At 35.5% G+C, this 144,179-nt stretch overlaps 4 protein-coding genes across 4 annotated transcripts; 2 read left to right on the forward strand and 2 right to left on the reverse strand.

The window, feature by feature from the left end:
* The first annotated feature begins 3,738 nt into the window (after nucleotides 1-3,738).
* LOC114362932 (uncharacterized) lies at nucleotides 3,739-4,661 on the forward strand. The gene is made up of 2 exons (XM_028318518.1): nucleotides 3,739-3,756; nucleotides 4,050-4,661. Exons 1-2 carry the CDS (start codon nucleotides 3,739-3,741, stop codon nucleotides 4,659-4,661), a joined length of 630 nt encoding a protein of 209 aa, XP_028174319.1.
* Nucleotides 4,662-10,940: 6,279 nt separating this feature from the next.
* CCHa2 (neuropeptide CCHamide-2) lies at nucleotides 10,941-44,704 on the forward strand. Its single transcript, XM_028318564.1, has 6 exons — nucleotides 10,941-11,016; nucleotides 22,834-22,915; nucleotides 35,019-35,089; nucleotides 42,694-42,826; nucleotides 43,986-44,059; nucleotides 44,581-44,704. The coding sequence occupies exons 2-6, from the start codon at nucleotides 22,846-22,848 to the stop codon at nucleotides 44,638-44,640; spliced, it is 408 nt and encodes a 135-aa protein (XP_028174365.1). The 5' UTR covers nucleotides 10,941-11,016; nucleotides 22,834-22,845; the 3' UTR covers nucleotides 44,641-44,704.
* Nucleotides 44,705-47,559: 2,855 nt separating this feature from the next.
* LOC114362934 (uncharacterized) lies at nucleotides 47,560-64,805 on the reverse strand. The gene is made up of 3 exons (XM_028318519.1): nucleotides 64,759-64,805; nucleotides 49,982-51,099; nucleotides 47,560-47,732 (listed from the first exon to the last, which is right to left on the reverse strand). Exons 1-3 carry the CDS (start codon nucleotides 64,803-64,805, stop codon nucleotides 47,560-47,562), a joined length of 1,338 nt encoding a protein of 445 aa, XP_028174320.1.
* A 3,209-nt stretch (nucleotides 64,806-68,014) lies between these two features.
* CCHa1 (neuropeptide CCHamide 1) lies at nucleotides 68,015-102,492 on the reverse strand. The gene is made up of 8 exons (XM_028318575.1): nucleotides 102,460-102,492; nucleotides 93,983-94,088; nucleotides 83,222-83,299; nucleotides 75,711-75,746; nucleotides 72,394-72,485; nucleotides 70,631-70,722; nucleotides 70,149-70,254; nucleotides 68,015-68,361 (listed from the first exon to the last, which is right to left on the reverse strand). The coding sequence occupies exons 2-8, from the start codon at nucleotides 94,071-94,073 to the stop codon at nucleotides 68,338-68,340; spliced, it is 519 nt and encodes a 172-aa protein (XP_028174376.1). The 5' UTR covers nucleotides 94,074-94,088; nucleotides 102,460-102,492; the 3' UTR covers nucleotides 68,015-68,337.
* Between the last annotated feature and the right edge of the window lie 41,687 nt (nucleotides 102,493-144,179).

Consider the following 144,179-nt stretch of genomic DNA (forward strand, 5'->3'; position numbering starts at 1 on the left):
TTTCTCAGTGCCGCAAAACCTGTCTAGTAGTATACATAGAGGTCTTTGGTTAAAATTATGAGCATTATCGTTGCATTTTGTTTGACGTTTCATTTCAAAGCTTTGGTTTTAAATAAACTTTATGTTAAATAAAGGCCAGGGAATACATTTCACACTGCAACGCTTTCAGCGATAAAAACGCAATTTATTGCGTTATTTATAACACAATATTTAAGAGAAGTAATCACTTAAGAAACCTGGTGAGTGAGTTACAATTTAACTCTCTTATTAATAAAAAGTTACACTAGGATTAGATATAGATAACCTTGGATTAGAATGACATTTCCATACTAAATGACAAAAAGCCAGAGTTCAACTAAGGTGCAATTTTATTAATAAGGGGGTAAAAGTTATTGTTACACATGTTTGCAGGTATTTGCAACAATAATGTTTTACCGAAAATGTATTCTCCGAACCATCAAATTACTCAGGTAAAGCACGATGTCTGATATTAGTGTTGTCGAAGGGTCGACATTTCTGTAGATATCGGAAACCCAAAATCTGCAAAGTTATTTTAAGCCTAGGTGCAAACCATCGATATTTCGTCGGCCGATAGTTTAATCGGGTAATTGATCAGTATGGGCAATTGGGCATGTATGGAAGTGTGCATATTACACCGATTTGATTTGGCCGATTCTTCATACAAATTAAAATCGGGCCCAACTATCGGCCAACTAAAAATCGGTGGTCTGCGCCTAGGCTTAAAGACTGGCTGAAATCAAAGTACAAGTACTCTTAGGAATGAAAATCTTAACACAAATAATGGTGCCTATTAGTTTAATTACGTTCATTGTACGCTTTTATTTACAACTAGCTGACCCGGCGAACTTCGTACCGCCTTAGCGTAGAGATTTTCTTAATATTTTTTTCCGTAAGAACCATCCTTGGACTTCCACAAACATTTAAAAAAAAGAATTATCGAAATCGGTTCAGCCGTTCACACGTGATGCCGTGACAACGCGAAACGGGTTTCATTTTTATATATATAGATAAACAGATTATTTTTTTTTTAACTAAGGCAAACTTAACTCTACACAAAATAAAAATATAAACTTATTTTACTCAAAAATAAAAGTGTGTCCGTGAGGCAAAGAGGCGAGGATGCTGGCTGCATTTCCTCGCTGAATGGCAATACTAAGCCTTTGTGCAAGGAAAGAGCCAGCATTTAGATTTTCCGAAATTTTAATTAATTTAGGGGAAATGGTCCGAAACAATAATTTAGCATTCGGTCCCCAAGGTCCGTTCATTTAGGTAATTCAATAGGTGCGATTGCGGTCAAATACCTGCCTTGTCTTGCATAAAAAATAAATATCGATAAAAACGTTTTGTGCCGCACAAAGTGCGAGTGTGAAGCACCCAGCGAATGGTTTCTGAAAATGAAAAACGCGTCAAATACTGACGTGGTGATGTGCCGATGTTAATTTTATCAAATGCTTGATGTATTGCGTCTAATTGTAAATTGGAGCATGTTGTGGCAAAACGAATTCAGTAGCTACTTTAGTATACAATGTAAATTATTCGTTTAGGGTGAATTTATTTCTTTTCTTTTAACCATTTTGGATTAGTGTTACAATGCTCTCGTTAATAATACCAAAAACGCAACGGTGCAATCCATTGATTATTACGTATGATCGACGAAAACAAAAGCGTAGACTCCAGTACCTCTAGTAGGAAAAACTTTCGAGTTCGTTTCGTTGCGTATTCAAAGTGTCATCGAAAAATTTTGTATGAAAAATTAAACAGCGCCCCCTAGGGCGGCTATAATATAGGGGGCGCTGTTTAATTTTTCATACAAAATTTTTCGATGACACTTTGAATACGCAACGAAACGAACTCGAAAGTTTTTCCTACTAGAGGTACTGATATACTCGTACATAGGTACATTTTGATCGAGTCAACTTTTTTTATAGACTTAATCGTGATTTATCATTTTACTGTATTAATGTGATGCCAGTTCTAAAGATAGGTAAATAAATTACATAGGTATAATATAACAGATAATAAGTCAGAGAGGAATTATTACTTCGTTTTATCTAAATGTAGAGTCAAACGAGTACCTAACTCTGGATTAGCCCACTAGTTAAATTAATTATTCTACATAGACAAGTTCTACACTAAGATTATAAATAAATCCTTTTTACTAATAAAGTTAATAAATCTAAAGAAAGCCATTCAGTATTCAACAATGGCTTTAATGCTCAAATAAGCTTTTCCCGTGGGTGTTACATATTTACAATTTCTATTCCTAAGTATTAAATATGGATCGCATTTAGATTATTACTGTGTAGGCGGTTGAATGTTCGAATTGGAAGGGTTCACTCATTCAATGCTTAGAATTAGAAACAAATTGAAATAATGCATGATTGTAACAACAATGTTTTGGTTTCAATTGATTTCAGTCGGGTTGAAAAGAACGCAAATAGGGTAATGAAAAATTTTTTATGGCTTGTACAAATTAAAACATGAATAAAACTGGAACATTTTATGTACCTACTATCAAGGCAACTGTCTGGAATTAAGCAAATAAAGAAATTTCGACTTGAAATTAGTTTTGAAAGTAGGCAATTATTAAAAAGTAAATGAAATTATTTTTTTACAGAGTCCTACTCTAACCGTTTGATAATGAAGATGTTCAGATTTTTACAGTGATAAAGTACGAGTACCTAGCTTTTATATAAAATTACAACTTCGTATTTTTAGGCACTGGTACTAGGTCACGAGGCCTTTGTCCAGCACGACGACAACGACTAGCTCACGCACAAAGCTACTCTAGTTAGGGTTCGTCCGGTACGCTAGTTCGAATCTCACTGGGGCCAAGTGTAATAAGTACATACCCGTACAAGTAGGGGATTTTCACCCAATTTATTTACTTCCCTCTATGTATCTAGTGTATTAACATGTTGTAACTATAAATAAACAAGTGAAATGTACTTCATAGAACAGGCTAATAAAGGCTTACGTTTAAATAAGCTAGTTATCAGTAAATGATTAAATCCCAAGTGTTTACACTGATACGAGCTTTATGAAGTGTTGTTACTATCTAGTTTATTACATACACCTCCTCTATTTTGGAGCGCTGCAAAGCAGTGTATTATTGTTTTTTATTTACTCAGGTAAATTCAGGATTTCAATTTCAAATTCATTAAGTAAGTGTTAATAAGAGTGACTCTTACTATGGGATGGACGTGAAAATCGCGGAAAATCACTTGTCTCATGTATTCATAATGTTAAATTTTGGTTTGACGTGTGATTTCGGCAAAGTGGAATGGTCACTCCTACTGCTCACATGAATGATGATGACTAAAGGACGAATTCACGAACAGCAGGCTTTCCATGCCCGTCTGGTTAGCAACGGGATTGTAGGCCAAATTTCTCTCTTAAATTAGAGAAGGTCATGTTCTTGCAGTAAATGACCCGATGATGGAGTTTGGTTATGAAGTTTTACTCACCATTACGCTTATGGCTTGATTAAAGGAAATATGTTTATCTAAAACACAAAAGTCTTTATTAGTTATTTTTCCAAAGTGTAATTTTTTTTAACTGGTAGTGTACCATTTGCTCGCTTCTACTATGGCCCTACCCCACACCGTGATAGGTGCTATTGTTTGGGACCTATTTTTAAACATGTTTGGCGACTACTTCCTAGCGCGAGCGCGATAACGCACGCGTTTTTACGAGCGGCGCATGGGCCGGGAAATAATGAGACTCTTGCTTCTGGTGAGTGACATGTTCAAATGTTTGTTTTTAATATCCCGGGAGAGATCTAGACGGTAAGGTAGAGCCAGATTGGACACAGGATTGGTAAGTATTTTGTTAGCTTGGTCCTTAATATCGAAATCATAAAACTTTCTTTTGTTCACAATGAAGAAGCCCTTAGCCTGCATCTCACCTGATGGAAAGTGATGATCAGGCTGGAGGTGGAAGCGAGCTTCACTCAAAATCCTCAACCACAGAGGAGCTGGGTACCTTACCTCTTCGAGCAATATTTGAATCATTAACTTTGTTTCCAGGTAGCAGTCAACCTACACACCGTGCTAGTTTCCTCGAGAAAACACGATTCAGACTCAGATGAGAGCATCGAAAACCTTCTGTACTATAAAGACTGCAACCACAAACCAAAGGAATCCTCTCCAGCGCCAAACCTGAGATCAGAAATACAGCCGACACCAGTCAGGAAGCCAGACCCATGTCCGTTCCCGAAGATGTGCTGCAGCATGAGCTGTGGAGACGACTGCGGCAGCCAGCAGTCGTATCTCAGTCGCCAGATGGAGCCACTACAGCAGAATTTGCAGCCGATACAACCCATCTCCAGACAGTCCTCACTCCCAGCCCAACCACAAATAATGAGGGGTAGAAAGAAGAAGATCAAACCCACGATGGAAGAAATGGGCTTGCAACTGCCCTTCGGAGCAAGAAAGAGTCTAGGGTTCACGAAAGAGAAGATCAAAAGCCTGATATCACAGGACGCAGATATTAGGAAGATCTTGAAAGACCTGGTTAGAGTGACTATGCAGAAGGTCGATCTGTTGGAGATGGTCAAAGCCCGGAGGAGCAATGCTGGGAGGAACTCGGAGACTTCATTGAATAGTGATGATTATGATAGTTATAGGCAGGTACAATAAGACCGAGAACTTTGACCATTTTTGGCGTCAAAATATTTTGATCGTTGCTGTCCTAGATTTAGGTTATGAATAAGTCAAAAATACCCAGTAGTTTTTATCTACCAGATGAAATATTAAATCTTAAAACACGAAAAGTGTAAAGGCTTTCTTTTCTTGCTCCTTCCTTGAATTTCCATTAGTTTCCTTTTAAAGGACAAATTCCATTTCTAAAGGGTACATTGACGTAAATATTTATGCAATAATCAAGTGCGAGTAAAAGTTAATGGATTTCTGTCCCTTTCTTGATTTCCAAATGTTTATGACTTTTTTATTTAGTTCTTTTTTATCTTGTATCCACCCACTTAGTCGGCAAAGAGCTAAATGATTTGTGTTACCATTGCATGTCTGCCCACATTGATAATTATAAACTTTGCTTAAGCGTAAAACTAGCGCAAAGTCACCTGGGACTGTAATGGAACAGAAAATGGAAAATGGAAATCATGTAGCGGACAAATTCAGCACAAACTTCAACATCCACAAAGCATTTGGTGTCGGTGCTAATATTTACAGGGCTCCCCCGCGTAATGCATGATAATTGTTCGACGAAAGTTCCCGAGACACTTTTAGATACAGAAATGAATTCGGAAATTCAGCCGTTAGAGTGAATGTTCAACGCAATGGCCGATAACATTCCAAATTATGTCTTAAAGGGCGCTAATTCAGCAAAATGTGAAGCATTTTGTATCTTTGTATCTTATTTTGTAACATTTTAAACTGTGATTCGGCATTGCGCCAAAATACAGATGTACGAGTAGGTATGTTATTACATATCCTAAAACTGTAAGGAAATACTGCATTAACTTGACTAAAGTGGTAACATTATCAGGAAATAACCAGTATGACATAATAAGTTCTCAAATGGTTCAAAACAAAACTCTGTGATTTATTTCTAGAGTCTGATGACGTCATGAATATAGCAGGTAAGTAGCTGGCTGTATGAAAATAGCAGTAGAAACTGAAATAACAGCTTTTTGGGGCATCTTGGACAGGCATGTCCAGCAGTGGACTACAATTAGCCGAAATGAAGATGTCTAAAGCAAGAAGGTATTAACCTAGCTTTGGCTAGCACAATATTCATTTAAAATTATCTACTTAAACGATAATGGTAAAATAAGTTATTCCATTTCTCTAGTCTCGCAACTATGTAATTGGCGTAGTTGCCCTTTTGGGAAGACACTACTGTACAAGTCAGAGAATTGCTCCATGAAAATGAAATTATTAAGTCCATTACGATTAGTATGATACTAATTAGTTTGTAATGGACACCTAATAGAAATAGTTAAGTTGGTCCAGTCCAGCCAAAATTTTCGTTTTCATTGCTTTTCTTGTAATTTGTGCAAATGGTAACTAATAAAAGTTTCACAGCTGGCAAATAACCTATTATTGATTAACTCATAAAAGATACATACTTACACATTTTTGTACTGTGTATTGTTCATGCTGACTTATTTTAGTTTAATTGCAATGTTAGGTATAATTATTCGGTTGTAATTTGATTTGAAATCAATGGTAATTTCATCGGTTGACTTAGAACAATACAACCTACAAAAGACGTCCTGTAAACTCTACAGTGCTTTGACAACTTCAAAAGTTTCTCAAGACTAGTGGTGCCACATCCCTTAGATATTGGAATGTATGTCACACTCACGTCGCGTTATAGTCACGCTAGTTCTGAGCTGGTCTTAATAAAATTACTCCTGTTTACTACGTTTCATTGAATTGTGTTGGAAGTGTGCGGGTGGCACTGACCGGGCTGAGATAATAATCTGGATTTAAAGAGAATTAAATTAGTATACTTAATAACTATAATTAAGGGTTATCACGAAGATTTACTAATGAATGTTGAATCTGACTACAGATTGTAGTGGTGGGGCAGGATGGGGCAGAGTGGGGCAAGCGCCCCACCCTGGCTCTGATCTTTAAGGTACCTAACCAAACCTAAAAAAATATTTTTTCTATAGGTACTTAGCTTCAATACTTACATAAATACGTAAGAAAGTTCACTCTCGACAGACGACACAAAAACAATCGGTCATGTCAGATACTAGTGTACTAGGGAGTAAACTTTTTTTTTTGAAAAAAATTACCCGGTTAAGACCGCGGGTATAGTTTCCTAATTACACACCCCCTTACCAATAAAACTTACACACTCGTTGAACAGTGTTTTGACTTTTGAAGTGACGTTTAGTATGGAAATATTATTTTAAAACGGTGTTCAACAAGTTTGTAACTTTTATTACTAAGAGGGTTATTATACCCTGAGCCCATGGCTACGTCCATACAGCTAACTCAGATTGATAAATGAGCCGTCCTCTACTCAATTTTGGAACAGTTGTTAGTTAATTTGTAAGGATAATTTGACGAAATCCTTATTTATGACCAGATGAGAATCACTTTACCTTATTGCCGAGAGATGGCGCTGTCTGTTCCTAGACCGCGGTAGCGCCTAGTGGTAGAGTGGGTGCACTTAGCATTCGACAGTATAAGTAGCTCTGTGACGTAATTTAAGTCACATTATTTATAATACAATAACATTTTTTACGTACGTTTTACCCCCTCAGGGGTGGAGTTTCGTAAAATCCTTTCATAGCGGATGCCTACGTCATAACATCTACCTGCATGCCAAATCAGCCCGATCCGTCCAGTGGTTTGGGCTGTGCGTTGATAGATCACTATGTCAGTCAGTCAGTCAGTAAGTCAGTCACCTTTGAGATATTTATATTTAGATTTCCTGTTACATGTCATATAATTAGAAATCTTCTGAGAAAAGTTTGTTTTAATATTGGAACCTGAACAATATTATTTTTGACTTGAGGGTAAACAGGCTGTAATAGCAAAGTGATGTGTATTATTATAAAGACACGTGTGTATTATTATCATATTATTGTGTACACACCATTAACATGGTAAATTATTACGATGGATTAGGGGAGAGTGGGGTAAGACGGGGTGGGGGGCAAGACGGGGCGACCGATCCTGAGTGCGAACGAATTAGCCAATCAAGATCGTTTTAGCACCTGACGCCGCACCGCCATTACAGCTATCAGTTATCGAAGTGAGCGGACAACGACACCACGCATTTGATTTGTTTTCTGGAAAAAACTGTTTTTTGCTAAATAGCTAGTGATTTTTCTATATTATACTGGGCGTGTATTTTCCGTAAATAATAACACCTCGCAATTGATTTAAATGTTATCAAATGTGAAAATAACAACACTAACAGGTAAGAACTCGTTTTCCTCATTGCTGCGTACTGGTTTTATTCAGTTATTTTTCAAATTTTATTTGGCATACGGGGGCATGTTGGGGTAGGTGTTAAGGGGCAAGATGGGGTATGAAGGCAAGCGACATAGAAATGTCTAATTTTACTATTTATTTTATTCTAGAATGGTGAGAAATTATAAAAAAAAAGATTAAGAATAAAAAGAAGCGGAAGAGGATAAACAGCGAAAAAAAAAGTTGAGGGAACTTAAAAAATCTCAAAAAAAACCTGCAACTAAGGAGAAAAGAGTAACAAAGAAGAAAAAAGGGGCTAAGAATAGATCATTACACGAGAATAGTGACAGCAATACTGAAAATACACCTTGTTTGTATTGTAAAGGCCTATATTTGGACTCAAATGAAGGCTGGGTTGCTTGTTCAGCATGCGGCAAATGGGCTTACTGCAGCTGTGCAGGTTTAGATGACGAAGATGCAGATACCACTTGTGAACATTGTGAACAGTAAATAGTCGTTTGCTGCCATACCCCATCTTGCTCTCTTATTGGTACCCCATCTTACCCACGGGGGTACCCCATCTTACCCTAGGGGTGGGGCATGATGGGGATAAGGGTGTATTTCTACTTTTTGTTTTTTTAAATTTTATTATGTTGATTAGACTGCCAAATTACACATTAACAATGAAGACTGATTATCGAAGAAGATTATTAGAATAAAACAAATTAATAAAACTCTTTACGGTCAATTTTATTTACCATCAAACGTTAAGGACCCCGTCTTACCCCACTCTCCCCTAATACCCTAAAATAACAAAACTTCCTCAAAGGTTCTTAAATACCTTAGACAGTTTGACTAATCTTCGTAAAGTACAATACAATAACTGAAAAGAACGAAAGGTGTGAAAAATGTGTGGGATGTGCTATACTGAATTTGAACTAGGTAGGTACCTTATTATTTAGGTTTCATATTGAAATTCTCCTTTTTTTGTAAATTAGTACATAAGTACCTTCTTTCATTGGATTTATGTTAAGGACGTACTAAACTTAGGTAAGTACTGCATTTAGGTACCTATTCATGTTTATTGTGACTATTATTAACATATTGTCTTGTACAGATACAGGTAGAGCCGCGTGATAAGCCGATGCGTGTGCGTATGAGCAGTAATTAAAAGGCTTTGAGGGCTTCCTCGCAATAAACTACTGAAAACACACAATCAACTGATTGCACCTTCAATTATTTGATTGAGAGCCACTGATGTAGGGCTGACAACACCGGGCTTACGCCCGTATTCACAAACATTACTATGAGGTCTCACAGTGCGCGTTGACGCACAAGTTGACACCGAACCAATCACAGAACTCTATTTATTCAACCCTGTGAGTTTGATTTTCTGCTTCACTTAGCAATCATCGTTTGTGAATACGGGCATTAATTTACCTAAAATTAAATGGCATTTATCGATTGTAGAATACATTGTGTCGACTTTGTTTCAGCCAAATGATGTCCACTGATGGCCAAAGCCCTCAACAAAGGATTCCCATAACGCCGCGGCTCTGTGCTGCCCATTGTCGGAATTTTTTTAATAATTTTTGAGCAAGGCTGTTTAAAAATTATAAAAATGACAGTCGAAAATATACAGCCTATAACTTGACATTCAATTTTTAACTGTATTTACCTTGATGATCAGTACGTATTACTTAATTGAAATGTAATACTAATATGGCAGTATACCACAAAAATGGGTTTAATTGGGTAAGTATACATTTTTCATTCGAATCAAAAATATTTCTAAAAATTTTAATTTTATTTTATGATGAAAAAACATTACAGGAGCTTACACATTGCATTAGTAAGTTCTGTGCTATAAGAAGGAAAAAAATAATACCTACTTTATTGTCATAAAGAATTGAAAAGGAAAAGCTCTGAGTTTTTAAGCGACTTAGGGAGAGATTTAATGCTAAATAAGAACAAGGAAAGTACACTGAAGATCATGGGCAGTGCATTCAAATACAATAAAATATTATGGCGTATTGTGAAGTACATACAACTTTACGATTATCTTTTTTTGTCACCTTTAATTAAAAATATTATATGTATTTTAATATCAGACATGACAATGTGTTAGGAACATTATGGGACTGTTTTCATAAACATTTCAAACTTTTAACATCTGCGTGACAGCCCTAACCAAGTTTGGGTGTGAGAGAGACAGATATAGAGAACTCGCAGCCGTCTCTGTCACCCGAGTCGCAATCTCTGCCGCGAGTGGTCCGCCAAAGTTGGGCGGGATGGTAGAGTTAGGATTGTATAGAAATGCCATGAAACCTTTTTGTTAAGAATCTTTTTACTGTGATTTTAGCGCGTTATTATTTTTCTACGTGTGGGATGTAATGTAGTCATATGAGGGCGCAACCTTGGCATTAGGAGATTACGTTACGACTGCATAATGAAAAACATGTGAAGTCAACCTTACCATTAATATCTTCTTTTTTGTCAATTTTTGGGAAACAAACAATTTTCATACACGGATTCACACAAAAAATAGGACAGAAATCAGCAAAGTTTCCACATTTATAATGAGTACAGAATGCAGACTAAAAATTATTTTGATATTAAAATTTATCTATCTGAAAAGTGTCTTATAGCTTGACGTCATTTTTGCAATCGGCAGTACATTTTTACATCTTAAATTAATTAATGCTAAATACTATGTGTTGGTCTTTAAAATTCATAAAGTTTTAAAATTAGTTAATTCTTTTTATAAAAATAAGTGATGTAACCTAGTTGCTTAATATTTCTATAAAAATCCTAATGGTGACGTCATGTTTTTGCTAAACTCAATTCAAAAGCTCCAAAACTCACTGAGCTTTTGTTTCTCCACATACCCAAGCTTCAAGTCCCAAACTTATCTACTCCACACAAATCAGTTAGGGTACTCCTTATGGCGTCACGAAGCCCACGCACCGCTCTGGCCGTTGTAAGCTCTACGCGCATATAAGCTCGCGGCCCGCCCGCCCTGGCGCATTTAACACCGAGCCAGAAAGCTCAGAGTATGTGCCGCGGCTGCTAAAAGTATCAAGTATCACGAAGACCCAACGTAAGTAGCTTTGAACTCATTTCACTTATAAAAGTTATAACAGTTTTTCGAGTTTGAGAAGATGTTGTCGAGTTTCGGAAAGTTTTGGAAGTGTTTTTTTTTATAGATGTTACATTTAGTTAAATTTTAAAAAGGCTGAAGAAGTTAAAGCCCAAGTTTATATAATTTTACGGAAAAAGTTATAAATGCATATTATAAAGTTTTGAAATGACTACCGGACTAAAAAATGAATGTTTTTTTGTTGTTTTTCGGGGAAATTAAAAATAAATAAAATAATAAGCCACAATTCTTTCAACTACGAGTATACCTATTTTGATGTAAATAAAATAGTATTTAAAAGTTTTCATGATTTTCCATTAAATATCATATAATTACTAAAATTTATGGCTATGACAATGCGTTAAAGTTATTTTTTATAGCCCAACAGACTATGACTTTCCCGGAAATCTCGCCCGTAAATTAGCAATTTATTTAAACAAGTAAAAACTTACTCTTTTGATATCATTGTCGTGTAAATCTGTGTACGAAATTAAATTTTATTATTACACATATTATTATGCTACATAGCACACGGAAGTCCACGCGGTTGTGATTTCCGGCAGGGCAAATAATTTATGATACCTACACGATTAAAAAACTGCAAGTTCGATTTTTGGATATTTTTTATAAGATTTTGCAAGTGTCCTGAGTGAACAGGAATATTATCCTTGTGAACTTTTTTAAACCAATCACCACTCACTTTAAACTTTTTCCAAATCAGTTAAATACCATTGTGCTGTACTGACTTATTTGTTTTTTTTAATTTCTGAGGAAAATAAAGTTTTTCCGCTAATGTTGCACACTCTGCCGCCAATATCTTCCTTGAAGTTTTAACAAAACGAAAAACAAGAGCTTCACAATAATTCTGATTGTAAAATCAATTAAATTTAATCAAATATCGTTGCTATTCCTTTTAGATTTGAATAAACAACATGATCAGTATTTAATTTATAATTTCACTGTTAGATCAATTAAAGGCAGATTTTAAACGGCCTGAAACATAGTTAAAAGAACATTTTGTAGAAACAAGAATATAAGAAAATTAGTACTATTTAAATAAATAAAATATTCATAAATTGTGTTGTACAATAAAATATTCATAAAACAAATATTTCAAGCTTTATTTGTATTAAATGAAAGTCACCCACCTCCACAGGAGGCTAATCTCTACAAGTACCATTTGAAGGAATGCGGAAATCCAATTATTTCATGCTTTAAACTTAATTCACGAAAGAGCTTTGAGTTTTAAAATAACATTACTTAAATATTCCTTTTCAAAATTTTACCGGGTCACTCGCTAGATTAATATAAATTGAAATCAAGCTGCATATCAAAATAAACAAAACCTTTTGATCTTTGGGATATCTTTTCTCTGACAAATATACTTTTCATTTTCATATAGATTCTTCAATATTTAGACACAAGAATAGTTTGCATTGAGGCAAGGCAAAGCAATGCAAATAGGGTTGCCGCTTTGTAGATTTTAGCTCTAGTGTTGAAAGATTAAGTTGAAATGGGAAATAGTCCGTTTTAAGATAAAATAAGAAAAACTTTATTTGACACAAAAAGACAAAAAAAAAAGAACAAAGAGACTTAAAACTATACACGCATATTTTTGTGCCAAAAAGACGCCACAAGCATTATTCGAGCATTAATGTTTAGTAGCAATTTTGAAATTGTAAAAGGAATAAAAAAATAATCATTAAACTACTTGATTTTGAGTACCTATTTGGTACTTGATATAAATTAAATTGTTGCTTGATATAAAATAAAACATTCTTAGCATTTGATATAAAATTAAATTGATTTTCTGTTCAGTATGAGGATGTTTTTTTTTACTACGAGGAAGCTTTTGGCCTGTATCTCACCTGATGGTAAGTGACGATCAGGCCGAAGGTGGAAGCGAGCTTCACCCGGAATCCTCAACCACGGAGGATGTAGCCTTAAAAGAATCTAATGATAATTTACAAAAATATAGGAAACCGAATTATGAAGCTCCTTCTTTTTTAAATCCATTAATCCAAAGTAACTTAATTTTTTTTCAAATGCGTCACAACCTTATGAAAGATACTGTATACAATCGCAGAGTGCAGTCATTCAAAAATATACAGCGAGTACGATCAGCCGCTGCACCGCATAAAACGGCTCCAGAAACTATAATGTCTTATCTCCACAGCTCACTTCCTCCAGAATTACTGTAAGATCATTCAGACCAGTTCCATTTTACTGGTCATAGTACTGTAATCTTTACGTTGACAGTTTTTTTATTGGAAAAGTGGTTGGCTAGATTTGACGCAAAAAAATATGATTATTTTTTTGCGTCTATTAAAAATTCTTATTTTTAGTTTGCTAATAAAACTTCCAATTTGTATAGAGCATAAATAATTTTGCAAATGGTTTTTTGGAATTACTAATCTAATTCTTGTTTATTAAAGTTTTATGTTAACTTAGCAACTATAACTTTAACTTTAAAAAAAAAGGAAATACTTGCCTGGCTATTATTATTTATCAATTTAGATTGTATAGATATGAATCTGAAACTTTCAACAATGTTAAAGACGGTCACTCAAAAATGACACCTACAAATTATGTTATTTTTAGGTAAAATAATAACTCATAAAGAAAGGTGTTTGAAAAAAAAGAATTATTCTCATCAACATTACAAGGAAATTTATTGGAGCACTTGAGCAATTGGTTTAAGTGCAAAATATTCATGAAAATAAATGAATAATTCAGGTACTCAACATAATACGTTTATTTATACACCTCTGTAGCCTTTTATCTTGTTTCTTGTATATGATAATCGGACATAACAAATTAGAATATAACTATACGTTCAGATATTACCTATCCATCCATCTACACATCACCTCATCTTATTCTAAAAACATTTTATTATAAGTCATCGCCTACTTCGCGTAAAGGTGTTTGTAGAGTTAGTTTGAATTGGAATTATAAAAAAATATTTAACGCACCTGCCGCCCCCTTGTGGAAGATAATATCGTCAGTATCAAATTAAAATATTTTTTTGTATCTATAAAATATAGTTTTAAATAAGTAGGTATGTTATTTATGACGCACTTATTAACATCGGTTAGTTACATCCTTCTACTTTCTAACTTTTATTAATTTTACAAAAGCTTTCCAAAAACCTGTTACTACTATTTTTCAAATCATGCGGTTAAACCGAGAGGTTCTACATTAAATGTATTTCTTTACTTCAGTTGTTCCAGCTATTTCCCATTTAGTATTGAAGATTTTATTCATCTTTTCGTGCACTGGGGAATTGACTGGGAAATATCGTATTAGACTATGGAATAGACCTACACTTTGTTTCAAAGATATCACAAAAATAAACAAGACACATTTGTACCTACACTCGTTTTATTACTTAGATACAAACGCAAGTCTTAAAAAGCTAACTTTGATTTAGGGACGGCGTTGTATTTGTGAATGAACTAAAAAAATGAATGAACTATTAAAACATTTACCTATAGATCTTATTTATAAGTTTGAAGAAAAAGTGCTATCCATTGGAGTCAATTATCTTTATTAATGCAACGATAACTACCTATCAATTTTGTGATGGCAATAATTAAAACCTTTAGAGAATTAAATATGAAAAAAACTGAGTACCTGTGGGGAATCTCCGTCAGTATAATTGGAACAATTATTGACACCATAGCTCCTCACCTTGCATTCATTTTTAATACATGTATTGATCAAGGTTGCTTTCCTAGCTTAATGAAGTTAAGTAAAATAATTCCATTGTTCAAGGCTGGTGACAAATGTGACCCCTCTAATTTTCGACCGATTTCTATTCTACCAGTACTTAGCAAAATTTTCGAGAAAATTATTTTCCACCAACTTCTATCTCACTTCATTTTTAACAAATTATTACACAATAAGCAATTTGGTTTTACGAAAGGTAGAAGTACTACTGACGCTGGGGTAGCACTATTGAAACACGTCTTTGATGCTTGGGAGAGTAAAAAGGACGCTGTTGGTATTTTCTGTGATCTTTCAAAAGCGTTTGATTGTGTAGACCACCAAACCTTACTAAACAAATTGCGACATTATGGTGTTTCGAATAAGTCACTTGATCTGCTGAACTCGTATCTCACAGGCAGAAAACAAAAAGTTTGTATTAACGGAACTGAGTCTTCTGGAGCACCTCTTACTATGGGTGTGCCGCAGGGATCAATATTGGGACCTTTGCTATTTCTTATTTACATTAATGACCTTCCTTACTTTGTAAAAGATCTGTGTGATATTGTGTTATTTGCTGATGACACATCTCTCATTTTCAAAGTTGATAGAGGTAAAGTAAATTTTGACGATATTAATAACACACTCTCACAGGTTCTACATTGGTTCACTGTTAACAACTTATTGTTAAATGCAAACAAAACTAAGTGCATTAAATTTACCTTACCTAATGTGAGGCAGGTTTCCACGCAATTAATGGTGAAGAATGAACCATTAAATAGCATAAATTCCACAACATTCCTGGGAATCACTTTAGATGCTAAACTTCAATGGGGTCCTCATATTGAAACTTTGTCAAAAAGGCTCAGTTCGGCTGCTTTTGCAGTGAGAAAGATAAGGCAATTAACTGACATTGAAACGGCAAGGCTAGTATATTTTAGCTATTTTCATAGTATAATGTCATACGGCATATTGTTGTGGGGCTCAGCCGCGGACATTGAAACTGTGTTTGTTCTGCAGAAGAGAGCAGTGCGGGCCATTTATAACCTTGGACCCCGATTTTCCTTGAAAGATTTTTTTAAGGAAATAAACATACTGACAGTAGCTTCACAGTTCATTTATGAAAACCTTTTATATGTCCGCAAAAATATAGAGCAATTCACGAAAAAGAGCGATTTGCATAACTTTAATACAAGAAACAAAAATAAACTTGCCGTTCCAAATTTCAGATTGCATAAGATTGGTAATTCATTTATGGGAAAATGTATTAAATTCTTTAATAAATTACCACAAACTGTTGTAGAACTACCCATTCATAAATTCAAAGCACATATTAAAAGTACCTTAATGAAAAAGGGCTACTATAAAGTCGATGATTATTTAAAAGATAAAAATGTTTGGGATACGTTACTGCCTAGCTCGCATAAATATTTATAACTTTGTACATTTTAAAGCATGTAAACCTTTGAAAAAGAGGCTGACAATAGTGACTGAGTTTCTTGCGCTGCTTCTTCTCAGCACTGGCCCATTTATTGTCCTGAAGCAGTGGTAGGGTTAATACTGGGACGTGTAAAAGTGCTTTTTTTAAGCCTATTTACAGAAATAAATGATTTTTAATGAGAGTTTTGAGTTTTAATGAGTTTTAATGAGTTTTTGATACGTCTCCTGAGAACGGTACATCCTAAGTAACAAACAGCATGTGTGTGACCTTATCAAATAAAAATCTATAACGATTGATACCTACCTACATTGTCTACAGCCAAAAATCTTAAGTTTCTCGGTGCCTCGTTAGTAGTTGTTAAGTGTTATCATGGCTGTTTTCTTTTACTTCGATCACGTAAATCGTTGCTTGTCGAATATTTCACTCTTTCAATCGTCATAAGGGTAGTAAAACGGTAGTAAAACTTTACTTCGGTAAGATGGTACCTTTTGTGCATTACAGAGCATTATGGTAAATGAATGAAACACATAACGTTCTGTAATGATCAGTAAAAAAATTATGTCTCCTACGGATCCATTACCATACGAGTTTTAATAAGTTACTCAAACAATACGGCGTTTTTAGGATTCCGTAGTTAAAGTAGGAAGAGGTTTTGTTATGTTTATGTCAGTGTTTTATTTCACTTAGTCTATTATGATAATGGAGCTAAAACAAGGAAGATTTTAAAAGTTCTGTGTTCTTCTTTTTCTTAGGTACGAGTATGTCACAGAATGTTTTCTTTCTTTTTTTTAAGACTCACAGTCAGGCTTACACGCGTTTTCTTAAGAACGAAAAATAATGTTACAGTTTTTTGTAAAATACAAGAAAAACAAAATTCATAAAAACAAAAAATGAAATGTTAAAAAAAATCAAAGTTGTCAGTATCAATCGCGAGAAGTTTATTCGATTATCTTACGCCATTGAGGTGTTCGAACCAATTTGAAACTTTCTATGAGGATGTTTGAACAATTTGGAAACCTCGATGAAGGGTACGAAGTTATGGTGGTCTACCATGATGGGGGTTAAGGGTGTGAGTCGATTAGAGCACGTCTAAAGACATCGGAAACTTGCGGGATCTTAATAAAGTATCAGTGTGTGACTTTAGGTTATAGTACTTTAAGGCTTATACTTTAGCTTATACTTTACCTTTCAAGTTAAAGTATAAGCTAAAGTATAAGCCTTAAGTATCATTTTACGAAAAATTACTTTCGATGTGTTTATTTTAGGTAAAACTCGATGTACAATTATTTGATAAGTACAGTCTGTTTTGTAAGGAAGAATAAGTAGTGTAATAAAATAATAAAGGAAAAATAGTAGTCAGCTCTTTTGTGGCCTGTTTGCTAAAAAGCAGTCCCTTTCCAGAAAACAAAGCGCGACGACAATTTGTTCGAAATAAAGAAAAAATCATTATAATAATGCAAGAAAACGTTTAATCAACTATCTAACTCTTACTTTGATTTAGTTCTTATGTATGTAAATGCCGTATCCCGTTTTTTATTTACATTCCCTGAGGATACAGACATGTTATTGTGACACGTTAAAGTTATGGAATCTAGACTCGTCATTTTAGTGCATTTGTATCTTTTATTCATCGCCTCAGTGTATGGAGCATCATTTAGTTTACTGCCAGCGGGATTGCTCTGTCAAATATACAGTGCAAAGTCTACAATATGACTTTTGGTGGACACTGCTAAAGAATCGTAAATTCATGAACATGGCTCAAACACGTAGCTGAAGAATTGTAAAAATATTTTTTTTTGCTATTATTTCAAAGGTAGGGGAGACCGAGGAGAGTTGCGACTTTTTTTATTTACTAGTAATTTGTAGCAATTACTATTAGCTCCTCGTGCTAAGCTAAATATGCTTGTATCACAAGTGAGCTCACCACAATAGTTGAGTCGATTTTTTGGAACTTATTTACTAGGTATTAGCGAGTTCCTAACAGAGCGCGTTTTTTAGTTCAAGTCTCGAGCTATCAAATGCGCGCTGTTGCGAGATCGCTGATAGTTAATAGGTTTCCAAAAATCGACAATGTCACAACTCTCCTCGGTCTCCCCTAATAAAAGTCTAATGTAGGTTTCTCAGCTAATGAAGTCATTATAAAATAGAGTACCTATGCGGGGATATTATTTTACCTGACAGGTACTAAGATTCGGCTTGCCGCTTTATAATTTAACTGGCAACGAGCAACTGCAGTATAATTTAATAACGACAAGCGTTAATGGCAATCTATTATTAAAGAGGAACTGGATAAAGTTCTGAAACATAACTCCCTAAACTTGAACATGATGCAGTAACGTCATCAAGTATCAAGATAATTTAATTTGACAATAGGTAATTTTAAACTTTTGAAATGTAAGTATTTTTTTAAAGTTTAAAATTTTCCCACAAGACATTGCGGTACAGACAATGTAGTTTTTGTTTTCTGTAACATGGCTAGGTTAATTACTCTATGTAATTTTGTATAAGTAATTACTGTTTCTAGAATGTCACTAGTATAAATAATAAATATAAGCGTGGACTCCGTATTACGTCCCAAAAAATTCCTAGAGGACATTGTTTGTTTCTTTGGTACTCGTATAATTATTTCTTATATTTTTAGCTACGTGTATGTCTGATATTAATTTGTTTTAGTGCGGGAATTTTCCTATTTTCTTGATATTGGGTATTTTGTAGGACAACGATCAAACTGTCTATTTGTAAATCTTTAGCACAAATCTTGTTGTTTCTGTAAATATTTTAAGCGCGTGTGTTTCAGTCTGTCAAAGAAATAGAAATCCAGATCCCTTAGGATCTGTAGTGGTGGGGAATATAAGATTCAGTTCCGTTGGGAATACACAGTACAAGTATTTTAGGTTTGAAAGAAGCATTATTATTATTAAGTTATAAATGCGAAATGTATTGTGTCCATGGCTTGAAAAAATTGCACTTCTGAACAATGAACAATATGAACATAGTTTTCACTCCTAGACAATTATTTGTAAGCGGACCCAGAAGGAGGTCGGTGTATGTTGTAACCTCTGTGCCAAAACTTTAAAAAGAAACCAAAATGCGAAAACATTGCAGTAAATTCAAATTTCGAATTTGTGGTCCAAGAAAAACAACAAACAAACAATTAAACTTTTTTGTTACCTATCGCTTTTCAACTTGAAATTAAGAAGGCATCATTTTTTATCAATTCAGCCAGCATTTTTAAAGACCAAACGTCACATTTGTTTTCTCTCGTGATTAAAAAACTAAGTTTGAATTCCGAGTTTGTGCCAGTATTTGACTGACGATGTCGTCTTGCCGCTGGTAATCAAATCTTCGTGGAGCCCGCAGCGCTTGGGGCGTCAGATACCGATCCGCTTGTCGTCAATGGACTGGACTGGCCAGTGTAGGTTGGCCTCTGCAATGCCCAATTATTTTAGAGTCATAGTTAAAATATTTTTGTATACTGAACATTGAAGTGGAGAGCTATTGGGGAGATGGCTCGCTACTGGAAAAATAACCTAAACAAATCTTCCACTAAAACTGTTCCATCGCAACATATTCAGCTTAATCAAAGTCAAATGAAATGTGAAATTTGTAGCATTTTGTTGCAAATATTTAATGTAACAATTAGTTCAGTTCTTGTTACTGTGGTTACATTGTTGTTAAAGCTTTAAGACTCGGGATGAAAAAATAATTGCTTTAGCGAGCCAAAAAGATATAAGATTCTTTACTTCAGCAACAATTAGGTTTTTCATCTTACTTATTTAAACTTTCGCGTTCTATTACAATTTAAATAGAGTTTGACAGCTTTACATGTAGGTTGTGTTGCTTATGAGAGCGGTTGTAGAAACACAGCCGAAACAGCAAGCTGTAACTAGTCACGTACTGTTCATGTCAGAGCATGAAAAACGATGTACTTATCTTTATTTCCATTACTATGTTTGAGATTGAATCGACTTTTTCTTCGTCCTGTAATATGGATCATAAATAACTTACAATTTTTTTTTCTATTTTAATTACTATGTTTGAGACTTAATCGACTCTGAATCTTAAGTTTACTTCTGTAATACAGTCCTAAGATTACCCACTGGAGGTCTCCACGTGCTGGCCATCGTCCGAATGTGTTACTTCGTTGTTTTGCGTCCTAATTACATCTGAGGACTGCTCGTGAAATTTCATTCAGGACCAAGTGTTGCCATGTTTCATAATTCGATTTGACTTCAGAAGCTGGACTTTGATATGCATTTAAAGCGTAATTTTCACGTTGTTTACAGGGTTTATAGTAACATTATTTTCAACAAATAAAATGGCCGTTAATTTATTATTACAGCGAAATTAGTTTGGAGTGATTGCTGATTGATTTTGTATTAAACAGTTTTATTAATTTTGGGGAAACGCTTGTTCAAGCATGCCAATTTTACAATAAATTAGAGAAGGTTTGAATTGAAGATTTTCTCCTGTTTACGATTTAGATTAAAATGAAACAGTTTTACTCGTACATACCAAAGATTCAAACTTTTGTTTTTTTAACTGAAGAATAAACTAGTCATTTTGACATAATAATATTTCCCATACTGAAACTGTCAATGTGCCAAACTTATTCCTTCAGTTAGGCTGAATTGCACCACCTAACTTTAACGGTAACAATGACGATAACCTGTGCTTTTTGTATGGAGTTTGACAGCTTTTTGACGTTTGTCAAAGTTAAAGTAAGATGGTGCAACCCACCCTTAAAATTTATTTGACGATTGAAAAATCAACAAGGTTGTTAAAATAGATGAATACCGATTTGTTTGTTTACATAGGTACTTTGGTGCTATATAAAATTGCATTCAGTTAAATATGCCACATGCAGCGACCATACATGATAGAGGCGTGAATAGCGGCGCATTGACACAGATCCAACTTTTACGATAAAAAGTTCGAGTGACTCACATCACGTCAGCCTTCAATACCAAAGCCCACATCAGTGCGGAATTCAATAGCTATTATACTGACATATGAAATGACTGTTTATTAGAGTTTCTTTAATGTTATTAGTTTTGAAATAGCATTGTGAAAATGGTTTTTAAAGCAAACGAAAATAGCTATTAGCAAGAAAGACTTTAAAAACCGTGACTTAAAAAAAGAGAATTAAGGACCTTTATAGGTACTTATTTGCACACAAAATTAAATAATTATCAGAATAAAAATTAAATATCAACTAGATGAGACGGTGAACGTCGTACGGTATGTTCATTAGAAAAAATAATAATTCTAACAGTGAAATATTTTTTCAAATCCGTCCAGTAGCTTCAGAGCATAGGCTCGAAAAAGATTTGTTTTTTTTTTGTATTGAATAGTCATTACAAAAAAAAAACAAATCTTTTTAGGTTAACAATAGTGTATATTGTTTATTCATTTAATAATGTACTACTAGTTGGTCTATCTATCACCTGAGATGAACTGTAGTTCTGAAGTTCGCCTCAACTTTGGTCTTAAGTCTGCACGTCCATCTTAATACCACGTCTTAATTACTCGACTAGAGTAACACTACGTATTAATAAACTAAGCACTCTCTCATACCAGTGTAGAGAGTGATTTCTGGAGTGCAATACAAAATTATTGAACCGTCAAATTAAATAACTGTGAAGTTGTAATTCGATATTATCTGTTTATAACTTTAAGAAATTATGTTCTGTCGTCATCAATGTTGTACCTTATTCATAGTTATCTTAATACTTGAAGTTAAATGACTTACTTACTTGACTTTAGGTCCTATGTCCCCTAGATGGGGCAGAGGGCGTCCACAACAGTCTTCCATCGCGTTCGGTCTTGAGCTTCGCGTTTGATCTCGCTCCAAGTCTTGCCGATTTTCTTCGCCTCGTCTGCTAAGTACAGTGCGCCGCCAAGTTTGATTAAAGTTAAATAGTGGTATAAAATCACTAAGCTTGTTAAAACCATAGTAAAGTTTAAGAGCCAAAGTATTTTTGTGGTTTGCCAACCTCTCCATAAATAGTAATTTATGAAGTTCGTTAACAATTTTGAAAATGGCAACATTTGCGTCGCAACTCCTTTTGAAGTGTTGCCAGAATAATTATAATAAAAGTACAAATGAATGACGCGAAGACCCGAGTGTTTCGGCCTCTAACATCAAAGTTGACATTCAACAAATGGTTGGTCCTATGATTTCTTTAAGTGTTATTGTTTACTTTTTATTGTTCATTTTGTTGTAACAAAAAGGTCGGATAAGGCACGTGTTACGTTGTGTACTTAGTAACTTATTTATACAATTTTAATCGATTAGTGAGCTCTTGTTACTCTGCGTACCAGATAACTCAGATTTTAAGGCTATTTTATTCTTATTTTTATTTAAAAACAAATAGTTAAACGTAGCTGAATACCACAAATTACATAACAATAAAAAGTAAAATTAATAAAAATATTGATACAGGACAGCTAAACTATGTGAAGGTTTTCTTGACTTTAGATAAGACAGTTAATTTCAGTTAACGGCTAACACTTTTCGATGTAGGAATTTTCACTTTTGTTTAGACTTTAAAGGCTCTAAAAAACGTTACATGTTTAATGTTATTTTCATAGAGTTTCTTTTCTTATGCTTTTTTCAATTGTTTCAGTACTTACATAAAATGGCTCAAACCTGTTTTGCGGTTACCATCCTGGCGGTCCTGCTACTGGCACAAGGCATCGCAGCCAAACGTAAGTCCTATTTTAAGTACATACAACGGCACGTCAACTAACACTGTGATTTTACACTAAAAATGTAAGTCTGATATGTTGTTGTGTGCATAATATGCTACGAGCTACGGAACTACGAGTGTACTTCATTTATCCTTACTGTGCTACGAGCCACGAAACTACGGGTACACTATCCTTGCTGTGAAACTACGGGTACCGTACACCACGTCATTATTATTATCCTTGCTGTGCTACGAGCTACGAAACTACAAGTACACTACATAATATCCTTGCTGTGCTACGAGCTATGAAACTACGAGTACACTACATTTATCCTTACTGTGCTACGAGCTATGAAACTACGAGTACACTACATTTATCCTTACTGTGCTACGAGCTATGAAACTACGAGTACACTACATTTATCCTTACTGTGCTACGAGCTACAAAACTATGAATACACTAGCATAATATCCTTACTATACTACGGGATACGAAATTACGAGTTCACTATATTCCTTACTGTGCTACGAGCTACGATACTACGAGTACACTAATCCTTACTGACTACGGATGCGCGCGCAAGCGTGACTTGCGTTCACAAGACTCGCACGAGTCGAATTTTCAATTCGCGCGTGCCTTATAGATGCACTGTCTTGGCTGCTAGCAGAGTAAATACAAATGAGTAGGGCGTCTTCATAGAAACGCACCGAGCGCGGTTTGTATGTGAGCGCGCCAATACGTATGCGGCGCGCACGCACACTGACAAAATTCGGCGCTAGTATCTCTATGATTCTACGCGCGAAGACATTCGCGGCGAATTCGCCCTCCTGGACAAGGTTTAAAAGCGCTAGTTCCCAACGAGTCACACCTAAACGAGTAACACTGTTATTAGTTGAGGAAAAAAAAATCCCATGCAGTCTCACCCTTACTCGTGAACCTGTATTATCTTACCATATACTTTAGATTACTTAATAATACAGAAATTGGTTCGTGCATATTGTTAATTTTATAATTGAGTTAACTTCACTCGTGTAATACGAGTTGATTGTTTTTATAATGTTTTATTAATATTAAACAAAACTTTGTTTGTTCACATTAAGTAAAGTCACCATAGTAGATTTCTTGCGACTCTATTATTGCTGTGACTTGAAAATAATATGTCATATTTATTGTACTAATTACCAGTCACCCTGTATTACCGGCCGCCCGCGACTTCGTACGCGTGGATCCCGTTTTACCCCCTTAGTTTCGTAAAATCCATTCTTAGTGAGTACCTACGTTCTAAAAGGAACCCCCATGCAAAATTTGAGACTCCTAGCACTTGTAGTTTCTGTATTTTGTGATGAGTGAGTCTGTCAATCAGTGACCTTTCGTTTTTATAGATATCGATGTAAAATACAAAATCTTTAGGCGATGCACAAAATATGCCAATGCTCTTAATGAATTTGGACATGTCTGAAATGAAATATTAAAATATACGCACGCATTCCCCACAATATGTACTTAAGCCAGAGCATCAAGCCAGGCGTCGGGTGCGGTCAAACATTGCGGTCTGATCGGACCTTCCCCGACCGGATTACTTATTTGACCGGTTAAAACGCGTGTTAACCCTTTGTCAGGATAAGCGGGGAAAACATATTGCGTTTGGTTGTCTTCATTAAAAAAGAAAACGTTAGATTGAAAAGCCACTGGCTGGAAACAAATGTTGAGTGAAAAAATAAGCGGGGTTCTTTTTTGTCCGACCTTTTTGGGTAACGCAAGCCTAACGATTGTTTTTTTTATTTTGGGAATACAGCCTCCTTGAATACTTAATTTTTTTTATATCTTATGGCTTCGTGCGATTTGCCAGTGTCAAGTAATATTACTATATTATTTAATAATTCAAAAAAGTTTTGCTGCGAACATTCTTGATTCGAATTTTTGAACAAAATGCAATCAAACTCATCGAATTACAATAATATCAGTGTGCTATTTACATTTTTTAAATTCCTATCATAATAATAAAAAAAACTAATAAGATTCACTGCATGAAATACACAAGATTTTTCGAAATTTTCATAATATTATTCAAGAAATAAATGAAAATACGTAGCTTAGAATTTCCATATTCAATTACGATTTGTGTTGATGTGTCAGCTATAGAGGATCATCTATGGGACACGTCCATTGAGGATTCAATCTAGTTTCTAGTGGAAAGTTTTAATTAACGTTGTTCCAAAATTCACATGGCCAGCCGGGCCTATTTTCCGTGCATAACATACACTGCTGGTTCTAGATAATTAAGTTCTAGTCTAATAATAAACATCCTTCATTTTCTATCGAAAATTACTGAGAAAGGAGTAATTTTCTTCCCATTGCAAGTATTTGTTCGTGGTTATTTGACTCTGAGAATAGATTGCCTTTTTATAATCTACATAAATGTAAGAAAATATAATATTCTTGTAATAAGTGTTTAATCAGTGTATTAATAATTCAATCTCCCAAAACTTTTCAATGGATCACTTCGATGTCTTTCCTCCTTCCTTATAATAAGTACAAATTTTCTCCAAAATGTTTGGATACTAAATATAGTTTAATAAAAAAGATACACTTATCTTGGGAACGTAAAAAAGTTATAATTTATTTGGCAATAAATCAAAACTAATTGAGTAGGTTTCCGAAATAATAGCACAAGTACGAATAATGAAAACTCTATACCTTGTCATGATATAGCAGAAAAATGTGTCTATCTACGGGAAAGTTTGTTTTTGAATCTAAGTTTACAAAGTGGTATGAAATTAATGAGTTTTTACCTCATTTCTCGAACTCATTCATTACTTTTACCTCACTTCTCCCGTTTACTGGCGCGCAAAGGAATAATGTGTAGTCGGCTTTCGGCACCCTTAAAAAGATATCAACTAATACGAGTGGAGGCATAAACAAGATTTAGCGATAGGCCACGTCGACCTGGCTGAACGACATGTTATTCTAGCAGAAGGGCACTTGTTTTCAGTTGTTTTCCGATTTTCGTAGCGACACAAGTTGTGTTCTTGTTGGAGAGAAGTTGAGCTAAAAATACATTGATGGGTGAATAGGCATTATTGGATCATTGATGGTGGAGTAATAGTCTCTCATAATAAAAAATCCCTTACAAAAAAGGAATACTAAACTTTCTGGGCTTGAACTTGAAATTTTAGGCAAACATAATTGTGTTTTTTTAAATTGTTCTACTTAATTAAGTTTTAATTATAACATTGAGTTAATTGTTAACATGGTAAGATGATAAAAGTCTAAAAATATTAAATTAGGCAACTAATTTAGTATGTCTCAGATGCTGCTCACCTTGCGAGCTCTGAAGGATAATTTCGTATAGACTGAGCCTAAATTACTAAAAAGGTGTACTGCGTAGTCCAATAAAATCCGCACAAACAAACGCCACGCAATAATCACTATTACCAAACAACTGAGCATGACGTCAGGCGATTGAAACACTTTTGTACGTCACTATGACGGTGGTGATGACGAAACTTTGTTTTGAAGAGTTGCCGAAAGCTGAAGACGGACAAAAGTATCTAAAGTTACTATTGAACAACAAGGATTATGAACATTTAAAAATGTTTCATGTCCTTTTCCTGAATCCCGCTTTAGTTATAGAATAGAGACATCAAGTTATGTATGATAGTTGAACCTGTTTAAATTTTCCCTTTTGTTTATTTTTGTAAAGTTTCAAGGTATAGTCTAGGCTTCTTTAAGCAAATCTATATCTGTAGTCCTTCTATTTGTCTTCAAATGTACTCAGCGACTTAGTTTTGACTTATGTTTACGGGCCCAGGTCAAAGCGTTTGTTTACACGCCGCTTAAACTTTAAGCCCCGCTTCTGCCCCGCTGTTTCCCCACCTGCAATAACTACAACTCACAATCATTTGCCTTAAGTTCGGAATGGTAATGAGGGCTAAGTTACCTTGTCAAAATAGACAACTTTAGTAGGATAATTGTAGGCAATTAATACGTTGTGGTTCTTGGAATATCGCCTTATTAGGACGTTGGATTTTCCAATCGAAGGTTCCCGCATGGGACATGCGAAGTGGGGGTGAGCCATAGTACTAAATAACAAGGAAAAAGTAGAGGTAAATATAAGATTTTTCAAGAAGCACGTACAATTTTCACATCAACATTTATCTTCAAATTAAGTAAAAGAGCTTAATTAAAAAGCTCTCACATTTCGAGGGCTCAAGGGGTTTCTTGCTAAAAGTATGTAAATTCCTAAAATCAGGAGTCAGAGATGTTTTATCTACAGGATGATATGTTTCTAAAATGTGTACATGCTTAAAGAAGGTTTTAAAAGGTGTAACATTAAAACCAAAAGGAGAGATTTTCGAAAATAAAAGTAGATTGAAATTAAACATTTCTCATAAAGATTAAGAAGTTGTGTTTGAATTGTAAAGTCAGCCCTTTAGGGAAAATTGTCAATAAAAGTCATTCTACAGGCTTATAACTTCTTTTACTTACACAACCCACAGAATGGTTGTTAACTTTTCTGTTACAATATTAACTCTTCATTTAACAATGATTTTAACATCATCAGAAGAACAAAAGCGCTTGATTCTGAATAAAAACAAATTCTATTGAAAGTTCGATTCAAAGGCGAAACCACAGTTGACTTTTGAGACAGTAGGAACGGTTATAAGTACAGTTGACAGCATATTAGACTATTCATTTTCGTTGAAAAGTAGCTCTTAATACAACTACGCAAGATGCCACAATGTTAAGCTTGATTTGCTCGTCTGTACAAATATTGAAATAATGGTCTCAATACTTTTGTATTCGCATTTTCACATTGTTATTGATTAGTTACACTTTACAAATTAATATTTTAAAACAATTATAAGTAGATGCTTTTGAGTTAGCATAGAATATGCATGAATGGATCTTTTGTTACTTGGTTCTTCTTAACACAAAAACTACTGGACGTATTTTGATAAATTCTTACAGTATTAGGTATAATTTATTATCAGAATAGCACACAGGCTATTTTGTACACGAGGGCGAAGTCGTGGTCAGAAGCTAGTACTTGATTGCCCCTATAAATAAATTGTAAACTATTTTAGATTTTAGAGCACCTGTTATTAATAGACCAATTTAAGTGCTTAAACTACCACCCACAGTCGAGCTTTGCAACATTTCTAAGGGAAAATTTGTAGAATTCATTGACGCAAATATCTACAATGTGACAAAGAAATCGAAGAAATCCGGTAAAATTGCGAAAATTGATGTCATATGTATTTCCCACTTGGCCCTCCCAATAATTGTCCCAAATATTGCTTACCCTGCCACACTTCAGGAGTCCTAAATACTGAATGGACTCGTTTGATCGGCTCAAGTGAGAAGAAATCGTCAACCTTTTTCAGACTTGTTTTGAAATAATGACTATATTGTTAAGGTAAGTATTGTTATCGATATATTTCATCTCAAAAGATCAAAAGGTCTTAAAAAAAGTTCATAAAATCAATGCCTATGCTTCTTCTCAACACAGGCCTATTTATTGTCCCGAAGCAGTGGTAGGGATAAAATTATAAGCGCGTGAATATAAGCGCTTTTTAAAAGCCTATTATCAAGAATAAATGACTATTATGACTTTTATTATAAATACCTAAAACGCAGCGTGGAACGTTCATTCACAAGGTGAATCCATAACCTCATAATAATTTATTTATTTATTTATTTACACTTTTGCACATACAACTGTACAGTGGCGGACTTAATGCCAGGTGGCATTATCTGCCAGTCAACCACAGGTCGAGCAGAGAGACTAAGGCGGTGTAATAAATATGACGTTTAATGAATATACTTACATAGCATTAGATAAAATAAATAACATACGAATACATATTAATATAATAGACATACACCTAGATACATAAACATAATAATAATATTGGCGTACACATAACACCTGTCAGAGATAAGAGAAAAAAAAAAAAAGTTTTAGTCTTTGAAATAGTTGCGCAGAGCCTTTTTGAATGTAAATTTGGAGGTTGCTTTTCGCAAACTCGCCGGAAGGCCGTTCCAGAGAAGTACTGCTGAGACTGAGAAGGAGTTAGACATGAAGCCGGTAATAATAATATAGATAACAGGAGGGCGCTACCAACCGGGCGATGTGGAAACCATTGGGGTAGTGCTATGTCAAGCTGTGGACGTCTTTGTAGCTGAAATTATGATGATGATTTTTTTTTCTCTTAATTTGGGACAACAAACAGTTACATTGAGGACTTATGTACTAAATCTTAATAATTTGAAATTTTTTTAACAATGCAACCAGCACCATTGTCCACAGATAGGATCTAAAGTAGTAAATTGCAGTGCTTCAACAAAATTAAACTATTACTTTCTTAATGTGTAAATGATGTTAGGGTTGCGGCAAAGTTTTACAGTACAGTAAAATTCGGCAAGCTACAAAATGCAAAAGAATAAACGTATGATTAACGATGATGAATAGAAATAAGAGTACTTAATGTCTGCTGTCCTGCTCGTCTATTGTGGCAACATGAAACAACTAGTCAAAAGCCGCTTATTAGCTGGCACAAACAAATTGGACAAAGACTCAAATTAACATTTGCCAGCGACTTTTGGATTCTAGTTTGTCTGTGGAATTTCAAACTTTCAAAGCTCATGTAGGAGGCTTTTCTAAAGCGAAAAGTTTATTTTTACAATATTTAAAATCTAATAATAGACACGTAATCTATACTATCTATAACTAATCTATACTAATATTATAAATGCGAAAGTAACGCTGTCTGTCTGTCTTTCTTTCACGCCCAAACCACTGAGCCGATCTTGATGAAATTTGGCATAGAGATAGTTCGAGTCCCGGGAAAGGACATAGGATAGTTTTTATCCCGGTTTTTGAAACAGGGACGCGCGTGATTAAATTTTTCAGTGACAGACAAAATTCCACGCGGGCGAAGCCGCGGGCGGAATGCTAGTTGTATATATGTATTTCCGTTTACTATACATATTATATTTATAAAGTAACTATTACTTAAGGTGACTGACACTAGTAATTACTTTAAGATTCATGAAATAACACTTCATAGCATTAATTAGAGGAGTTAATTGAAGTACTCATTAATTTGTTCAAACCTGAGACGTAGGTTTGAACAAAATAATGATTATTATCTTTATTGGTGACACCCATGTAAGGTTATTTCTATAATTATAATGGTGAAAGTCCCCCTCTATAATTAAAATGGGTTGAAAATTACTTAATTTATCAATAAAATTAATTAACTGACATATTTCAGTAACTCATTTAGGCATGTTTGGCTATAATATCAATAATTGGAATGTAGGTATAAAGAGTTTACAAGATTATCCTTTAAAACTGTCATTTTGGTAAAAAGTTTTGAACTTCATATCGTGTAATTCTCAAAGGAGACCGTGTATGTCCATTAACGTTAATTTTAACGTTTATTGCAATAAGTCCGGCACTTTTACTTTTAAATTACAACATTTTGACACTTCTCAGCAAGTGATTAAGGTTCATTTTGCAGTTAAAAGGTAAAGGGACACTTGGGGATGATTTTAAATAAGTTTTTGGCGGTTTCACCTTCATTTGTTTTGATTTGTGAAAATGAACATGGAGTGAGACGTTAACTTAATAATTATGTAAAGGGTTAGGAAAATTTCGTTTTTAAAATAAGAAAAGAAAAGCTAGTTATACGTTAGGTAAGCTATGTTTAGTTTAAAATAGTCCACATGCACGTGATAATTGGAAATTATAACAACAATAGTTAAACTAGACAAATAATTTAGTTGGGGTTGTTTTTATTAAGTGCGAGAATTGTCAAAATCAAACAGTGGATTGAAATTATGTTACTTGCCTAGATACGAATAAATTTTACTGTAAACTGCTTTTCAGTATCTTACCAATTTAAAATATAATTGAATCATAAAGTTCTCCGATATATTTATTTCTTAAAATATCAGTAACTACATAAACTATTTAAGTACTGACCTACTTGATAGATTTTAAGTAGTAAACATTTATAGCTCTAAAACAGTGCAGCTTATTGTTCCATTTGTCTAAACCCAAGGCTGAAAAAACGAGAAAAACATAGCATGCAACAAACATTTAAAAAAGTAGAGTTCTAAATTCAAAACGAATGAAGTTTGTGTTTTGTTCTCTTGCCGGTTCCCGTAGTAACGCTGTAAGTGACGTTTCTCAATTAAGCGGGAAAAACGAAGCTTATGACCCCCTTTGTGGCTGCGAATTCGCGTCGGCGACATTTTGTTGCGGTTTCTTTGCACTGAATATGGTAACATTATTACTGCAACCAAAAAGGAGTTAATTGTTTCATGAGGGGAGAGAAAATGCAGGTGGTTTTGTTTTAAATGGGTTAGTTAGTATAAACGATATTAAAGGAACTACTATATTAGAGATTGAGAGATGTAGTTACTTGGTTTTTACTGGTGATAGATTTTTTGGAGTCGGATAAACTTGATTAAATTCATAGAATACTAAGTTATGCAAATAGCCGTGGTTGGGCTTAAGAGCTATTTTTCCCTACGGGCTATTGGAAACCAAAGTGCGCCTCTCAATACGGGGTATTTTTACGCTGTGTCTGTTTGCTCCACTTTACATCAAGATATTTTAAAAAGTATTAGACTTACGGTAGTTTCATTCATTTGAAAGTTTCATAATTACATTCGTATTTTACATTTCAAATCGTGATTGAGTATTGGCTTTGCCAAAACAACAATAGATGTCATCCGTATTGAGAAGTGACTTTTGACTAGGCATCAATAGGTGCCTCCCGAAGAGAAAAGGTTATTTAAAAGTTGTGATGTAAGTGAAGTGATGCACGTAATTTTATTTATAAACTAGCTGACCCGGCGAACTTTGTTCCGCCTTAATGGCAATAAATAAGCAGACTTTTTTTTATTTCGAACGGGATAAAAAGTATCCTATGTCCTTCTCCTGGCTCTAAACTATCTCCCTGACAATTTTCAGCTAAATCGGTTCAGCCGTTCTTGAGTTATAAGTGGAGTAACTAACACGACTTTCTTTTATATATATAGACTAAGTGCCTCTTCCATCACTATAAAGGCAGAAACTGTTATATGCACATAAATACTTCTTAATATGTCAAGTAGGAAGTAAACTATAACTGGTACAAAATAAGCCAGTCGGAGCAGCACAATCCAGGTGGTCTTAGTTAACCGCCTCTCGATGTACCTAGACTTGATTCAAGCAGCAACGCACACAATAACCTAACCCAACAGTGGTTTCGCCATTGTATTTGTTAGTGCGAGTAAACACAGGCCAGGTCGTGTAACGAGTTATGCAAGCAGCCTCAACGACCAAGTTAGCGCCAACCCTAATGCGTGGTTGGAGCAAACAAGGAGGTCTAAAACACTACGAAATTACGACCAAAAGTCAATTCAAACTCAAGTTACCGTAGTAGGCCGTATAGAACCGTATCCTAGAGCCAAAGAAGAAAAAAACTGTGTCCTAATCCCTAAGCTTTACTACTTGTTTTAGGCCAGACTGAACTGACGCTCATGGTCATACAACTATTGAAATAAGTCAAGAAAAGTTTCGACCTGTAATTGCTCTAACAACTATTGGTATTCAACCAATTAGTTGAAGATGTAATAACAAGCTTAAAAATTTTGATTGTCGTTACTAAAAATGTTGATTGAAAACTTCGCACGAAATAATCGTTTGAAGTACGCCAGACTAACTAGCCAGGGGGGACAACAGTGGGTCTAGACAAAGTGCACATTATAATCGTAAACCAGTCGAAAAGTGGTCGAAAAGCTTTTTTTTTGTATGGAGTTTTGACGGATTCGATCAAAAAGTGCATTATGTCTAGACCCACAGGACTGCACTAAATAGTCAAATAATCATGGTCATGACATTATTGACATACTAATGAATCACGAGAGGACATAATCATCCTTAAAAACGATCATTATCCATGACGGATGATCAGCTTACTATAGCTTCAGCAAGCTTATGCCTTAGACCATTACATCACGGCAGGTTCGTTAGAACTAATCCTATCGCCAGATGCAACATGCGTGTCACTGCAAACGCCGGGGGCGTTACGTGGTGTGTTGTGTAACCTTTGGCCTTTATCCGAATGAATGAAGCCCACCTGAAAGATTGGTGAACGGGAACGATATTCTGACAGCTGTCAACATTTTTTTGGCGCGGGAATAAGTGACATTTTACTTTTTTTGGATCATACACGTCATCGATGCAACAAAGCCTATTTTTCTGCTTTGATCTTAATCCGTTGCGTATCGAAGTACAAGAGGTATGAAAGAGATGATTCTTTAGTAGCAAAAGGTTATAGTGAGCATCATGATACTTTTCTTTAAAAAACTTTATTCTAAACAAAATCAACCTTAAATAAAAACAAAACTAAACTTGGTAGGTAATTTACTCATCTCCCTAACACGCTTGTTTAAAAACATCGTACAGAATGTACGCAATTATCGTCCCCAGTTAGTAATCTTGTTAGTCTGTGTCTGAAACCTCTTTTGTGATAACTGAGAGCATTGCAAGTTGCAACCTTTTTGCTCGGGACGGCACGCGCGCCGAATTTGCATCTCTAACTGATACCAAAGAGGTTGTCGATTCTCCACAGATTAATCAGCGTTCGAATGTTCGAATCTTTAAAAATAGAACTGTTATGACGATAATCTGTGGCAAATTCGGATTCGAACACAAATTTGAATTTGGACGTGGATAGAGAATATAATGAACGGCAGAGGTCGCAAAAATGTGTTCTAAAATATCGGCGTTGAAGGCCAGGATTAAAAAAGTAGATTGCAATTTGAAAAATTACCATTTTTGTAATTACAATGTTTGTAGATGCAATGTGTAATAAAGAGTAACATATTTTATTATTTATACTGAGCAATTTAAGTAATTTTAAATATGACAAACGCAAGTAACGAATTTTAAAAGAAAAATTAGGATGTAATCATTTAACATAATAACCCAAAGTATAATTGAATGGCTGTTAATTAATCAGCATTCATTGTTGTACTCGGAAATGTCAAGGCGCATGACACAAAAAGGTATCTGTTACACACGTATGACGAATCAAAGAAATCAATTTTTGATTTGAATGACAAATAAACTGAATATTACAATGGTTGCTTTGAAAGGGAACAATCGAGTTGTGTCGTATGTCAATGGAGGCGCCTTAGGCCCACATTTCGATTCTATGTTTATTTGACGGAGGAAAAATGTTTTTGTAGCAATGTTAATTCAAGAATCGGTCGTCTGTCTGTCGAATATGGTACACGTAATTCATATTGGAATATGGATGAATGACGGAAGAAATAAAGGGACATTAATTAATTCTTTAAAAAATAACAAACAGTATCGAACGACCGATACGGCTTAGCGTGCCCGCTGAAAAACGGTATCGTATTTCTTACCGGGAAATGAGGTTGATTCAAGTTTAAAATATCCCACGTAAACTCATATTCATAAAAACACCCTATTACACTTGAATTAACGGATTAAAATATAACCGGAATAACACCTAACGAAAACGACCCAATTAGCTTTATTTTTAAAAGCAAAGTCCAAACATTCCCGAGACGCAAATTGGTCTAAAAATCTAAAATACTGCAGCATTTCTACCTAGGCAATCGGAATGAACTAGTTGTTTACCCAGACTTTAGCGTGGACCCGCTTGTTTGCTTGATTTCAATTCAGTTGGCTCCGGCTATAGTTATTTAGAATTAAGAATTTGAATCGAGAAAATTCCGGAAAATGTACGAAAGATTTCCCGCGATAATGCTAATTAGTGAAAATTGTGGCCAGACCCAATTTTCTGATGAAATTGCCTGGCAATGTTGAAAAAGTTTGACGTAAAAAGATCGGTTATTATCCTTATTGTTTTAAAATCTTTTTTTCTGTAGATACAAGTACTGGCCACCGAGATAATAAAACAATAAAAAAATTACGTTCGTTTTTTGTCATTTTTACATTGAATGAGCGTTTAGGTAATAATTTATTGTCATAAATGTAAAAACTTAAGAGCTTACGTAGTCTAAACAAAATTCTTTTACAGGAATGAACTGTATGAAGTTTTGACACAAATGTTTTTGTCAACAGGAGGATGTTCAGCATTCGGTCACTCCTGCTTCGGAGGGCACGGCAAGAGGTCTGACATTGCCGCCATTGACGTAAGTTTAAGTTAAATTAACTTTGAAGTTATTGCAAATTGGACCGATGATCTGGTGAAGGTCGCGGGAGGTGCCTGGATGTGAGCGGCGTAGGACTGGTCTTCGTGGAAATCCTTGGGGAAGGCCTTTGTCCAGTAGTGGACGTCTTTCGGCTGAAACGATACGATACGAACTTTGAAGTTATTTAGGTTTGGAAAGTTTTAGGTTTCAGTTAGCAAGCAGAAGCTCTAAATTGAGATAGTAAACTTCTGGGTTGGTTTAAGTAGCAGTCTTGAAAAAGACACCATCTTTTTGGCTAGCGTCAAAGCCATAGACTTTGTTGTATCTACTAAAAATTAAGTGGCTCATCAGAATTAAATTTGTATTAAGTTCAAAAAATATGTAATCAAAATGTAAAGAATGACAACTTTCGGTCATACACAGCAGCACTGTAAAGCCTGACAAGAAGTTACCTATTTAGAAGTCTTTGTATCGATTGACGACCTGTGTGCAAATATCTAAAGACACATAGGTACACACTAGGGTTGCCAACATTTCATCAGCGAAATATAGTATTTTCCAAAATAAGGTGGAAAAAAATATAGTACATTAAAAAAATATAGTATTTTATGGGAAAAACAAAAAAATAGACAAATATACATTTTTTAATTATTTATTTTTATAAAAACTATATTTTTTTGCAGTTCTTGCGCTGTGTAACAGTTTTTTGTTTAAAATAAAAGTATCATATGCTTTGTCACATTAAATTTTTAAATTAATACTAGCGGCCGCCCGCGACTTCGTACGCGTGAATCCCGTTTTTCCCGCTAATTCCCGTTCCCGTGGGAATTTCGGGAATTCCTTTCTTAGTGCACCTCTACGGTACCTAAGCTGCGTCCCTTCCAAATTTCTAGTGCCTACGTTTAGCCGTTTAGGCTGTGCGTTGATCTGTCAGTCAGTCAGTCAGTTTCTCCTTTTATACAGTGTGAGTCACGTTAAAGTGTACATATGAAAATAAATGAAACTAGACCTATTTTTATCGATAAAAAAGAGGTCAAAAAATTTTTGAGATTTTTTTTTAATTTTTTATAGAATTTTTTTTCTTCCAATTACTTATTGTAAAGAAAACTTAATAACTTTTAAACTAAGCGGTATATCCTGATAAAATAAAAACAGTAATAATGCTAAATAACAGGCAATACTAAAAAAATACATAAAATACACAAAAAAGGCCAAAAAATAATAAAAAATGATACTTTTTGAAAAAAAATCTGCTTTAAAATTTGTGTTTTTTTGGTTATTTGATAAATTTCTCCAAAAAATGCCCCTATAACAGGTAGTTTTTATTACTTTGTATTATTATCTATCGTATTACCTTCGTAAAACCAAAAATCGCATGTCTCTATCCCTATCACAACGTTTGCAATGATCGTTTGAACTAAGCCTCTCCGGGCGCGCNACCCATGGATTATTGGCCAGGGAGACCAGTAATTGAAAATATTTTCCCAATTTTTTTTGTAACTTCAAAAGTATGATAATAAAAATTCAAATAACCATTTTGAAATGATCGGTACATTTTTAAGCCTTAGTTTTTCAAGTGAAACCTTAAATTCAAGAAAGGATTATTTTTTAATTTATGAAAATGCTCTCCATTCTTAGTGGGAATGTTTCAGTGTTGACAACACTTCTGAAATGTCAAAATTCCGTCGAATGCGAATACTTCGAATACTTCGGTGTCCCGATCCCGATAAATCATCGGAATGAGCTGCCGCTGGTGTCCAGCATGGATTATTCGTCCAAGAGTTACACTCACCCCAACCGCGACTCCGCATTCCATCGAATCGTATGAGCGTATGGATGAATTGAAAATGTGATTTTTGGACATAGCGATCTATTTTTCACAATTTCTATTTTTTTAAATCACTGGTCGATAGGTTACATTATTTCGATGAATAAATGTTATTAAAAGTTTTTTTCTAAAACTGACAGTTCTACAATTCTACATTGCACATGGAAATGCAAATTAGTAAACAAAAACTTTTGAATTTAATAATTTTACTTTATTTATGAACACACATAATATTATACACCAAAAGCGTCTTTTCGCAAAGTTTTCAACAACACTAAATAACCATTTGCACATTGAGAAAACTCAGCAGATCACTTGTGTGAACTTAACCCATTTAGCCCTACCGTACCCTATGTGGTACGGTATCTTTTTGAAAATATTTCGAAGTACCAAACTGTTATTAATTTGTAAAAATGATTGTGATAGTAAGCTTAAAGTGATTATTTTACATAAAAATATTAAAAAATATGTTTTAACAAGTGGTTTCGGAAATATTTATGAAATTCCTCGACAGAATACAAAAAAAAATATTTACAATGTATTTAAGAAGGTATAATTTCTTATTATTCAGTGTAAATTATGTTATTTATCAATTTTATTTTAAAAATAGAGTACAATAGATATCATGACTACAAAAAAAATATTATTGAGATTATTTTTATACGGTTTATTCCAGTCTAAAATAGGTGTACCGTATAAGGTACAGTAGGTCTATGCATGAGCAAATCGTGCGAAAAAATATAATTTAATTTTTATTATTTTTATTTGTTTTAGGCAATGAGGAAGATGAGTGTAATTATTTTATAATGTAAAAAGATCAAACATAAAATATTAAAAATATTTTTAAAAGAATTTTTTCGATATCTCAAAAACTGAATTTTCTATGGGCATTCAAAGTTGGATGTTTTAAAAATCAACTCGCACTTGACCGTTTAGCGCGTGACGTCACACCGCCCGTTACCTCCGCCGGGATGGCATTGCTCCTTCGCGCGCTCATAGACTCGTGCAATCATTTCGAGTTTTATAGAATTATGGCGAAAAAAATACCATGCAGATATTGTATAATAACCCTTTTATACTAATACAATGGTTAGTGCCCCAGAAAAACACTTTTAAAGCTAAGAAAAGTTGAGAAATACATAAATGGTGTAAGTTAACGAAAAGGGAGAAAACGTTATCTACAAAAAACAGTCGATATTATTGCAAAGATCATTTTAATGCGAGTACCTACCTAAAGACAAATCACCTACCATTGTATATTTTTCATTACAAATTTTTTATAAAGTATTTTAGTGACATTTTATTTGAAACAGTGGACAAAAAATAGAGAAACAAAACACGGTTCATAGCTAATGTTGTGATAGGGATAGAGACATGCGATTTTTGGTTTTACAAAGATAATACGATAGAGAATAATAAAAAGTAATAAAAACCACCTGTTATAGGGGCATTTTTTGGAGAAATTTATCAAATAACCAAAAAAACACGAATTTTAAAGCAGATTTTTTTCGAAAAGTATCATTTTTTATTATTTGTTGTCATTTTTTGTGTATTTTATGTATTTTTTTAGTATCGCCTGTTATTTAGCATTATTATTGTTTTTATTTTATCAGGATATACCGCTTAGTTTAAAAGTTATTACGTTTTCTTCACAATAAGTAATTGGAAGAAAAAAAATTCTATAAAAAATTTAAAAAAAATCTCAAAAATTTTTTGACCTCTTTTTTGTCGATAAAAATAGGTCTAGTTTCATCTGTTTTCATATGTACACTTTAACGTGACTCACACTGTATATTTAGATAAATCAAAAGCTCATTTTTTTATTAATGATACACTACTTCTGTTTCTTTCTTCTCGCCACTTCGAATTCATAACCGAAAATATCCTTTCTGTAAATGCCGAAGTGGCGGGAATAGAGAGCAGGAATGAAATAACTTCAAATAAATTTGGTAAGTCATTTTCAGTATTTTTTAAAACATGCTGTCATTTTTGGCCTGTAGTTTTGTCAGTAAAGTCACTACAGTCTTTTAATTTAGCAAAGATTTCATTCAATATCGTTATTTCAGAGTATAGGTCGTCCATTTTGATACTCAATTTTTCTTGTAAATTTAGAACTTCTAATATTGTCTCACAGTCATTAAATGAAACCTCCTTTTTTATATTTAATTTATTAAGATTAATCTATTATTAAGATAGTCTAAACATTTATCAAGAAATAGCAAAAAAATCTTTTGAATTCCATAACTTTCTGTGGGGGAGATTTTGCTTCTAATGATTGCAACATTTTTTTTGTTTTGTAACCAAAAAAAATATCTTTTTTACGTTGTTCTAGCGCCGATTTTAAAATTGACATAATATGTTGTGATAAGGATAGAGACATGCAATTTTTAGTTTTACAAAAGTAACTAATACGATAGAGAATAATACAAAGCAATAAAAACCACCTGTTATAGGGGCTTTTTTGGAGAAATTGATCAAATAACCAAAAAAACACGAATTTAGAAGCAGATATTTTTCATAATGTATATTTTTTTATTATTTGTTGGCATTTTCTGGGTATTTTATTAGTATCGCCTATTATTTAGCATTATTATTGTTTTTATTTTATCAGGATATACCTCTTAGTTTAAAAGTTATTACGTTTTCTTTACGAGAAGTAATTGGAAGAAATTGTTTTTATTAATTTTTTTTTTTAAATCTCAAAAATTTTTTTACCTTTTTTTCTCGAAAAAAATAGGTCTAGTTTCACATATTTTCATAGGTGCACTTTATCGTGACTCACACTGTATATTTTGGGGATCTTCAGTAATCCAGTCATACTCTCTTTCCCACTCCGGTTTATTTTATTTGGAGTCTTTTTGGTATTTTTCGTTTTTTAGTCGGCGTTAGCGGCGCAATAGAATTTGACGCACTTTCGTTATCACTACCACTTTCCATACCTAATTTATACAGGATATTAGGTAAATGGGTATATGAGCCGACACTAGCCCATGTTAACATGGGCATATAAATGGTATGGTGAAGTCAGAAATTTCATATCACCATTTAAATTTTTTTAATTTTCATACAAAATAAATTTATAAATTCCGATTTGTATGAAAATAAAAACAATTAAAATGAAGATGTCAATTTTCTGACTTCACCATACCATTTATATGCCCATGTTAACATGGGCTAGTGTCGGCTCATATACCCATTTACCTAACACCCTGTATAAGATTTCAACTTTTCAAAAGAAATAACAACATCTAGTTGAAAACGATTCTGCCGATAAAAAAGCAGACCAAAATATCGTTTGACGACGATAAAATTTACTTTGTCAATTTGACATTGACCAGTTCGTTACGTGCGATGGGGCGGAAAGGTTCTGGAATGGAGGCCGCGTACCGGAAAACGCAGCGTGGGACGTCCACCTACAAGGTGGACCGACGACATCGTAAAGGTAGCAGGGAAGCGCTGGACGCAGGCCGCTACCAATCGATCAACATGGAAAGCATTGGGGGAGGCCTATGTTCAGCAGTGGACGTCCTATGGCTGAAATGATGAAGTTCGTTACGCAAGCGTTCGGATACACGCTATCGCCTATCGGGTATGTTCACGGACCTCATCAAAGGAAATGGTACGTGCGCAATAGGTTATATGACTTAGCCATCTTAACAGTTAAAAGTTACTTTAAAGGCGCGTTCTTATTTTTTTTAATTGAAGGATTTGTTTGTTAGATTTGTCGGTGTTGAAAATATAGTATTTTTGCGTACTATATATTTTTTCAACAGTATATAGTACGCAGACCCGAAATATAGTACAATACTATATATTATAGTACGGTTGGCAACCCTAGTTCATACACAATTAATAATATTGAAATCTACTGCTGTCTTACCAAAACTCTCGTTAGCAAGGACCTCAACAAATAGCAACGCTCTCACACCAGTCTCTAAATACTTAACAAAGGTCTTACCTGCCCTAATTAAATCTAGCGACTGTTGATTCGACATTTGCATGAGGCACACGTCTAGTCTACAAGATTAGCTAAACGACGACAACGCATCTGCATATTGGGTGGCTTACTTTAAACCTTCTTGGTTACAAAAAAAGGGAAACGTTGAGTTTACAGTTCATATTATGTAACTTTTACGGTTAGGTAAATCCTATGTTAACACGTATCCCGTATCTATTGCATTTGGATAACGTATGTCAAGGGTTTATCTCCCACATTCTAAATCGTCATCGTGGTTAATACGTAGCACACCAAAATCTTCGCTCACATCATGAAAAGCTTGCAAGATTTTAGGATCATTAAACTTCAAATATACTCAAAATTTAAACACAAATATTTTTTATAGAATACAAATTATTTATCTTCAGCAGGCGAAATATAAAAAAGAATATAAGTCTACGGGGATAGGTGTTTATTTGTATTGAAAATCAAGGAGTTATTGAGGCCAGAAAATATGAAAAATCCAGCTGAAATATAGATGAACTTTCATTCTTACATTGTATAGGGTAATTCCAGGATACATGCCCCACTGGGATAGGTGCCGCGATTTTAAGTACACTATGTTACAAGCAACTTAGCCTAAAGTTATAGTACGTATAATAGAAAGGGACCTCCCCGTACCACTTTTCGCCTCGCAAACCATCAAAGAGTGCATTCGTTTAGCCAGTGAGAGCAAAAATCTTCCGCGGCCAAACCTTAGCGAGCGTCGAAATAAAATTGGTACGTATCTTTTAATGGATAATTTTTTTGTCAGCTGTAAAATGAAGCAGATTTTTATATAATTTGATAGACTATCTTATAAATTAGACGGGATAGCTATGTTGAATTAGATTTTTAGTGTTATTATATTTTTTATTAAAAAAGGCACCTATCCTATGCTAAAAGGATAGTTGCCTATTTTTTTTTGGGTATAGATGCCCTTAGGGCCATGTCCCATGCACCTAGGGGCATCTATCCTAACCTGCTCTTTTTGTCACAAGTAGCAAGTAAGAAGAAAAAAAGAATGTAGTACGGCTAACCTAAGAAAAGTAATAAATAGGGTGCCCTTCTGATCGAATTACCTTTTTACCCGACTTCGGGTGGATGTACTATGTACTATTTTTAATAAAAAATATTAAATTTCATTTTTAATTCATTTAATAACAAACAATGTTAAATAATAATACTTGGCTTGTTTGATTTCAAAATGCATTTGATCCTTAGAATTCAAAAACTGTATTAACGAGTCATCTATCCCTGCATCAGGCATCTATCCTTTGAAGCAATCATACAGTCAGTCTTCTATCCCCCACATTAGGCGTCTATCCCACTTTTTAGAGGTCAATTAAAATAGTATTTACTCAGAATCGGTATAACTTAAACTAAAATAATTATAGTAATATCATAGACGAAAGACCAAAGTTTACAGATACTAAGGTCAAATTGTTGATAAAAACTTACTGACTGAGTTACAGAGCTGTTTCAAAAAGTGGGGCATCTATCCTGGACTTACCCTAAATCACCTCGCGCAATAAGTAAAGAGAAAACAAGAGTTCATACTCGTAAATAAAATGTATGTAGATAACATTAGTCCAATCAAAACTTCAAGATCGATGATATCAAAGTATCTGATTTTGTACATATTATATTAGGAAAAGAATCAAATCATTTTAAGTCATGGTTCAGGATGTTCTGATAGTTCGGATGGTAAAAAAAGCGTGTGTTGATCACGTTGTCATAATTTGCTCCAGGAATCAAATCTGCAGCCACATTTTAACATTAACAACCTTTTATTCGCAGCAGACGAACCAAGACCTGATAGCCCGTCACCAGCTGGGCCAGGAAGAGACGCCCCCCCACCCAGGCTACCCTCACTCCGGGTACAGCGGCCTGCTGCCCCTGGGAGACGACATTATACCCGTCAGAGATGGTGGTGAGTGGTCCCTCAGTTATAAGGAACCAAGACCTGATAGCCGGCCACCAGCTGGGCCAGGAAGAGACGCCTCCACATCCAGGCTACCCTTACTATGGATACAGCGGCCTGCAGCCCCTGGGAGATGACATTATACCCGTCAGGGATGGTGGTGAGTGGTTCTCTACAGCAGACGATCCAAGACCTGATAGCCCGCTTCCAGCTCGGCCAGGAAGAGACGCCCCCCCACCCAGGCTACCCTCATTCCGGGTACAGCGGCCTGTTGCCCCTGGGAGACGACATCATACCCGTCAGGGATGGTGGTGAGTGGTCCCTCTGTTACAAGGAATCAAGAACTGATAGGCGTCACCAACTGGGCCAGGATGAGACGCCCCTACATCCAGGCTTCCCTCACTCCGGGTACAGTGGCCTGCTTCCCCTGGGAGACGACATCATACCCGTCAGGGATGGTGGTGAGTGGTCCTTCTGTTACAAGGAACCAAGACCTGATAGCCCGCTTCCAGCTCGGCCAGGAAGAGACCTCCTCCCATCCAGGCTACCCCCACTCCGGGTAGGTACAGCGGCCGACATCATACTTGTCAGGGATGGTGATTGGTGGTGAGTGGTCCTTTACAGCAGACGAACCAAGAACTCATAGGTGTCACCAGATGGGCCAGGAGGAGACGCCACCTGGGCACTCTCGGTTATTTTGTAAAATACCTATGTATTACCACCCGGTCGTGTTAACTGCGTACCTGGTAGCCATGACGTCACATCGACTCTCTGGTACGGACGGGGCGAACGCGGAGAGGTGTGCGGGTTGGTGCGAGGGAGAGTTGCATTCCAGTTTTCCAGTTACATAATACTCAATTAGCCTATTACTGACGTCATTTTTAAGGCTGACTAATCTGTCGTTGGCGGTCAACCTGATGTACGCATGGATCCGTCATTGGCGTTGAAAATGTTAATAAGGTTGCAGGCCGGATCTTATAGCGTGTCAAGATGAAATCCATGTGGACTAATTTGGGAGCAAAACTTGGCAAAACCTAGTTAAAAGTACCTACTTTATTCTGCTCAATATCTTGTAATACTACAGAGACATAGACTGGCTTCATTTGTTTGAAAGAAAGCCTATCGAGACTTTAAAGAGTTTAGACTAACCTAACTAAAATTTCAACAGGTGTGTACGACCGAGAGGATGGCGCCTCCCGGGACGCCATCAAGTTCAAACTTCGGAACATCGTCAAGCATTGGGTGAGAATTATTTATATGCTTGTCTGGAGTAGGTCGTTTGCCCGGACATGTCTAGTAAACATAGCTCTACTTTGTTTAGTAGTTAGTTAAAGGCCTTCCGAAACGTAACTGCAGATTTAAATTCAATAAATAAATAAATAAATCTACTAACATTTAAATCAGTTCACAAAAATGTTCATTTCTTATTCTACATGAGAAATATTGGGTTTAACCACAGAATAATAATAAGTACTGTTTAACTTCCAAAAAGCGACTTTGTATAGGGCTGACACAAGCATCTGATTATGTGGTTGACCAAAAATGTTTATAATTTTAATTTTGTTTTCAATTTTAGTATATCAACTGATGATTTTCCAATATCAAGTGTGTAGAGATTCCACGGAGACAGTTTATTTTTTTCCTTAAGTAACTATTTTAATTTTAAATGTGATTTTAACATGCCCGTCCATTTCGTTTCTTACCATAAAACCGCTGGATAAACCATAAAAATAGATTTTCTAGACCCTCAACTTTTCTTGCAGATGGACAATATGAGGCGGCAGCAGAATAACGACGACGCATACATCATCGACAACTTGTAAACCCACACTGTTTCGCTTACGGTTGCCACCTGCCGACTAGAAAAACAATTGACAACTTTCTAAAACTTTTGTGATCTTCGAAAATCTAAACTTGAATTTTTAAAAATCGCATTCGTCTATAAAGTGACCTTCTTGGATTGTTTATCTGTGGTTATTTAGTTTGAACTAAGAAACTTCTAACAATTATCACTTTTTTAAACATGTAAATCTTTATCGTGATAAAATCTAGAGTTAGAGGTTAGAAAACAAGTAACTTTAATACTACTTGTACTAACGTTAAGAAATAAAAAGGTATAAATGTTATTTAAATTACAATAGTTATGAATCGTGAGAAGTGGCAACCCTAAGCTCATGCTAAATATAAATCTGGAGGTTCCCATATTAATAGAGCGAGCTTGCTTTTCGTAAAAAGGGTCATTCTAGGATGATATCATTTCGAATTTAAATATCTTCGTGTAATTATTAACATATTTAGAAATAATATTAGACGTACGTATGTTGTATTAATCTGTTTTCAAACTAGAAACAATATTTCCTCAATATTTAATAATAATATTATGAAAATCAAGCTCGCCTCTTTACAGTTACTGTTATCCTTTGTCTTTACTATAAATATAAACGTTTCTTGTCAATTATAAAGTTTAACATATAACCATAAATTATAGTATGTAGATAAAAAAAAGATTTCCTTAAAAAGGCTGGCTGCTGTATACTTAAAAATAAAAAGGCCCGTATTAATGAATGTGTCTCAAGACGATACTTGAGAAATTGTTTAGTATTTTAACTTGACTGATTTCAAAAATATTTTGCTTATTTTTTAATAAGATTTTTTTAAATCTACTACTTATATCTTACTTTTTAACTAATTTACTTTCACTGAAAGCTATTATTCTATTCACACTTTCTTTTTTACTATCAGCTAAGTACATATTTCATAAAAAAAATTGTTGTCTAATAATAATATCGTATTATTAATACGGGCCTAAATCTGTCACTATACATAGTTTCTACAATAGTAACAATTTGCTTTTGTAAAATAGCTTTGTTGTTGTGAGATTTGGTATATTTTCGTTAATATTGTACTTTCACCTCAGTACCTGAAAACGTATTGTTTGGTTTCTAAATAAAGGTAGTTTTCTTTGTAATACATAAGTTTACCATCAAGATAAAGGATAAGTAGCTAAAATGACTGTCTCTGTTATATAGAAAGTTTGCGTACTTAATAAATGGTTAGTAACAACATAATGGCAGCTGTGTTTTTTATTTACACCTAAATTAATTAAACACGTAAATAATTTATTTACAGAACAGGTATTTTAAGAACATCGATCGAAAAACTTAACTAATAAATCTCATTTATTTTTGCAAATAGGCTTTTAAAAAGCACTTTTACATGTCCTAGTATTAACCCTACCACTGCTTTGGGACAATAAATTGGCCAATACTTAAAATTAAAAGTATAATAATAGTAAAAAAACTAAATGTTTATTCAAAAATAAAAGCGTGTCCGCGAGGCAAAGAGGCGAGGATAATATTTTATACGGCATTTCATTTAAATAATTAATGAAAATCCCCATCAATTATCTGATACCATTTTTATTTTTTCTACTCAAAACTAAGACACACTTATAAAGTTATGTGTCAATTAGGTAGGTTCTACTAACTTTTACTTAGTACCTATATCGAAAAAAGTTGCCTAAAAAGTGGGCTAAATTTAATTTTAGACCAATTAGACAGGATTTCACTTACGATATTCGTAAGTGCTTACTGAAAATAAACTTGTTATTTACTAAATAAAACATTAAATAAGGCTCAATTTTGCGTAGGCCTGTTATATTATAATCACTTCACTATGATTGATACGGAAGCCTGAGCTTAAAAGTTAAGAAAATGTCTGGACAGGCAATTAGTTGTTTTAATTTCGGGGTTGGCATTATGTAACTTCAAACATAAGGCAACATTCCTTTACAACTAGACTGCCTGGCTTAACTGATATTGATCCCTTGGTTTTTGATGTTATTACTATTAAATTAACAACTAATTTAGTCGATTCCGCGCGAACGAAGGCTTTATTCGAACAATCAACATAATATCGTTTAGTGAGACCATCACTAAGCCCTTGTCGATGTCGTTAGTAAATCACAGCATCGTTTTGTATTCTTAACATATTATACTAGTTTATCCTTAGAAGTCTACACTATAAACTCATATGAATAAGCCCTTCCCACGTCCTGTACACTGAGAATGATAAACGCACAGATGACAGTGTACTCTCGTAATCCGTGTACAAAACATACTTATGTATTTATGATCTGGCATCCCTTAGGTCCCTTAAACCCGTATTAATCACTGAATAACATCTGCACACTATGTCATATTCATCATAATCAAGAAACCTGAAGGATGGTGTGTTTAGGACAATAATTAAGAACCTACACTAGATGAAGAGTACAGTGCTTTCCTCACACCTTTAAATGGATCTCTACCTGAATAATAACATGACAAAGATGAAATAAATTGTATATTTATTCACATAGAATATTAATTTCTTACTACCTAAGATATAATTACGCACTCTTAGGCTGGGTTGCGACATCTTACTTTAACTTTGACAAACGTCAAAATTCAGTCAAACTCCATACAAAAAACACCGGTTATCGTTATATTTACGGTCTAAGTTAGGTGGTACAACTCAGCCTTAATTTTATACGAACAGACTGCTATTTAAAAAAACATATGCAAACATTTCTCAATACGGTCAATCAATATAATATATTTTTAGCTCACACTTCGTACTCTGTTTTACATTATTATAATAAAAAAACAACGCACCATTTATCACAAAGTAGTTTCTTCACTACGCAAATAAGTATCAACTACGTATTATTAGAGACGAAAAAGGCAGGTTTTGCCATTAACTCAAATCTTGTTCTTCTTCCTATATTCCAAGAACTCATCCAAAGTTTTTCTGTAGTAAGGGTGCACTGTGCTACTTTTTGGTTTAGGCGAAGGTCTGAAGCTCACCAGCCATTGGCAGAAGAAGAACCACCATGGCAAAGGCATCCATGGCTGCAGAGGCTTCCCCATGTTCTCTACGCAAATTTTTCTAGTAGGTAACTCTAAACACACGTTTCCATAGCCTTCTTGGCATTCTCGGACTGTTTTTACGTATTGAGGAAAAAAATGGCCGATGATTGGACCAGATTCTCTTTGGTATCCAGCAGATGTTATGAGGAAGATCGAAATGAAGAATATGTGGATCATATTATTTTATCTGTATGGTATTGGTAGAAATCTCATTTTTATACAGCAATAACAAATTCTACCACATTATTCTATTGCACACATTGTTCTGAAAATAAAACGTAAGTTGTAAATGTCCTCAAAAATATTTCACACGATAAGAATTATTGTTCTATGGCTATAAAACTATACCTAATCATGATTATGACGCTTGGTAGGTAAAGGAGTTCAAAATATCAAAATGTTGGTGCCAGCGCGTAGTGTACGGTCTACTCGTCCAAGTTATTTAAATTTTACCTTTATTAAAACTGCATAAGATGCTATAGCTTGATGTGCTATCGTCCATATTTGTAGTGAATGAAATTATGCGGCGAAAAACAAAACATGTAAATTATGAGCTGGACAAAATGCTTCACAGTCTAATTTCATAAAGAAGATAAGATATTATTGCCATTAATGTTACATTGTATTGTTTTTAGTCTTACATATCTTATGGCATGTAAGTATCTTATTCTCATAGCACTGACACGGAGCATTATTCCGCAGGGGATGGAGGGATGAAACCGTAAGCATTTAGGCCTAATGGAAAGCATTCAAGGTAATACCGACCATAAGGGTCCATTCTTTTACGATCTTGCAAAAACGCTGCGAGATTTTGGAGGTAATAGGTCTTACTAATCGTCTCTCATTTGCTACTGGTCAAATATACCTTTGATAAGATAACGTGTGCCAGTAACATTTCTGTAAACGATTTCTTAGATTCTCTTGCAATGAATAGCAAAAAAGATGGAAACGTTTCATGTAGAGATGATGGTAAAATCTTTCTAATGAATTTATCTCGCTTTCTCCGTTTCATCTCTTGTAGGTAGTCTTTAAGAAGTTTTTCAGGAATTTATCTATTACAGTAAAGTGTATCCTACCTAAAGGATAGAGATGATTGACAGCATATAAAGTCACCAGCAATTCATTACCACCATTTTGTTAAATAGCACTAATTTGGTCAGGAAAAGTAAGGCCGAGTTGCACCACCCAACTTTGACCGTAACTATAACGATAATATAATCGGTGTTTTTTGTATGGAGTTTGACAGATTTTTGAGGTTTATTAAAGTTAAAGTAAGATGGTGCCACCCAGCCTAATATCCTATTTTTCAAGTTGATATTTTCTTTCAAATAACGATGAGCAAATCTGAACAACAAACACAGGAATTAGCGCTAACTTCTAATCAAATTATGCAGGAGTATTACATGTTCATGATAGAATAGCGACGAGCCTCGTAAATAGATTTGAAAGTTTCAATTTTGTTATAGTTGTGCTCACGCGGTATCGTATTTTCCGATGTATTTAGGTATAAATACACACCGATTTTCACTACTGAAGATTATTTTATTGGTTGTTGAACTCTACATCGTACGACGACTTCGTAAAGGTAGCAGGGAAGCGCTAGACGCAGGCCGCTACCAATCGATCAACATGGAAAGCATTGGGGGAGGCCTATGTTCAGCAGTGGACGTCCTATGGCTGAAATGATGATGATGATGATGAACTCTACATTTAGGCTGAGTTGCACCATTAAATTTTAATAGAAACTTTTTTTTTTTTTTTTTTATTTGTGTTGAGCGGCTATTCTAGTTCAATAAAGTCCTAGTATCACTGCGACCGTTATCGATCTATTGTGATCGCCGCTGTTTTCCTTACAGTTCGCCTCCGAGTCCTGCATCCATTAGGAAGTGCAGTATCTTTTGGGGGGCGATATGTTTTACATCTTGTGGGCTTAGGATGTGTTTGCCCAGGTGTAAGCTCCGCTTGCGCATCAGAGGTCCGCAGTCCGTGAGAATGTGTAGTGGCGTTTCATCTGCCTCTTGGCACATCCTGCACGTTCTTGTTTCGGACAGTCCCATAGTGGACAAGTGCTTGTTTAAGCTGCAGTGTCCAGTGAGGGCTCGAACTAAGATGCGCATTTTGGTCCTACTCAGTCCTATGATCTGCTTAGAGCTTTTTCGATCATAGGCTTTTATGAGAGCTTTGGAATGAGTTAATCCTGGCGTGTCTGACCATGCCATAAAGGATTTGTTTAAATAGATGTTCTCCAGGGTCATTCGAGCGAGACTTTTGGGAACACCACAAAAGGGTTCTGGACCATATTGTGTTCCCTCCGCTCCCGCTCTGGCTAGTTCGTCGGCATTTTCATTGCCCTCGATTCCCGCATGACCTGGAACCCATCTCAGCGTTACTCTGTTTCGTTCTCCTAGAGTATTTAGTCGACTCATGCAGTTTTCTACCAACTTTGAGGTGATTAAGTTGGAGTTTAAGGCCAGCAGCGCGGCCTGACTGTCTGAGTTAATGTAAATTATGTGGTTGGCATAATTTTTTCGCAGGTTAGCTTCCGCACATTCAATAATGGCGTAGACTTCTGCCTGAAAGATAGAGGCAAATTTGCCCAGGCTTTGAGATAGCCTAAGCTTCGGCTGCTCTCCATACACGCCAAAGCCTACGTTAGGGCCCATTTTTGACCCATCAGTAAACCATATAAGGCTGCCCTTCTCACAGGTGACTTGCTTGTTCAGCCAGTCCTCCCTGTGTGGTATTTCCACTTTGTAGTTCTTTTGGAAGCTACAACTTGGAACCATGATGTCAGAAGTCATGCAAAGAGTAGGTGTGCTCTTTATAGCCTCCAGTAATGTTCTCATTCTCTGGGATATGCAATGGAAGCCCCCCTGAGCGTCTATCCTGTAGGCACTTGCCTCCGCCTCCTTAGCAATGTGCATACTTAGGGGCGTTAGGCACAGTAGTGCGTTCAGGGCCGCCCCAGGTGCGGTTGACATTGCCCCAGTTGCCATGAGACAGGCAAGCCTTTGCAGACTACCTAGTTTATCTGTTACTGTCTTTTGGCTGGTTTTGTGATACCACACTACAGAGGCGTACGATATAGTCGGCCTCACGATAGTGGTATACAGCCATAAGACAGATCGGGGATTCAAGCCCCAATTGTTGCCCATCATGCGGCTACAGGAGCCTAAGGCAATTTTTGCCTTTTGTATGATGTTATTAAGGTGAGTATTCCATGTTAGTTTCTGGTCGATAGTGACGCCCAGATATTTGACTTCTGTGGAAAACTCGATCTCTTTTCCATTTAGAGAGGGTTTGACTAGTTTGTTCAACTGTCTACGCCTGGTAAATGGAATAATGACAGTTTTATCAGCGTTAACTGATAAACTTTAACGATAACCGGTGTGTTTTGTATGGAGTATGACGTCAGATAAAGCTTTATGGAACTAGAAAGGTTAGGGAAAACCAAAATGTTTAACACTTCTTCATCCTTGACAAATCAACAAAACAAAACAGAATCAAATAGCTTTTGTTTATAAAACTATTGGCTCATAAATAATAGATTTGATAAACGGAATATCTAAGCGGTTAATCATCTCATTGTGTGAACACAGAACCCTCTAGAATCACAGGGATATCGCTTCATAACTGACTGAATACAGCAATATAAAGCTAATCCATACTAACAATTATTCATAAGCTTCGTAATCAATCGGGCTGATTTAACTCATTGTTATCTAAACAAAGCTTTTCTCCAACCTTTAATCAAAACTTGAGACATGACTCTGAACTCGTTTGAACCGGTTTAAACTGGTTATTGTTGGGTAAAGACGCTATTGTAGCAGTGAAAGGGATGATCAGAGTTTTTCAAACTCGGGGTGACTTTTTATGCGTTCTCTAATTTTATTTACACAAGGCGATTTTCAGGAGTTGATTCCTACAGTATTTGCCTGCATTTTTTACCTATAGCGGATAATGTTAATTTTTGTGTGTGTGCTGGAATTTAATTCTTGGCACTCTCCTTCCAAGTCAATATGTAACTCTGTCATTACCTTCAATTTTTACCTTCGCACACTAACCTTAATTTAAGTAAGTGAATTCAAATGTATCTAGGCTAAGTTTTATTAAGTAATAAATTTATTCTTATTCTTATTACTAGACCATACAAATCCAATAGCTTATAAACGTACAATTTTATTACAATGTAGCGTGTAAAGTTTATTTTTGTATTCATAACTTTCCTTCATATTTAACGCGAAATTACATAAAACAGTAAAGTAATTAAAGGCATAAACGAAAGTATTTTGTTAAGTAAACAAAATTATAATTATAAATGTTGCAGAATAAAGACTTGATTTTACACGTGTAAAACAATTAAATGTGTTTTATTCTTATAGAGTTGCCGAGAGTCTGAAATAACGTTATTATATTACAAAATGACATTTATGAATACCTACATAATGGACAAGTTTCGTGATGTTGAAAACATTAGATTTCACTAAATGCGATGAAAATATAGACCAAAACTAAAAAGCCGGTGAAGTTATTTTTGAAATCCATCAAGAAATGACTGAGAGATTAATTATTTAAATTACCTCCATATTTTCGCGTCATGTGATGTCAGGCCACCTGTTCAAGTTTCAATCACAATGCTTACCACCCCTAACGAATTGTCGAGAATGACACTATAATATCAAAGTCTTCTTTTTCTTTTTAAATATGGTCAGGTCTTGGATATGTCAAAAAAGGTTACACAATTTTACTAAGAAAGAATCTTGAGTGACCCTGGCTGAAAAATTCAAAACTACTAGATTAAAAAAAAATGGATCTGTCAACAGCACAGTGGGTCTAGACAAAGTGCAAATTATAATCGCAAACCAGTCGCAAAGTGGTCGAAAAGCCCCTTTTTTGTATGGAGTTTTGACGGATTCGATTTTCGATTCGATCAAAAAGTGCGTTTTGTCTAGGGGGGCTGGGGTGATTTACTGTTTGTACTTCAAATTACTGTCGTGACTACTTCGAATCAAAATAGCGCGAATTTCGTTATGCGCAACTTTAGGGCCCTGTAACTTTTGTATTTGTAGAGATATTTTCATGATTCTTTCACAATACTTATTATTAGATTTACTGGTATTTTCAAGTTTTATTAAAAGAAAAAAATTGGAAACTTGTCCATTATGTAGTTTCATTGACTCCAAAACGCGACTCCACAAAATATTTTTCATATTGATTACACCCAGATAGATTTTTTTTGGGGATTTAAAAGTTCCTATTATGCAAAGTTCCATATGAGTCCTATAGTTTAAAAGCTTATAAAAATATTTTAAACTATGATATGAATAGTCAATTGAATTTTTTCACAATTTTTCATCCATAACGAGGAAGCTCTCGCTTTGCATCTTACGGCAACTTCAACTATCTATTTTCGGGGAAAAAGTTATTTTTAGGAAGTTGTGTCAAGGAATTATTGCATAATGGTGTCAAGTACCCAATTTTATGGGGTTAACTGCCCAATTATTGTTAATAGCTACATTAACAAAGCCATTAATTACTGCTTAAAACGAGTCCCCGATTTCAAAAACCCAAGCGTTCATAAATAAGAAAAAATCCGAACCGAATGGCGGGTAGTTGGGAAAAAGGAATGAAAAGTTTTAATTATTGCACAATACGTGACTTTCCCAGCACTAGCTCTGGGGGCCGCTAGATTGTGATTGAGTGGGAAACTGAAAATATGAAGGTCGTAAATTATCAAGTATACTTTAAAGTAATTATTTTGTACATTTTGGAAGGTGTGAAATAAAGCTAGGAACAAAATAGTTTTTAATTTTCGCGTGAGAAATTTTAGTACAAGCATTTACTCGTACAATACTTTATAGTGACGTAAGAAGGTCGATAGATATTTGCAAAATGTAGTTACACACTTGACAAAATGATAAATTCAAATTCAAATTGTTTATTGGTACCATGTAGACCCCTTTCAGAGCACTTATATCCCAATATAGCTTACCCTACCACCACTTCGGGAAAACATATCGGCTGATACTGAGAAAAAGTGGCGGGAGAAACTCAGTCACGAAATAAATAAATCCATATATACTTATCTCTATTTGTACAAGAGTAAAAGAAAGAGTTAAAAACAATTCGCAATACTTTACAGTGTAGAATGTGAATTCAAAAGTTATTATTCGTATTTTCAAGGCCTTCGTACTATCGTTTGATTCAAGTCTTTAAAAACTTGTTGAAAGGGTTCTCCTTATCTTTTGAAGGTAATCCTTCGAAGGGCTACAGTTTTAGCTATAAATCGAAAGATTTAACTTCATTGACGAGCTAGACGTTCACATAACCTGTAGGTTAGATAAAGAGCAAGTTTTCCTACAAAAATTAGAAAAGAACTACAAAAATAAGGGAGTTTCATAACTATTTTTTATACAGGGTGTTAGGTAAATGGGTATATGAGCCGACACTAGCCCATGTTAACATGGTCATATTAATGGTATGGTGAAGTCAGAAATTTGATATCATCATTTAAATTTTTTTAATTTTCATACTTGCACTCTACAACATAAATTTTATAAAATCCGATTTGTATGAAACTTAAAATAATTAAAATGAAGATATCAACTTTCTGACTTCACCATACCATTTATATGACCATGTTAACATGGGCTAGTGTCGGCTGATATACCCATTTACCAACACCCTGTATAGATCAAACTATTTAATGTAGGTAGGTATATTTTACGAGATAAGACCACCTGGGGTCACATTCTATATGACTGTCTTAACGAACTTCTTAATCTCACCCAGTGATAATATCAACTCATCGCTTGAACATCGTATCTATTTTAGTATGAGACTTACACCCGTATTCACAAACGATGCTTGCTAAAGTGAAGCAGTAAATCGAACGCAAAGAGTTGAATAGAGCTTTGTGATTGGTTCGTGTGTCACCCTGTACGTTCACACGCACTGTGAGACCTCATAGTAATGTTTGTGAATACGGGCGTTACACAAATAATAATTGTAACTGGGAACCAAATTTTTTTACGATGGTACAAAAAAAATATGATCATAGTATTGCAGACTTAACTTCTAATTGAGTTGTGAACCAACGCACTCATTAATAATCTCAATTTCCCTCCACACTGGGAATAAGCTCAATTTGCTCAATTAACAAAATGAGTACACAAAGTCTTGCGGGATAATTTAGTTGGGCAAACATGTAGTGATGTGACCACAGATGCTATGTTCTACGAGTACTTTCGAATTTATTTTACGAGTATGAGAAAAATAGAGTACATAAGTGTATGCATGGTGGATCAAAAGAATACCTTACTGTTAATATAATAATTAGTTGTGTCAGTAAATTAATAAAAACCAGTTTTTGAATATCTTGTATAGTTTTTAATATTATGTGGTTTTAATAAATGTATGGAAGCTGGAAACATTGAATTTTCGGATAGATCCAGTTTATTATGTAACTTATGATTGGTACCGTTTGAAAGAGCTTATGAAGCACTTTCAGAATCAGTAATGAGTGTTTCGATATCTTGTATAGTTTAGAAATGATCGAGTGAGATCACTTAACGTTTCCACCCTGTATGTATATGGTATAACTCAAAGGTGACTGACTGACATAGTGATCTATCAACGCACAGCCCAAACCACTGGACGGATCGGGCTGAAATTTGGCATGTAGGTAGATGTTATGACGTAGGCATGCGCTAAGAAAGGATTTTACGAAACTCCACCCCTAAGGGGGTAAAATGGGATCCACGCGTACGAAGTCGCGGGCGGCCAATATTTCCTCTATAAGGATGATACATTTTTAAGTTAAGAGGTACTTCGGTGTCCTCCAAAACATGCATGTCACATGCAAACTTTATATTTTCACAAGTCATAAATACAGATTGTGTGTAGGCTCTACAACGTAATAATATGAGGTCTCCTCCCTTCGTGGTGGCGTTGATTTCGGCTTGATTAAATTTAAATAGAACATTACATTAGTAATTGACTTACGCAATTATCTTCGCCAGGTTACTGTTTAATCAATAAGATTTCAATTGAATATTTATCTCAGTTTAATAAAAAGGAGTAATGTGACACCAACTTAACTGCTTATCAACCCGAATAAACTTTTAAGATGGTTGAATGGATTCGTGTTTATTAAACTACTAGCGGCCGCCCGCGACTTCGTAAGCGACGATCTCGTTTTACCCCCTTAGGGGTTGAATTTTGCAAAATCCCGTCCTAGTGAGCACCTACGTTCTAAAAGGAACCCCCGTGCAAAATTAAGGACTTCTGGCACTTGTAGTTTCTGAGATTTCGTGATGAGTGACCTTTCGCTTTCATTCATAGATATAAAGATGAAGTGACTGATTGCGCTATGTCAGATGCATGGATATTGGGTTGCAACTTCTTGACAGGTTGAAGAAAATCTTGCTCTCTCCTGAAGTTTGCCCAGAAATAACTCATTATTAAGTGACCTACAGAAACTAAATAATGCGGAATCAGAGCTTGGACATGTTATTAGGAGGCAATAACAGACTGAAGCTTAAGTAATTTCATAATTCACGTATTACAATTTTAGAGAAATAATCTGAGAATGACAGGAAAGGGATGTGATTGCGATTGTGCGTTTGACATTATTGTAATAGCCAAACGTAGCGATTATTAAACACCCAAAAAAGCTTTTATTGTTTAAGCTCAAAGGTTTCAATGATTAATGTGAAATAAATGCGGGAGCTTTATCGCGTAAGCTTTTGTAAACTGATACGGTGTTGCCATATTGATGTGTGGCCGATGTTGATATTTTCAATTAATAAATGAGCAAACATTGTCCGGAATTCAAAATCATGATTGTTCAAAATCCTACCTGATGTTGGGTTGGAATTAAATTTTGTGACAGGTCTACGTACTTATTGCCCAGGTAAAATGTCAGAGGATCATAATTTAAAGGTTTAAAGGTACCACTTTTCGGTTTTTCGCTTAATCCTCGGAAACTATGCGTCCTAGTGACATGACTACTATGAACCAAAAAAAGCTTATTCAATTTGCTACAGGCGAGACTGTCAAGTTTTTCTATATCTTGTATAGTTTTTGCGGCATCTGCTCTAGAAGGTCTGTAAAATTGGAAATTTGATTTTTGTCTTACATGTTCCTATCAGGAGAAAATCTACTAAATCAACATTGAGCAAATACTAGAGACATGCGGGAGCGTGTTAAGCCTAGTTCCAGAGAGGGGACTGCACCGTGGGTATATTTAGACGAACCAATTGGAGCCACTTTTGACTCCTCATCATTCAAAAACTACTGTGCATTAACTCTTCAAATTTGGCTCATGTATTAAGACTTACAAGATAAACATCAGCTTTAAATTTCATAAATATACCTCAAACGGTTATTTAGGTATTGACGTTCAAAAATCGACATTTACAACACTAAAATCTATCTATCACCAGTGAAATGTTAAAATTTACTGGTTTTTTATTTGTTCCTTTGTATTTACATAACTACCTTTCTGGATGCCAAATTTGAACCTTCGAGATCATCTGGAAGTGGTTAGAATTTGGTCTATACCTATATTTTATAAATTTTTGAACGTCAATACCTAAAGAACCGTTTGAGGCATATTTATGAAATTTGAAGCTGATGTATATCTTACAAGTCTCAACATATGAGCTAAATTTGAAGTGTTAATGCACAGTAGTTTTTGAGTGATGAGGAGTCAATAGTGGCTCAAAGTGGTTCGTCTAAATATATGCACGGTGCAGTCCCCTCCCTGGAACTAGGCTTAACATGCTCCCGCATGTCTAGAATGATTGCTCAATGTTGATTTAGTCGATTTTCTCCTGATGGGAACATGTAAGACAAAAATAAAATTTCCAATATTACAGACCTTCTAGAGCAGATGCCGCGAAAACTATACAATTTATCAAAAAAGTTGACTATCTCACCTGTAGCAAATTGAATATGCTTGTTTTGGTTCATAGTAGTCATGTCACTAGGACGCATAGTTTCCGAGGATTAAGCGAAAAACCGAAAAGTGGCACCTTTAAACCCCCCTCTCCCCGCCGGCTCAAGGGCTAAGGACGGGGACTTTTGCTATGTTCACCTCCTAACTAGTCTAAATAAAGTCCTGAAGTCAGAAATTGTGTTCTACAGTTTTCCATCTATAATGCTTTATTGACTGGACTAAATACAATTTTAGTTAGTCAAACTCTAGATTCTGGCTGCACAGGAGTTGCAGTGGTGAGAACGAGAGGTGGGAATATTATACTTTCTATTTAACTCAATGGAAAGGTATGATCACCACTCCATATGTCCAAGTACAGAAAACGGCAAGTGTCGGAATTTAGTAGTTAAATGCGCTTAAGATAATCTGAGGTGCAGTTGACTATACTTATAAACTTCTACAAACAAACAAAAATACTCTATCAGTGTACATAACCTACCTGTATCTTACCAATGCGACTCATTTTGCGTCCAGTTTACCCTTGCCACTTAAACCGTTCCTCTCATACGCGGCGTAGGATGCATCGTGGCGACTTATAGCCAAAATAGAACCACCACAACACAGGTGAAGTAACTTAGCAGCGTGATTAGACAGAAAAATGGGACTAATCCGCTATCGTGTGAATTTTGAACTCTGAATGAGATTAAATATTGAACACATGGTTAGATATGTTTTTTTGAAAGGCTACAGTTGTTTTTAGTCGAAATTGTGTAAAAAGAATTATTAGTTAGGTAATCTAAATTACATTCTGATTACTTAAATCATCTGAGCCTTTTTATGTAGTTCTTTACTTTTGTATTTCAACTACACCGAGGAATTTAGCATACAAGTACTGTGTTAAGTTGTTACTATTTTTCTAAATAGGGCAAAGAATGCACAGGAGTCCTCCAGACCAAACAAATGTTCGTTTATCATAATTTTACGATGGCTGTTCTCCCCAGGCTGTGTCCCGATAAGTCTCGGATCATTTTCCGCTATTTACGGGACCGTTTCACGGGTCAATAAGGAAATGAGTCGCTAACGATCGCATCGGATCGCTTCGCTTCGCTACTCGAATGCGTTTTTTTGCGGACACATTTGGAATGGACATATTGGACATTGGACATGCTGTTAGAGACAAGCCTTAAATAGATTAAGATTATAGCAGATTTAGATAGATTCTATCTTTCTATCTAATTAAAATGCTCATTTGTAAACACTAGGACATACTAAAGAAAAAGTTTGCAATACTGAGTAACTGAAGAAAAATGAAAAGGAGTGTTTTAAAAACCAAATTATTAAGGTATGTATTGTATTGTGTATGCCGCAGCGATGCATAATCTAATAACTCAAAGCACTGCTCTAAAAAAGGTATAGCACAGATTTTTAGTTTTTGTTAGAAATACGGTTTAATCAAAATTCGTTAGGTAGGAATGACGTGTACGACATAGTATTACGTGTGTAACTCTTTGGAGTCTCTACATGTCTCATTATTTTTTCCCTGGAACCTATAGAACCGAAGATCATTTGGTAAGTTCTGAGAAGAAACTCTACCACAAACTCAGTAAACTATTCCTTTAATTAACGGTTAAAGATAACTAGACCGTAACTGGTATTTCAGCTGGTTAAATCTGCGATGTTCTATCTGACCAGCTCATGAAAAATACAAACTCAATACGCTTCACTTTAGTATTCATAAGCATTGCAAGACGGAAGTTATCTAAGTGTACAGTCTGCCAGAAAGAGCAATCTTTAAATTATTTATTAAGAACAATTTCACAGAATTGACTGTGACGAGTGTTAGGTGTGTTAGACTCGGCGCAAATGGGCCACCGACCACAGCCACCGGTGGTCCGGTGGCGGCCACTTGCTACAGTAGTGTCTGCGACTCGCCGCTATGCAAAATATATTAAAAAGTGTGTTAAGTCGCCGTCGCTGGCAACCGGTGGCTGTGATCGGTGGCCCATTTGCGCCTAGCCTTAAGGATCACCTGAATTCGTCTGGCCAGTGCCTGGGGAGTGTAGACCAAATCCTCTATTCCATTCGTTGCTGGTAAACTAGAGAGGTTCGGTCTCCTGCAATACCTAGAGACTAAAAATCTAAAGATAGTGTGAACATGATATGTCTTCGCTCCTTTTTTTTTTTTTTTTTTTTTTTTCCAATGTAACTACGCCGCAACGTAGCAACGCCGCGACGTAGGGTGAGTACCTACTCCTAGCAGTCCTTCAGGAGGGCCCCGGTCGCAAAAACAACCAGGGATACGCTCCTTCAGGGATGGAAAGTAGGGAGGGGTAGGGGGGGTCACGCCCGGCAGTGAAAAGACTGTGAAACCGAGTGTCTCAAGGGCGAGGAGGAACGCCTCACCCTCTCAAACGTGCCTTCCAGGAGGCCAAGGTTCACAGCCTAATATACCGGCGGCGGCAGGAAATTTCAGCGCCTTGAAAAAGGCACTGTCGGTCGCTCCCAATCGAACCGAACCGCCTTTAGAAAGGCGTTTAACTACGCTTGTTCGTTATCACCGTTAGGTATCCCAAGCGCAGCCGCGGGCAAGCCACGTAATTGTGACAAACACCACAGAAACAAGACTCGCAGAGCGAGGGCGATAAGCTCGAGGAACTCGGAGCGCAGCGCATGCGAGCGGGCGGGCGAGGCGGAGCGCACGTCCGTACCGTGCGAGCGATGCGAAGCGAATCGACTGATGTCTTCGCTCCATACTTTACAATAGATTTTATTTAATTTATGCACAGATTCATGTAAGGCATGAAGACGGCTGTAAGATTAAGACAGTGGAGTAGTGTTTATACAGTTGCTAAAACTTATTTAACTTAGTTTGAATAGCAATATTATTCCTGTATCAAAATCAAAAATCAAAAATATTTATTCAGTTTAGACCACAAGTGGCACTTATGAACGTCAAAATAGTATTGTTCTGAAACATTATGTACCTACACAAAATATCTAAATGTTATACGGCTGACTGTATCTTTGATTAGCACTGTAGCAAACCCTTTGGGATGCAGCGTTTCATAATTTTCTTGATTATCATTTTGCTGGAGTTATTTTAAGAAAACTAATATCTGCTAAAACTAGCTTATCAGTGTTGTCTCTAGGGCATTATGTTGTGTTAGCTAATTAAGGTAATTAGTAACTGTCCTATTTTCTGTAGTTTTCTTACCTTATTTTTCATATAATAGTGTGTGGGCTGTTAATACGTTAACAAATAAATAATAAAATAAAAGTAATGAACCATCAACAGCGCCAGATAATTTCTCGATTGGCCTGCCTGACCTAGTAAACGTGCAAAAAACTATGCGAGAGACCTTAGTTAAATAAATAACTGGACTTTACGTCCAAGAAATGTTAATAATGAAAACAAAGAATTTCACAAACATTACGAAAACGATTAAAGTCGAGAAAAATTCAGAGTTGGTGAGATTTTAGAGGTTGATTGTACACCAAACATAGCTAGCTATAGCGAGAAGAATGGAAGATTGAGTGTATGTTATAATATACTAGTTGAAGTATATTCGTGGTCTACAATCCACTGTAAGTGTGGGGGCTAAATAGTATGCCGCGAATCCACACAAAATAGCGGGTTGAGTAAAAGGTTGTTAAATTTAACCGCCTCTGTGGTCTAGTGGNGTGGGCGTCATAGGGACTAAGATGTCAAAAATGAGTTCCTCAGAGAGTTCACTTAACATGTTGCCATTGGCAGTGGATGTTACGCAACCCCAATGAGTGTGTTTGCTATTAAAGTCGCCGCCAAGAATGACTGCACTATTAGTAGTGTGTTATTGGGCGTTCTAANGACCAAGAGCTTCCTCGTTGGGGATAAAAAAAAAAAAAAAATTTATTAAAAATTGCGAGAAAATGGGCTAGTGAGGAATACATCGGCCACTTCGCGTCCTGAACACTACCGAATCAAAAATTACAGACGATAGGGACACTTACTTGCAGCACATCAAGTCTTCTCACCGTGATCCACCACGTGAAGATGAAAAGTCTGCTTACTGGCGGGCCCGCCTTCTTTTCACTATCCAATAACCTGCTGGATCTTAGGGAATCAGATCACAGCCAGAAATCACCACAATTTTGCGTATTGTACACTATAAATCAGTTTTTTATGCGGCACGAAACACGCACAGTTTGAGATCTCAACGGAATAAAAAAAAAGTCTATGGTAGGACCGCGCGTCATTGACCGCGCGCGGCGCGTAATTCAAATTTCGAACTAGGTACGGCGTTTTAAGCGTTCCCAAATCGATTGATTCAAATAGTGGGAAAGACTTGAAGTGGCGCAAACAGTAAGCTAGCTTAGTCTTTGACTAACTACCTAGAAGCTAGCTAGTTTAATGTGTGCTTTGTTAAATTGACTGATTATTATTAATTATTATTATATGACATTCTTATAAGCGCTTTGGAACCTGTATTCTGTTAGCTTTTTAGATGTTTGAATTATAAATAAATAGGGACTGTGTACACATCGCCTCGCATCGCTTTTACCGCCTGTGGATAAAAACCCTTAAGAGATGATTATGCATGACTCAAGAAGTTAGGGAAAACGGCACAATAACGAACTAGGGTATTTTCGTGCGCTTACATTTCAAACAACGTTATTAAACGCTGCAAAGATGTTTGTGTTTTCACTTTTATTTTTATTTTCGTACTTCTAAACTTCCATTGTATTGGTTAACCATTGTTCTTCATATAACTTTTATGCAACCGATACTAAAATAAGGTATTACTTAATCAGTCTTAAATATAGCTTACTTCAAGAAGGAAGATGATACAAATCATATTTTTGAGATTTATTAACAAGTACCTATCATACAAATATTGTTAAAATAATATGTGTCGTCCCCATTAAGCCTTGTCAGATGCCTATGGTGGTTTAATATGTGGTTACTACGAGTACAACCCACACCATAAAAGAAGAAGAAAATAAAGGACAATGTTCGTTCTCCATACATTGTTCGCCTAAGAACCAACAATTTTGACATATTACTACCCGAAAGCGAAATAATACGATTCTGTGTGTAAGAACAATGATTCCTGATGGACACTTGCCATAAAATTAATGATTAAGAATATTAAATCACAGCGATTTTATAATATGTCGTTTATGACAACATGGCGTCTAATGTATTGTGTGAATGTATGAACACCGATTCGCGAAAAATGTTTTGTATTGTCGTCACGCCGAGTCGCAGCCAAATAGTATAAAATAATAGAACAAGTTTTAGAAATACAACTCGGCATTCCACTTTTANGCTTAATGTATTAAAAAAAATAGTAAATAATTATGATGGGTTAATGTTTTTGGGCGGTTTTTTAGGCGGTTTCTGACAATGTCCTTTATCCATATAGGTTGTATCCATAAAAGCGAAAGGTCACTGATTGACTGACTCACTCACTCATCACGAAATCTCGGAAACAACAAGTGCTAGGAGTCTCAAATTTTGCATGGGGGTTCCGTTTAGAACGTAGGTGCTCACTAAGAACGGATTTCACAACGAAACTCCACTCTTAAGGGGGTAAAACGGGGTCCACGTGTACGAAGTCGCGGGCGGCTGCTGGTTACTAAATTAAAAATAGAAATACTGTGTGTTTTTACAAGAAATTTATTTTTTTGATAAAACTATAGATTACGCAAAACGTCATTTAAAGGTTGGTCCACATTAGTCTACGTGAAATGGAGTCATAGAGCAAGCAATAACTCACACAGTAACTCAGCGGAGGCGCACAGATACAGGTAATCTGTGCACGTTGAAAAATTCAATTTGTACGAGTGGTCAGAGAGCTAGAGACGATACTGGAAGAGACATGAGAAACAAATGACGATCTGCTTAATTTGACGATGGATTTGGATATACTCGCGTGTCTGTTGGGATAAATTATTCAAAACAATTGCGCAATGTCAGTCACTAAGTTAAAATACCTAAACATAGATCCGGCGTATACGGCGTGACGTGACCGAAGTTACTTTTTGTTGAGTTTTGGGGTTTAACAGTAAGAGTGCTTCGTAAATAATTAGAAGGGAAGAGTGGCAACAACTTTCATAATACAATTTCAGCTTTCAATTACGATATTAAATTATTAATAACTTGAAAAAAAATCTAGAATCGGTTTGAATTTTTAATGATCTCTGGGGTGCAGGCAGCGTGGGACGTCTACCCACAAGGTGGACCGACGACCTGATAAAGGTAGTAGGAAGGCGCTGGATGTAGGCCGCTATCAACCGTGCGATGTGGAAGTCATTGGGGGAGGCCTATGTTCAGCAGTGGACGTCCTGTGGCTGAAATGATGATGATGATGATGATTTTACCTCTATGCTAAAACTCGTAAATCAAACATATCAAGCGTCTCTTCTATGCATCTTAGATCTGTGCCCCATCGGAATCGGCTTAGCGATCGACACATTCTGCAATTTAAACGTCCCTAGTTAGAGTATCATTGAGTGCGCCGTGACAGGCGGATTTGGGCCTTAACGGTTACACACCGCATACATATTCACGATTTTATCGCATGATCTTTTACCTCGGATTCGCTTGCGGGGATCCATCAAAATATCTACGGTCAAATTGGCATTTAAATATTCTTTATCCATTTCTAACCAAAACATGAATCAACGAAATATTTCTAACTTGTTACGTGTTGGTTCCCTTCATAATATTTATTTTATTTGCGATAAAATACTGTAAATTAATAATAAGCTGCCCAGCTTATTATTAATTTACAGTATTTTCATAATTATGTGAAAATCCGTGTTTTATTAAGTATGGACTAATTTCGTTTATTCTTTTAAAAATAGTGTACATAATAAGTACCTACTGCATCATTTTAACTAAAGCGCGATTGGTCTAATTTCATTTTGAAATCATCTTTTTAAAGAACTTTTGACACGCTTTATACCTAAGTCCTAACTAAAACTATGTTATTTTTTACACAAGAGGGTTTCAGTTATTTTTATCACTTCTGTCGCTATAAGATGTTTCAGTCCTATTGTTGTTAGTTTTCTGGCAAGTTTCTTAAAACTATTAATTAATAACTAACAATCTCCAATAGAAAGCATCAGAGAATTCCCCGCTGCAGGTCGCCATTGTGTTTTGACATGTCATACATTTCCCCATACGAAAACTCGTGGGCGGACATTTTGGATGGACATTTATTTATATCTGTTTTATTTTATTTACAGAAATACGGTAATGGAGGACAATGGTAACATTTTGGTAGACCAATGATAAGTGATATGGCAGTGTTGATAATGGAACAAATCTATCTGCGAAGGCCTGTTGAAAGGAATGTGGCGTGAGATCGTTTTGGAGGTTCTGGATTCGATTTCAGTATGCAACGATTACTATGATATGCAACAGGCAAGAAAAAAAGTTGTTCAGTAAAACGTGGTGTTTTGCGTACAAAAATTATAACGCCATATTATATGTGATTGAAGGTTTGACTTCAGCTCGAGGCGATAAGTATAGATAGATTAGATATTCACAAAAAGACAATTTCTTGCTAAGTGATATCGCGTCTAAGCCTACGTCTACAGATGAATTATCGTTCAATATTGAAGTATGAATAAATGTCCACTTTTGAGCGCTATAAAACCTTTTACTTTTTAAGTCGATTGTGCCACTTGAACCTTAACCTCTACGACCTCTGCGTGTAGGATCCAAACCAGTCAACCGCAATTTAAGGAAAATAAGCCCCCAAAAATATTTTTTCAAACGTCGTTATTTTTAGATTTTAGTTATTTATAGTAAGACTTTTTGTAAAATAGCACTTATTTGAACTGAATAAGACGTAAACGTGTTTAACTTAAGTGAGTTCTACCAATTATATTTAGCTCTAGAATCAATTTATTTAGAATCTAGACGCATGTTAACGTAAATAATAATTAAGAGTATTAATTATTATTTCAATCTTGTATACCTACGAGTAGCTACTAATTTTATCTGTCTCAAAGAGAGCAGAGCTTAGGTATACTTAACATGGGGTGGCAAATGATATCTAAAATATTTAATTGATTGATTACCCACTCCCACACTCATCAAGTTTCTGGTGAAGGTTGCGGGAAGCACCTGGATGCAGGCAGTGGAGGACCTGTCGTTGTGGAAGAGAGTCCTTCGTCCAGCCGTGGACGTCATTTGGCTGAAACGAACCGACGTTTCGCACAAAATCATCATCATCATTACCATTTCAGTTACAGGACGTCCACTGCTGAAGTTCGACGGCTGAGGCCTCTCCGAAAGATTTCCAGCTTGATCGGTTAGTAGCGGCCTGAATTCAGCGTTTTCTCGCTACCTTTATGAGGTCGTCTGTCCACCTTGTGGGCCCAAATATACATTTTAAGAGGAGAAATCTCGAAATAATTTCCACAAAGGAATTTGTAGTGGTCTAGCTCTGGCTTCTCCGCCTTTGTTAATTAAGAACAACAGAATATGATACACGATATCACTCCAAATGAACCGAGCTGCAGTATATTCGTACGTTCGTTGGACAGTGGGCATCTCGCTTCTAATTGCGAGCGGCGTTTTGCCGCTCGTTTGCAGTTTGGTCTAAGTAAAAAATATCAAATGTGATCCTCTACTATTGTATTTTATTAATCCTAAGTATTTAACTAAACTGTTGTGTAAAAATGTGTGTGCGCTAATTTGTGTAAAATAAGGGATCACACAGCTTATGACCGCAGTCTGTGGAGGAACACTATCTGTGGTCGCGATCCTCATCAGTGAGGGACGAAAGAAGAAGAAGAAGGGATCTTTAAAATAGAACGTACCTACTATGTTGTTCGCGTATTTTTGTTAGCCACCAGTTTGCTTATGACCACGGCTGTAGTAATACAGCCGAAACGTCAAGCTGTGTAAGTAATACAGTTCTCTAATTCATACTTTAATTAAAATGGAACGTGAAAGTTTAAAATCTTATCTATGGTGAGATTTTTCTTGATTACAGTGACATTCGGTAGTTTGCTTATCTTGTACTAAGAACTCAAATTGAAATAAACTTCGCTTGAGTTGACAATTTGGGCCAAATCTTCCCATATTCGTAAGTTGGTGTAATTGCACTACCTATCCTCAAAGGTGGAGGTAGGCAACAATGCTTTTAGGGGAGGCTGGCCTAATATGCCTTTATATCTGTGATTATGAAGGAACATTTGCAATGATAACGTTTATGTACTTAATAACCAACCAAAATAAATATAGGTTGTTTTTTTCCCCTAAATACTGTTTGTAGGCTGTTGCACAAAGAAGCCGTTTTGGTATTATTGACGTACTTACTACCTGCTTACCTACCTACATTTTGTATTGGAATTTTAATGTGAGTTCGCATTTTTCATAATTTTACTCTACACTTTATTTACAGTAAACAGTTTTTTTTTTAAATTAAGCAAACTTAACTCTAAACAAAATAAAAATATAAACTTATTTTACTCAAAAATAAAAGTGTGTCCGTGAGGCAAAGAGGCGAGGATGCTAGCTGCACCTAGAATGTAAATTGAAAAACTACATTTCTTTTAAGCTGTTACATACGAGTATAACTCTCTCAACAAACATTTAGTCATATTTTTCTTGTTATTTAAGATTAGTCATATCAAATTATCATTAATAATAGGTTTTCTTCACAACACCAATAGCAAGTATTTGGACGTTCCTAAGTATTGTATTTTACATTTAAATGTGTTGTTTTTACATTAAATACACTTTATAAAATAAAAATACGAACTGAATTGAGAACCTCCTCCTTTTTTAAGTTAGTTAAAAAAGCGTAAAGAGCTGCAATCTGTTTACTTTCATTTGGGATAAGTGTCATCTGCCACCCTCCCCTTCAAATGCTCAAGGAAATCTATATCAAATCTATAAAAGCGAAAGGTCACTGATTGACTGACTCATTCATCACAAAATATCAGAAACTACAAGTGCTAGGAGTCTTAAATTTTGCATGGGGGTTCCTTTTAGAAGGTAGGCGCTCACTAAGACGGGATTTTGCAAAATTCAACTACTAAGGGTAAAACGGGATCCACGCGTACGAAGTCGCGGGCGGTCGCAAGTATTGAAATAAAGACACACAAATGAATCTGCCCTATATTTCACAGATCCACATTTTATAAATAACACATTCAACAATCATGACTAGTGCAGTCCTATGCGAATTTATATAATTTATATAACAGAATCGAAGAACATCTAAAGCTAAGCGTTTAGATTTCGTATACAGTTTTAGATGAATGTAATTTATAAAGAAACACTTTTAGTTATGTAATTTATACAAAATAAATATTTAGATTTAAAGTAGGTACTACAAAATTTATGACAAAATAAATATTGTAGGTATTTGTAAAAAAACTGAAGTTATAAGTTACAGAATTTACTTAGAATAACGGTAATAGGCTAAGAGGAATAGAAGAAAATGATATTATACATAGAAGTGGCACATTTTACCCTATTTTTATATACTTTACATCTAATTGCCAATTGCAACCCAGCCTTACAATTGACATAGTTAATTACAGGTATATGGTATAAATTAGAGTATTATAAATAATAATTAAAGGAAACATTTCAAATATAAATTAGGAAGAAATGAGGTGAACTTAACGTCAGTCGATTTTATTTAGATAACTACGAGGGATTACTTATCTTCTGATGCCTCTCTCTGAAAAGAAAAACATTACAATTAGTCATTGGTTCAAATAATCGTAGTTACATTTATGTAAGTCTTTCACTAGCTCCACTAGGTCTAGGTGGACTGACGATCTGGTGAAAGTCGTGAGAAGCACCCAGATGCTTGTTGTTAAGAAAATCCTTGAGGGAGGCCTTTATCTAGCTGTGGACGTCATTTGGCTGAAACGAACGAACGGAGCCTTTCACTAAGCCACGGTATTAATCCATTTAATTTTTTGTAAAATTAAATATCGTAGCTTAGTAGCGTGGGCAGGCTTCCTACTAGGTGGACCGATGATCTAGTAGGGGAGACCTAGGAGAGTTGTGACAGAGGTGAGTTGTGACAAGGACGATTTCTCCTTACTTAATATAGTTAGGAAGCTGGAAAAAACGCTTGTTTGTCGCTTTTAAGACGCTCTTCTTAACTAAGTACCTGCGGGCGGTGCTAGAGGCACGGTTACGTAAATATGACGTCTGTGTACAAAAAAATGCGAATAGTAAGTTTTTCGTCAAAATTTTATTTCAAATTGTATCATGTTTTAGTATATGTGCACTGTTGTGTTATTTTTTCTCAAGTTGCATGGTTATTCAGGTCTCAAAATGTAGCACTGATATTTTGGGTGCGCATCGTGTTTAGAAAATAAAAATTATTATTCGAACCAAGTCGTCATTTTAAACACCTAGGAGAGTTGTGACAGGCTGTCACAACTCTCCTAGCTTACCTAATTTTTCTGATGGGCCATTTCCACGATGTTTTTAGATGTTTTTTGTGTGTTAGTAGGTTCATAATTTGTATAAGAATTGCCTGCTGTTACTTTTTTGATTCTGAATGCCTAATAAGTATACAAAAATGCCGTATAGAGGAACTGCTTGCTGAAGTCGAAATATAGGACCTGATTAGGTTAAAAAGGGTTAAAGTTTAAGATATGCTGCGACCTCTTACAATCTAAACTTGTCAAGATATATTAAGAAGAAAGAGGCTTATCAAGTAAACCCAGAAGGCGAAGCTCCGTCTATGGATTATACCACCGCGACTATTTTATTTCTAAAGAAGAGGAAGGGAAGGGAAGAGGAAGAAAATATAATTATTAAGTGACTATAAATTAGCAAAAAAATATAATATAAAAATTAAGTGTCGTGGAAGAAAAATGAAAGCTGGAGAAATGTGGCTCAATCTGTGTAACGACATCCTATAACTATTTGTTTTAATTGTTACTAAAGGGTGATTAAAGTACTTTTTTTCTATATAATTATATTTGATTGAGTATTATTGTATTTTTATATCTAATAGATGAAATATAATGCTGTCACAACTCACCTCGGTACCTGTCACAACTTACCTCGGTGCTAGGAGAGTTGTGACAGAGGGAGTGGTCTAAAATTTTGGTGATTTTCTTAGAAACCCTAATACTTTAGTTAACTTTGGTGATTGTTTTGAAAACAGAAGGAACGGCGCTGCATTAGTTTGTATGATTCATAGCTGTTGAATGTTTTTTGAGCGAGATATGGCCCCTAAAGTAAAAATTGTCACAACTCTCCTAGGTCTCCCTTAAAGGTCGAACCTGGATGCCGGCAGCGCAGGACCGTTCATTATGGAAAGCCTTGGGGGAGGTCTTTGTCCAGTAGTGGACGTTATTTAGCAGAAACGAACGAACGAACGAAGCTAAATCAGCATGCTTATAGCAAACGCAATCTCCTAAAATTGGGTTGGGTCATTCCAGACTTGTCAGTACCTAGGTATGATTATTAACTAAAGATATAGTCAATTTTATTTCTTACCATGATTTGCCACAGTTTGATCTTGGAAAGTAGGTCGTCGTCCAGCATCGGTTTAGCTTCTAGGGTCTTGGGGCCTGTCTCCATTGGCATTTCTTCGTTATCAGATCTAAAATTGAAAATAAAACGTTTCTATGTGATTACTTAAAACAAAAACAAAACTAAACTTCATAGTTAGACAAAATTCTAAGTTTATAACCTTGAAAAGATAAATTAGTATAAATTAATTTTCCTCAAAAAATATCGTACAATAAACCATAAACTCAATATTTAGGTGTTCTTGGCAACTACTAACGCCATCTGTGGACATTTTCTTAAAACAAAAGCAACAACGCCACTTGCAGTAATTTTCACAGTGTAAATAACTCGCCCCAATTTCCACACTCCTATACAACCACTCAAGAGATGGCGCTATGGTTGCTAAGCGAGCGCTAGCAAACAACTAATGCCATCTATTGAGAGTTTCCCGAATTAGGGAAACTTACGTGACTTTTTCGTTTGACGTGTCGTTTGGCACCTCCACCTGGAAGATGGCGTTAAGGTCTTCGTTGTTGTTTGAGGCCTGACGAACGCGGTTCTGAAAGTTGCAAAATTAATAATTTATATTTGTTGTTGGAAAATATGTACGAGTACAAAATAATCAGTACTTAAGCAATACAAATACAATGCTGAATTTTAGTAAGTTCTTTAAAAAAAACTGTATTGAATATTTTTTACGCTGGCATAAAATATTCACGGATTCGAATTTTTAACTGCTGGAATACGTTAATCAACCAAACTGACCCTGACAGTACGGCTAGCATGAAAAACTTTCGAGTTCAAATCGTTTGCGTGCTCGAATCGCCATCAAAAGATTTAGTACGAACACTACAACAGCGCCCTTGTGAACGTGTCGTAAAGTGAACTTAGTATCAGAAATGGTTGAACGAAACTTATTTTGAGAATCAAAATTGTCACGTTATCGGTTAATTCGAAGGTTGAAATGCAAACGATTCGAAGACAAAATTTGTTCATGCTAGAGGTACTGGATGGTGTACAAAGTTTTGTATAAAAACCTAAGATAAAAACTATATGCCTTAGTCCATCTCCTATTGGCAAGCCAATAGATGAAAATCTACTTACTATTCATTCTAAATACGTATTCGTACCAGCTAGTTTTCTTTTTACATATCATGTAACACGGAAATGGCTTAGATTCCATAAGTAACCCCATAAGTAACATCTTACTCGTACTAACATTATCTGCATACGTAACAAAATATCCGTTACCTAATCTATGGATTTTGCAAATTTATCCAATTTTCGTGTTACTGTTTTCTTTTACACGACCTCCATTTTGTATATCTTTAGATGTATGTTTCCTTGAGATATAGATTCCTTTCAAAATATCAAATATGTATGGAAGCAAGGCAAAAAAAGTTCATATTATGGCACAAGAAAAAGATTATCGTTCATATTTATTTTAATTATTTATATTTAAAAGAGCATTCGACGCATTCTCAAAGTGTACTCTAGATACAGAATAATTTATTTTTCAATAAATGCTATGAAAAACAATTAAAATAAGGGTAGTATATGCCCTGTAAGGCAAGACAATAAGGGCCATTATAATGTGTGCCCTGAATACTGAATAAGGGGTTTTGAATAATCAAAGGGCAAAAATAATAACCATGAATTTTAACATTCCTCGTAGCTACAGTACAACAAATCAATTGATCATTTATTTAATACCGAGGAGGGATGTTTGGCAATTTGGTATAGGATAGTTGTTTTAAAGTTTTATTTTGTATGCCCATTTCTTTAATAAGGGCATGTGGGCTGTTAAGGGCTGTAATGCATGATTTAAGACCTTAACCTACGCTCTTATTGCTTGTGGAATTAAAATAAACCGGTTAAAGGTAAAAGGAACTCGCAGACGAGGTTATATTTTTCAGATACTTCCTAATTGGAGAGTGAGGTACTCTCCGAATTATTTACACATTAATTTTATACTTATAGATTAATTTCCCACTAGGTGGACCGACGATCTGGTGAAGGTTGCTAGAAGCACTCTAAATGTGGGCAGCGCAGGACCAGTCATTGTGGAAATCTTTAGGGAAGGCCTTTGTCCAGCAGTGTACGTCATTTGGCTGAAATAAATTTTCAAGTGTAGGTCAGAGGTCAAAAGCTACATCCTATAGAAGTTTGGATTCGCCCATTTTGGGACATTCTGTATAAAGGTACATACATGGAGCTGAATGTTGCTTACCATTTCAGCGTTTGAGGCCATGCGTCGGAGCATGGTGGTGAGATACCAGTCGGGCGCGGTGACCGGCGGCCGCCCGGACCTCTTGCCGTGGGCTGAAACCGAGTAAGTATAATTTTTATACATTTTGAATCTTAGCTCCAGATGAACACTACAAGAGATAGAAACATCGTGGATTGGATCAGGGATCAGCGTGCTCTCTACAAAGAGTGCTAAGTTCTGAAGTTCTATAAGTAAATAGACGGTGAAAATTCGAATGTAAAGATGAAAAGCACGTTTTTGCGTTGCTTTCAGTCGTTTTAACTGGAAGGGGAGTTCTCAGACGCATCAAACAAGCCTAATGCCCATAGAGTTTTGAGATAAGATAATTTTAGTGTAATGTGCTATTTATATGTTCGACTGTATATTATTATGTATGTTTTTTTGGGATACTTACCTGTATATGAATTTAGAAAATTTAAAATTTCGACTGACTTTTAAGAAATCGATTCAAAAACCTTTGATAACCAAAATATAATGAATGGTAATTTGAGGGAAACCTTGCTAAATTACGTTGACTGACTACAGCTTAGAAGCTTACGGCGACAACGGTGGGGTTGCGCTAATTGGCAAGTTAAATGAATATTATTAATATAACGCAGCGTAATATTTATAAGATCCGCCAGTTCAATAATAAATCGCTTTTATTCTGGGTAAATGTGAAATAACATAGTCATACAATTCTGTACGTAACTAATGTAAAGTCACGAGCACAAAAACTTATGTACTTAGACTAACTATTACTATTAACTGGCTGATAAACAAAGCTTACTGTTATTACCTATTTAAATAAAGAAAACTAACTCATTTTATTTCAAATAATGAGATCCCATTTTTAGGTTTGTAATGGGGGAAAGGTTTGGGGTAATTGTTGTCACACTCGAAAAATATTCACATTCACATCTTTTGGGCGATGGGAAATATATTTATTCTTATACAAATTACTATGGGATATGGCATCAAAAATTGAATGAGACCTCTATGAACGATGTACTTTAGAAAGGCCGAAGCTTTTTATTGGGTTATTTATTGCAAAAACGAAAATTTAAAATAGGTGAGAAAGTTTTCTCTGGGAAACTATGTAGGTACCTACATCAAAATTACTTCTACAAATTGTTTCGTTCACAGAAACCGTATATCTTAATATAGGTACTAGTTAGGTACTAGTAGGTACTTGTAGCGAAGCTTTCTTACAAAGCGCCGTAAGTCATTGTCTTTATGCAACTTTGTGGTTGACAGATAAAGCTTCCTACTATTTAACTGGGCTTTTAAAGCTGGAATCTATTTTTAAATTCATAAGTGCCACTTGTGGTCTAAACTGAATAAATATTTTTGATTTTGATTTTGATAAAAATTAAAGCTAGTGTTGTAAATACCTACAGTGCCTATCGATGTTTACCCAGAAAACTAGTAACAATATCGATAGTTTTATTGGTGCCATCGTTATCTCAGGTTTAATAATTGTTTATTGTCTGACTATATTAGGTACTCGTATGTATTATGATAGTTGCTTATCTTATATCTAGATACATTTCAAGTTAGAATTGAATTGTCTGTCATAGTTATTGTTACGAGGTTCTTTTTAGGGCTCCAATACAAGCCAAAAATACCTTGCTGTTTTTATTGCTCCACTACTAAATTTCTACTAGAGTAGGTACCTAATGATTTAATCGAAATTGGACCTAAATAGTATCCTTCTAATATTATAAATGCGAAAGTTTTGATGTCTGGATGTCTGGATGGATGTATGTTTGTTACTCTTTCACACAAAAACTGCTGAACGGATTTTGATGAAACTTTGCAGTATTATAGTTTATAACCCAGAATAACATATAGGCTATAATTTATGACGATCTATGACAAACTAAATTTCACGCGGGTGAAGCCGCGGACAAAAGCTAGTCATCAATATATAGGTTCATCAATACCTATTCATAAGACTCTATCGATAACTTGGAATTACACTACAGATAGACAGCACTATTCCGTTCTATTACAATACCAATAACGGCCCAAATAAAAACACAATCGCGATATATTGCGCCATCTGCATCATTTCGCGTTTCAGTCTCGTAGTTATCGTTTATATTGCTATCGTTTAATCCCAGCTTACTGCACCGATAGTAAAAAACATTCTCGACTGGCCATAGTATTTATTTCGAAAGCATGATAGGAAAGTAATCGACGGATTATCTTGGGGTAGAACATTGACTCGTTCATGTGATGTAACGTGACGTCAAGTCATCATAATAAAGCTTTTAGGCGACGCTTTTGGGTACATGATGATGTACGAATTATAATTATTACTAGCTTTCCGCCCGCGGCTTCGCCTGCGTGTAATTTTGTTTGTCACAAAAATCTTAATCGCGCGCGTCCCTGTTTCAAAAACCGGGATAAAAACTATCCTATGTGTCCTTTCCTGGGACTCAAATCTCTTTACCAAATTTAATCAAAATCGGTTCAGTGTTTTAAGCGTCAAAGCGAGACAGACAGACAGACAGAGTTACTTTCGCATTTATAATATCAGTATAGACTAGTATAGATTTCCACCCACAAGGTCCAACGACCTCATAAAGGTAGCAGGAAGGCGCTGGATGCAGGCCGCTACCAACCGGGCGATGAGGAAATCATTGGGGGAGGGCTAGGTTCAGCAGTGGACGTCTTGTGGCTCTTTGCTTCTTTTAATTGAAGAGTAGTAACGCACGATCAATAAAATAAGCACCTTTAAGTATGTACTAGAATTAAACTACATAAAAGTTCATATATCTTCGTTCAACAAAAATCTATCTATTATATCTATAAAAGCGAAAGGTCACTGATTGACTAACTCACTTATCACGAAATACAGAAATTACAAGTGTTAGGAGTCTCGAATTTTGAATGGGGGTTCCTTTTAGAATGTAGGTGCTTACTCAGACGAGATTTTGGAAAATTATTTTTAATTAGTAGTAATTTGTTATTACACAAATTACTAATACTCCCGTTAGCCCCTCTCGTACTAAGCTAAAATATGATTGTATCACGAGTGAGCTCACCACAATAGTCGAACGGCGGCGGGGACCGAACCCGCGTTCCCCGGATTACGAGTCGGCCAGTCCGACCCCTTCACCGTTCGGCTATCGTGGCTTTTCAACTAATTCAACTCCTAAGGGAGGTAAAACGGGATCCATGAGTACGAAGTCGCGGGCGGTCGCTAGTACTAAATATTTTCTTTTAGAGATCTATTAGTTACATGAAAATAAATGATATTAATGTAATTTATTATTAATACTTCAACTCACCTCCCCAGCACGAATGCCCGTAACTTAAGCACGAACCTGAAAGACAAATAGTCAATATGAATCTGAAACTAATAAATGTAATCGAACAAACATTGGTTTTGCTAGTTTAAAATATTTCAATGTTTTTGTAGGACCATATAAAGTTAAATGAATAGTAACGCGAATTGTTATTATGGGTCCACTAGTTGTTGATAGTTGAATACTTGATTTGTTATATGTGGGGCTGTGTAACAACTGTTACAAGTAATTTAACATGCGTGGGTTAAAATAATAGTAAACGTGTGATTGTTAGCTTATTGTTTAATTATGTGCATGGGTATCCTACATGTGACACCGTTTACTTATTATATGTACATACATATAAGGGAGAGTCCGCTAATTTGGACCAGTTTTTTTCAATCCCATTTTACACATAGTTTTCTTTTGTTTTTGCTAATGTCCATGGTATATAATAAAAGATACATTATTCAACTTACTATTTCATAAGTATTAATTAACATGATTGTTGTATATTTAGCACAAATTAACAAAGTACGAGTTCAGAGCTTCGGTCCAATTTAGCCAACCGGTTCGATAATTTGTACCACAGGGTTACTAAATTGGATTTCAATAAATTTCAAGCCTATAAAAAAACTATGGCAAAATATTATACGATACATTCTTAACAAATTAGGAAACGAAGAGGAACAGTAGTTAATAACATAGACAATCGATATTGTTTTACACGTTATCACGATTTTTAGTACAAGTTTTGTAATTCCAATTATCGTAACGCACACTTGTACCTAATCTACTTTGCCAGTCTTTTGCTTTCATTTATTGTTAGTCAAACATAACTAAGCTATTGTAACTTCAAAATATGATTTACTAAAAAAAAATTCAAAATCCTTTTGTAATGTTCCATACAACTTGATGTGGTACAATTTAGCCGACTAGGTGATAGTGCTTTTAAAAAATCGGTAAAAAATATAGCTTATAAATACCTAAAAATCTTTCAAATAATTGTAATACACACTAATTTACGCTTCTAAATAATATATTAGAAACACCCTGTGATTAAATTTAACAAAATTACAATCTAAACATGTATTGTCAAAAGTTACTTGAAAACAATGAAAAAATACTTTTCAAAATAAAACACACGTGTTTGTTGTCACGGCAAAAACCACATGGCCGATATTAATTGATTTTAGTTGTGTATCGCTGGGTGTTGCAATTACAGATATTCAATAAATACTTTACGAAATATGAGGGTGGTACAATTTACCCGGCGGTACAATATACCGAACTCTCCCCTAATAAGTACAATGTACATACATTGCATAATTATGATACATGTTTTTATTATAATTCATCGAGTTTTTAACCCCTAAAGCGCCGGAAAAGACACTTGATTGATTTTAATAAAATATGCGTGAAACAGTCCATTGAGAATTTATGCTTTGTCTATGAAGCTAATTACTGTTAACCGTGTTTTTGCTCAAAACATGAATTAGAATAAAATAGAATCTATTTGCTTTCAAAGTGGTACTAAGGTTGAAACACAACAAACATAATATTATTATAGACCTTTCAGAAAAAAAAAGATTTGATTTGACCATTACTGACTTCAGATTCACCTTACTTTTTAAAAAGTTTATTCTGTACATCAAAGAATATTATGCATATGGCTGACTATACACCATGTTGCATTAGGGTAAGTGTCCACCTAATGCGCTATAGCTGGGCTATAAACCAGCTCTCAGACTTGATGCACCGAGTAATCAAATCGTGGCTAAGTGGCGTGCACTATGTGGACGCGGCCTTACGTTAGATGGCTTGTTGACGCTTGTTTGAATGCTAAAGGGGTTATAGGCAATTACACAGTGTAATTGACAAAAGTTTGGCTAAAGAAAGAAAAGTGGTTTTTAATTCGTAAGTAGGTATGTACACTATTGCCTACCATAAAATAAATGTAAAGGTTATCACTGTCTTAACCCTTTATAGGACGGCCCATACAAAGTGGCCAATAAACTGGACAGTCACTTTACGGCCGATAATTCAATGATTTTTGTAACAATGTCGAACCTTATGATCATAAACGATAGCCAATAAAGCACGCTGGCCTAGAAACGAGCCAGCGCTCAAGGACGTCGCACGCCATCAAAAATTCGCGCTCTTTTTTAAGGTGGCCTGTCAACTGGCCACTGTGCACACCCGTACTAGTATTTGCTGCCATTGCAAGCAGACGATACATATTTCCGAGTGTAGTTCAATGTAAAAACATATCTTCGTAAAGAAGATGAGTAAAATAATAATGTTATAGTATATACTTTATCATCACGTGAAAATATAGTCGAAAACCGTAAAATAAACATGTTATTTTTGCAATTAAAAACAGACTAGTGTGTTGAAAAAGCCTTGTGTAGAAATTACACATGTGAATTTGAGGTGGTCTCATATTTATATGTTTTGATTTTTACACACAAATTATATCGTTTTATACTGAGTATATTATTAATTTTTATAATACAATAACATAATAAGCCCAAATATACGGGTTCGGTAGTTATACCCCATTATTATAACTGTTTAGGTATTTTTTCATACAAAATTATGTATATTTGTGGATAATGTATATAATAATCCTGGGTTTATTGAGTTTTTATTCACGTTTTTTTATTTTATAACATAATATTGTCTCTAAATTATTATATAATGTTTACTTTAGTTGACAAAACTTTTAATTTTGGTTTTTTTCATGTTATTTTTGGCTCAGAAGAAGAAATGCAATCATTTTATTTGATACTTTGTTGAATATTATGTTTTTAGCCTAATTAAAGATTGATAACTAAATACGCAATTATTTTATTTAGTTTAATATGTAATTCACATAAAAATAACCGGTTTTTTTTATAAGTGTCTAGTTTACTGGCCAGTGATTTCACATGAATATTGGTGATTTTAGTGATGCAGAACGGTCAATGGTCAGTATACTGACCACTAGTTTTTTTGAATTTTCTCGTAAAATATCTAGTTTCTGATAATTTTATTAATACATGTTGTTATAAATAACGCTATAGAATATATATCCACTTAGAAATATAGCGAATTCAAAAAAAAGTTAGGGTGTGCGTTAAAGGGTTAAACGTATTAGTTGTACCGAATGGCTTATTTATCGTCGCTTTAGTTACAGTGAAAACTTCGGGAATCCATTGTCTCATATTTATTTAGCATTTCGGTCAATCTTACAGAATATTATATATAAAATAATTTCTGGGTATAAAAACAGTTTTTACATACATATAAATTGACAAAAACATAAAAGACGTCGTACAAAAATTTTACAGCACGCAGTTTTATCTTCCTCCTGAAAAATTACTTATTTTACACTTAAGAGGTTTTCACTCTAAGGCGTCGTTAAGAGACTCTAAAGTCAGGACCTACCTCGTTATTAAATGCTTTTAGATCAACGAAATCAATGCAAAACGTTTGCTCTACAATCTTGTTTCATCTTGGTTTTATTTTATTATTACTCGTCGCTTGCCTTTCTAACTGACGTAACTGACATTTAGCAAAATTTTCAGACGATTAGACAGATCGATTCGTCTTGCGAAATTGATTAAGATGGTGTAGATAACTCAATTTCGAAAAAAATGACAGATAGGTACGTCAGTTAGAGAGGCAAGCGACGTACCTACTGTTGTACCATCTAAATCGTTTAAGTACTTACCTGTACAGGGTGGAAACGATAAGTTATCTCACTGGATTATTTCTAAACTACACAAGATCCTGAAAGTGCTTCACGAGCTCTTTTAAACGGTACCAATAATATGTTACAGAATAAACTGGAACTATCCGAAATTTTAATGTTTCCAGCTTCCATACATTTGGTAAAGCCACATAATATTAATATCACACTACAATAACAACGTTTCAAAACTGACTCATCGAATTTTATTCCAACAAACAGCGATATATTACAAAGCTCTAACAACCCACTACAATACTAATAATGACAATTGTATTACGGAGGACATATTTTTATTAGGGACTCCCCCGCAAAGTTGGAATGACCATAAACAATCGTATTTGTTCGTAACAGCCATCGACATAAATCCATTGAACTCATAGGAATTTCCCAACGGGGTACTAATGTCAAGTTTTTGGCCGAAGTGACACGGATTGGCCCATTTCAATTGGACACTGATTGGGTTATATTAAGAATAGATTGATGACAGCGGAAAGTTTTATAAAATGAAATATATGAGAATAAGGAAATTCAGTAGACACATCATTAGTAAGCCCTGGATGCAGGCCGCTGCCAACCGTGCGATGTGGAAGTCATTGGGGGAGGCCTATGTTCAGCAGTGGACGTCCTGCGGCTGAAATGAAGATGGTGATGATGATGAGATTTGTACAAAATTATCTATATTATCTAACATATTTGAAAATGATATCTCTGGGTGGATTCGTTAAATACCTATGTTAATATTGCGATATAAATCACAAGGCTATTATTACTAAGATTTAATTACTTATTAAAGAAATCTACGCAAAAAAAGCTAACAGGTAATTTTAAAAAATGCTACTTATTCAATATCGGTACTAAAAGCTACTTTTTATCACAATAGGTACTATAAAAGACCGGTCTATTGTCCTTTACTAATTAAAAAACTTCGAATCTCAACTTTGTATCTTTAAAACTTAATTATCGTTTTTAATTACGTTAAAGAGGTGCTGACGTCGATATAATTTGATTAAACATATGTTTCCGAAGCCTTTCTAGTAGTTTCTAGTAAGCACTCTAGCGGATTAATGTTTGGTTCGCATGTCTGCCACACTTACTTGTGTTTTCATTGCAAATTGCATACAAATATTAAGTCTTTCTAGTTACCGATCATAGTGAACGAGGTAAAGTAAGCTCATTTCTTAGTAGGGCATGTTTTTTTCAGGCCGTCGAATGCTCTGCTAGACTGGCAAAACTATATTTCCGAGTAAAATAGATTTTTGAAGATCTAATTGACTAAGTAGGCCCATATGAACTTGGTTGGTAGCGGTTTGGTAAGATTTTTTTTTACCCGGCTTCACAATCGGTAGGTAGTTGTTGCAATTCACGAAGGCGAAGGGGAGTGAGCTTTACATGTGTGGTGGCTCCCTTCTGCTCGTTTTTCAAAAGTTTTAATATAGACATAACACTATCGTTATGTGCATGTAACACGTACACACACAAGTAAAGCTCACTCGCCTTTGTGAGTTGCAAGAACTATACTACGTTTTGAATTACGTTAAACCTTTACTCCTACACCAAACTTTTACTATTTCCTTCAACATTTTCCTGAGCCTACTCTGTTTATGTACATTATGCAGTGACGTGTTTATTTTTTATGTAACTGTAGTTGTCTAAAGTAAATTAAATGGCAATTTTTAGGGTGTTTTCCATTGTTAATCACAGGGCTTCAACAGTTTGTTACTAATCTAGTACTCATTAACGCGTGGGTGTAACAGTAAAAGCGAGTAGAGTTCCAAGTGTGTGAAATTGATTGCATATGATGTCCTGAACAAAAAATAGCATAAGTACGAGTAATAGGTTTAAAGACTTTGTGACGCTTTTCCCACTTATTAATTGAGGTGTGGTTAATGAATGTTTATAAATCTCTTACGTAAAGTGAGTTGCCAAGTGGCAGATAGACCTGAAACTAAATAGAGCGTTAGAAATAGAAAATCCAATGTATGTTATAAATTATAGCAAAATTTAATCGTTTTAGCCAATTACAGTCCACTTCTGAAGTAGCTTCGTCCAAGGAGCGTCAAATAACCCAAACTCCTTTTTTCATTTGGCTACTGTCTGCCTTTTTCTAGAGGTATGATACTTTTGTAAAATGTAGAGTCATTACAAAAGATTCAGATTATTAACTTAATTAAAACTTAATCATTGAGCCTTGACAATGAGCAGCTATTCGCCAAGTAAACATTTTAACTATGTTCTAAGAACAACGGTCTAACGGTTCCCTAGAAACATATAATTTAAAAATCATATTAAAACCCGTGTGTAGTGGCGTGTCGCTTGAAATGATAATTGTTACACTATAACCTTTAATAACCTCCGAGAAATAATAGTTACAGAGTAGTGGAGAGTTTAGAGCAAAACGTTAAGTAATTTTGAGGAGAAAATATTAGTATGGAAAAAGCTGCGGTAATCTTATTAATGTTTTTGGCATAAGGGTGTGATTTGATGAAATGTGAATAGAAATTAAGATGATAACTTCAATAACATTGCTATTAATGAACTTATTTTTCAACCGACTTCAAAAAAGGAGGAGGTTCTCAATTCGACCCGTATGTTTTTTTTTTCTATGTTTGTTACGCGATAACTCCGCCAATTATGAACCGATTTGAACAAATCTTTTTTCGGCGTATAGGTAATACCTCCCATTTAAATTTAATAATAGAAAAAACAACCCCCAAGGGTGGAAAATTGGGGATGAACTTTTTTATACGCAATATCTCCGCCGATTATAAATCAATTTGAACGATTATTTTTTTGTTGAATAGGTATTATCAAAAGGGTGGTTTCATGCGAATTTGAAGAAAATATTTCACCCCTAAGGGTGGAAAATTGGGGATGAACTTTTTTATACGCAATATTTTTAATTTTTAGTTTTTTTTTGTGTTCGCGCATTTGAAGTCGGTTTTATTTTTTTTAAAAGGTAATTATCTTACATGTAGATAAGTTTTTTATCAACACCACATCTTTAATTCTAATTTGACAGATGTCAGCTAAGAGGCTGATAAAAACCTATTAAGATTACTAGTAGACTAGCGTTACAGGTGTAGAACTTATTTACTATGATAAGCTTACATATACCTCCTATACATAGAATAGTTTTTTAATCTCAAAACGTGACTATCACCAAAGCTCGTGTTGGTTGTTCTATTTGGTGTAACAAACTACCCTTGTGAAGCTGTGAACGCCTATTATCTACTTAAATGGAAGCGCAACATTTGGTCCATGGGGCTTAGTTGTGTTTGCGATCGCTAAATAGAGCAGTCATTCGTTAATGAAACATGTACAAAGTGGGTGTTTTCGACACAAAAGCGCTACATGCATCTAAACGCTTCAGCAGAATTGGTACTTTTTTGCATATATTAATAGCAGAAACTGGATTATTTTTACAATAGTTGCTTCTACTGTGCAATGGGTTGACAGAATTGGGAATTATAATTGTTGCCTATCAAGGAATGATACATTTATGGTAAACTAAACATCGAGGGATTTTTTGTGCTGCACGTGAACCTAACAAAATATCAAATTTTCATCATAGGATGTTGAACTTTACTCTTATGAGCATAAGGTTCAAAATCAAACGAGGCACATTAATTTGACATTTGTAGGTATGTGCTGTCACTGTACATGCGGATGATGACAACATGTAGACATTTATTTGACTGTATTTTATTCATGCAGTGCGACTCCCGTTTAGGTCGGCGCATTCGCCTCGAACAGCCAAAGCGCATGCCACGTGACGTACCTCCGCGCTGGCTGCGCCAACCGTTGACCTTCTCGATAAGGTTAGAGGACTTGCTGCCTCTACTGTTAATTCTTTGCTCTGTGGATGAAATTACAAGGTTAGGGAGATACAGACACAGAACAGACAAAGTGACAAGGTATGAGCTCTCAAACAGACACAGAACAGACAAAGTGACAAGGTATGAGCTCTCAAACAGACAGAATAGACAAGGAGACATAAGGAGTGAGCTCTCAAAAAAGAAATATGCCTATATTTTAGAGTTGTAAAACAGATGAGTAGAGACAGGAATGAATGCGTAGTTTGTGATGCGGTGCCGTTAAAGGGACGTTACAGTGTAGTATGCAAATTTTATTTGGTGTCGGTTAGCTGTGTGCAGTTTTAACCTTTGATTTGGCACGTGTACGCAAAATTCACTTAGCTTTTGTTTTGTTAATTCGTTAATGTTAAATTTATGCTCAAATATTATTCAGTTGTTAATTTAAATGATTTTGCAGGTAATTAATGATTAAAAAATAGTAAATGTTTTTTACCTTTTTAAATCCTTCATCTAACGAAAATTTAATTAATAATTTTCTCTACATTAAGTAGGTACTTACTTACAGGACTATTCTTAACAATCTGAATTTTAAATGGCATTTTCTTTTTAAAGTTGTGTTAAACTGCATGCACTAAATGAGTCATCCAATGATCACAAACCAAACAAAGAACCGAATGGGTTTTGTGACCGAGAGATCTATTCAGTCCCCTTTAGTGAATGACTGTAACACCATGTTATTGACTGCAGGGAAATTGTAATCCCCTGCAGCGCCGATGAGACGTATCGACACCGCACGCAGTTAGATGGCCTTTAAAACAAACGTTACGCGTTATTGAAACGACAATTGGATTGTATCGAATGCAATTGCAGCAACATTAATGCTTTTGGTGCGGGAATAATGAGTTGTTAGTTTTTATTGGAGTTAAAAGTTGTAAAATTAAATATTCTCATTTCTTTTGGAAATTAAAAAGTACAAATCATGAGAACCTCTGTATTTTCACTGGCTCTGAATTAGTCTCGACTCTACCAAAAATCGATTGATTAATATTACTCGTATGAAGATAATTTAATTTTTTTCGGCTCAAGAGAGAACTCTTACTGTATCGCTGTATTAGAAATTAAAAATGACATGTGACTGTGTTATTAATGATATGTTACGTGTTCTTCATTAAGGTGATTTTGTAAACAGAAGTTGATATTAAATTAATTGTTCACAGCCTCAATTTGAATCATTTCGTTAGGTTATACATCCTTTATTATTGCTGGTAGATTACCTTATTATGTTACAAAATAATCTCAAATCTTTCAATACTCTGTGCGTGCCGTGGTCTGACCTGCCCCAACGTGCAGTTATTGCTCTTTATTAATTACTTTTTGTTACCTGGTAACACGCGTATATTTAAATTTCAACCTTTCGTTTTTCAGCTTTCGGTGAACAGAAAATTCCTTTGCTTCTTAGTAATAAGTTTTTTCAAGGTTCCATTCATATTAACAGTTTTCAGCATTTAAAACTGTAGAATTATGAATCGCTTCATTGATCTTAATCATGAAAAATCTTACACAATTCTAAAAGGTTTTAAATTCTTTACAAAGTTACGTTTGCAGTTAGCTAATATAAACATGCATTCCAATGCAAAGTTATGTTTGCACTTGAATGAAATTACTTATTTTTGAGCCCACAATACTACAGGTGGTCTCAACAACTAGCAGTAGGTATTTGGGGAGAATGTGAGGGCCTTTTCAAGGCGAGAATGAATAGGCACTTACAGGGCAGATATGTACCATCCTAGACTCACTCTCAGATCTCACTTAACACCAGGTGCGATTGCGGTCAAATACCTGCATTGTGAAGTATTAAAAAAAACCTAGTTGTAACGAGAGGGCAGATTTGGATCCCACAATCTTATTGATTTTTACCATCTTTGATTAGCAGACTAAATGTTTGCTTTTCCGTTTAATGCGGCCATTAAATGATAGCTTAATATCTTCTGCAAACATAATCCTAGGTTTACGACTTGACTTCACTTGGCACTGCCTTCTTTTCGTTTTGATTGAAAAATGAAAATCTTTGAATATAACTCCGAAAATATTGTTTCTAATTATATTCCAAATTAGGGTGGAATGAGTATGTAAAGTTTTCTTCTTTTTAAAGTATAGTAATAAGTAACAAGATTAATTGATTACCGACAAACAGGACAGGTGAAACTAAATAAAATAAATAAATAAATATCCTTGGACATTTTACACTATGCTTCTAGTTCCAAACTGAGCAAAGCTTGTACTATGGGTACTAGACAACGGATATAAACATACTTAAATACTAGTTTTTGTAAATACATACTGAAGGATTTCTAATAAAAAGCGAGATCAAAATACGTTTCAGTTTATTCCTCGTAATGGTAAGTGACACACAGAGAATGTCAATTAGGAAAACACAAATTTCTTTTTAAACCATATCATAGACAATGGTAATGCGTTCTAATTACTTCATCCCCCCCTGAACGCATGCCCAGTGCTCAGATGCTCAACAGTCTTCGGATCTGGTAAGTGAGTAAACAAAATAATCCCTGGTCATCGTTTCGGTGACGTGGCCTCAATGTGATACCACTTTGGAGATCCTGCAAACCCTTCATACCCCTAGGAGGACAGTAAGATGTTTTATGCAAATTTGAATAAACCGTTTTGGGGTGAAGCTGTTGCCACAGCCATGTATATTGTGAATAGGTCTCCAGCCAGAGGCTTAGATGGTAGAACGCCTTACGAATTATGGACAGGCAAAAAACCTAACCTATCCCACATCAGAATATTTGGCTCAGAGGTCATGGTTCACGTCCCAAAGGCGAGCAGACAAAAGTGGGATAAAAGGTCCAATAAAGGGATCTTTGTAGGTTATTGTGACAGTACTAAGGGTTATCGTGTCATAGATCCCAAGACGCATCGAGTTATGAAAAGCAGAGATGTTGCATTCTTTGAAAATGGTTTTATGCGTAATGATATGATTACAGTCCAGCTGAAAACTACAAGTACCTACATCAGCTCAAACCACAGCAAGCTTAGAAAGTAAAGTTCAGTCAGAAGAGACTTGTACTCAAGGTTCGGTCATTTCACCTCAGCCAAGGAGAGAGTCTGTGTTGGAAGGTACTGATAATGACGAGCTCAGTTATTTTGTTTACTCACCAACTTACCAGATCCGAAGAGCATCTGAACACTGGGCATGCGTTCAGGGGGGGATGAAGTAATTAGAACGCATTACCATTGTCTATGATATGGTTTAAAAAGAAATTTGTGTTTTCCTAATTGACATTCTCTGTGTGTCACTTACCATTACGAGGAATAAACTGAAACGTATTTTGATCTCGCTTTTATCTGAATATCNGTTGGCCACTGTGACTGTCTTCACGGAAGGCTCATGAATATCATGCATCCACTCCACGTTGTTACACATGTGCATGGAGGCACCAGAATCCATGTACCATTTAGAAGAATTACAACTGGTGGAAGCTGATAAAGCTGCAACAAAATTGGAATTCTCTTCTTTCTGTGTCTTCTTGACCTGACCACTGTACGAGTTTTCCTGAACATTCTTGAATCTCTGAGAGTTGGTATAGAAAGCGTTACTAGTATCAGTTATTATTACTTCTTGTAGTAGCTTGGTTTTTACAAAATCTGCACTAATTTTAGCTCCCGAGTTCTCCAGTCCCATTAACATAGGTTTATACTCGTCGGGTAGCCCAGCTAACATTAGTGTCCCAAGCCATTCTTCATTAACTTCAAAGCCAATATTTCTTAATTTGTTAGCAGCAACCAAGATTCTACTGACATAATCTTCTATACCATCACTTGATTCTAGAGAAGTGTTAATCAATTCCTTCAGCAAGCCAACGCGTCTAGCCAACCCGTTGTCGTCAAAGGCTTTATGTAAACTCTGCCATACCTCTCGTGCTGTTTTGCAGTTTTGTACATGCACGTAGTTCTGTGTACTCAAAAGCAAAATCAGTTTTGACCTGGCTTTTACGTCAAGATCGGGATCGGTTTTTGTTTCTTCGGGATCCACACATTTCCACAAATCTTCATGTTCCAAATATGCTTTTACGGCGAATTTCCAAGTTGAAAAGTTCTCTCGTCCAGTTAGTTTTTCAATATTGAACATATTGGATGCAGACATGATTTTCGTTTTGAAAATTTAGAACTGGGGTTGTCAAACTATTATTGTAAAATGCCGTGACTTGCCGGCGCCCTAACACTTTTGTCGCCTTTCTAGAAATCCTCTAACAGTCACGGTAAACGGTACGCTCTGCTACCATGAAGGATTTCTAATAAAAAGCGAGATCAAAATACGTTTCAGTTTATTCCTCGTAATGGTAAGTGACACACAGAGAATGTCAGTTAGGAAAACACAAATTTCTTTTTAAACCATATCATAGACAATGGTAATGCGTTCTAATTACTTCACTTATTGTATANACTCGTAGTTCAGTGCTCTACCGTATAGGTGAAAATCTTAGACTTTAGATATCTATCTATAAATAAATAAATAAATCTGTTGAGGTGACTGGAAATGGAAGGCACGAAAACCAACGGTAATTCGTGATCTCATTATGGATATTAATTTAAGAGGTTAACACTCAACACTCAAATAATTGTTGCTTACCACCATGTTATTATAAAAATGAAAAAAAAAATGAAAATGAAATATTTTATTATACACAATTGTTTACTTAATTAATAGATACAGTTTAAGGAACTTCAAAAATTTATCAATTCTAACTACATATAAAGAAAAACTCGTTCACATTTTATTAAAGGTACACTTACACATAAAAAATATTTATTACCAACATTTGGTGTATCTGAGAAAGCAAATCATCCTCGAGTCTGTGTCAAGTATTTCTTTTAACTACCATTTTAAACCACGTAAAGAAGGAGGCGGCGCCAAACTGGTTAATAGAGTGATAGTGCCCCCGGGTGGGGGCTCTAACAGCGAAAAGAAAGTCAAATGAAAATGTAGGTACGAAGTTAGAAGTAGATGTTCATTGCGTAACTAAAAATACATGGCAGTTCTTCAAAAAATCTTAAAGCCATTAGGCATAATCTCCGCCTTCGTTACCCTTCTGTACATTGCTTACGCTTTAGTTCTTACCTCCCCCACGCGTCGCCCCGCTCTGGCTAAAACCACTTGTGCCAATTTTCTCGGGGACTCTTTCCACTTTACTTGAGCTTTCGGGGCTGCCACACTTAACGACGTATATTCACTTTCGAGCCAATAAAAATTAACTTCTATATTAAGTATGCTAAAGCTTGTTTTTCATTGCGTGGAAGTTTAGGATAAAATGTTGCATTGTTACAAAATTGTGGGCATTTCAGGGTACGTTTCTAGGCCCAGGCATTTCTTTTGCCACCCTTAACTAATGTCTTTGGGTGTAATGAGGAGATTTTAGTGGCGCCTCTCATTTTAATTTGATTCCTGACGGCTTGTGATTGTTATTTAAGGGATGATTATTGTTATTTAAAAGATGGATGTAACGAGCGAAGTGGTTTTTAGAACACTNAATATGATGATCGTTTTGAAAATTTAGAACTGGGGTTGTCAAACTATTATTAGTCCAGTAGAATTAGCTTTTAAATCGGAAATAATTCCTACAAAAGATTTTATTGCTTTAATGGCTTCATTGGTTGCCCTTTAAGACTCTCCTAGGTTTTCGACTTCGACGGAGTTGTGCTTAAGTGGTGGGGGCCCCCGAAAGGGGCGCTTTTTCGGTTTTCCGATTATATCGCGTAAAGGAATTACCCTATCGAAAAGTAGTCTTCCTGACGGTTAAAGGGCATTTAATCCTGCATTAAGTAAGACCAAATTCATATTTTTTGGACAAACCGTTCTCGTGCAAATGTTCGGCAAAGTAGAAAATATGTGTATAATTAATGACCCTCTCCACGTCCAATAGCTCGTCACCCGTATGCTCCCAAGCCTTGTGAAGGGTCGCCTTAACCAGCGTATCCCTGTCTAGGCTCACGAGTTGGATTCGCTTATCCTTGTTCGTTCCAGCCGTTCCTTAACTGCGGTTGCTGCACCTCTTCCTGGCACTCTCCTGAACGACTCTGTGTTACCTACTGTGGCTGCCCCTCTTCCTTGTACCCTCCTGTACGATTGCATTGCTTAGCCATATGCTTGGTCTAAGGTTCGACGCCACAAAATCAACTTCGTACGCGTGAAAATAGTTTAAATACTATTTTCTGTGCTTGCAACATTTTTCTTTACTGCTTTGTCTCTATTAGTCGTAGAGTGATTATATATATCCTATAGCCTTCTTCAATTTATGAGCTATTCAACACAAAAATAATTATTTCAATCAAACTAGTACTTCTTGAGATTAGCGCGTTCAAACAAACAAACAAAAAACTCTTCAGCGTTTTAATATGAACTTGTTGTTGTTGATTTTTGGCGTCGAACCTTAGACCAGGCATACGGCTAGGCAACGTAGTCGTGCAGGAGGATACAAAGAAGAGGAGCAGCCACTGTAGGTAACACAGAGTTGTTCAGGTGAGTGCCAGGAAGAGGTGCAGCAACCGCAGTTAAGGAACGGCTGGGACGAACAAGGATAGGCGCATCCAGCTCGTAAGCCTTGATAGGGTTACACTGGTTGAGGCGCTCCTTTTCAAGACTTGGAAGCCTGTGGGTAACGAGCCATTGGACGTGGAGAGGGTAATTAATTATACACATATTTTCTACTTTGCCGAACATTTGCACGACAACGGTTTGTTCAAAACATATGAATTTGGTCTTATTTAATGCAGGATTAAATGCCCTTCAACCGTCAGGAAGACCACTTTTCGATAGGGTAAGTCCTTTACGCGGTATAACCGGAAAACCGAAAAAGCGCCCCTTTCCGGGGCCCCCACCACTCAAGCACAACTCCGTCGAAGTCGAAAACCTAGGAGAGTCTTATTGGGCAACCAATGAAGCCGTTAAAGCAAGTAAATCTTTTGTTTGAATTATTTCCGATTTAATCAATTTTTGTGTTTAATTCTACTGGCCTATATTGTAAAATGCCGTGACTTGCCGGCGCCCTAACACTTTTTTCGCCTTTCTAGAAATCCTTTAACAGTCACGGTAAACGGTACGCTCTGCTACCATGAAGGATTTCTAATAAAAAGCGAGATCAAAATACGTTTCAGTTTATTCCTCGTAATGGTAAGTGACACACAGATAATGTCAATTAGGAAAACACAAATTTCTTTTTAAACCATATCATAGACAATGGTAATGCGTTCTAATTACTTCACATACATACTATACATAGTAACACCCAGACCCGACACAGAAATTAAAATTCATCATTTCAATTTTTGCCCGGCCGGGAATCGACCCCGGGACCTCTCGGCATGGTAGTCCGTTCCGAAACCTCTATACCGAACAGCCGACAAGCTTGTAAAATGCAGTCAACAGCACATAAACTAGTCGTTTTATTGAAAAATAGTATATTTCATCAACACAGATATTACAATCTTTAGTTAGTATGTTGTCGTGCGTACGAGGTGTAAACTCGGTAATTTATTTCATGTGACATAAAACAAAATTGAATCGGTATGAAAATGGGCCTTATTTCACGATGTACTCGTACGTCCAATTATTTTTATCAACATGTCTATCAAATGATTTACTAAACTTGATACTAATATAATTGCCAGTCTCCTTGTTGGAATATAAATACTAACTACTCAGATTTAATAGAGTTAAATTAAACAAGTAAAGGTATTATCGTTATGGTGGTTAATATTAACAAAAAATAAATTCTCTTGCTTTTGATTGATTTGATTTTATTGGTGTTTGAGTGTGTATTGAAATATATGGTCGTTAAAAACTTAAAACGCTAACAATATTTTGAGACATTGGCACTGCCAATAGGTATATTTATGAACCCGACTGTATCCACGTAATAATATTATTATCTTACTTTAATTTAGTTGTTACGTCACAATATAAAGTACTTTAGTGTTGATACCGGCCTGTAGGTGACCAGAAACGTAAGTGGTTCCGAACAAAATCTGGTTTTATTCCACAATTGCTTATTGTACCTCAGCCAACAGAGCAAAGGTTATTAATTCATAGTATACCTTTGTACTTATTTAATAAGGCCCCAATTATATTTATTGGTGAATTGCAAGGGCCCTTCACAATTCAATGTGAACAATTCCCAATGATTGTATTGTCTTCATGTTTATTAAGCCTATCAATTAAATTACTAATTGAAGTATCCATCTATTGTGAACATCTTCAAAATTAGATGAAGAAAATTAACCGCAGTTATATTTTTTTATAATTTTAGTTCCTGAAAATACTGTAGGCTTAATTTCTGCAACTTACAGAGGCGAGTGAGCTTTACTTGTGTGTGTACGTGTACATGGACATAACGATAGTGTAATGTCTGTCAAAACTTGAACAACTAACAGTAGCGAGCCACTCATGTAAAGCTCTCGCGCCTTCGTGAATTGCAACAACTAATAAAATTAAATATAGGTAGATTAAGTCAGCTTAAAACTTTTTTCATTAATTCCCACTTGACATGGTTTACAAGTTACAAGTTACTAATAGTTTTAAGTTGCAATTACTAATTAAGTATTCTTCGCTAATTTGACGATACTTAGTATTTTAAAGAGCACTCTAGTTTGAATCTAACTACAAGTGGATTAAATTCTTGGTCTAAAAACAAATTAAAGTTCAACTAATCAGTGTTGTTTTTTGAACCTTTAAATTGAAACGAATGATACCAAATAAGAAATAGTAGTTCACTAGTAAATCGTTATTTTAAAATTACATTAAAAATTGTATTATTTTAACTAGTCAAAAATAAAAAAATGTCAATCATACACTTCAGTGGACTGTACCTTTTTAAAATAAATGTCGTAGTGTAATTTTTTTTCTAGTAGATAAGTACTAATTTTTGTATTTGCATGTCTATAGTCTATGACTAAATAGGTCTCAAGTAACAATTTGTAGATATCAAGCAAGAACTATCTTGTAACTACTTATTTGCGGTGAATAATGATTGATTTGATTTGATTCGTAGTTTTACTAATGGTGTCGGACTTTGTGAGGTTACATGATTGCATGCATGCATAAATGACAAACTACACTGGGTTTGATGCACTATCGTTCGTACCTTCTCTTTTATAAAAACGTGGCACACCTCCTAGGGGAAATTTGGTTATTTTCGTCACGTAACTAAAGCTAAGTTGACATAATAAAAACGTCACCGAAACAAAATCTAGTTACAAACTATTGTCACCAATGGACTCGTGATCCAAAGTTGTGACAGTTACAGAATTGGGCAAACGTGATAACCGTAGCTGAAATGTTTGATTTTATTTATTGTTAATCTTGATTATATTAAGTACTATTTCGTTTTCTTGTTTTGCAGAGTGAGTTTTATGCCCGTATTCACAAACGATGCTAGCTTAAGTGAAGCAGCAAATCGAGCGCACAGCGTTGAATAGAGCTCTGTGATTGGTTCGTGTGTCACCCTGTGCGACCTCATAGTAATGTTTGTGAATACGGGCGTTAAGTAGTTGTGTAGTAATCAACTAAACTGGGAACAATTAACGCAATTTTTTTGTTTCCTCCACTTAGGAATAGAAAACAGGACTTGCAGAGTTCAGAATCGTTACAAATAGGATTTTAGGTTTCTTAAGTTTTAATGAAATAAGTAAAACTTAAGTTTCAACCACTCCAACGCGTGCAGTTCGCCATCGCCGGCGCGATCTTAAGGTTCGGCCAAACCAACGCGATCACACGCGATCAGCCGGCGTGCAGCGATGGCGACCAGACTTAAATGCATTGATCGCCATGGCTGCACACCGGTTGATTGCGTGTGATCGCGTTGGTTTGGGCCAACCTTTAGGCCAATGACAGGTCGCGCTTATGATCGCGCCAGCGATGGCGATCTGCACGCGTTGGTGTGGTTGAAGTATTAGGATAGGAAAATTGTATCCATCGCAATTTTTATAGTGTCTATTAAAAGGCGTTTAACACTTTGTTAAGTCTGTTTACCCCACGCAAGGTCATTTGGTCGCTGTTATGAGTTATACCATACAAGCATACTTCAGAGTAGGTAGGTATAAACCTATCAACAAGTTAAATACCCCTCCCATTAATATTGTGGAAATGAAAAATGATGATTAGCATTTTCGCCAAAAATTTGCTAAAAATAAAGGACAGGTCACACCTTACACAATTTAATCAGGTAAAAGTGCCTATTCTAAAGGGGTAGATATTTTTTCGTTGACTTGGAGGCTTATCCCTGTTGTTTGTATCAACAAAACAAGATTTCTTGCTTTGTAATCCTAGCAGATGTGTTCAAGGAACAAAAAATGTGTTTCTCCCAACCCAAACTTATGTTTCTTTATAAAAAATGTTTTTAGTAGGGAAAAGTGGTTTAGTGTAGATGTACACTAGGCAAAACGTCACAGCGATAGCTTGGCGACTTAAACGCGACGACAGTCTACGGCCGACAATTTCATACACTTTTGTTCCAAGCTTCGCACACTTGGCACCAAGCTGTCGCTGTCATGTGTCGCCTAGTGTGCGCCTACACTTGGCGTAGCAGCCTCTCATTCATCGCGTCTAGTCGCCCAACTGTCACTGTCACGTGTCGCCTAGTGTGCGCCTACACTTAGTTTCCCGTGTGATTTTTTTTCAGTAGAGTAGTTTAGTGTGAACGAGGCCTTACCTGTAGCGCTCTCGACCAGACAGACGATCAGCATCAGGGCCAGGAGTGTGGTGGCTGCGGAACTTCTCTTGGATACCCACGACTTGTCCATGTTGCTGTTTTGATCCTGAAAAAATTACAATCTATTTATTATTTTCTTGATAAATTGCTTTTTATAAGGCAACAGTAACCCGATGTTGGTGCTGCGCCCTTAGTGCGCTAAATATTTTCAACTGCAACGCGACTGGACGACGAACGAAAATCAGCTGTTAGCACAATTCGTACATCGGTACGTTTTGATGAGTTTAAAACCCTTTGATATGTTTTTTTTAGTAAAAATTATATTCTTTTAACCTATTGGCGGATATCATTTACGCCTATCTATTGTATTTTACGACGCGTAAAGCTAATCTGTCTTACTTCACTAGACTGGGGACCGCATTATCCGGCGTTGGTGGTCAAATTGACAAATGACGATTGATGGCTGCTTATCGTCCACTCCGTTTGGCAGTCACCTTTATTCTAGTACGTTGTTACGTCAATCTCTACACTATGGTAACTTAAGTGTTGGTAATAGAGTTGATTGTGCAATGAAAATCTATAGTCTGATATGCAGCTAACTGTTCGTTGTCTTTAAAATCTGATTTCCTACTAATATTTCAAAGTGAAATTTCGTGAGCGTGGATGTTATTTACCCTTTCACGCACTTTCACCTTAATTTCGAACTCCTCCTATGTTCTTCTGATTAATTTCATTGCGGGTCCAATGACAGTTTAACTTTCCCCCGGGACAAACTTGACCTTCATTGGTTGGGTTTTTATGGCAGTCAAGCTGTAGATCCTGGGTACACAGAAGTTGCAGCGGTGGGAACGAGAGGTGGGAATAGTCCCGTACCCTTTCACGCAAATACTATTGAAGGGATTTCAAGACAATTTTCAGTATGATTGTACATATTATTATATTGTTAGTATTATTGTATTATACATCAGAATAACATAATAGATTCTATAGTAAGTAATTGGATAAATAACAGCGATAGATAAGTACCTATTAAGAAAATAGGCCTTTCTTTGACAAACTGAATTTCACACGGGCAAAGCCCTAAGCTAAAGCTAGTGAGTAATAATTAGATTATTCTCAAGTTATACTCGGAATTATACTAGCTTTATAATTAATACAATGTTCACAGGTTACTAAAATAAACTATAGCAGATAGTAATAATAGAAACAGAATCTTGATTAGGTTGTTTATGCAAAATAACATCCGTTACAAACTCACGATGTTTATTATTTCCATTTGCATTAATAATTAATAAGACGTATCCCAGGTATTATTTATTTATTTGCACGAATGTAAATATTGTTGGAAATGTTAAGTTTGTGAAATATAATTGATGATTTTTTAAGATTTGGAACAGCTTTTCATTTAATTTTAATGTTGTTTATTATTGTTTTGATGATTCTGCAAATATATTATCGGATCCATAGCGGTTATTCTACAAAAATGTTTTTAATTACCTACTTCACTCATTTTGTACCTATTTTTGTACATGTATTTTCTCGGTTTTAGAGTGGAGTCATTTTAGTAAGAGAGCAGTTTTTGTATTGGTTTCCAGTCCAAACGACTTGTCAGAAAAGAAATGATTCTTGAAGGCACATCAAGGTCGTTAAAAATAGTCTTCCATGTTAATAGGCACAGACACAACTAGAAACTAGCTCTACAAATAGCTAGCCAGTTGTGGCGTCTTGGTAATTAGTTCAAATCTGAACAAACTTCAGTATTTCTCGACTCCCCTGCGGCGAACTTTTGCAATAATATTATTGTAATGCGAACTGCTTGGTCAAGTAAACTACTTCCGGTTTAATCCAGATTATGGGGACTGACTCATGGAATTATACCAGAGGAAAAGATCCGTGGGATGTTTGTAAAACTCTTTCTTTTTTAAAGAAAGAAAAAATACATATTTATTTGATGCAAGGACATCCTTACAGCATAAAGCAGGTATTTGACTGCATTTACACATGATGTTAAATATAATGCATTTGCCCTGTAAGTGTCTTGAATTAAAAGACTAATCAACATCAAAAATACTCAAATTAGTGAAAATCAAGAATAATTATTATATTATTATTAACAGCTCTTTACTAAAAAAAAAGCGTATCATTGAAGCAAAATTAATGTGTAATCAAAAGGTGGTAACAGACAAATAGTTAAAAAAATATTGAATTTCTAATCACTAAGGCCCGGTTTTTTGATTCGTAGTTAAAATAACCAATAGTCAAATTTGACAGATGTCAAATGACAAGTGGTTAAATATCAGAAAAAAATGTTTTTCGAACAATGGTTACCTTGACTTTTAGTACATTTTTTAACTATTAGTTAAAATTTTGTTAATATTTAACCATTAGTAATAAAATTTAACAATTTGTTATTTTAACTATGAATCAAAAAACTGGGCCTAATTTATTTTATTGTTACTAAAGTTTAGATAAAATAGAACCTTAACGTTGAATGTTGTTTCTGTATAGAGACTTCCTTAATCGCTGTCCGTAATGACAGAGCTTTAAATCTGTCTAATTGAAGATCAAGGTCGAAGCTGATTGACTGTCCTGTAATCTGGACAATTAAATCACTAATTAATGCAGTTTAGTTGCCAGAACTGATCTATTAATACGTAATAACAAAGTTCCTTGAGACGATTAAGCAAAGAATGCAAATTCAATTTTCATCATCATCATTTCAGCCACGTCCGCTGCTGAACATAGGCCTCCCACAATGATAACCTTAATTCAATTTTAATACCTATCTTAATAAGGAAAAATACATTTCAGGCTTTTGGAAATATAATTGTGTTGCGTATTTTTTATTTAATTTTTGACGTTTTTTACAGTCAAAGCAAGATGGTGCAATCTTGCTTTGACTGTAAAAAACGTCAAACATCTGTCTAACTCCATAAAAAAATCACCGGTTATTGTTAAAGTTACGGTCAAAGTTTGTTGGTGCAACTCAGCCTAAGTCTTCAGCCAATGGCAGCTTCCTCTAAGAAATGTCATTTACGCAGCATTCGAGCAGCGGAGTCTTAAATTGGCACCGTGTAAGTTTTTACTTCATGTAAGTTATTTTGGACATTATATTTCCCAGAATTAAACCCTAAACTAGCCGAACACTAAGGAACACTAAGTAACACGTAACTATCACCCGTCACGCTAAAAGCTCGCATACTTTCAGCCGCGCATTTTTGCTCTTGCTCTCAAGTACTAGTTCGTTCCCTTTGTGTTCACGCAGGTTGCGAGTAACTCCATTCACATCACAGGGTGCTGTCGCAGCGCACGACATGCCGACGCATTGTGGGGATAAATGCTTCTCTTGGGCTTGGGGCAAGTTGGAAGATGAAAGCGCTCCTGCACATGACGCCGCCGCCGCGCCTTTGCATTGTTTATACGCGCCGCGTGAAGACCGCTGCCGCGCCGACGCCGCGCCGCTGGCGAAATTATGCTTTGACGGCGCGGTGGCGGCGCGGCGGCGGTTTTACTCGGCGCGTATGAACAGTGTAGGGGCGCGGCGACGGCGCGGCGGCGGCGCAGTGGTGGCGTCGTGTGCAGGAGCGCTAAGGATTCAGCCGGGAATAGATTAACGCTCGTTTCCCATATTCAATCCTTGTCTAAATCCGGATTTCACCTGTCATTTTATGTGCATTTTTGCTCTTGCTCTCAAGAACTATGTAGTTTACACTTTCAAGGCTTGGGATAAGTTAATCTAAGGGTTCAGCCGGGATAGGTTATATCGATTAGACGACAAATGCACGAGCTTATCGTCTAATATCGATAAAATGAATCAATAAGATTTTATCGTGCGTATTAGGCCTGCATAATTCTTACCTTCCCACTGTATAATGGCATATTCTTTAGTTGTTTGTGTACTGGTCTACATATCAGGCTGCTAGTAATATTTTTAAATACTAACTAATGGACCTACGTAGTCGTATGTAGTCTAAATAAATAAGTAGCGATTTGTATTGATTTTGTCATTGATGTTGGAGACCAGTAACAATCTATGTCAGTGTTAAGAAGGAACTCTTTCTAAAAAAAACTTAGCCACTAAATTATGTCTCTTTAAGCATTTTAAAATAAACTGATCAGACACTAAGTTACTTAATTGATTTTGTTTTTCCTACTAACTATCCGATAAACTTTCTTTCCTCGCCCCCGCTCATACCTCATACCTCTTTAGAACATTGTAGCGATTATAATCTTTTATTCATTTTTCTGTCAAGATGCACCCGATTAAAACTGCACAAACGAAGAAACTTCCATGGGAAGTTGGTATTTATTGTGATAAGCTTTTAACTTGGACATTTTGAAGTACACTTAAGCATGCGTAGGTAGTTTAAAAAATCCGTTTTCATTGCCTACTTAGTTCTTTTTCTTTATGTGACGTTGAAATTTTATTTATTGACTAGTTAGTAGTATGTAGTAAGTTTTCTATAAGGCATGTACAGTCGCGGAATGAAAAGGTTGTCACCTTAGTGTCGGTTTTCGCTTCCACCAAAGAGTCAAACCTGCCAACATAACAGTGCAAGAAACAGTGCTGCTAACATTTAAATAAATATGACGTTTGCTGACGAATAAGGTTTTGCTTGTTTATTTTTCTATCCCATCAGTGGGTCTAGACAAAGTGCAAATTATAATCGCAAACCAGTCGAAAAGTGGTCGAAAAGCCCCTTTTTGTATGGAGTTTTGACGGATTCGATTTTCGATTCGATCAAAAAGTGCGTTTTGTCTAGGGGGGCAGTGCAATGCAATGATGACATTGACCATTTGACAATAGTTTTTTTATTTAATAGACATAATAATGGCAGGTTGAACCAACAAGAAGGTTTTAGTTTATCAATCATAATAATCTTCTTGACAAGATAAATCGTCAAACAACTTCGATCTGAATAATTTTGAACTTTACTAAGCAATAGTTAAAGATTATATTCTCTTACTCGAGATTATTCTGTAACATAGTTTCAAAAGGTAATATGTGCTCGCGATTCGTTGAAGGAATCAATTTGAAAACTGACGAACCTTTTCATTCCGTGACTGTACATAACATTTAAGATTTATTTTGAACGAATGCTATGGCACCAATTACAACAGCTAAAACGTATGATTCTCCAGTTTTTTATGTGAAATTATCTTTCCTAATTAGGAATATAATGATGCAAGAAAAAACTAAATACAATACCTAACTATTTTAGCTTAATAAAAGTATTAATGTTTTTATAAACGAATAGTACAAAATATCTTACTTCTGTCTAAAATAAGATTTGGTCTTGTCGTACTTACGACAATATAATATTGACATGGGTCATCCAATCCATTACTTGAATGAGCACTTACTAATTGCTTACTAAAGTAAGAAAACAAATATTATTTAAGGTATGACCAATTTTAGTGTATTATTTTAGAACTATTAACTTGTTTGTTATAATATAATTTCAATTTGAAAATTACAAGCCGGTATTACAAGTTGGGCAGAATATTTGGAAAATGCCTAAATATTTCAATAGGATCACTTAATAGAGGTAAATTTAACATAGGGATGTAAGTAGATTATGTACTTCAAAAGGTCCCTAAGTAGAGATGGTAGTCTTGTGGGATTTTAAGCAATTTTACATACCTACGCAAGTTTTTAATTGTTAAGGTTAGTTATTACATACATTGACGCGTTATTTAAAGTAATATCAAACATAATATCAATTTAATACATCCTGGTTTTAAATATAGAGACACGTTTAGAGTGAAATGGCGGCAGTTGGAGGAGATCTTTGTCAAATAAGTTACATAAAGACGGACGGCATTCATAAAGGTATATTTATTATAATTGCCAGCTTAAATATATTGTAATAAAATTCATGTTTGGGTGTTGTAATACAAAACCGATCACTTGATACGCCAGAATTACAAGAGTAACATTTTAACGCACGTAATTCACAAACGATGCTTACTTGAGTGAAGCAGTAATTGTGTGCTGGTTCGTGTGTCACCCTATGCGTCCACGCGCACTGTGAGACCTCATAGTGATGTTTGTGAATACGGGCGTTAGTTACAAACTTTAACTTTAACTACACAATTTGCATATTATTAAAACTATGATTTCTTTGCCAAAAATGCTTGTAAAAAATTGGTATATTTCGTCGTAGACCTTTAGTGTAAGAACACGAGTATAGGTCCTAAAATAATATTTTCGTATTATATTTAAAGGGTTAGGTGGTGGATTGATGTTCCATTTAAAGGTTTGTACAAAATGTATTTTGGATAGAGATATGTTGCACAAGTAAATATTGCCCTATTTTAATATTGAAGGTCACGCAATATTCATTTAAGGATTGGTAAGGTGAAGTTCTTTTGTTTTAAAAGAACTTCACAAATTAGGAAAAAAATATTTTTAATTTCTATAGAGCGCCAGTACCACGGCGTGTATTTCAAAGGAGTACCGACGACGATTGTCAAAAATAAATAAAACTTTTTTTGCTAACAGTTGACTGTCAAAGAATGGTTCTAAAGCTGAGTTGCACCACCTAAATATGACCGTAACTATTACGATACCCGGTGTACTTTGTGTGGAGTTGACAGATTTTTTACGTTTGTTAAAAGTAAGATGGTGCAACCCAGCCTAAGGATCAAATCCACTAGTTAAATACTTACGTATTTTGACATAAAGTATGTTTACAAATTCGTAAATTAAAACTTGTTCGTTTACTTCAATTTCATCAGTTAAGTTGCATAATATCATAATTAGTCGGCCGTTTGGTGTAGTGGTTCAGAACGGACTACTATGCCGAGAGGTCCCGGGTTCGATTCCCGGTCGGGCAGAAATTGAAATGATGAATTTTAATTTCTGTGACGGGTCTGGGTGTAAATATGTATAATATGCATGTATTTAATAATAAAAAAAAGTATTTAAGTAGTATATCCGTTAAACTAGCACCCATAACACAAGCATTGAGTTGCTTACTTTGGGGCTAGCTGGCGCTGTGTGAAATTGTCCAAAGATTTATTATTATTATTCATAATATTTATTATTATTATAATTAATGTGGTTGCCTTTTTTTCTCGACAAAGAGAAAATGGCTGGGTGACTGTTAAAAAGTTTTAACACCATTTTAATTGATTGAGCTATTATTTTGAAAGCTCCGTCATTCTTCGCTTATGTTTCATATGTTAGGCCAAAGTTAATATTTGTTATCGTATCTTAAAAGTTCGTTCCCATATCGATATTAACAAGTAACCAATCAATCAAACAACTTTTGACGCAAGCACTCGCTTTTGTCTTAAAATTAAGGATAAAAGTTATCGTACCTTTTTTTAGCTCAAACTTATTCGTTATATTTTCAAGTATTTTATCTTTATGCTCAACTGCTCAATTTGTCAATTAAATATAAAATTTAGGATAAAAAGTTATGAAGTTTCCTTATTTATCTTAGTAAAAACTTCCTTGTATCAACTCCTAGCAGTTTCTTCTTTAGCACAAACTTATTTGTATCAATACCTTCAAGCTTATAACTTTGTGTCGATAAATGAACTTTATTTAAAACACTTCTTAGACTTACAAAGTATTTCGGTTGTAAGTAATATTCTAATGAATAAAATAAATACTATAACTTTTTATTAAATAATTTGGTTCTACTTATATGAGTATCACTATAAGACCAAATATTAACTAGTCTTATTTTGTTACAAATTAATGTATAAAGTTGGATAATTTAAATCCAATCTCAAACCATTCAGATGAAAATGATGATGGTTAGTAAAATGCATTTGTTACGAAGTTTTTAAAGTAAAAAAACCATAAGAACTTCAGAACTTCTTTTCAAACAGGCGCAACTTTATAGGAAGTAAATTTAATTAGGTAACATTAGCATATCGGCGGGTTTAATTATAATTTATCTCATAATTAACCGATGTTGGAATTGAAATTTTTAATTTAGGAAAATCCTGAATTTATTTTAATATTACCTAAGTAAAAGCTTGCGAATACACCGTGAATAATCGTGAGATGTTTTTATTTTTATGATTTAAAACGCAGTCTGCGTTGCTTTCAATGCAAATAAATAAATATTCATTTAACATTATTTTGTGAATATTGCTTTGGTTATTTTGAGTTAGTTATCACATTGCTATCTTCATGTTCGCAAGAAGATTAATCTAAGATACAATGCAACTAAGCTTTTTCCAGTCGTAAAATGGGCTTAACTACATTTTTGGACTTATACATTGTAATACAGAAACTATTTATTAATAAATTAAAGTGTTTAAATTTGCATATAAAATACTTAATAAAATCATTTACTTCAACAAATTAATGTTTATATTTAATTACGTCACAAAATTAATTAAACTTTAAAAAAATTCCGAAAACCTTTTTTCACTCAACTATTTTAACAGTAGAACATCCTAGCCAAACACAATTTAAAATTTCAAATTTCGAAAATAAGAAAAAAGTAACTCACGATGTGCGTTCCTCTATCCAGCCAGCACGCGCAATTCTACACAGGTGTCTACTCTCGCGGGCGGCCCGTCCTTCCTTTTATACTCTGTGGAAACCGCGCTAGGGTTAACGTAATATGGGATTTTTACCAAATGATTATTAATTTTTTAGGGTTAATAAAGCGCGGGAATATTACGACTCCATTTGTCATGGACAAGTTCATTTTGAGTGACATTAAGCTTACAGGAAGCAAAGGTCATAGTTAATGCTTTCATATTATTTTCATGAATAATATGCGGTATTTTTTTCTGCTTGTAAGATATTACTTAATGCTAATAATTAAATTTAATTTTCACTTTTATTAAACGACGATGAAAATTAAAATACCTAGTAACCTATGCTTAAAAAGTTTTATTTTGTTAAAAACTAGCGTGAGCTCTTCTTTTTTATGGTTCTATAGTCCTGAAAAGGAACCCTTTTTAATAACTTCAGATCTGAACATGAAACTAAGGTGACGGATGAAAAAAACAATACCTATGTTACATTAATTTCGTAGGTTAGGTAGGTTTCCTATTCTAAAACCTTTACATGGCGAATGAATTTTTTTTAGTTTTTTATCTGAATAATGTTCATTTTTCAATTCCAGTGCCATAATGGAAAGTTTTAGAAGTTTTTATAATACGTAATTTTTTTATTACCAGTACCTCTAGTATGAAAAACTTTCGAGTTCGTTTCGTTGCGTATTCAAAGTGTCATCGAAAAATTTTGTATGAAAAATTAAACAGCGCCCCCTATATTATAGCCGCCCTAGGGGGCGCTGTTTAATTTTTCATACAAAATTTTTCGATGACACTTTGAATACGCAACGAAACGAACTCGAAAGTTTTTCGTACTAGAGGTACAGAAGTCGAAACACGCTCTCGATAGCGCGCAGCGCAGCTCCCTGTGGTCTTTGGCTGAGGTGTCTGCATTTATAAAACTGTTAATTCTCCCGCTCGTTTCTGAAAAGGAAAAATTTTCAGTAAATAAAATGTTAATTTTACACATCAACCTGTTGGAAAAAGAAAAAAATCTGCTATGAATGGTGGTTAAACACATAGTCCTTAAAATTAAGTTAAGTAAAATTAATTATGCCTTTACTAGGTGGAATTCAGTCTGGAAATAAAAAAGGTGCTTTTTTATAAAAGTAAGTATGAAGTAACTTTAGGTTTTACCAATGGAATAAAACATATTTTTTTAAATAACTTAAAAATGTCGAACTGCCTAAAATATAGATCGAGGGAAGTTTAACGCCAGAAAAAATAATAACTAAGCATTAAATTAGCGTAGAATGAGCATGTACGAATAGGTATATCGTTTTCGTGTTCGCTGTTTGGACAGTTTTTACTTATTATAAAGTTGTAACGTTTTAGTTCTTCCCACACATTTTTGTTAAAAACCGTGAACTATTTCTATAACACTCTAATAAACATCTTTCTTAGAAGTACAGTCGGTCGCAAAAGTAGCTTGAAGTCTTAGAAGATAAAAAGTTTTATGCGTTTTTGTGTCACCTGCTGATGTAGGTAGGTACAGTCCAAAACAGACTTTAGTACTTATCTATATATACAGGGTGTTAGGTAAATGGGTATATGAGCCGACACTAGCCCATGTTAACATGGTCATATAAATGGTATGGTGAAGTCAGAAAATTGATATCTTCATTTTAATTATTTTAATTTTCATACAAATCGGATTTTATAAAATTTATTTTGTATGAAAATTAAAAAATTAAAACCATGATATCAAATTTCTGACTTCACCATACCATTTATATGCCTATGTTAACATGGGCTAGTGTCGGCTCATATACCCATTTACCTAACACCCTGTATATATAGATAAGTACTAAAGTCTGTTTTGGACTGTACCTACCTACATCAGCAGGTGACACAAAAACGCATAAAACTTTTTATCTTCTAAGACTTCAAGCTACTTTTGCGACCGACTGTACTTCTAAGAAAGATGTTTATTAGAGTGTTATAGAAATAGTTCACGGTTTTTAACAAAAATGTGTGGGAAGAACTAAAACGTTACAACTTTATAATAAGTAAAAACTGTCCAAACAGCGAACACGAAAACGATATACCTATTCGTACATGCTCATTCTACGCTAATTTAATGCTTAGTTATTATTTTTTCTGGCGTTAAACTTCCCTCGATCTATATTTTAGGCAGTTCGACATTTTTAAGTTATTTAAAAAAATATGTTTTATTCCATTGGTAAAACCTAAAGTTACTTCATACTTACTTTTATAAAAAAGCACCTTTTTTATTTCCAGACTGAATTCCACCTAGTAAAGGCATAATTAATTTTACTTAACTTAATTTTAAGGACTATGTGTTTAACCACCATTCATAGCAGATTTTTTTCTTTTTCCAACAGGTTGATGTGTAAAATTAACATTTTATTTACTGAAAATTTTTCCTTTTCAGAAACGAGCGGGAGAATTAACAGTTTTATAAATGCAGACACCTCAGCCAAAGACCACAGGGAGCTGCGCTGCGCGCTATCGAGAGCGTGTTTCGACTTCTGTACCTCTAGTACGAAAAACTTTCGAGTTCGTTTCGTTGCGTATTCAAAGTGTCATCGAAAAATTTTGTATGAAAAATTAAACAGCGCCCCCTAGGGCGGCTATAATATAGGGGGCGCTGTTTAATTTTTCATACAAAATTTTTCGATGACACTTTGAATACGCAACGAAACGAACTCGAAAGTTTTTCGTACTAGAGGTACAGAAGTCGAAACACGCTCTCGATAGCGCGCAGCGCAGCTCCCTGTGGTCTTTGGCTGAGGTGTCTGCATTTATAAAACTGTTAATTCTCCCGCTCGTTTCTGAAAAGGAAAAATTTTCAGTAAATAAAATGTTAATTTTACACATCAACCTGTTGGAAAAAGAAAAAAATCTGCTATGAATGGTGGTTAAACACATAGTCCTTAAAATTAAGTTAAGTAAAATTAATTATGCCTTTACTAGGTGGAATTCAGTCTGGAAATAAAAAAGGTGCTTTTTTATAAAAGTAAGTATGAAGTAACTTTAGGTTTTACCAATGGAATAAAACATATTTTTTTAAATAACTTAAAAATGTCGAACTGCCTAAAATATAGATCGAGGGAAGTTTAACGCCAGAAAAAATAATAACTAAGCATTAAATTAGCGTAGAATGAGCATGTACGAATAGGTATATCGTTTTCGTGTTCGCTGTTTGGACAGTTTTTACTTATTATAAAGTTGTAACGTTTTAGTTCTTCCCACACATTTTTGTTAAAAACCGTGAACTATTTCTATAACACTCTAATAAACATCTTTCTTAGAAGTACAGTCGGTCGCAAAAGTAGCTTGAAGTCTTAGAAGATAAAAAGTTTTATGCGTTTTTGTGTCACCTGCTGATGTAGGTAGGTACAGTCCAAAACAGACTTTAGTACTTATCTATATATACAGGGTGTTAGGTAAATGGGTATATGAGCCGACACTAGCCCATGTTAACATGGTCATATAAATGGTATGGTGAAGTCAGAAAATTGATATCTTCATTTTAATTATTTTAATTTTCATACAAATCGGATTTTATAAAATTTATTTTGTATGAAAATTAAAAAATTAAAACCATGATATCAAATTTCTGACTTCACCATACCATTTATATGCCTATGTTAACATGGGCTAGTGTCGGCTCATATACCCATTTACCTAACACCCTGTATAAAAGAAAGTCGTGTTAGTTACTCCACTTATAACTCAAGAACGGCTGAACCGATTTAGCTGAAAATTGTCAGGGAGGTAGTTTAGAGCCAGGAGAAGGACATAGGATACTTTTTATCCCGTTCGAAATTAAAAAAAAAGTCTGCTTATTTATTGCCATTAAGGCGGAACAAAGTTCGCCGGGTCAGCTAGTTTTATATAATTCAGATAATCATGGCACATACCGCTTGTGCAGATGCCAACAAATAGGTATTGCAATTTTGAATTATAAATTATAATTAAAATCGGTTGCAAATGTTTGAAACATTGATACTCGTAATGTTTCTTTTAGGAGTAGAGCCGAGCTTCAGGTAACGTGCGTCATTGCCTTGGTGTCGTAAGTTTTGGGATTATGTCATTATTCTCGAAGAGGGCACACAATGCAAAAAAAATTAAAGAAAATTCAGAACATTTTAAGAAAAAAAAAAGAATTTTCTTAGGTTGCGTTGCATGCACCAACTAACTTTGACCGTAACTTTAACGATAACCGGTGTTTTTTGTATGGAGTTTGACAGATTTTTGACGTTTGTCAAAGCTAAAGTAAGATGGTGCAACCCAGTCTTAGTATTATTTGTTATACAGTAAGGCGGTTATCACACTGCGCCGACAGATTTAATAATTGTATGCAAGTACCTCATTTTTTATGGAAAACACGCGCGGCACTTCACACTGACAACGCGTCCGCGCGCGTGATTTTTTATATGAAATCACGGAGCGCGGCGCAGTGTGGTAACCGCCTAAGTCAGCGTCAGAAAAGTATCTACGACATTTCGTTGAGTCCACGTTTCCGACGCTGACTGTACTCTCTCGCGAGCAGTCATAATGCACAGTCGGAATCTCATACCTTCCTTGCACTTCCTTTGTTCGCTCTGTTTTATGGTGCCCACGCAAATTTTGACGTCTGAGTGTACCTCCAGTATAAATAGCCTTTATTTGCGAGAAAGAATGATGTAATGGATGTGCAAGAAGATATTGTGTTTAAAATAACTAGCTGGGACCTAATCGTCTGTCCAGCGTGGGGAATGTAGGAACGGGGAAGCGTGGGGAAGGGGAACAAATTCTCCGTTTCAGCCAAATGCCGTCCACTGTTGGACAAAGGCCTTCCCCACAAATTTCCATAACGATTGGTTCTACGCTGCTCGCATCCAGGTACTTTCCGCGACCTTCACCATATCGTCGGTCCACCTAGTGGAGGCCTGCCTGTATTACGTTTCCCGGATGGTGGTCGTCACTTCAGAACTTTTTGCCCCAACGGCCATCAGTTCTTCGAGCTATATGCCCCCACTCCCACAGTTTGCGAATTCTGCGGGTTACATTGGTTAATTTAGTTTTTACCTATGGATCTCCTCATTTTTCATTCGATCCGGGAAACTCCGAGCACAGCTTGCTCCATTTTTGGGTAATCTTGCCTCTGGTAAATTAAATTATAGAGGGTTGTCCTCCTGCAGCAGAGAATAAATGACTAGATGTTAATGATGATGATTATTTAGTCGTAAAAATGCAATTACAATTTAAGTCTGAGACCATAATATGGCGCGTGCTCTTACTAGGCCAGTCAATGAAGAGGTATGATGGAAATGCTTGGATAACAATTTTTAACTTCGTACCTTTGTTTGGACTAGTTAGGAGTTAAACATATTAAAAGGGTCCCAAGGTCAAATTTTTCCGGTTTTTGCTTATATGTATCTCGAAAACTACCTATTTTGAGCATTTATCATTGACTGGTATACGGTATACATATACTCGATAATACGCTAATTAAAAAAGCTTTTACCGATCTTATAACTTTAAAAAAGACTCGGAAATGCTGATATCAAAAGGAAAATAGCGCAAGAAATATGGCGATACATCCTCTTTGCAAACTTATTTGCAAATGTTCCCATTGATGCTGGCTCGGACTAATCAAGGCATGCAAAGGATTTGCAAATCGAAGAGTTTGTGTGAACATCGTTACGGCTTATCAGTGTACTAATTAATTTCTAGGAAATACAGGAGTTTTTTCAGTAGGTAGTGAGGTATGTGTTATTAAATCGAAGAGCCCGTACAAAAGTTACAAAAACAAATTATGTTCCGAAAAGAGATTGGATTAATTTATGAATAGTATTTTTTTTCTAAACATTGTAATTATGTGTAAAAGAGTCTCTTAAGTTAATCTTTTATTTAACGGTGAAGGTGTCGAGTAGGTGATACTTAAATATGGCCGGCAGGACTGTTGTGGAAATCCTTGTGAGGTCTTTGTCCAGCAGTGGACGTGATTTTAACAAATGAACACCAGTCTCACTTTAAATTTAATAATATTTTGTAATCAGGTACACCAATGATCACAATACAAGCCTTATGGTACGTGTTCCACATACCGGATTGCTTATGCCAAAGCTCGCGGGTTCGATCCCCCATATTACAAACATCTGTGTATGGGTCTAAGTGTTTTATATAATTTATAACAGTACCTATTATGAAAATGATTGTATACAGGGTGTTAGGTAAATGGGTATATGAGCCGACACTAGACCATGTTAACATGGTCATATAAATGGTATGGTGAAGTCAGAAAAATGATATCTTCATTTTAATTATTTTAATTTTTATACAAATTGGTATTTATAAAATTTATTTAGTATGAAAATAAAAAAAAAATGATGATATCAAAATTCTGACTTCACCATACCATTTATATGCCCATGTTAACATGGGCTAGTGTCGGCTCATATACCCATTTACCTAACACCCTGTATAAATATTCTTAATGATTTGTGTGCCTAATGTGTACCATTATAACATTACATATTTATAAATTACTAGCTGACTCGCGAAATTCGTACCGCCTATGTCATCAGCAATAAATAGTATAGGATTCTAATGGTGAAAGAAGTTTTGAAATCGGTCCAGTAGTTTCAGATCCTGTTCAATACAAACAACCACAAGGTGGACCGACGACCTCATAAAGGTAGCTGGAAGGCGCTGAACGCAGGCCGCTACCAACCAGGCGATGTGGAAATCATTGGGAGAGGCCTATGTTCAGCAGAGGATGTCCTCTGTGGCTAAAATGATGACGATGAATGAAAGTATTAACTCCTTTTTCTTGCTAGATCGTCGAATGCTTTAATGCAAGGACGAGGCAAAAAGCTGGTTTTTAGGTCAGACAGATACATCTGTCCCACAGTTTTTCCAAAAACAAACTTAATAACACACATTAAAATTCATTTTTTACTTATCAAAGCTTCATCTATTAACCCTTCCGCCGCGTGCAAAAACAGCGACAAAAATGGCGGCGTTTCAACTAGAGCCTAATTTCGCGCCTTGATGCACAGCATTGATGAAACTGTAACAGAGCAAACAGCGTTGTTTGACTACTGTTGTCTGACTATAGTTTGTGTCAAGTTTGTGTCAATAATGAAAATCAAAACGTGATTGGAAGCGGGCGATTAACATAACTAACATACGTTTGTGTACTTGACATTTACTTGGTGTTTAGATATTGTTCGTGATATTTTTGAGCAAAGTTTAAACAGAAATAGCATTCTAATCCAGCTCCAGTGATTACAAGTATAACTTTCTTCAGTATTGTCTCCAGTGATGACAATTTTTATAGAGTTCAATATCTTGGGGCACGGTGGACTTGATTATACCTAAAAACCAAAATTAATTTAATTTAATTTCGGTAGGAAGGCGCTGGATGCGGGCCGCTACTAACCGTGCGAATGATTGGGCCTCCCCCAATGATAACCGAGTCATTGGGGGAGGCCTATGTTCAGGAGTGGACGTCTTGTGGCTGAAATGATGATGATGATGAATTTCAGTAGGTAATTTAGATGCGAGACATGTCAGAGCCTATAGCAACACAAGTAATCCTAATACTAGATAGCAAGAAAAGGCGAATTTAAGTCTAAGAATTTTTAAACATAAATTACTACTTCGCGTTACCATCTCCCTGTTTAGGTAATTAGTTTTGCCTATTTCTAACAATGTTAACAAGACTCGGAAAATTAATACACGCGAAAGTTCTTAATTTAAATATGGTTTCACTAGTCTAGGGCAAGCTTTTCTTATCGGAGATATAAAAATAGATTTTAATAATGTACTTTTTAAAGTATGTTGTCGTCATCGCTTCAGCCAAATGACGTCCACTGCTGGACAAAGGCCTCCCGGCTCTCCACAATGAACGGTCTTGCGCTGCCCGCATCCAGGTTTTTCCCGCGACCTTTACCAGATCGTCGGTCCACCTAGTAGGAGGCCTGCCTACGCTACGTCTTCCAGCCCGTGGTTTAAAGTATCTTATCTAATTGAAATGTATAGAATACCGCATAGCGATATAAATCAATTGATTATAAAGAGTAGATAATAAATAAGTTAAATAAACCTCTAAACTATGTAGACGGAGAAGCAAATAGAAAAAAAGGGTTTTCAAGGCACCTTTTTATTTTTACTATGGATCCCTAAATTACCCTCGACCTTATTAAATACATTACTATCACTAAAATGTATATGGCGTTATAATATTCAAATCGTGGAGTGCTTTTTTCATAGCACATTAAAAGATGTGTGGTGTCTGACGTAAGAAGGTTTCTATTGAGCTTAAATGGCCATTTCAGTGTGGGCTCTACGTAAATATGACCTCAAAGGTCAGGCTTGTAAGTGTGGTTATAGTATGGTAATCGAATGTAGCTTACAGAACCTAAAAAACTAAGGCTGGGTTGCACCATCTTACTTTAACTTTAACAAACGTCAAAAATCTGTTTAACTCCATACAGAAAACACCGGTTATCGTTAAAGCTTTTTTATATATTGTGATTTTAAATTGCTCGCACTCTGCATAACTTTCGATTAACTTGTAAAGTTTATCTGTGGAAACTGATTAGGCTACTGTACTGTTTTTATTTTTTAAGTCTACATGTATCAACTCATGCTGTTTGTTTCCTTAATAAAGAAAAATTAAAAATTAAAAAATAAATAAAAAAAGCTACTGTTAGAGTTAGTAGGTAGTGCAATTCAAGTTATTAGGTTCTGGAATTAATTAAAGAGGTTTATGCCAAGTGAGATGATTTGTCCTTCTAATATTATAAATGCGAAAGTTTTTAAGGATGTATGTTTGATACTCTTTCACGCAAAAAACTACTGAACGGATTTTGATGAAAGTTTACAATGTTATTTACATCAGAATAACATATAGCCTGTAATTTATAATGATCTGTGACAAATTTAATTCCACGCTGGCGAAGTCGTGGCCTAAACCTAGTGTAAAACCTACGCATATGAAACGAAACTACGAGAAAAGCGTACTTCGTAAACTTGAACTCTACTAAAGTCATTGCAAAGACATTTATCTGTACTCTAACAAGACAAATAACATCCATACGTCATCAAAGTTTGTTACATAGGTGGTTTCGGATACAAATTGCAGGGAATAAGCAAGCTGTTGAACAACGCAATGAAGTTATATTAAACGTATGTTAGAGCTTATTCTTTGTTGAAAGGATTCACAGTTCTTACTAAAAAAAAAGAAAGAAAGTAGGAAAGATAAAAGAAATAATCGCTATTAGATAATTTCATCTTTAAAAATGGTGGACAAAAATTCGCCGGGTAAAGAAAAATCATTAAAGAACGCAATTTTCGAATTCGCTAATATTGAAATCTATGATTATATGTATCTATATCGGAGCAACTTTTTCTAATCAAGTAGATTATTAACATTTTTTTAAACAGGCATCATCCTAATCTACTGTTATTACCTTTTTGCAAAAATAATAATTTTAATATTATTTAATTTCCTTTTAAATCAGACACTGATACTGTAATGCTAGATATCCCAACTTAAAATTTTACCACATCTAAGTTCTACCTACAGCTCTTGATCTAAAAAAAGGCATACAAGTGCCTCATCAAAAAAAGATAGCTCTATCCAGCCACTATGTCGCCCAAAGCTGTTAAAGCCTCCAAACTGTCAGCTAACACGCTTAATGAGCTGGCCTTCGACATACAGCGTTTACGAGTGCCGCGAGTGGGCGTCACCAGACTTCATTTACTTTTCGGCTGGGGTCTTTTGGGTAGCGATGAACGAACAATGAACAAACGTGAATTTTATTAACCTTCTTTATAAGGTACTTTGAAGGTTTAGTAAAAAATCAAAGAGTCTACCTGACAGTGACAGACTGAACCAACGCCATTGATATCTAATTGTGTTGATATAAAAGCTAGCGAGAGAGACAGTAGGTATCCGTAACGTAAGACTGAAGATATCTGAATAGTAGTGGCACAATATTACGTATTCTCCTCACTGCATTACTTTTTGAAATTTGTGGGTACGAATCGCCACAAAAAAAGAATAGACATCTTTTACCTTCAAAAAAAAAAAAATCAAAATCAAAAATCAAAAAAATATTTATTCAGTTTAGACCACAAGTGGCACTTATGAACGTCAATAGAAAATAATAAAAAAAGAAAAAGGTAGCCCTTATGGGGCACTTTACATGTCTCCTTATCTTTTGGGCCCTACCAGCGCTCCTACCTACTCAAAAAACAATTAAGGAATAATTAATTCAGAATCAAAGAACAAACAAAGTTTATTGGGGAAAAAATGTGCTTTGTATTGCCTATTCGTATAATATTATAATTTTTTTTGGGAAAAAAAGAAATAAATCCAAAGAACCGCTGCCAAACAGCCACGGCTTTATGCATCCACCAGCTTTGACGGGCGGTGGACAGCGTTGAAAGTGATGAGCTATTGAAATGTTGGTACAGTGGGTCTAGACAAAGTGCAAATTATAATCGCAAACCAGTCGAAAAGTGGTCGAAAAGCCCCTTTTTTGTATGGAGATTTGACGGATTCGATTTTCGATTCGATCAAAAAGTGCGTTTTGTCTAGGGGGGTAGGATTGGCGAGCCGCTCGATTCCAAAGAAATAAAACGGATTTAATTGGACGTCATTTTAGGTTACATTATTGTAACTATGGATGGAACAGTATCATTCGGTTTTTAACAAAACTTTACTATAGCTGTGCCCCAGTTGGGCACCGTGTATCATTTTTATCGTCTAAAACTTCCAGCTATCCTGTACAATAGCTATGCATCAGAAAACGAATTAAGCTATAAATAAGCCAAATGATTATTAAAATCCACGCGGACAAAGTCGCAAAAAAAGCTAGTTTTATTCAGTGCCATTTACGTAAGCCCATCTTTAAGAACTGTACCTCTAGTAGGAAAAACTTTCGAGTTCGTTTCGTTGCGTATTCAAAGTGTCATCGAAAAATTTTGTATGAAAAATTAAACAGCGCCCCCTATATTATAGCCGCCCTAGGGGGCGCTGTTTAATTTTTCATACAAAATTTTTCGATGACACTTTGAATACGCAACGAAACGAACTCGAAAGTTTTTCCTACTAGAGGTACTGAAACGCCATCTGTTAATGTCGGACTGTATTTTTAGTTACAAAAACCATCCGATTTCTTTACTACATAAAACACTGTGCACTGTACAAATTCACAACCGCGCCATCTATTTTGTCGTAGCTAAATCACAATGTTTTGTACCACTGTTCACTGTAAAATTTTATTCACAACCGCGCCATCTATTTCCTCGTAGCTACATCACAAGTTTCGTAGCTACGCGTGGCTACGAGGACTACGGCCTACGTGGTTCGTAGCGCGTAGTGCTATTCGTAGCAGGTTCGTAGTTCTTTGGTACAACACCATCTGTTGTATTTATTCTGAACTAAATACATGCTTTTTATACATGTGACCTACTTCTTATCATGTATAGTATGTGTATAATGAGTTTATAAGGCAAGTATCATTATTCTGTGAAATATTCCCTACCTATTCCCTGTATCAATATCAAGTTTGACGTACTTGAAACGTTTTTATTTTAGAGTCTATCGAGTTTGCATAATGATCACGAATACTTGTACAGTCTTGAACGTTCATATCACTAGGTCTTTACCTATAAAATTTTATGTTATTGTGTTTTATTTATGACAATCGATTGTCCAGCTGTGGACGTCTTTCGGCTGAAACGAATCGATTGTTAGTATGTAGCTAGTTATACAAGGTTAGTTAGGTATTTTAAATTCCAACCAGTCATTATGGAAATTATTGAGGGAGGCCTATGTTCAGCAGTGGACGTCCTGTGGTTGAAATAACGATGACGAATAATTTAAATTTGTCCTTATTTTTCTTTACTATTTGCAACGCGTTTATAACTTATTTGATTTAATACTACATAATATTCATATAGTATGTAAGTACAACATTGGGGCGATATTTCGAAAAATATTGCATCAATTTTTTTTATTCACATCGTGAAAGCTCTTGGTCTGTATCTCACCTGATGGTAAGTGATGATCAGGCCGAAGGTGGAAGCGAGCTTCACCCGGAATCCTCAACCACGGAGGAACTGACTATCTGACCTCCTACTGCCGGAACATAAAGTAATTTATGTCTTATGAAAACATAGTTACTATCATACCATATTCCGAACCTCACAGCCCTGTTTAAAGTCTAATAAAATGCAAATTTTAACTAGTTCTGCCAGTTTAGGGTTAAATACAGACCTTTAAAACATTTCTCCTTTTGGTGCACGTGTCACGGCGGCTGATGCATTTTTAACGAGACCCCTTAGGCACTTGTCCAACTACCGAGGGCTAGCGAACTAGGTACTCGTATACGATTAACTGGAATAAAACTGTTTCATATTTCCGTTAGTCTGTATTTTTTAGTCTTGTTTAACATGGCCATCAAGTTATTTAATAAACTACCACAAGAAATAAAAAATGAACAAAAGTACACAACATTCAATAAAAAGTTGAAACAATACTTAATAAATAAATGTTACTATAAATTAAATAAATATTTAAATAATAAATAAAATAATAATACAAGACTAATTTTGTGATACAACTAATACACTAACGTAAACTGAATAACTATTAATGGCGCTCTACAGCCACACATTTTGAAAGTTTTGATATCATATACATATTAATATAATTTGACATAATGGGTTTGGACTATTTCTTGCGTATCATTACTTTGCCATAGTGCTAATGTGGTTATGCAATAAACGATTGAGTATTGAAATTCACAAAATACGAGTTGAAAAACAATATATTCTCTAGATTTTGGACAACATTTAGCCTGATTTAAATAACAATTCTGATATATTGTTCAACTTATACTCCCTGTGGCTTTTCAAAGTGCAAAGCATGAACCGCGTTAAATGATAATTTAAGTTTAACTTGCAAATGACGGTTTTGCTTCTAATTTTTAGCCGCGGAACTCGAACTGAGTGAGATAGTCATGAATAAGTTTGTAGAGAAGATAAAAATATATTTTAACGAACTTTTACATAAATTGAAAATATAATATTAATATACAATTAGTAGATAGTACCGGCTGTATATACTTCAAATTCATTTCCAAATACTCTGGCTATATCTTATCCTTCTTTTCCTTTTCAAATTTCAGACAGTAACTTAAAAATTGAACGGATTTTGACCAAATGAGGTTTAAAGTGAAAAATCTCAGAGTCAGAGATAGTGTATCGCTTTGCAACAATTTGCCAGTAATGTGGTCTCTAATGAGAGCGCCAGCAACGAGGGTCTACTCTGTAAAACAATTTATATACTGACTCTACTTGTCTCTTTCGTTAACGGGGAAATAAGAGAGCACAATACATTTTGTTAAAGTTCGGTTCAAGCATTATGTATTATTATTATGTACCACCTGAATTCTACATTTACCTATGTTTTACAAATAAATGATTTGATTTGATTTGTAATCTCTTTTTTCAAATGACATCTATTCGCTCATAAGTTTAAAACTAGGTATCATTAATACTTTACCTATAGATATTCATTAACCTTCTATAAGAGTTACTAGTGATGTAGCGAGAACGCCTGCATGTCATCTCTCTCTGTACTGGCCAATACAATTCTTAAGTAGTTTATGGCAAGCTTTATTTGGGACATGTGTAAGTACCTTGATAGTGACCAACATAAAAAAAAACACTCTTGGCTGTGCTCTAGAGACGTGGTCCTAAGTAATCATTCTTTTAGCCTTTAAAAATCTAAAACCATTCCTCATTTTGGCTCATGTATAAAGCTTGGTGAGTGACAGAGACGGATAAATTCGATCATAATCGAAATCGCTTCGCAGAGTAGACTCACCAGGCCATTACCTGGCTTGAAGCCAGCTCACGGACCCTGCCAAATTTAAAAAGCTGCCATTTGTCCGGATTTGATGAGGAGCACGTTTTGCTCATATATCGTGCGCTGATTTTTATTTACAATAAATATTGTGAAATTCTATTTACAATAAATATGGCGACTTAGGGACTACACATCAAACAGAGAACGGGCAGCAGCGCTCTCTGACAAACATCAATCTTTTATACTGCGATCTCCAACCCGCCTGCCAAGCGTGGGGATTATGGCAAAACCCTCCACTATAGTGGAGGAGGCTCATAGTCCAGCAGTGGACTGTAAAGGGCTGTTGATGATGAAATATTGTGAAAGGTGTGATATACTGATATTTACTTGAGCAGTACTACGTTGTAATAGAAAGGCAGAGCGAGGATATACTCAGAAGCAAGTAGCCCCAACCCGTCTGGCCAGCGTGGGGAGTGTAGGCGAAATAAATCCTCCATTTGCGTCTGGTAAATTAGAGAGGGTTGTGCTACTGCAGTGAAGACTTATTGACTAGCGATGAAATAGCGGTTGAAAGAGGATGGTTGAGAGGTTGATGGCAAGGCATAATATAAAAGATAAAAGGCCCAGAGGCCTTTGTGGGTTCATAATGTTGCAAAACAAATAAATAAAAACTTGAACGTCACTGGTTGGGTTTTTATTGGCGGTCAAGCTGTAGATCCTGGCTACACAGGAGTTGCAGCGGTGGGAACGAGAGGTGGGAATAGTCCCGTTGTATTCGTTTTGATTGTTTTTCATTTTAGCACTGGTAAAGTGGCTCGAAAGCTTCTACAAGTTATTTATAGGCCTTTTTCAGGGCACACTGCACGTTTCAGGACCACATAATTTGATTGTTGAGAAGTGGCCAAAGAAACTCAGTTATTTTTGTCAGCCTGTCATTTGTTACATAGGACAAAAGACTGCTTAATCATTTACCGAATACTTGTCTATTTTGTCAGCTACTAAAATAATTGACTGTCTACTTATTTTTAGTATATTTCTTCTTCTTACTTAAGTTAACTTACTTAAGATATTTTCAAGTGCTATCTTGCTGCAATTAAAAAGCAAGGACGCAACATGGCGCAATCACCGGTAATTGCTTCGTTTCAAACGTCTTTTACTTCTATTTCCAAAGCAACAAATTAGAGAAAATGATAGCATTTAGTAAGACTCTTTTCTTGATCAATTACACCAAACTTAACTTTAAGATAGACAGCAATTTAACTGTAATTATTAAGAGAAATTCAGAATGAATTTATTGTAAAAATCCCAATTTCTGTCGCCACAAATAATCAAAATATTTATTACAAAGTGTCCTACTTTATTAGGTATTTACTTTTGGATTATAATATAGTTTGCTAATAGGTAAGCGTAGCAAGTAGTTCATTACAGCTATTGTATGTTTTCAGGCTCGCAGTTTTTAAGCATAGGCGCAGACCACCGATTTTTAGTCGACTGATATTGGGCCACATTCTAATTTCTATGAATAATCAATCGGTGTAATGTGCGTACTTCCATAAATGCCCATACTGATTAAATGCCCGTCTAAACTATCTGCCGATAAAAATTCGGTTGTCTGCGCCTAGGCTAAGTGACACTTAAAACATTTTTCTTTCCCTTCAATACCAAAACCAATAAACCGAACAAAACGAATGCCAACTTGCGAACTGCCATAAAGCAAAAAGTCACTGTTTCTAGATCAATATTACCGAAACAACTCAGTCGCGGCTCGCATGCTAATAAACGTGAACTGAGCAACCGCTGAGCGAAAAATTATTCGCTATGGCCCATCTGGGGAACTGCCCGAAAACGGCGGTTTAGGAGATACGAGCTTTTTATTCACGGATGATCGTTGGAGTTTACCGTTCTATCATATGTGGTTTAGTTTAAATATTATTACGTTCGGATGAAATGGTCTTATTTTAACACTATAGGCACAGAATAATAATAAGTACTACGTACAGAAGTTTTACTTCGCGATGGTATTTTAAAAAATGTATGCTCAATGTCATTAACAATATGGTGTAATTTAGTTTGTCTCAAGAGTCAAGCACCATTTTGTTGACAAACGTCAGTGATAGGTACTGCGCCTAAGCTATAGGGCTGACTTCGGTAAAATTATGTGACGTGAGGTGCCAAACTGCAGAAAATGGCGGAGGAAATACATGATTTAGCATGAATTATCATGAATAATATTAACTACTTATTTACCTCTCAGTGTCTTCAGGCAACTTAAAAAAGTACATTCTGTGTTTTATTATTATTTAGGCAGTTAAATACTGCACAGTATTTAGTACACCATTTTCTTTATTTTTTTTCATCATACACAAGAATACGCGTGCGTGAGTCAATCATTGAGTTATAATGTACTACGTACTACTTCAATGGAGTCAATGTTCGCTGAGGCCTTGTCAAATAGTAATCCTGTAGGGGGCCATCGTGCGTGTTTTGTTTTCGATGTAAACTCGCGGAGATGAACAGGCCTGCTATAGGTAAGTATGTAGGTAGGTCATTGCTTAGATCTTTAGAACTACGTAACGGATTTTGATATGGTTTTGTTAATAGATAGAATGTCTCAAGAGGAAGGTTTCTAGGTATAAAACATGCATATTATGGAAGAGAAAAGCCGGGAAATTCCAATGTAACCGTGCGAAGGCGGGGCTGGTCGCTAGTTATTTATACTCTAGGTACACCGATATTAATTACAAATTGCGCGATTGCGGTCAAATACCTACCTTGTCTAGCATAAAAAAAAACAAGAAATGAAAAATGTACAATTGCTAAAAGCTAGGAAATTACATAACAATAGATTGATAAAAATTAGAATGGTCATGTAGTTTCTTTATTTTGATTTCAGGTAAATAAAGAGCGCATAATATCATAACAAACAATAAAAGCTAATTAAAGATACATAAGTTATATAACATCAGAAGGAATAAAACTTCACTGAACTTCCAACGTAACTGTGACCCTGCGGCCTAGGATCTCATATTAAAATTAAGGGTACAGTTATATTGGCTGCCTTTTATCAAAGGAAACCCGCTCGTCACGTGGTCTCATTAATTAGGTCTTTTCAAAAGAAATGCAACGTGTGCTTTCATTTATTTTGCATGAGGCATACTATCTTTAGGTATATTTTAGGGTTTCTTAACCAAAGGTTTCAACGAGACCCTATGTATACCCATAATTTCTGTCTTCTGTCTCATGAAAATTAAATGTATAATAAGCATAGTAAATAATTTTCGCAATAATAACAGATTTTAACCCTAAGACCTCTAAAAAAATAGGTCCCTGCTGAAAACCACTGTCGTGGCATACCTATAACTTAAATTAAGCAATTTTAAATTAAGGGTAACTCTAGTCAATGAAATAAAATTGAAAATTACGAGCTAGTAGACATAAAAAATGTTGATAGAACTTTAAATGAGAATCTACTCAAGATAAGAGAGGATTCATCTAAACGATATTATAAAATAGAACAAAAACCTTTTGCTGTGGTTTCTCTACGAAACTAGATCGAGATTCAATTATTATTTTTGTGCGCAGCGACTGCAGTTTTCAATCAAAACTTTAACAGGATTTTGTGGAAAAAGGCATCCGCTGTTTCTTTTATAGATGGTTGAACTAACAGAGATAGTTGATTCCTATTTCAGTAGATATTATAGTGTAATTTATAAAATTGACAATTCTACTGAAAAAGGTAGGTAATGTGAAAGTAAGATAGCTTCAAGCCTGGAACTTAATATGGTTTAACACTAATTGCCTCACTTAAAACTGTTAATATACTCGTAGTTTGAGAACGATAATTGGCTACTTGCTGATGGAGACACAATGTGTTATGATTGTTATTTAATGTATTCATTCTTCTTATTCTTTTAATGAGTAGAACTTCTATTTTATTATCTCTATCATTGCGGTTGTTAAACTTGCCAATACCTACTACTCTTATAAAAACACACAACACTACAACAAGTGACATATTTTCGTGGACAGAACATTTTTATTGCAAAATCGCTTTTATTAGAAGCCACAGTGGTTACCTTGACCTGCCACCAGTACCAAAAGCTACCAAAATTTGACTGATTCGGTAGCAACCGAGGCAGTGCACACCCAAATCCCCCGTGACACAGGCACGACCCTCGTTACCTGAACGTCAACTGGATTGTGTATTTTTGTGTATTCCAACAATAAATCTGTTTTGATACTGTATGGCTTTGTGTCCAGACCAGTTCCCGTTAACCCCTTCGCTAAGGTTTTTTTAACGTAGAACAAAGCAGGTATTTGACAGGAATGGTACATACTTGACCTATAAGTGCTTTATTCAGTCTCGCCTTGAAGAGGGCCGGATTATAGTAGTAATTATTTGTTAGTTCGTATTAACTGGAGGACGACTACTGCTAGAAAATGTCTCTCCAAGGATTCCTACAACGACCCGTCCTACCTTGTGACTTCGTACGCGTGGAGTTAGTTAATCCCCGTTTTACCCCCTTAGGGGTGGAGTTTCGTGAAATCTGTTTTTAGCGAAGTCTACACCTTATAAGGAACCTACCTGCCTTTCAAGTTTGTAGGTTAGGTTTTCTGAGACTTCGTGATGAGTGAGTCAGTCAGTGACCTTTCGCTCTTTTAACTACTAGTATGATATAAGGATGATTTTTTCTGCAAAATATGTGGTAAAACTACCTAAACTGAAACCGAAAATTGAACATTTCGTGCACAAGTTGCGAATAAAAAGCGAGCACAACTCAGTTGATTTGATTCCTGACTTTCCAGAACTACTTTTCGCGTTTCCGGGAATGCATATTCTCTTCCTGGATGGTAATATCCGGGAATATGATTGTATGATTTTGTTCTTATTTGAATAAGCGAGAATAAAGTTGTGATTCTAAGTCAGTTCTGCTACTATACAGCTTATGCCCGCAGCATCAACCACCTGAGCAAATAGTCTAATGGCAGTTCAATGGAATGCGATTGGAAAATCATCGGTCTTTTCTTATAAGCAGAATACCAAATGTGTCAAATAATTCCATTGAGATTCAATTACGATTCAATTGAGCCATTTGTTAATCAGACTTGAGGTCCTGTTTTTCTTGTTTTATTAACCCCGAAAATTATCTTTTGTCCCCGGTTTAGTCCGCATTATAAGTAGCCTATAATATCACTCAGGCAACTTTCAAAAGATGAAGAATTTTCAAAATCTGTTCAGTGATTATTATCTCTTTCAAACTCACATTACCTCTTCAGCATGTGTGTATTTATGTCTAAAGATATACTTAAGTTAAAACCTATTAAGGAAAGTTAACTAAATGGTTTTTTGGTAGGTAAGTAGGTTGAGGTGCCGTCTATATTGTATCTTTCGTTCTTCATTCACCCTTTTTCAAATCAAGTGCTTACTTTGCCCGCTCCGTTTTTAATCCTTTGTATGAATATTCATTTGTCATTTTAGACCTAATTGTTTTTAAAGTGACGTCACTTTTGATAATTATAATTTTGATGCTTATGGCCCAGTTATTTTAAAATGTTAATTTTTGTGGATCCAATGTTGGGTAAATTATCCACCAATGTTCTGATTCAATGCTTATTTTGGAAGCCATAAGTCTACAAAATACAACAATAGGTACTGATAATATTAAATCATGTCTTGATTAATTGAAATTCATTTGCGGAGGCTTATTAGGCTTATTAATTGACGTTGGAGTAAGATTGTTGTATGTACAACGTCTTTGATTTTAGTAAATAAGCTAACATGTTATTAAGGCATTAATACCTACTACATAACCTTGAGACGGGTTGAGTACGGGTTTGAGTGATGTTGTTTATAATTGGGGTTTATGTAAGTACAGAGTAAATACAAATGAGTAGGTCATCTTCATAGAAACGCACGGGTGCGGTTTGTGTGTGAGCGCGCCAACATGTATGCGGTGCGCACGCACACACTGACAAAATTTAGCGGGGAGCCAGTCGTGGTTGCGCCGATTTTTTTCAGTGTGTGCGTGCGCGCCGCATACGTATATTGGCGCGCTCACATACAAACCGCGCTCGGTGCGTTTCTATGAAGATGACCTACTCATTTGTATTTACTCTGGTAAGTAAACACGATCACTCAGGCTGAACTGACTTGTATAATTATTTATTGTAGTTAATTAGCGGCAAAATAGAATATCTAACGCTGTGGTGGCAGCGCTTTGAAAATGAAAGAAATGAAAATATTTATTGCCAGAATCAAATAATTCCTCTTGCCTATGTCTGTCGCCATAACAACAATGTTTAACAGCATTGTTGTGTTCCGGGAGTTAGAGGGAAGATAGCCAATTCCTCCGTGGTTGAGGGTTCCGGGTTCACTTACCATCAGGTGAGATACAGGCCAAGAGCTTCCTCGTTGTAGATAAAAAAAATTATCATCATTATCATCAATAGCCCTTTACAGTTCACTGCTGGACTATGAGCCTCCTCCACTAAAGTGGAGGGTTTTGCCATAATCCCCACGCTTGGCAGGCGGGTTGTAGATCGCAGTTTAAAAGATTGATTGATTGATTAAATGAATCAAATAATACAATAACTAAAAGACAGACCTCCACACTAGGCATTGCCTGTCCTGAGGAGGAAAGAAAACGATTTACAGGTTGAATTGGTGATGGTGGATACCAAACTTAAGTAAAATACACTGAAATAGCAGGTGGATGACCATTTTGACAATTAATTATCTAGTTGGAATGGCAATAATAAGGATGTAACTGTAATATTTCAGCACTACACATATTACAGTAACAGGTCTTGGAATGATGTCCGATTGATGACTAAAACTAATTTCTACAGTAGGTACTTATTATTATTCTGTGCTTCTACCGCCAAAATCCTTCATAATATGAGTAAGGTACTAATACATTCTAATAAAAATATCTAATTTTGTTACATCTTAAAGATGATCAAAAATCATTGGTACATCTTACAGATGATCCGGTATGGAAAAAGTTTTTATAACATAATGGCATAATTTGCAATAACAATAAAGGGAAGTTCGAATATCAAAATATCGATAAATTAACACACAGGTTTTATATAGCAATATCATCGAGAGGGACCAGGCTATAAAGCTGAAGGAATATAAAAAAGCTGGATGAATGCTTATTGGTCAACAATATCGATATTGTTTGTATGAATTTATTTCATAATTGTTTGAATGCTAAGTCACGCTTTCACCATCGCATCGTCATGTACCTAGAATGGATAAATGATTCTTCTTGTTCTAATGCTTAAGTAATAATAGCCGTCTGAGGATGAATCTACACAAAGTGATTTTGCACTTTAACTACTTTTCTGTTTTATACTTTAACTAAGTGCGGTCTACAATTGAATTGACCTCAACTGCAAACTTAAGCTTGGATAAATAAATAGATGTTACTATTAAAACGAAGTGATAATCAAGTTGTGAAAAAATTAGATTACAAAGATGTAATGACCGTTTTAAATACCTAATTTTTTTAAGTATAGAACAACAGAACATTTTCAGAATACTGCATACAACTGCATTCCGAAAATGGCATATTTTCAAAATATATTTTTTCGATATCGATAAAATATTTCTTCTTGACGTCACGACGTCACTATCCCCACTGCATCGACTCAGCGATGACATAAACGGCCTTTTCGGAGATAAAAAGCGGGCAACATAAAGTCGGTTATGGCTTTTAGAATTTTAAATTTCCCATAATTTATGTCGAACTTTCTTTATTATGTTATTCCGTTGGTTTTGCTAAAAGAATGGATTCTAATATAATAATTTTTTTTGGTTTTACTTTGCATGTTTCTCTTTTCATTTAAAAGTTATCTTGACGCACTGATTCGGATGACAAAGTTTTCAGTTACAATTCTATGTAACCAGTTTTACTACCAGTACAGTACAGTATACATAAAGTACGCTAACGAGCAAAACATAAAGAGCAAACCTTGGTTTTTCAGTAAAAAGCAACGCTATTTTAACCACTATGATTACAGATCCCATGGGGTCTGAGGCAGTCTAATCTTTCCTAGTACCTAATTATAGTGTAAATTATTTAAAAACGCGATTTTTACACATTAATGTTCGAATAATAATATGTCATACAGTACATAATACACAAAACAGAAAACATACCAATTAAACAATAACAAATAACAGCAAAGTGACATAATGACCTAACATCGTAAAGCGCTGTTATTCAATTTTCCTTGATCAAGGCACCCGCTTCACAAGCACCCTTGTAAGGCGCTGCAGCGCTGGCTGCAGTATCAAGCCTCTCAAATTAGTTGTAAATTTCAATTTAAAAGGAGCCTTTAGCTCAAAAGCTAAAAGAAAAGGCTTTGTACTGCTTTTTGTAACGTAGTTCTTCTACTTTGAATTAAATACGAAACGATTGGCGTGACACTATTATGTATTACTTTATGTAAGTCTTATGGCATTGTGCTACGTAGTAGAACAGTTCGTTACATAAAAACTTAAATACTTACATCGTCTTAATACAATACTAAATATGTAAGTATAGGTATTTACCAATTAAATTGCAAATTTTTAGTAACGTGATATCTAGTTCAAAAGCTTATTTGTCTTTTTTGTGTGATTATCATGATTTTGCCTATAGTAGGTCTTAACTATACCTACAAGCATACATAGGGACAGAAAGTACACTACTGGTATGAACAAGTTATCACTCTCACTCTATTTCTTTGATGTCGATCATAAACAATAATTTATATTACGTACTTGTCATTTAATCAATAAGCAGTCATTAGGTGTTTCTTTATGAACATTGTAGGTAAGTGATTAATATTTTGTACAGCCAACAGAACAGTACAATATTTTTCATTGCAAAATATAACTTATTACAATTAACATAATGTAGGTATTTATCTTGACGCGCCGTAAGCATTGAATGAAATGCATTTAGGGCACCGGATGGCAGTCTATCGAAAAAGTAAAATTTAACAGCTTTCCAAATAAAGAAATCTCAGAAGACGTAGAGTAGGAAGCTCCTACTCGATGGACCGACGACCTCTTTGGTGGGTTTTGTCAAGTGGACTGTCGCTGTTAACTTTTCTGCCAGTAATAATTATAGTCGTGGTATAAGTATAGTTTGTTCTTGGGCCAAGCATCAACTTTGTTCGTTTCAGCCGAAAGACATCCACTGCTGGACAAAGGCCTCCCCCAAGGTTTTTCACAAAGACTGGTCCTACACCGCCCGCATCCAGGTACCTCCCGTGACCTTCACCACATCGTCGGTCCACCGGGAGGCTTGCCAACTACGTCTTCCGACTCGTGGTCGCCACTCGAGCTCTACGAGCTATGTGCCCCGCCCATTGCCACTTGATTTTAGCGATTCTGCAAGCTATATAACCAAGCACCTACTTATACATAATCATCATCATCATATCAGCACCAGACCAGTAGGCCTAAGATGCGCGCCGCGATAAGAAGTTATCACGCCATTTTATCGATTTTGCCCAAACATTTTGACGTCGATAAAAGTTATCACGGCGCGCATCTTAGGCCTACTGGACGTGCACAGATAAACTGTCCCCAAATGTTTATATTTAGTAGGTATTTCGTAGCTCACATCACGCCCTAGAGCTCGGCTCTCACATGTCCTCAAGCTCTTAAGACGGGTAGGTGTCTAAGGTAGCTCACATAACGTTCTAAAGCTCGGGTATCTCACATGTCCTCAAGCCCTAAAGACGGCTGAGGAGCTCTCCTCATAACGACCTCTTCACACCTCGATCTCGCCTCGAGTGGGGTCGAGAGCAATTTATGGTTATGCTTGCTTTTTGACAACTTTATTTTAAACGTTGATGAGGGCGACACTTTCGTTATGCTTGTGTCTTTTTCTTTACATCTTTTAGATAGACTAGCTGTACCGGCGAACTTTGTACGACCTATGTTCATCTGAAATAATGTAGAATTCTAATTGTGAAAGAATTTTTCAAATCCGTCCAGTAGTTTCGAAGCATTATACAATACAAAAAAACAATCAAAGTTTTACTCTTTTAATATTAGCGTAGATAAATAAGTAGGTACTCTTTACCTGTAGTATTTTACTATACAAAAACTGGTGACTACAAGAAACACAATAAGGTTTCATCTGAATAATAAGTTTTTTGTTCTGACATCTCTTGGGAAATATCATTCGTTATTGTATCGACGTTTCGTTGACGTAGGTAGTGGCTCAAAGTTTTAGGCACTGCCAGTAAGAGCCAAAGCACACGATGCGTTGCGGCGGCGGTGCGACGTCTGAGCGGTGTCGTTACGTCGTCTAACATAGAAAACCTATAGCGGGCACACGAGCAGTGCGGCACCACGCCGTGCGATACGGCGAAATCTTTGCGTTACGACGCCGCAACGTATCGTGTGATTTAGCTCTAAGACCGTCTATATTTGGGTAAATGCGTGGCAACTTAAATTGCTAATTAAAATTACACCTTTCAGTAACAATGGCTTGATTATCATCGTCATTAAAAACCCGAATCAAAGCCATTATCAGATCGGTGCAAGCCTTTACAATGCTTTTGAAATTAATGGAGCCAAAGAAAATCCAATTAGCAAGTTTTCAAAGGAGCGAAATGTTCGCGCTACAATTAATGGTATTATTGCGGCGCGGAACGCTATTCATGTTGACAATTTGTAAAAGAAGTACTGGATATGGCTTTAAACTTTTTGATTATTATTTATTTACAACTAAAGCGTCGCTTTTCAATATTTGAGTCAAAACACACGAGCGGTGCGGCACCGCGCCATGCGATAAGGTGGACTCTATGCGGTGCGACACCGCAACGCATCGTGTGCTTTGGCTCTTTGTCTTATTCTATTGTGACAGTAAGGACTAAAATCAAAATAATCTAACATTATTACCACTGGGCAAGTAAGCAATGGGGGCGATAAAATAATGTACAACTGTTTTCGTAATTAATGAAACCCTCCCTTAGAGGCTTTGCTTGGTTAGGAGCGTATGAAGATGATGAAAATGCTCAAGAATATCTACCTGTTTAACTAGTTAAAAAACAAGATAGTTTACTGTAAAATTCATTACAGACCTAGTTATAAAAGTAGTCACATCTAGTGATGGTCGCCTGTATAGTTTCTTTGTGCGGGATAAATATTGCCTCGACATGACACGCATGTTCATTTCGCCGGCTGTATTGAGATCATTCGCATTGTTATAAAGTAGATTTTCCTTTGTAATTAAACCGTACAGTTGATTAAAAATGTTGTGTGGACTATTAATTCTTTTGTATTTTTGACTACGCAAAACTATTTTACACTAATTCGTTGCTTCTAATCGACTTTTGGCAGTTTTATCCTTAAAGAGTCTCTGCTTAAATTGCATGATAATGTGGTATAGAATCCATAGAAAGAACCAGCCAAGTTCTAGGAGTTCTATTTAACCTNCAGAGTAAATACAAATGAGTAGGTCATCTTCATAGAAACGCACGGGCGCGGTTTGTGTGTAAGCGCGCCAACACGTATGCGGCGCGCACGCACACACTGACATAAATTTAGCGGGGATTAGCGGGGAGCCAGTCGTGGTTGCGCCGATTTTTTTCAGTGTGTGCGTGCGCGCCGCATACGTAGGTATATTGGCGCGTTCACATACAAACTGCGCTCGGTGCGTTTCTATGAAGATGACCTACTCATTTGTATTTACTCTGGTAAGTACACACGATCACTCAGGCTGAACTGACTTGTATAATTATTTATTGTAGTTAATTAGCGGCAAAATAGAACATCTAACGCTGTGGTGGCAGCGCTTTGAAAATGAAAGAAAATGAAAATATTTATTGCCAGAATCAAATAATCATCATCATTATCATCAACAGCACTTTACAGTCCACTGCTGGACTATGAGCCTCCTCCACAAAAGTGGAGGGTTTTGGAATAGCAATAATACGTAAGGATGTAACTGTAATATTTCAGCACTACACATATTATTGTAACAGGTCTTGGAATGATGTCCGATTGATGTCTAAAACTAATTTCTACAGTACTTATTATTATTCTTTGCTTCTACCGCCAAAATCCTTCATAATATGAGTAGGTACGTAATATACATTCTAATAAAAAATCTAATTTTGTTACATCTTAAAGATGATCAAAAATCATTGGTACATCTTACAGATGATCCGGTATGGAAAAAGTTTTTATAACATAATGGCATTACATATTTGCAATAACAAATAAAGGGAAGTTCGAATATCAAAATATCGATAAATTAACACACAGGTTTTATAGCAATATCATCGAGAGGGACCAGGCTATAAAGCTGAAGGAATATAAAAAGCTGGATGTATGCTCATTGGTCAACAATATCGATATTGTTTGTATGAATTTATTTTATAATTCTTTGAAAGCTAAGTCACTCTACAAACCATCGCATCGTTATGTACCTAGAATGGATAAATTAATCATTCTTCTTGTTCTAACTTTTAAGTAGGTAATAATAGGCGTCTGGGGATGAATATACACAAAGTGATTTTTCACTTTAACTACTTTTCTATTCTGTGCTTTAACTAATTGCGGTCTACAATTGAATTGACCTCAACTGCAAACTTAAGCTTGGATAAATAAAAAGATGTTACCATTAAAACGAAGTGATAATCAAGTTGAGAAAAAAATAGGTAGGTATTTAAAACGTTCATTACAAAGAAAGTATAGAACAACAGAACATTTTCAGAATACTGCATACAACTGCATTCCGAAAATGGCATATTTTCAAAATATATTTTTTATTGAATCGATATCGATAAAATATTTCTTCTTGACGTCACGACCTCACTATCACCATAGCATCGACTCAGCGATGACATAAACGGCCTTTTCGGAGATAAAAAAAGCGGGCAACATAAAGTCGGTTATGGCTTTTAGAATTTTAAATTTCCCATAATTTATGTCGAACTTCCTTTATTATGTTATTCCGTTGGTTTTGCTAAAAGAATGGATTCTAATATAATGTTTTTTTTTGTTTTACTTGGCATGTTCCTCTTTTCATTTAAAAGTTATCTTAAAACACTGATTTGGGTGACAACGTTTCAGTTTTAGTAACAGTATTTCATACATAAAGTACTCTAACGAGCAAAACATAAAGGCACGCTAATGAGCAAACCTTGGTTCATTGGTCCCCTCAATATTATAAACAATGTCTGCTATTTAATTGTAGTTATTTTTCGCTAATCATTTTACGAATGAAGTGGCAATGGGCAGGGCACATAGTACGCAGAACTGACGGCCGATGGGGCAGCAAGGTTCTGGAATGGAGGCCGCGTACCGGAAAACGCAGCGTGGGACGTCCACCTACAAGGTGGACCGATGACATCGTAAAGGTAGCAGGGAAGCGCTGGACGCAGGCCGCTACCAATCGATCAACGTGGAAAGCATTAGGGGAGGCATATGTTCAGCAGTGGACGTTCTGTGGCTGAAATGATGATGATGATGATGATGAATCATTTTACACTTGAAAATTAGCATCTCGTAAGAAGTCTAAAGCCCGCGACTTTTCTTGACGGGAAGCTAACCAACAATTTCTGATTGTAGATTTTTTCAGTAAAACGCAACGCTATTTTAACCACTATGATTACAGATCCCATGGGATCCGATCCCGAGGCATTCAAATCTTTCCTAGTAATTATAGTCTAAGTTATTTAAAAACGCGATTTATACACATTAATGTTCGAATAATAATAATATTATTAATATAATGTGTATAAATCGCGTTTTTAAATAACTTAGACTATAATTACTAGGAAAGATTTGAATGCCTCGGATCCCATGGGATCTGTAATCATAGTGGTTAAAATAGCGTTGCGTTTTACTGAAAAAATCTACAATCAGAATAATACACATAACAGAAAACATACCAATTAAACAATAACAAATAACAGCAAAGTGAAATAATGACCTAACATCGTAAAGCGCTGTTATTCAATTTTCCTCGATCAAGGCACCCGCTTCACAAGCACCCTTGTAAGGCGCTGCAGCGCTGGCTGCAGTATCAAGCCTCATTAGTTGTTTTCAATGTAAAAGGAGCCTTAAGCTTAAAAGCTAAAAAGAAAGGCTTTGTACTGCTTTTTGTTACGTAGTTCTTCTACTTTGAATTAAATACAGCTTATTTGCTTTAGTTGGAATAGATTCTGTAAAATGAAACGATTGGCGTGATACTATTATGTATTATTTTATGTAAGTCTTAGGGCATTGTGCTACGTAGTAGAACAGTTCGTTACCTAAAAACTTAAATACATCGTCTTAATACAATACTAAATATGTAAGTATAGGTATTTACCAATCAAATTGCAATTTTTTTGTAACGTGATATCTAGTTCTAAAGCTTTCACCATTATTTGTCTTTTTTGTGTGATATCATGATTTTACCTATACTCGGTCTTAACTATACTTACCTACAAGCATATAGGGACAAAAAGCGGAAAGTGACTTTGTTTATACTATGTAATGATAATGATATCTATTTAATAATAATCTTGAACAACTGTGTGCACACACACCAAATGGAAAAATAATGGTATGAATAAGTTATCACTATTAATCTACATATTTCTTTGATGTCGATCATAAACAATAATTTATATTACGTACCTTGTCATTTAATCAATAAGCAGTCATTAGGTGTTTCTTTATGAACATTGTAGGTAAGTGATTAATGTTTTGTACAGTCAACAGAACAGTATAATATTTTTCATTGCACAATAGAACTTATTGCAAATGACATGAGGTTCATCTTGACGCTCCATAAACATTGAATAAAATGCATTTAGGGCACCGGCCGACAGTCCGTCAAAAAATAAAATTTATTTAACAGCTTCTCGAATGAAGACGTCCCAGAAGACGTAGAGTAGGAAGCTCCTACTCGATGGACCGACGACTTCTTTGGAGGGTTTCGTCAAGTGGACTGTCATGAGCTGTTAACTTTTCTGCCAGGAATAAATAATCATAGTTTTTTCATGTCACGAGCGTCAAAAAGTTTGTTCGTTTCAGCCGAAAGACGTCCACTGCTGGACAAAGGTTTTCCACAAAGACCGGTCCTACACCGCCCGCACCAGGCACCTCCCGCGACCTTCTCCAGATCGTCGGTCCACCTAGTGGGAGGCTTGCCAACTTTACGTCTTCCGACTCGTGGTAGCCACTCGAGCTCTACGAGCTATGTGTCCCGCCCACTGCCACTTGATTTTAGCGATTATGCGGGCTATATCACCAAGTACCTACTTAATACATAATCATCATCATCATATCAGCAACAGGACGTCCACTGCTAAACTGTCCCCAAATATTTATATTTAGTAGGTATGCAAGGTAGCTCACAGCACGCCCTAGAGCTAGGTATCTCACATGTCCTCAAGGTGTTTAGACACCTACCCTTCTTTACCTAAGGTAGCTCACATGACGTTCTAAAGCTCGGGTATCTCACATGTCCTCAAGCCCTAAAGACGGCTGAGGAGCTCTCCTCATAACGACCTCTTCACACCTCGATCTCGCCTCGAGTGGGGTCGAGAGCAATTTATGGTTATGCTTGCTTTTTAACAACTTTATTTTAAACGTTGATGATGGCAACACTTTCGTTATGTTTGTGTCTTTTTCTTTGCATCTTTTAGATAGACTAGCTGTCCCGGCGAACTTTGTACGACCTATGTTCATCTGAAATAATGTACAATTCTAATTGTGAAAGAATTTTTCAAATCGGTCCAGTAGTTTCGAAGCATTATACAATACAAAAAAACAATCAAAGTTTTCCTCTTTTAATATTAGCGTAGATAAATAAGTAGGTACTCTTTACCTGTGTGCCTACCATGAGTTTACGTTAGGTGTGCTCGCTAACGACTGCGTAAAAAATTTACATTTAAATGTATGACATATTGTGCAGCGCCCCTAGCGGCTACTTTCAAGAAATAAATCTTCATAGAATTTTTTGACGTATTCGCTAGCGAGCTCACCTAACGTAAACTCATGGTAGGTACACTGTAGTATTTTACTACACAAAAACTGGTGACTACAAGAAACACAGTAAGGTTTCATCTGAATAATAATGCTTTTGTTCTGACATCTCTTGGGAAATATCATTCGTTATTGTATCGACGTTTCGTTGACGTAGGTAGTGGCTCAAAGTTTTAGGCACTGCCAGTAAGAGCCAAAGCACACGATGCGTTGCGGCGGCGGTGCGACGTCGGAGCGGTGTCGTTGCGTCGTCTAATATAGAAAATCTATAGCGGGCACACAAGCAGTCCAGCGCGCCGTGTGATGACAGCGAAATCTTTGCCGTACGACGCCGCAACGCATCGTGAACTTTGGCTCTAAGACCGTCTATATTTGGGTAAATGCGTGGCAACTTAAATTGCTAATTAAAATTACACCTTTCAGTAACAATGGCTTGATTATCATCGTCATTAAAAACCCGAATCAAAGCCATTATCAGATCGGTGCAAGCCTTTACAATGCTTTTGAAATTAATGGAGCCAAAGAAAATCCAATTAGCAAGTTTTCAAAGGAGCGAAATGTTCGCGCTACAATTAATGGTATTATTGCGGCGCGGAACGCTATTCATGTTGACAATTTGTAAAAGAGGTGCTGGATATGGCTTTAAACTTTTTGATTATTATTTATTTACATATCTAAAGCGTCGCTTTTCAATAAGTATTTGAGTCAAAACACACGAGTGGTGCGGCACCGCACCATGCGATAAGGTGGACTCTATGCGGTGCGACACCGCAACGCATCGTGTGCTTTGGCTCTTTGTCTTTTTATTGTGACAGTAAGGACTAAAATCAAAATAATCTAACATTATTACCACTGGGCAATTATGCAACGGGGGCGATAAAATAATGTACAACTGTTTTCGTAATGAAACCCTCCCTTAGAGGCTTTGCTTGGTTAGGAGCGTATGAAGATGATGAAAATGCTCAAGAGTACCTAAGAGATTGTTTACTGTAATATTCAATACCTAGCCCTAGTTAAAAAAGTAGTCACATCTAGTGATGGTCGCCTGTATAGTTTCTTTGTGCGGGATAAATATTGCCTCGACATGACACGCATGTTCATTTCGCCGGCTGTATTGAGATCATTCGCATTGTTGTGCAGTAGATTTTCCTTTGTAATTAAACCGTACAGTTGATTAAAAATATTGTATGGACTATTTTTTACTAAGCATAACTATTTTACACTAATTCGTAGCTTCGAACCGTCTTTTGGCAGTTTTATCCATAAATAGTCTCTGCTTAAATTGCATGATAATGTGGTACAGAATCCATAGAAAGAACCAGCCAAGTTCAAGGAGATCTATTAAGTAGGTACATCATAATCTTTTTACATTAACTATATTACATCATAATATTTTTACTCTAATTAAGGATAACATTTTATTTTGAAATGGCGATGAACACGCGATTCGAACTAAGAAATAGATTAAAGAAATCACAGACTTGAGTCACAACTTGAGTCTTGAGTCTATGCATAAGTTTTGTAATCCAAAATGTTTCGAATACTTTTGTTTCTTTATTAAAGTTCTTGTTACCCCAGAACAACTTTGACAAGTGTTTAACATCAACCCTCGTATGCTGCACCATCAACAAGTTGCAAGGTTCCGTATTACTTCTGTTCTGACAACTGCTGTAAAAACTTTCTCGTGTTGCCTTATACAGGGTGGGCCGAACATGTTTGCAAATAACAACGCTGGATTTCTCGAAAGCGGTTTGAGGTAGAAACGCGTGAGTGATGGGAAACTGTGCATATTTTTATAAATTTTAAGTCACCATAGAGCGTATTACGGGACAACAGCGTGCTTTTTGTGTTTGCTATTTGCAAAAATGTTTGGCCCTGTATTTTTGAGACCGTGTTCTGTTTAAGCCTTAAACTTTGGCAACAAAAACAAGGTTACGTGTAGCAAAGTAGTTGTAATGTGGGTTAGACATCGCGTGATCTTGGGGACATCTTACTTTTTTTTTATATTAGCAACCCGCCCCGGCTTCGCACAGGTGCAAAGTATTTTGAGTCTATTGATGAAAACTGGTTAAAATCCGTTGCGTAGTTTAAAAATCAGTGTATGTACGGTCAGAGGATGCTACTGGGTTGTTAGTTTTAAAATTTTGCCACTTGATGTTTCAGAATCATGGGACTACAGCTCTACCGATGTTTCTCTGCGCGACACTGGCCACTAATAAAAAAAACTTAATTATTTCTCGACGACCAAAATCGACGAGACTCTTTTGTTTTTTTTTCTCGTTCCAATCTCGAATTGTTTCTTCCACAACTTGATTTTGTAACTACATAATTTTATTGTAAATTATTGTATTAAGGCTTGGTATTTCTTCTAAAGTAGGTATTTCGCGCTGTCAAAATCTGCGCGCGCAATTCTTNAACAAACATTAAGGCCCATCGAACCACTACAACCTAACCAACCCCAAAAATTTATCATAATAATGTTGTAATAATACGTAAACTATTTCAAGGCTGGTGACATTATTCTATCAATGACGGCGATGTACTATCCGTTCGCTTAAGTTTGCCGCTGGCGATATGACGTCACTCGAAGGGAAGCGTCTATAACTAGAACAAACTATATTTAAAATATTTTTTATTTATTATTATTGATAAAATTTGTGTGTATTTGCGTAAAATAAAACACATTAATTGCGTTTAATCACTAACTTATTGCGTTTAATCACTAACTAATAGGGATGTTTCCTGGGTCAAAAAGTAAGAGTTTTAATTAGTCCGTCAGTTAACTTATCAAAAAATACTCTACACGTATTTTTCACTTTTTCAAACTAATGAAAATTACGTACTAACTGACGTAATAACTGATTATTATGATGAAATTATTTACTTAACTAAGCGGAGATTTTTATCCTAATGTTATTCAGGCGTTTTTTAATCCCTAATAACACATATAATTAACTAAGTTCATAGAGGAGGAATAGGTAGGAAGTGAAAAGTTTTACTCACAGTCCCGCAGTTCTTCCCATGACGAAATTACTTGTGTCGTTGTAGCTGCTCGTCGTTTCTCGGCGTAGTTTCTTCAATAAATTTATTTGTTCGGAGGTCCCAGTCAAACTGTAGAAACCGACGTTGAGTTGCTCGTACTTTAACACTCGCGACCCAACTACTGGGATCCTACCGGCTGCGCCAATTAAAGAATGACGACGAGAATTAATATAAAAAATAACTTTATTTACGACTTGCAGCCTTACGACTATTACAAATAATTCATCTTAACTAACTTAAACACTAGTATTTATACTAATAATAATACATCGTAAGCAATGCCCTAAGTGGAGCAATGGGTGTTGCTTACGAAGCTGATTTGTTGAGGGTTCAAGTCTCTAACACCTCCCTCNTCATGTGTATCTCAGAGCTAAGACGCATTTATCTCGCGCGTCAATACTGCACACTTAGCTAGTGTGCATGTGTTGCGCTGAAATAGTGCCTGCGGTTGCTGGAGTTACTGCTTGCAAGCACTGGAACTGGCCGCTTTATGTACTAAGTGAATCTGTACAGTGGTAAATAATGTAAAGGAACTATTGTTCTTGGTGACATAGCGTGAGTGAAGTTCTAACAGCGCGTAAGTCAAAAATATGCATTTTACAGGACAAAAGCACGCGGTCTTTCTTCATCCAATGGCAAAATGATAAAACCGTTATAAATGACTTACCTACGTGCCTACACACTATTTAAAGTTAAAACTTCACTGACTATAGCAGGCCTGATGAAAGAATCATGACTCTGTGCTTCGCAGGGCTTGGCCGTTGATAATATTGGGTCATTTCAAAAGGCGTATGACCTCTTAGAGTCCTGAATTCGTTAAATTAAATTCGTTTCTTTTCTTTAAGTGTAGACACAGTTTATGTATAAGTCCACTATCGCATGCCGTGGCAACCTATAATTAAGGCAGCACTTAGATTAAGTTAAATACGTTGTAAATATTGATTGTCTTCCAGTGTATGTCTTGTTGGTTGTCCTATTAAATAAATAAATAAAATAAATAATCGAGCAGAGGGGATTTATACGATTGCAAAAACGATGTCTTCATTCCGAACCCGTCTGCATGCCGTCGGCTGCCAAACGAAATGATCTAGCTTGCTTTGGTTTTCCAGCAGATCATTGCACCACTTTTTCTACATTTTTGTATTATGTACCTACTTTTGTGTTGTGTAGTACGATTTCGTACTTCTGTTCAATATTAACTTAATTCTCCAAAAAAATCATGTTCTTTTAACATTAATCGATTTTATTTACACTGAGAGGTTTCCTCTACGTTAATTTATCAATCAGTCTTTCTAAAGGTCAACTGCTAAACATAAGTCGCGGGCAAACTTATACTGCAGTTGGATTTAGTTGTGCACTGCAGCGAGTTTGTTTCGAAGAGAAAATTGAATTCAGAAGTCGCAATCCTGGTATTTTTCATTTCGAAGACAAACAGAACAAAAAGTACCAGCGTTTTAAAATGAATGAGGATATTTAAATGTTTGTGTTTAAAGCCGTGTGGTGACGGCAGAGTAGAATACATTTGTCACCAACCCCTACTCTTCCCGCGGGTGTCGTAAGAGGCGACTTAGGGACTACACATCAAACAGAGAATGGGCAGCAGCGCTCTCTGAAAAACATCAATCTTTTAAACTGCGATCTCCAACCCGCCTGCCTAGCGTGGAGATTATGGCAAAACCCTCCACTATAGTGGAGGAGGCTCATAGTCCAGCAGTGGACTGTAAAGGGCTGTTGATGATTTAAATGTTAGGTATATGAAATGCANTGAAAATTTAAAGAGATAAAGCGCGCCAAAGTTCATAAGAAGAGGCCCGTGACGTCAATGCGTGCATAAAAGTGCCGCACGTTGTGACGTCGTGCGGAACTTCAACGCACCATAACTAGGTAATTATTTGTTAGATTGACAAATAAAAATATATGTGTCCAATATTTTTTGATATTAAACATGACGGACTAAAAAAAATTTTTTTAGGAAACTAGCCTATTGCGTTTAATCGCGGTTGGGGGAGGGGACGCGCATTCCATGGACCGGCAAACTTAGTGCGAACGGGTAGTATGTAATATTTCTGCAGACAAACCTAGATTACTAAAGCCCAGTATGTGGAACTGCACAAGATCATAAGTTTCGTACTATTCCGTCCAGCTGGCAGTGTAATTAGAGTTCTTGTTTCGGGTAGTACGCAAGGCTTTATTAAGATTCCTACCTATGCTGTCTGGTTAAGGACATGTCACTGAGAAGAAAACACGTAAAATTATACAAGTGAATGTTTCTTATTTTTGAGATGGCCTAAGATTTTTGAGAGACTGCGACCTTTGCTACATTCTAAATGGGCATCAAGAATTTCTTTTTCAGAAGTCCAAAATCACAAACACATTTAAAAAACTGTGGCCAGTAGACAAGTAAAACTAGGTAATATTTATTATTTTATGTTAAACTCTGAATAGCTACTCAGTCGACTTCCCCTTAAAAACAATCAAAGCAAAGTAAGACGATAAAAATGATTCACTGAACGTTAGGAAAGGCTTAACTGGTACACTACACCATTCATATTACTTAAATTATAATATTGTTATGATAACTTTATAATTATACATACACTCCTATTAATATACAAGAGATAAATACCTATAATTATATTATTTATTTTCTTAAACTTACTGATTGTTGAAAATATTTTTCTGAACAAAGTTCTATATTTTTATCTTTTAAAAAGTATAAAATAAAGAAAACAACTGCTCTATCGAGACTGAATTAATTCTTTCACCAACATTAGAGACTTAAAAACTTGGTAGACTTTCTAATTTCTTTGATCATTTCTGAGACAAACTTATGAGTTCGCTGCTTTACCTTAAAACCTCATCGATTACTTTTTGAGTTTATTTTTAATCAACTTCAGTTAAACAAAACTCATGGATACAAACAAAGTTTATCGTTGACAGATTCCAACCAGTTAAGGCTTGTCGTGCACCCTAATATAGATCCATGGCTGCAACGTCTAAAACTTTTATGCCACAAAGTAGGTAAAAGAGTAGGTTCAGTTCATACGAGTGCACATCTCAAAGGCCTGCGACGCACTTCTAATTCCTCTGGTGTTGCGGGTATCTATGGGCGGCGGTAATCATTTATCAGCAGGTGATCCGTTTTATATCTATGAATTTATGCTACTATCGTGCTGATCGTGTATGATTTTTCTTTTTTTTTATTGATCACTTACAGCTGGTTTCTGATACCTATTTTAAGTTCGAGAATGTTAATTCTCTACTTAAGAATGATCTTAAGTCTCTCTGTTCATACCTACTTAACTGGATAACGAGAACGCTCAAGTTTAACATCTCAATTCAGAAACGGCTGTTAATAGTCTCATAATAATTTATACCATAATAAACTTAAAGGTTGTTGTTTGTTTGTTTGTAAATGAATGCTAGAATTTATCAGTTAACTGCAAACATTAACGAGATTCGCATCGTAAATGAATTAATAAATTATTTTATGTACAGTCATCGTAAAATCCAGATTAAGAACTCCAAAACAGTTAATGACATATTTTAAATACCTTCGTGTATAATTAAAACAACAAGCCTTGATTTTAAAACTCAGTGTTTTAATGCCTTTTGTTATAGGGCTTAAATCAGTCAGTGCCTGAGGTAAAATTAAAGAAACCTAAAGAGGATTTAGGACGCTATTTGGATCAAATATGTAATTGCTCAATAATGAATAATAAATAAATAAATAAATAAATAAATAAATAAATAAAAAAATAAATAAATAAATAAATAAATAAAAAGCCTTGATCACACGTACCGAGTAAACGGGCGAGACAGTAAAATGTTTACTCGGTCGAGACAGTTGGGTGAGCGAGTCACATACTCGAGCGCTCGGCCGAGCACTCAGCATAATGTTAATACACACCGAGTACTCGGCCGAGAGCACTCTCTCGCCCGTTTGCTCGGTACGTGTGATCAAGGCATTAAGGAGCGGCACGGAAGGGTGTTGTTGAGACTTCAAATGTCAGCGAGACTGGATTTGTATGTCCTGTCACGTCATAATATGTCAATGTCACCACGTGCTGCTCCCATACCTAAGGCACTGACTTAGTAAACGTTGAACCTGATTACTTAGTTTCATAAAGTATCTTAGAGCGCTTTCACATTAAGTAGGGCGTTAGAAGCGCGACAGCAGCGCGGCAGCGGCGTTTTTATAATGTGAAGGCATGCATCAACTGTCACGTAGTATGAAATTTTAGGCAGCGCGTCTGTCGCGCGTTTGTCGCGCTGCTAAATCGCCTAAATATGAAAGCGCTCTTAATTTTAGTTCTATAGAACAAAATTAGTTTACCTACTGCCCCTTCCTGCTTTGTGGTCCACGAGTCATGTGTNAAACATGTCGGATCTCAGAGCTAAGACGCATTTATCTCGCGCGTCAATACTGCACACTTGGCTAGTGTGCATGTGTTGGTCTGAAATAGTGCCTGTGGTTGCTGGAGTTACTGCTTGCGAGCACTGGAACTGGCCGCTTTATGTACTAAGTAAATCTGTACAGTGGTAAATAATGTAAAGGAACAATTTATTGTTCTTGGTGACATAGCATGCTTGACAAAAGATTTGATTTCATGATTCCTTGTACAGGGCTTGGCCGTTGATGTTTGATATGAAAAGGCGTATGACGTCTTAGGCTGGGTTGCACCATCATATTTTAACTAACAAACGTCAAAAAATACAAAAAGCACCGGTTATCATTAAAGTTACTGTCAAAGTTGGGTGGTGCAACGCAGCCTCAGAGTCTAGTGAATTCGCTAATTCATAAATTGAGAATTTTTACCATTATGAAAACAGTGTCTTCTTCACCCCGAACCCGTCTGCTTGTTATCGGTTATCATCCGAATACCATTTACTCCAACTTGCATTGGTTCTCATATCATTGCACACGGATGTACTTTTGTCTTGTGCAATATCTTGTATTTCTACTCATTTTGTAGTAACTCAATTCCCCAAAAATTGCATGTTCTTTTAACAATAATCGATCTTATTTATAAGGAGAGCTTTCCTCTACGTTAATTTATCAATCAGTCTTTCCAAAGGTCAACTGCTAAACATAAGTCGCGGCAAACTTAATACTGCAGTTGGATTTAGTTGTGCACTGCAGCGAGTTTGTTTCGAAGAGAAAATTGAATTCAGAAGTCGCAATCCTGATATTTTTCATTTCGAAGACAAACAGAACGAAATGTACCAACGTTTTTAAAATGAAGGAGGATATTAAAATGTAATGCCCCGAGATTGGGGCCGAAAAGATGGACTATGAAGTAATGTAACTGAAGAAATTGAGTAGATATATAACCTGTAAATTGACGTCACGTCATATTTAATAAGATTTCAGCTTAATTATCAGTGGCGAAAAAGCACAAGTTCATCGCCATCAATAAAAGAAGAAGAAGAAGAAGCTTAATTATCAGTTCTGGCATCATTATACGCAACCTTTCCTTAAATTTTCCAGCGATTTATCCTTTTTCTCCAACGAAAGTTTTATTTAAACAAAAACTTCTATTTGAAATGCGGCGTAAGGAACACACAAACTCATTTATAATTTTCGTAGCATTCCCTCAAACTGACGCTCAATGCACTTAAGTCTTTAGCGATGTTTGTAGAAGCGTCCCGTCCACTGTTCCCGAGCTTAATCCCGGGGATCCCGCGACGGGAACGGGATTCACCGAATGTTTGAACACTGCGCTAAGTTTCTCCCTGTTTTATCCTTCAGGAAACTACTATAATAGCTGAGTGTAAGTTGAATAAGCGTTTCAGCACAATTTGTGGCATTTAGATATTTTTATGTACCTACCTACAGTCATCCACTTAATGGACTTTAGTTTTAGATGCGGAATACTTGCATACCTACTCGTATAAGATTGTAGGAACCCCTAAAGACTAGAGAAATTGCAACACAACAACATAAATACTTTCATGCGTTTGACATGATGAAACCAATTATTTTTTCTCAACTTTTGTTTGATTCAAGCCTGCCATGACCTAATTATAAATATTCAAAGAAATATCTGCACCGCCTGGGAATCAAAAACCAGTCTCCATATCAAGAGAGTTCAACTCGTTCACAGATTAATAAACTCTTACTCTATAAATTAGTGATTTGAAATTTCATAAATGAGAGAATTAAACAAAGAGCATTACACGGAGTCAGAATTCCTCGCGAGTTCTCAGCAAATGTTTGAACAGACGCGCTAACTTTCTTCGGGAATTATATTCGCAGGAACAACTATAATTCCGGGACATTTACATCGCCGTAACGTCCCGGGAAGCGTTCGCACCACTAATTGCCTCTTCATCGACACTCTAACTACGCGCAGTTTAGTGATGTTTGATTATTATCGATATTTTTTCCATAAAAAATTACTAATCTTATTTTAGACCCTTACCTACATAAGCTCTGACCTGAGCGCGGTATGATAATTAAATCAATCGAAACTCGTAGTCGTTATCGACCCGTAGCGGGAACTGTCAATTAGTATAAAAACGTCAAATTAAAACCCACGACTAAAAACCTGCAATATTCCTCAAATTGTCCATCGATAATTGAATTCAAATGACAGTTGTAAGTGACCGATGTTTAGTCGATTGTGTTGCGGATATTCCGTCAATCGATATTCGGCAAATGACGATTCACATTCATAATTGAGTCATGCCGTGTCGTGTGAACAAAAACGTTTCCTGCTTGCCGTGTGTGCTTTGCAAATGGACTTTAATATTTATTATTATCTACCCACATTTGCAATAGGTACTAGAATTTGCATTTTAAATTATTATTTTTTTTAATTCAAAATAATTAGTTGTGACATATCTCTCTATATTGATAAGGCGTTGGACGTCCAGTTCCACCCACAAGGTGGACCGACGACTTATTATATGGGTATGGGTCATAGGTAGCAGGAAGACGCTGGATGCAGGCCGCTACTAACCGGGCTATGTGGAAACCATTGGGCGATCCTTTTATGTTCAGCAGTGGACGTCCTGTGGCTGAAAATGATGATGATGATCTATACTGATACAAAATATTCGTTTCCTTTTGAAACATTAGAAAACAATCACTATTTGCTAAAGATAATGAAGCTTAACTATTTTTACAGTAAGTAATTTAATAGGCATTGAAATATCTTGGATATAAAATCTTTTACGAGCAGTTGTTTAGTTAAACAATTTCCTTTCAAGTCAAAGCTACTAACAAAAAACCTATAAAAATTAACATAAACTTGATAAGAGTAATTAAAACGTGTTAATTACTTCCCATATCAGAAATAGCATCAATAATTACGTCAGCATTTTCCCTTAAATCTGAAATTCGTCGTACAGTCACGAACACAATGTGCATACTTCTTCAACTATATTGCCTTGGCATAAGTATGCAAAAGGTATTAATTTTGAGTTATTTGATTGCTCCCCACATTCACACGCAACATTTTTTGGCAGTATCCTAAAAAAAATACATTACATCAATCAATTTTGAACTTTATACTGAAGTTATACAACTTCAAATTAATTGAAGAAGTCCTCATGATAAACCTGAACTGCTCGCGCCTGTACATAACACACCGCACGAAATCAAAACCATCAAATATTAAAATTATCGACGCAATCAAAGAGGAACGTAACTGTGACATCACGCAATGCGTATTCAAAATAAACAACACATATTTTGACATGCAATACAAAACGAGGTCTGTTCAATATGTCATATCAATAACTGCTTCTTCTACCGTGGATCGCGACAACGAGGGCTTAGTATTAGCTCTCACTAGTTGGCGCCACTCTGGCGAATGACAGGACCAGGACCTACATAGCGCTAACATGGTGAGTGCTTCCTTTAACTTAAAATCACTCAGCGAATGACAGGATCTTACGGTAAGTCTCAAATACAATAGACAAGGATAATAGGGTAGCCCTCACTAAAAGGCGTTTCTATTGAATCGCATTTTTGTGTCCTCCTGAGAATTAAATTTTTATTTTTAACAATGAAGAAATAAATTAAAAATCTGCCGAAAATACCGATAACATTCATTTTCCCTTCACTGTCTTGAGAAATAAAGAATTCAATTGTTTTTTTAGAACAACGTCCATTTTCGGTCTAATTTATGTTTGAGCTAAATCATGAAATATTTTTAGCGACGACATAGTCAATTTAATACAGAATATTATTTTAACCACAAAAAATATATATTTTTTATCCACAACGAGGGAGCTCTTGGCCTGTATTTCACCTGATTGAAACAAAAATCTGGTTCTAAGCAAAATGTACCTACTGTATTTTAAATAAAGTGTATTATTAAAAGTAATGCACATCCCTACCCTGAAATAGCATAGTTAAGGCTGAGGCGCAAAAGTCCATAACGCACCAATTATCCGGAACAGTGCGTTCCGGATATTATACAATCCGGACTTTACGGCCCGGGCCTAATTACGCCGGGATATTAGGACGTTCGGATATAATGTGTGATAATCAGAGTATACGAGGCAGTTTAGTATGATGAAATTAAATTGAAAGATTTATGTTGAAGTGTATGTAAAAATATGTACCTAACATTTATGCTTCTGTGACAGGCAGCGTTCTTTAATAAATTCTTCTTGATTGAAGTAGCACAGGTGAGTTTTTTCTCCAAAGTCTAGTAGATACGTAGAATATAATATAAAAAGGTATGCAAGTATGCGTATTGTAAAATATGTACAAGTACATACCTACTTTGATGCACGGAAATAAATAAGTAATTTTAAATTAACTTTAC

Source organism: Ostrinia furnacalis, unplaced genomic scaffold, assembly GCF_004193835.3.
Source record: "Ostrinia furnacalis isolate ACB-3 unplaced genomic scaffold, ASM419383v2 OfSCF6932, whole genome shotgun sequence".
Taxonomy (NCBI): domain Eukaryota; kingdom Metazoa; phylum Arthropoda; class Insecta; order Lepidoptera; family Crambidae; genus Ostrinia; species Ostrinia furnacalis.

Coding starts and splice junctions, on each gene's coding strand:
- LOC114362934 (XM_028318519.1), bottom strand. CDS start 64,805: ATGGCGACCTGCAGCGGGGAATTCTCTGATGCTTTCTATTGGAGATT. Junction 51,100..64,758: donor GATGCTTTCTATTGGAGATT/GTTAGTTATTAA, acceptor TTATCGTTAAAG/TTTATCAGTTAACGCTGATA. Junction 47,733..49,981: donor TCCCAAAAGTCTCGCTCGAA/TGACCCTGGAGA, acceptor AAATTTGCGTAG/AGAACATGGGGAAGCCTCTG.
- CCHa2 (XM_028318564.1), top strand. CDS start 22,846: ATGGCTCAAACCTGTTTTGCGGTTACCATCCTGGCGGTCCTGCTACTG. Junction 22,916..35,018: donor ACAAGGCATCGCAGCCAAAC/GTAAGTCCTATT, acceptor TTTTGTCAACAG/GAGGATGTTCAGCATTCGGT. Junction 44,060..44,580: donor GGAACATCGTCAAGCATTGG/GTGAGAATTATT, acceptor CTTTTCTTGCAG/ATGGACAATATGAGGCGGCA.
- CCHa1 (XM_028318575.1), bottom strand. CDS start 94,073: ATGGACAAGTCGTGGGTATCCAAGAGAAGTTCCGCAGCCACCACACTC. Junction 72,486..75,710: donor CGGGCATTCGTGCTGGGGAG/GTGAGTTGAAGT, acceptor ACTCGGTTTCAG/CCCACGGCAAGAGGTCCGGG. Junction 68,362..70,148: donor TCAAACTGTGGCAAATCATG/GTAAGAAATAAA, acceptor TTTTCTTTTCAG/AGAGAGGCATCAGAAGATAA.